Source organism: Hakea prostrata, chromosome 5, assembly GCF_041222555.1.
Source record: "Hakea prostrata isolate BN-2017 chromosome 5, UWA_Hpros_2, whole genome shotgun sequence".
In the NCBI taxonomy this organism is placed as follows: domain Eukaryota; kingdom Viridiplantae; phylum Streptophyta; class Magnoliopsida; order Proteales; family Proteaceae; genus Hakea; species Hakea prostrata.
In genome coordinates this window covers 47299251-47423925 of record NC_142604.1, presented here as the reverse complement: position 1 = coordinate 47423925, position 124675 = coordinate 47299251, and the positions used below count along the sequence as shown (strand labels likewise).

At 35.8% G+C, this 124675-nt stretch overlaps 3 protein-coding genes, 1 non-coding gene and 1 pseudogene across 7 annotated transcripts; 4 read left to right on the top strand and 1 right to left on the bottom strand.

The window, feature by feature from the left end:
* Positions 1-35582: 35582 nt before the first annotated feature.
* LOC149016208 (uncharacterized) lies at positions 35583-39412 on the bottom strand. Of its 2 annotated transcripts, none has more exons than XM_089157333.1 (4): positions 39215-39412; positions 36753-36924; positions 36354-36470; positions 35583-36267 (listed from the first exon to the last, which is right to left on the bottom strand). In XM_089157333.1, the coding sequence occupies exons 1-4, from the start codon at positions 39322-39324 to the stop codon at positions 36037-36039; spliced, it is 630 nt and encodes a 209-aa protein (XP_089013459.1). In that variant the 5' UTR covers positions 39325-39412; the 3' UTR covers positions 35583-36036. The 2 variants fall into 2 exon arrangements, with proteins under 2 accessions (XP_089013459.1, XP_089013461.1); XM_089157335.1 differs by having other exon boundaries at positions 36753-36935; positions 39215-39294.
* Positions 39413-46826: 7414 nt separating this feature from the next.
* Positions 46827-69479, top strand: LOC149016207 (mechanosensitive ion channel protein 2, chloroplastic-like). Of its 3 annotated transcripts, none has more exons than XM_089157330.1 (15): positions 46827-46973; positions 47348-47412; positions 47893-48110; positions 48217-48276; positions 52926-53083; positions 60126-60249; positions 60444-60541; positions 60654-60767; positions 61212-61272; positions 65414-65563; positions 65656-65766; positions 66301-66468; positions 66589-66702; positions 67199-67255; positions 67709-69479. In XM_089157330.1, the coding sequence occupies exons 3-15, from the start codon at positions 48033-48035 to the stop codon at positions 68582-68584; spliced, it is 2169 nt and encodes a 722-aa protein (XP_089013456.1). In that variant the 5' UTR covers positions 46827-46973; positions 47348-47412; positions 47893-48032; the 3' UTR covers positions 68585-69479. The 3 variants fall into 3 exon arrangements, with proteins under 3 accessions (XP_089013456.1, XP_089013455.1, XP_089013457.1); XM_089157329.1 differs by having other exon boundaries at positions 47348-47443; XM_089157331.1 differs by lacking the exon at positions 47348-47412.
* Positions 69480-80504: 11025 nt separating this feature from the next.
* Positions 80505-81992, top strand: LOC149016206 (eukaryotic translation initiation factor 3 subunit D pseudogene; annotated as a pseudogene).
* An 8284-nt stretch (positions 81993-90276) lies between these two features.
* Positions 90277-93109, top strand: LOC149016205 (F-box/kelch-repeat protein At1g57790-like). The gene is made up of 3 exons (XM_089155899.1): positions 90277-91488; positions 92237-92314; positions 92423-93109. Exon 1 carries the CDS (start codon positions 90446-90448, stop codon positions 91385-91387), a length of 942 nt encoding a protein of 313 aa, XP_089012025.1. The 5' UTR covers positions 90277-90445; the 3' UTR covers positions 91388-91488; positions 92237-92314; positions 92423-93109.
* A 29193-nt stretch (positions 93110-122302) lies between these two features.
* LOC149016204 (small nucleolar RNA R71) lies at positions 122303-122409 on the top strand. The gene has a single exon (XR_016173803.1). It is a non-coding gene; the product is annotated as a small nucleolar RNA R71 (small nucleolar RNA).
* The last annotated feature ends 2266 nt before the right edge of the window (positions 122410-124675 follow it).

The window sequence follows — 124675 nt, the reverse complement described above, 5'->3', positions numbered from 1 at the left end:
GTCTTGATCATTGTTGCTTTTGTTATGTTATTTTGACTTAAATCATTAGGGTTGATCTAATTAGGCACATTTTAAATAAAACATCAAAGCCTTCTGTTTGTTATCATCAAAACTAATTAAGGGTTGATGTGACAATCCCTAATAAACTAACATGAATTGTTTGGGGTTCAAGAGAGGAGATGCAAATGTAGGAAAGGAAGGCACTCTTGTGGATTTATGAATCTATGGCTTCGGGAGAAGGGATAGAAGGTAAAGGGAGGATTTTGGAAGAGGTCGCTGTTGGAGGCACCATGTCTTTTAATTATTATTATTTTTTTGGTATTAATATTTTTAATATTTATTTGGGCTGTTGCAATAGTGAGCCAAGAGATGTTGAAAGGGATAGAAGTGGTAAGGAAGGAAGGGTAGCAAATGATGGAGATGCACGGGAACATAGGAAGGTTAAAAGGCATGTTTGGTTACATGAGTCTCGAGATTTCAAGTATCTAGAGATTTCAAATCTATGGAGTCATAATTTATAAAATTAAATGTTTGGTTGTGGAATGAAATTTCTAGATTTATCTTAAAAAATTATTTGATTGACGTGATTTTTGTGAATGTGTTTACACGTATAGCTTTTTTTAAATCTCTGGATTTCACCCCTTATCCATAAATCTACAGATTCACGTTTTTAGTGTAAAATCGTGAATCTCTAGATTTCATGAATCCAGAGATTTTCACAACCAAACAGATATAATTCTCAGATTCACGAATCCACAGATTTGAAATCTCTGGATTCATGTAACCAAACAAGCCCTAAGACTGGGCAAGGAATGAGAAGGTGGAAATGGAAAAATTGAATGAACAAACAACATGCAATGGTAATTTTGAATCTGACAAATCCAAGAAATTGGTGCAATTTTAATGGAAGGTTTCTTTGAGTCCGGATCAGCTCCCCCGATGGTTCCTGACCACACAAAGCAGTGGGGCCCACGGAAAAAAACACTTTTTGGAAAAAAACAAAAAAAACAAATTTAAATTTTACCCGTGGGCCCTTTGTTTTGTGTGGTCAGGAACCCGCGTCGGGGAGCACTTTGTGCTACCCCGACGGGGTGAGGATCCAGATTCGGTTTCCTAGGCGTCAGATGGACACAAATCATGGTCGAATAATCTATTATCAAATAGGCAAGAATTACCTTGAACTTCAGATGGATTTACTGAATAGATCCAAAGTAATTGCCATATCCAAATTCATGTTGAAAGCTCTCTAAAGTAGAGCGTTGGACCTGTTGGAAGAGAACCAAATATGAGCTTCGATGAGCCCAAACCCAGAAGGGCCAATGGTAGGTTAAAAACACAATTTGAATATACTGGTCGATTCCCAACCTTGAATTAGATTTACCTAGTAATTGGATGAAAAGGAAAGTGGCACTTGCATGGAAAGTTGTAGGATAGTGTTTGACAAGAATAAAAGAAGAAACAAGGGATGAGTAGAGAAGGTGAGATGACAACCAACAGATACTTGTATAAACCCAACTAGAAGTAGGGAGGCCACACCATCATTGTTCGGTGATGGAGGAGATGAAAGATGAGAGAATCATTGTTCGATGACAAAGAGCAAATGGAATCTTTATTTGATGACGAAGGAGACCACTGGAGAGAGTAGGTTAGGTTAGAGGAAAGAGAGAATAAACCACGGTTAAAGTGGAGAGTTTTAAACCATGGGATTAGAATATAATAGACACTTGAGTCATCATTTTTTTTGGGTTTTTGGTTTTTTGGTAATGATCTTATTATTCTAATGATATTTCTATATTTGATATATAACTTAAAACATAGGGGGTGTCAAAAAAAAAATCAACTCGGAGGACTTTGCCTCGACTTCAAGGAGATTTGAAGTTTTGACCTTATAAGGCGTTAGTCTTTACCAACTAAGCCAAACTTTTTGGGTTATTTTGTGAAATTATTATTATTATTTTTTTAAATAGTAATAGCAAGCTAGCAATGATTATATAGAATTGACTCTGAAAATAAATAGTAAAGACCAAATGACAAATTCGTGTGGGCTTTTAGTTCCAGTGTTGAACATCGAAGCCAACAATGGTGTGGGCCGTGTGACAGCTTATGATCTTACATCACCTTATTACCGTATTGAAAAAAAAAAATTTACAAGGAGGGACAAATCAAAACCCTAACCAATGATTAGAATTTTTTCCTTGAAAACTAGGAATCTAGTAGCATCCAATGTTTGTTGCATGATACACGATAACACACTTCAATGAGATGTTTGAATAATATAATAGTGTTTAATGCCCATTAAAATTCTTTTTAGGCTTCTAGCTTATAGAAATTAAGTTTAAAATTTACAAGGCTTATGTGAGAGTCAATTCATACCATGTATCATTTACCAAAACCAAAGCGTATCAGACTTGGATACAAATTATTCAAAACTCCCAATACATGTTACTTGAAATGCCCATAATCAATCAGTCAACCAATCAACTTCGGCATCACATTTTTTATAATGGATAGTAACGTCTGTTTATTAGAAGTTTTTTTCTGATTCCAATATGACTTTCGATTGTACAATTGAAAGCTGTGTACCTCAACAAACGATTAAATTATTTGTTTTGTTTATGCTTGCCCTCCTCTTTCTTCTCTCATTTCCTCCTCCTCCAACTACCGATTACTTTGAAGATTCCTTCTCTCATAGATTTTCCCCAATTTCGATCATCGTTTTCCTGTTCTCCGGTGGTGCTTGTCTTCTCTAACCTACTATGCCTTCATCGTGAAGTACCGTTTAATTGTGAATCGAGCGAGAATTTCTCCACCCCAACATGATTGTGACCATGAGGGTTTCTTCTATGAGGACCAGGGACCTGTTATAGATCATCCCATCTAGATAATCCAAACAGTAGGTCTCCCAGAGAACATCATAAATTCCATCATAGAGGGATTTAGAGAAAACAAGAGGGATTTGAGTCGGTTAAATATGGGGTTGTTTTTGTAAATTAAGAAACACTAAATCCTTAAAATGTAAAAAAAAAATTTATTTTTATAAGTGAATCCACACTATTTAAGGGTATTTTGGTCATAAAAATTATAATTTGTCCTTAATTGATTTTATTGGATACCTCAGGGGAGGCAAATGCAAAGTGTTCATTTATTTGGACTAAAAATGACATAGATCAAACCTCAGGGAGTCCAGATGAAAATTACCCTTTTAATAATTAAAGGTAATTTTGGTTTTTAATAATTATTTTAATTGATGATAATTTAGTATTTTAGCTACTAGGGTGATTACGGTAATTTAGGGTTTAAGTTAGAAAATATTTTCAGCCAAGGGTAGTTTGAGATTTTAGAAAAATATTTAACGGTAAAGTTAAATTTAACCGAGAAAGTTAACATAGGGGAGGTGTTTGATATATTTTCTAAGTAAGAGGGGAAGTAAGTGATATTATCCAACTAAGAGGGGGTCTAAGTGCTATTTGTTCAGCTAAAAGGATTTACCCTTAGTAAAATAAAATAATAAAATGAATTAGTTAATAATTTATCATTCATATATACACTAGTTAATTGTCTTTATATATCGTGAATATCATTTATTTATATCTTATGTTGTATTTCACAAGTTATGATCCCAATATTGGGATAACATTATAGTTTACTAAATCATAATTAAAAGTCATAAATAAGTGACCATTAGTTATTGGTTAATGTGAAATGTTACTTCTCACAAATGATCATAAATCCAATTTCACTTTAAGTGCTCAATTGAATTGGTAGTTGATGTTTTTTTTATGGAAAAACGTATTTGAGCTAATGTATATATAAAGGGTCCCTGAATCTAGCAAACACATTAAGTCAGACACCATCATTCTGAGGTTGCTAGGGTTCAGAAGAATCATTTACATCATTTTGTTATATTTGCAAAATCTTTAGTAAGATCAATGGCAGGAGGTATATGAAAAACATTCGCTTCCACATTTGTTTTATCGTATGGATTTAGATTTTCATGCTTACTATTTATTTAATTAATAACTAGATTTTACCATTTCCTATTTATTTTTGAATAGGTAATAGAGTCACTCAAGGGCATGAGTGATTCATAATATTTTTTTTTTATTCAAAAGTTGGTGATTTCATATGGAAATTTATTATTCTTAATTTTTGTGATGGTTGTGCATAAATATTATTAGGGCTTGTTATTTATTGGTGCTAATTGTAAATATTTTAATAAAATTAATTTCAATTTATTTTTCACCTTAGATCTATTTGATTGTATTAAGAGGTGTAAATATTTTAATTGTCAGAAATGGACCATCCATTTCCTTGTAGATATGTAATATGTGTTTCAACATCATATTAAAAGGTTGAGATATATTTACAAGTAATATCTTTTTTTTTTTTAATTTAATCACAACTCTTTGATGTGATATATAAATGGATTTTAACTATTTGATGTGATGTTGTGATACATGTTACACATTTACAAGAAATTGATAGTCCATTTCTAACAAGTAAATGGACTAGATAAATTTTCCCTTCACAATTAGCATCTCTCCTTAGAATTAGATTGTCATTTTGACGTAAAAAGGTCACAACCAACCATCTTGTAACAAAATTGAGCATTAAGTTTCCTGAAATATTCAGGTATTAAGTTTCCTGAAATATTAAGGATTTAATGCGTAGCATTGACCTGTGAACGCTCAATATAAAGCCACATCACCGAAATGCATCTCAACCCTTGATTAATCACATGTGGTCTTTCTGTTTCGACTCAATGCTTCCAAACCTATTTTGGACCGACTCGGCTGAACCGAACCAAACTTGGAGAAGGCTGATGTTCTGCTCAAGTAATCTTGGAAGGCATTGATTCTTGGAGTTGAGAGAAGCCAATTCACCATCCTTTTGAGGATGCACAGTTCCAGGGTGCAGCTTTTTGGGAAAAATCAGAGAATTTCAAGGTGCGCAGTTGGAATCAAAGATTTTATTAAATTCCACCCTATCACCATGTGATGGATTCTTAGTTAGGATAATTAGATATAATGGAATAAAAATAAAATAGCAATTTCAGTCTTATCCCTTATCCTATATAATCTTTCAAGTTTTTTTAATTTTCCAATAAGAGAAACAGAATAGAAGATGGGGAGAAGAGAACATGGCTGCTTGGCTTCTGGGTGTCCATAATCTCAAAATTCAACCATTTAACCTTCCTTCAGTTAGTTTGTTTCTCCATAAATTTAAGGGAAATGATTTACTTTTAAAAATTTTAATTTAATCGATTTCTATTGTTCAAAATCAAATTTTGTTTTCCCTGATTTTGCAAGTCCTTAGTGATTTGGATGAAAGCTGTAGGTATCTCTGGAAGACTGATGTTCACTACCTTAAGTGATATCCTTTCTTCCTTACCAACCCTTATTGTATTGTTGCCAAAGGTGGTATGCTAAAAGCGGTTAAAGACCCAATTTTCCTAGGGGAGGTCTGGCCGCATTAATATAAAGCTCCCCCTGAGGAAATAAATCGTGGTACGCGCAAGCTGGCCGAATGAACCTCAGTTCCAAAAAAAAAAAAAAACCTTAGTGTTGATCGATGTTTATTGAATTTTTTTTTTTTTTTTTGTACAAAGGCACTTCTTTTTTATTTTTATTAATATACTATGGATGTTTATTGATTTTTTGTTTGTTTTCTTCACTAAGAGATGTTGGTTTCATACTAGAACAGTTTTGTGTTGGCTTATTGATTCTTAATGGTTTGTTTGATGATTGCACATAAGGATAAACGGGTCTATTTATTCATTCTTCATTCCGCTGAAGTGCGAAAGAGCAATGTTTCCATCCTTTTGTTGTTCTTCATTCTGTGAAAGTATGAAAGAGTAACGTTTCCTTTTTTATTCTCGCCTCTCATATGATGAATTAACAGTTACTGGTGAGCCCAAGCTGACCCGTATGAACCTCATGACTCACATACCTTAACATGTAAGTCACAATTTTCTTTATTTCCAATCAACTAAAGGAATAAAATCATTAGACTTTTGTCTTCTGTATTGATTTCTATTAACTTTGTGCTGGAAATTCCTTGAAAGCCTTTGTTTGACCCATGTTGTATTCTCTGAATACGTGTAGTGTTTGCTTTTTCTTTTTCTTTTCCTTTTTCTTTTTCTGTTTTTCAATATTTATTGTTTGTTTTTTCTTTCTGTTTTTTTCCAAGATTCTCATGTTCTTCTCTTTATTTATTCTTTTCTTTTTATTCTTTCTTTTTAATTAACATTATAAATTTTAAATCCAAGATGTGAGTCATGTGACAAGATGAGGAAGACGAAGGGGTGCCCCCTTTCACCGACTTTCTTATTAGCATTCTTCTGTTTTTTGGTAATAATTAATATTGATTCTAATTCCTAAACTATTTCAAATTAAGGTACCAAAATAATTTTCATTTATTGGTCAAAAATTTATTAACTGATAATTTCATGAATTTAATCCAGAGTGGAAAATGAAACTCAATTAAATCAGCCCCATCATGCGAGGGTTTACCCTTTACTTAGAGATTTTCGAAGAATTCTTCTAAGCTTTAGGAGGTCCCACTCGGGTTTTAAACCAATGCCTCTATGACTACTTAAGAATTTCCTTAAAAATTCATTAAGCTTTCGAATGTCTCACTCGGGTTTTAAACCGATGCCTTTACTTAGAGATTTCCGAAGAATTCTTCTAAGCTTTCGAAGGTCCCACTTAGGTTTTAAACCAATGCCTCTATGACTACTTAAGAATTTTCTTAAAAATTCATTAAGCTTTCAAAGGTCTCACTCGGGTTTTAAACCGATGCCTTAACGTAGAGATTTCCGAAGAATTCTTCTAAGCTTTCGGAAGTCTCACTCGGGTTTTAAACCGATGCCTCTATGACTACTTAAGAATTTCCTTAAAAATTCATTAAGCTTTTGAAGGTCTCACTCGGGTTTTAAACCGATGCCTTTTGATTTGACATATTTTTTCTGGATAATGTGTGTGCCCCCAATCAAAAGATATGGTGTTGAAAACCGGAAATTGCATTGATTGAGTTGAATTCTCTACATCAGAAATGAAAATGATAAACTTATAAGGATAGTATTTCCTCAGGTGCCTTGCATTCCATGAATGATCCAGCTCTTGTTATGTTGCCATGTTCTTCAGCTTATATGCCCCCGAGCCGACCGGCTTGATTACCATATATGATCATTCCCATTAAGGCTCTAGTTTCTTCTGATGGCATGGATCTGAAGCTAAAGTGTTCCTTAGAACCAGATCTCCCGCTCGGTATTGGTGATGCTTTACTCGGGAATTGTAGTGTGATGCTATCCTCCGCTGGTAATGTTGAGTTCGGGTAATTGCTTTTGTTCAAACTTCATCTAGTAGCTCAAGGCTATCTAGCAATCCTTGTTCGTTTGCTTTTTCCTTGAATTCTCTTTCCCGAAGTGTTCCAGCCATTACTTCGACGGGTGCCAATGCTTTAGATCCATAGGCCAATTTGAATGGAGTTTTTCTAGTGGGAGTCCGAACCGTAGTTCGATAGGCCCATAGAACATTGTGCAATTCTTCAACCCATAAGGTTTTGTTAAACTCGAGTCTCTTCTTTATTCCATCAAGTAGCGTTCGGTTCGTAACCTCCACTTGCCCATTGCTCTGTGGGTATGCTATTGATGACATTCGATGTTCAATCAAGTAAGTGTTGCAGAACTGCTCGAATTGTGGGTTGTCAAATTGTGTACCATGGTTGGTTACGAGGATTTTTCTTATCCCTAACCGATAAATGATAGATTCCAACACGAACTTCTCCACCTTCCTTTCGGTGATGGTCGCCAGAGCAGTAGCTTCTACCCATTTCGTGAATTAGTCGATTGCTACAATGAGATACTCCCGTCCGCCCGTGGCCTTGGGGAATTTTCCCATAATATCAATTCCCCACATCGCAAAGGGGATGGGGTCGAGAATTGAAGTTAGGGTTTCAGCTGGCCTTTTGGATACTGTGGCATAAATCTGGCAATTGTTGTAGCGGCGAACGTATTCCATTGCAGTCTCTTGAAGTTTCAGCCAATACAAACCGAGCCTTAGGATTTTGTGGGCTAGAGCTCGACCACCCATGTGTGCCCCACAAATCCCTTCATGAACCTCCGCCAAAGTCGTTCTCGATCCTTCGGGACCCAAACAACTTAAGAGGGGTCCAGCATAAGACCTTCGATACAGCCTTCCATTATGAATTATAAACCTTAACGCCGGCACCTTGATCACTCTTGCTTCCTTTGGATCCTCTGGTAGCTTATGATCTTTGAGATACTCCATGATCGGGTCCAGCCAACAACGTTCGGCTTCAATATAGAATATCTCGTTTTCTTGAATGCTTGGGAATGCTGATTCCTCAATGTAGACCGAAGTGTCGAGCTTCTTTTCTTTGGCGTTAGCCAATCTTGAAAGCTCATCTGCCATCGCATTTTCTTTTCTTGGAATCTGACATACTTTCAAATTCTTGAATTCCTTCTGCAAAGCTTGCACGATTTTTTGATATTTCCGCAATCGGGGCTCCTTGAGGCCATACTCCCCTTGCACTTGATTGACAATAAGCTGTGAATCACTAAAGATAGTTACCTCAGCTATTGCTAGGGCCTTTGATAGACGAAGTCCAGTTATCAAGGCCTCATACTCTGCCTTGTTGTTGCTTGCTTCAAATGTGAACCTCAAAACGTAGCGAATGATGAATCCTGCTGAGCTTTTCAAAAGAATCCCACTCCAACTCCATGCTTATTGCTCGATCCGTCCACGTATGCCTCTCACATGGTTGGAATACTAGGTTTGGCCTCTTCCTCAGTCGGGGCAATGGTTTCTACCACTAAATTAGCCAATGCTTGGGCCTTGATTGTTGTGCGAGGCCTGAAACTTACTTGGAACTCGCCAAGCTCAACCGACCACGCCACCATTCTTCCAGACAAATCAGGCTTATGAAGAACTTTATTCAGAGGAAAAGTAGTCAATACCTATATCGAATGTGCCTGAAAGTATGGCCTTAGTTTCCTGGCTGCTATCATAGAGGATCTAGACTTGTTATGAGTTCTCGTGTAAAAGACATTAGAAGAGATGTAGTTACGGACAAAATTATGTCCCACCCAACCTACCTTCCCACATCCAACCAACAAACTCTCCTTAATAATGTCCACAACATTCAGTGATTCCTCATAAATATCCCGAATGGCACAAAACTCCACATCGTACCGTGGGGTCCGTTGTCTTCCCTAACATTTGTCGTGAATTGACAAAGGAATTTTGTGACAAATGAATAAATAGAGTGAGTGAGTTATCAAAGCAATGGGCTTGAAAATGACTTATCGACACATACCAGATATAACCTTCCAATAATTCATGTGGGACACAAAAGCCAAGGCCGACAGGTACATGAGTATGCTCTATAAGGGTGTGTTTTGTAATTGTACATTCCTCACGTCGGCTTTGTCACTTTCGTCCTTCTTCGCTCTCCATCTATTCCGATCACTGTATCCTGTACGTCAAGTGGGTTCCATGGGCCCCGCGTGCTGGGTTTAAATGGGACTCCGTAGTCCGTCGCTTTTCACCTATGTTTATGCCATTTTTTTATTATTACAATTGTCACATCATTTAAGGTAAGGGTAAAAAAGTCAAGTTTGAAAGTTTACTCGAAAATCGAAATTCCAAAATGAAACCGTTTGGTTGGTTGAGAGTTACGAACAAACAAAGGCACCCGTCAGAAATAGAGCAAAACATAGGTGAACATCTCCACAAGGGAAAAATCTAGTGCATGATCCCATGGACTTCATAGGTCAGGGAAAATTCAAGCGCAATCTATTGGCATCTACTCTTGAAGAACTCCAAGAACACAAACTCCTGGACCCGTGGTGCCTTTGCTAAAGAAGAAAACAAGCTTAATCTCAAAGCAATTTTAAAGGCAATTTTAAACTCCAATTTTAAAACTTGCTAATTTTATTGGTTGGTTTTTTCCCCTTCTTCTTCCTCATTTGGGGCACTTAAGTTGGCCCAAGTTCTTTGTTTGCCCAGTTAAGTGCTCATAGAAATTAAGTGAGGTTTTTATGAAACAAGTTTTCGTTTTCGAAGAGAAATTGTTGTTAGAATTTTTCATGGAACTTTTTGTTTGTCATATTGAATGGATTCCCAAATATAAATAAATAAACTATATAAAAAAACACTTACAACTTCGGCTTTTGCGATATGATGGTCTTCATCGTCTTCCCTCTTGCTCGGGTGGGGGTGGGTCTGGTCTTGGGGGTTGTGGCTCCTCTCCTCCCTTATCTTGTTGGCCGAGCAAATCTCGATTTTGGTTTTTTTTTAATCGCTTTTAATCTCCCTTCTATTTGGTCTTCTTCGTTTTTTCCCCGGTTGTGGTGGTTTGTGGGGTTGGGGTGCGGGTTCTCCATTCCCTTCCTATGGTTTGGTATGGGGTATTTGAGGTTTGCCATTTTCTGTCCGGACATTTAGATCATTTTACACTCTCACTTAACGTTATATTGTGGATAACTTGTGTTTTGAAGTAGGTGTTATATTATTTAGATCATTAGTGGGTATTATGTTCACCCCATTGTATGTTGTATATAAAACTCTAATTATAACAATGAATGGATAGTGGATCTAGTTAAGGAAGTTCTAACACGAAGTGTTGCACTCACTATCCGCACACGTTAGTGCATTTCTGTTGCGTGACTCACTTTGCGGGAGTTCGCGTTGACTTTTGATCGTGATGCGCATTTATGTGTAAAATCTCAGGGCATAAAGCCATGCAAGCCATGCATTTTACACATTTAGAGTAGAGTTACCTTGGGTTTTATGTTATTTTTGCAGATTTTATGAATTTTTTAGGACTTAAGCGAATATTTGGAGTTTTGGGTATGAAACATGCGATTTTGCACGTCAAGAGGTCTGTTCAAATTCTGAAGTGCGAAAATGGGTCTGATTTGGAGCATGATGGGCTATGAGGCAATTATGGGTTAACTTCAAAATATCTTAGAAATAAAGAAGCCCATTTCGATTTACGAATGAGATTAGATTATGATTTTTATTTTATTTTACTTTACTGTAATTGAAAAATGTATGGAGCCCACAAGTAGTCAAAGATTAGAACTTTCTATTTTTTTAATGAATTTTCTAGAAGATTTTATTTATTTCTCTAAGTAGTATTCTCTCACTCTCCCTACTTTCTATTCCATTCACTATTTTATTTTATTTTTTTCTTAATTAACCCAAAATCATTTCTCTATATATATATATATATATAATACTATTATATAAAAGCATGTACTCCTCTTTCAACGCAAATCTTTTCTTTGACTATTGTATCCCTCATTTTTATTCAAATGTCATATTTCTTCTCATTAATTTCGTTCTTTTATATCAATCATTAATAAAGAAAATATTATTCAAATTAGATATTATACAAAATAACTCATAAATATTGTTATTTTAAATGCAACGAGATTTAATCACTAATAAAGAACTTTTAATTAAATTCCACCATCATTTATTATCAATCCATCCAATTTCTATAATATTCTACTGAAAAAATCAAATTCTATCATATTATTCGAATATAGTTTGAGATAGACCTGTAAATGGATCGGATTCAGCTCGGATACACCAGTACCCAATGAATCTGATTAGCAAACCGATATCCGAATCAGGTAGACATTTAGAGAAGGCATCCAAATTTAAATCTGAAACTTTATCAGATATACTAATTATCCGATCCGATAAACTATCCGATTATTAGCATCTCTTTTTAAAAAAAAATGTTTAATACTTTATTTTTAACAAGATAATTTCCAATTTCCGATTATCCGATTACTAGTATCCGAATCCGATTATCATCCATTTTCAGATAAAAAAATGTTAAATACTTTGCTCTATCCGGATATTATTCGATCCGATAACCAATTATCCGAATCCGGCCACTTAACGGATGGATATTGATATTTTTCGATAAGAAAATTTTCGGATACAAATACCCTTAAACGAATACAAATGCGAATTCGAATATAGTTTGAAATATAAATCTTGAGATTATTTAAGATATGTTCTTTTCTTAATAAATAATGAAATAAGGTACAATTTGTAAATTCTTAAAAGGTAATTCTCATATGGACCCCTTAAGGTTTGATCTATGTCATTTTTAGTCTAAATAAAATGACACTTTGCATCTGCTTCCCCTGAAGTATTCAATAAGATCAATTAAAGAGAAATTGTGAATTTAGTGATCAAAATACCCTCACATTTACGTAAATATAAAAATTTTAGTTTACAAAACTTATATTTAAGTTTTTAAATTTACAAAATTATATCCTCTGATTCGAACTCATTCGGTTGAACGATATTTAGAAGAGAGAAAGGAAGTAAACCAAGATGCGGAACAAGCAGATTACCTGTTCTTGTGAGCTTACCACCGTCCTCCATGGCAAGTTTCTTAGCTTTGAGTTGATGAACACCAGATTCCATCTCCATCCTCCCCTTCTTCAGGCTCTTATTGCTTAAAATTTACACCAGAAACCCAATGAAAACTGAAACAGTAACGGTATGGATCACCTCAGTTTCGCTGCCTTCTCTCTCTATGTAAAGAAGATCAGATGTAAAGAGCATTAAATTGATGCGTGTGATTTCTGGGTTAATGTAGGTCATAATTAACGTAGATTTTAGTAAATGCAAATCCTAATAAAAGAACCCTCACATCAAAGTTTTGGTTGTCCGGTTCCAATGGTGGACTTCATGAGTTCGTTGATTAAGAGGGTACAATTTTGTAAATTTAAAATTTTAAAAATAAGTTTTGTAAAATAGAGTTTTATATTTACATTTAACTCCATCATTTTGAAATCTCAACCGTTCAATCCAATATAGTTGATGTGGCAAAAATCCGACCCTCGGCAGTTGGCGGCAGTCACTACCGCAAATTAAAATCCGATGAAAATACCTCCACTATTTTGATTTTCACCGTTAGATTTAATTGTGAAGACATGATGCAAATCTTACGGTATAATAGATGTGAGGGTATTTTGGTCACTAAAATCACAATTTGTCCTTAATTGATCTTATTGAATACCTCAGGGGAGGCAGATGCAAAGTGTCAATTTATTTGGATTAAAAATGACATAGATCAAACCTTAGGGGGTCCATATGAAAATTACCTTAAAAAAATTAAAAAATAATAACTCTCGATTATTTTTTATTTGTAAGAAATAAGGTCTTATGGATTTATCTCATTTTCTGATCTAAGTTTTGCTTTTTATTTTTAATTAGAAGTTATTAAAATATTATTGATAGGGTAGTTGCCTTAAAAAAAATTCTCCTAATTTTATTAAATTATTTATATATCAAAAAATAATAATAATAATTTAAAATCTTTTCTTAAATATAAATCTTTCGATTTCTCTATCCATTTTTTTCTATTAAAATCTACTCATCTCCTAATAACTTTTTTACTGTTGACCAAACAACTTCCTTTTCATTTTATTTATTCTTTGTATTTTTTTAATAATAATATAATATGAGTTGAGATAAAATAATGAAATACAGTACATTTGGGTAATTTTTTCAAAAATTAATATAACAAAAAGCAAACAAACAAACAAAAAATCATATCCAAAGAAAGGAACATCTAAACAATAAAATGATATAAATGAAATAACAACTTTATTGTTATTTAGGTTAAGCAATACCATTAAAAATAGAATGTATGATATTATTGACATCAATTAATTATTTTGAAATTCATAGATAGATAAATGGCTAGTATGAATGTCTTCTTATCTTCTTCTTTTTTCAAATTTATATTTCAATATTTTTCTTTTATTTTTTTTTTCTCATATATAGTTGCTAAATTTTGAATATATATATGAGACCAATGATTATGAGATGGAGTAGGTTGCTTCATGTGCAATCAAAACTCCTTAAGTGTGTTTACTAATTTGTAAAGTCGCATTTGTATTGTAATTGATTCTAGAAAACTAAAAATACATCATTGTATCTATTCCCCCTCAGTCAATAAATATCTCAAGCGTCAAATTTTTTTTTACTTGTATGTCATTTTTGAGAAATACATATCATGATTTTCATTTGTCAAATTTATATAATTAAAAATATTATAAAATTTAAACAAAAATAACATAAACGGTCTATGATCAATATAATTTTATAATTTGGAAATGAAAGCCCAATTAAAAAGTTTTATGATCAACATATACTTACCAAATTAATTTTCTCCAATATCTCAGTCTTTGCATTAGAAAGTTTATCACTATAATTCTTTTTCATATCATTCTCAAATTTATATTTAGAACAAGAATTTGAATCGAATAAACAAAAAAAATGTGTAGGGAGGCTATATTAAACTCACTTTGTATTTATAATAACATTCTAATCAATAATGCACAATACATGACTGTTATTCATCATTAAAATGTCTTATAGTTGTTGCCTTAGTGACACTTAGCTTGCATTTTGTGAGAATATAGTAATTACTATTTTTCATGAAAAAATTGTGAAAAATTATGAGTTTTTGATATCTTGGATTAAGATAGATTTATTCTTTTATTAATTAGTAAAAGAGTAAATATCACTTACCTCCCCCCCTCTTATTTGATACCTCTTATTTAACAAATATATCAAATACCTCCCATCGGTTAACTTTCTCGGTTAAATTTAACTTTTACTGTTAAATATTTTTTTGAAACCCCAAACTAATTTTGGTTAAAAATATTGTTTTAGTTTAAACCTTAAAGTGTAATTACCCTAATAGTTAAAATACTAAATTACCTTCAATTAAAATAATTGTTAAAAACCAGAACACCATAATTAATACCAAATTATCTTTAATTATTAAAAGCCCAACATATTTTTTTTTTTTTAATTTTTTATCAAACAATTAAGAAAACACATACTACATGATATCAAAATGCAATTTAAATTGAGACATCTTGCCCCAAAACACCCTCATGATGTTATTTTAAGACCCAAAATACCTTTAGGGCCTTTTTGGTTACATGAATCCAAATATTTCAAATCTCTGAATTCATTAATTTGAGAATTATACCCGTTTGGTTGTAAAAATCTCTAGATTCATGAAATCTAGAGATTCACCTTTTACACTAAAAACGTGAATCTGTAGATATATGGGTAAAGGGTAAAATCCAGAGATTTCAAAAAAACTATACATTTGCACATTCACAAAAATCACGTCGATCAAATAGTTTTTAGGATGAATCCACAAATTTCATTCCACATCCAAATATCTAATTTTATAAATTATAACTCAATAGATTTGAAATTCTAGATATTTGAAATCTCCAGACTCATGTAACCAAACATGCCCTTAAATAACTTCAATTTTTTAATTTAAACGTTAAAAAAAGAAAGAAAGAGAGAGAGATCAATGCTTTATCTCTCGAGTTGAAATTGCATTTTGATATCAAACAGTACGTGTTTTTTGAATCGTTTGATAAAATAAAATAAAAAAAAATGGTATGTTGGGGTTTTAATAATTAAAGATAAATTTGATTTTAAGTATGATATTTTGGTTTGAATAATTATTTTAATTAATGATAATTTAGTATTTTAGCTACTATGGTGATTACGGTAATTTAGGGTTTAAATTAAAAAATATTTTCATCCAAGAGTAGTTTGGGATTTTAGAAAAATATTTAACGGTAAAAATTAAATTTAACCGAGAAAGTTAACAGAGGGGAGGTGTTTGATAAATTTACTAGGTAAGAGGGGAAGTAAGTGATATTATCCAACTAGAAAAGAGGTGTTTGATAAATTTGCTAGGTAAGAGGGGAGGTAAGTGATATTATCCAACTAAGAGGAATCTAAGTGCTATTTGTTCATCTAAGAGGGTCGTAAGTGATATTTACCTTTAGTAAAATAAAATTAATAAACTAAATTAGTTAGTTAGTTGTCTTTATTAACGTGAGTATCATTTATTTATATCTTCAAGTTATTGGAGATTTTACCATTTCCAATTTATATTTCAATGCGTAATGGAGTCACTCAAGAGCATGCAGTGATTCATAATATTTTTGTTTTTATTTAAAAGTTGGTGATTTCGCATGAAAATTATTTTTCTTAATTTTTGTGATGGTTGTGCATAAATATTATTAGGGTTTGTTATTTATTGGTGGTTCATAATATTTTTATTTTTATTTAAAAGTTGGTGATTTCGTATGGAAAATTATTTTTCTTAATTTTTGTGATGGTTATGCGCATAAATATTATTAGGGCTTGTTATTTATTGGTGGTAATCATAAATAGTTTAATAAAATTAATTTCAATTTATTTCACCTTAGATCTATTTAACCGTATTAAAAATTGTAAATAGTTTAATTGTTAGAAATGGACCATTCATTTCATTGTATATGTGTGATATGCGTTTCAACCATGGAATTTAGTTTCGGCAAATTTCGCCGAAATTCGCTGATTTCTCCCCCAAGAGAAACGATACTAGGGGGCGAAACGAGATATGCATAATATCACCTATATCTCGGCGATTTCTCTCCGAACTGGCCAGATATCGCCTGAAACCATAAATTCCGTCCATCAAAACTTCCATTATTACCGGTAATCTCAGATCTGCAATCACAGATAAAATAAAAAAAACCCTCCTAACGATCTAAGCTTCCATTATTATTCACGAATCCACCATCAAACCCCTAAACATCACCGATAAGGGAAGAAAAAGGGAAGAAAAATTGAAGAAGAAGCCCTATGAAGATTGCCCTCGGTCTGCAACTGTGTTCTGCAGATTGATAAAACCGGAAACCACCAAACGAGGGAAGAAAAAAGGAAGAAAAACTGAAGAAGAAGAAGCCCTACGAAGATCGCCCCTCGGTCTGCAACTGTGTTTTGCACTTCTGCTGATGAAATCGAAAACCACCAACCCTTCGTAATGCTCTTGTTTTGTAAATTTGTTACTTTTGAATTTCATTTCAAGTCCATTAAAGTATGTGTTACTGTGTTAATGTCAGACCGACTCACACACGTCAATAGCTAGCTTTGTTTTGCAATTTAATTTATTATATTTTATTCGCTATTCAAGTTCATTAAATGCATTTCACATGATGGGTGTCAGTGTCATACGTAAATCAGTAATTGCTTTTCGAGCTTGCTCCTTAATAAAATCACTTTTAACCAAAAAAAAAAAATTGCTTTTAAATTTTGTTTTTTTCACTTCACACTTACCCATGTTGCAGGTTTCCTTAATTACACTTTTTCTATTTCACGCATCCAAGAATTTGTTGTGTTTTCCAAATATCAGCGAAATCGGAAGAGATCGCTGGTTCGTTACCTGGCGAACCAGCGATCTCGTTCCATGGTTTCAACATCATCGCACTTTGATTACATCTTCAGGGGATGCTTGTCGTACGCAAGGGGTCGAATTCATGACCTCTCCACTGAGAAGTATGGATCTAACCACTCTACCAACCCTGCGTTGACCTATTTCATGGGATGTTGTAATACATGTTACACATTTACAAGAAAATTGATGGTCAATTTCTAACAAATAATGTACACAAAATATTTTCCCTCTACAATTAGCATCTCTCCTTAGAATTAGATTATCATTATGATGTAAAAAGGTCGCAACCAACCATCTTGTAACAAAACTGAGCATTAAGTTTCCTGAAATATTGAGGATTTAATGCGTAGCACTGAGCTGCAAACGCTCAAGATGAAGCCACATCACTGAAATGCATCTCAACCCTTGATTAATCACATGTGCTCTTTTTGTTTCAACTCAGTGGTTCCAAACCTATTTTGGACCGACTCGACTGACCGAACCAAAACTTGGAGAAGGCTGATGTTCTGCTCAAGTAATCTTGAAAGGCATTGATTCTTGGAGTTGAGAGAAGCCAATTCACCATCCTTTGAGGATGCACAATTCCAGGGTGCGGCTTTTTGGGAAAAATCAGAGAATTTCAAGGTGTGCAGTTGGAATCGAAGAATTTACTAAATTCCACCCTATCACCATGTATGGATTCTTAGTTAGGATAATTAGATATAATGGAATAAAAATAAAATAGCAATTTCAGTTTCATCCCTTATCCTATATAATCTTCCAAGTTTTATTAATTTTCGAATAAGAGAAACAGAAAAGAAGATGGGGAGAAGAGAACATGGCTGCTTGGCTTCTGGGTGTCCATAATCTCAAAATTCAACCATTTAACCTTCCTTCGGTTAGTTCGTTTCTCCATAAATTTAAGGGAAATGATTTACTTTTTAAAATTTTAATTTAATCGATTTTTATTGTTCAAAATCAATTTTTGTTTTCCTTGATTTTGCAAGTCCTTAGTGATTTGGATGAAAGCTGTGGGTGTCTGTAAGACTGATGTTCACTACCTTAAGTGATATCCTCTCTTTCTTACCAACCAACCCTTATTGTGTTGTTGATCGGTGTGTATTGAATATTCTTTTTGAGTACAAAGGCACTTCTTTTTTATTTTTATTAATATACTGTGGATGTTTATTGATTTTTTGTTTGTTTTGTTCAGTAAGAGATGTTGGTTTCATACTAGAACAGCTCTGTGTTGGTTTATTGATTCTTAATGATTTGTTTGATGATTGCACATAAGGATAAATGGGTCTGTTTATTCGTTTCTTCATTCCGTGGAAGTGTGATAGAGCAACGCCATTTTCTTTTTGGGGTAAAAAATTGTCTAATGTTGTGTGAGTTCGGTTATGGCAAGCTATGGCTTCAAAGTAGAGCTTTTTGTTAAGAAAACCTAACCTAAACGCAGCGGATTATCAACAAGAATGAAAGAGAAGGAAGCAATCAAGCAAGTGACATAGGTATTTACTTGGTTCGGTCCTAAGACCTACATCCAAGGATGAGTTGAGCACTCACCAAACTCATGCAATCATCAAATAGCTAAATCAAAGTTACAGCCCTATTCAAGATGTGAAGACTCTTTACATGGACCAAGAGAGAATATGCAAGATTTGAAATGACCACACCTATAACCAGCAGTCCAACCGAAGCTTTTCTCCTTCCTGCGCAAGCCAAGAACACCTCTCAACAGTGCCTTCAATGCATACAATAGCTGAAGCTATTATCTACCATTAGAGCATCAATCTTGAAGAGAATCTAGGGCATAACCAAAGTAGCACTCAAGAACCGAGAGCAAGATACTAGCAGAGCTTGAGAGAATCGAGAGCCAGAGAAGAAAAGAGAAGAGAAAGAGAGGAGAGAGAACCGTATGGATTGAATGAGCAACCCAAGCCCTAGGGAATCAATCCTCTGCGGCCATCAAAGGAGCGGCCATCCAGCGGCCGCTCCAGATGACCGCCACATGTCATCTCAGAAAATCAGGACCATTGAAAGATTTTCCTCTGGTTTTTCATTAAACCGGTTACAAAATTTTGGTTCGAATTAATGAACCGGTCCGCGTTACTAATTTTAAAAAAAAAAAAAAAAAAAAAAAAAAAACTCAAAACCAACTGCATCGTCTTCTTCGTTGTTCCGTGAAACCCATGTTTTCTTTCACCTTCTCCCACCAAACCGGCTCCTTCCCTCTCTCCCCCTAAACTGGATTCTTCACCTTCTTTTGTTTCTCGGCAGTCCTCATCAAACAACACAACAGCCAGGTGAGCAACTTGAATTGCAGTTTTCGATTCTAATTATATATTGAACTTGAAACAGGGGCTGATACTTTGATACACTTATTATATTAGGACTTTATAGGCCGTTATTTTTTTTAGTTTCTGGAAAACAAGTTGGTTGCTGGCCTTGAAACTGTGCTTCTTCTGCAGTAACTTGACTTGGAGGTGATGATGGCACAACCAACAAAAACCTGAGGAAACTTATGACAAATCCAATATGAAGGCAGCAAAAAATGCACTACTACTTGTTCTAGTTTGTTTTTTATCATTAAACTTCTCTTTGGTTGCTTGTAACGTTACCCTTCCAGGAGTAGGAACTAATTCAAGGAAGAAAATGGGGATTTAATTCTTTTTGGGTAGAAGAGAAGGGGGGTGTTCTGGTGTTTGAAGCCTTTTATACATATATTCTTTCAATGTAAATAGCAAGCGGATTTACATTTGGGAAAGCATTTTATGCTTTAGTTACCACCTCTTGTAAATATAGGGAGATATTTACTTCTTTTTCATTTGTCTTCTTTCTTTTGGTTGGTCATGAAATCTTGATTGTCCATTGTTCCCCTTTATTGAAGGACATGCTCACACCAGAGAGAGTAAGACATCACACAACACCATCCTTCTCCCTGACCTTCTGTTGGACAAACAAATGGATTCAAATCCATAACAGTATCGATTAAAACTGAAGAACTTGATCCAGATTTCTTCCATTCAAAATTGAAAGAGATACGATTGGTGTTTTCAGGGCCGAGGGAAACTCTGGTCAATTTTAACAGCTTGCCACTGACGATGCAACCAATTCCACTGGCCCTGATCAGAATTGGCTCATTCCTGACCCTGGAGCCTGCTAGTGATGATTGATTAAAAAGACAAGCGGATCAACTTGCCCAATAAAAGAAGGGAATGCCAACAAAATCATTTTCTACGCTTCATTACCCTAACGATACAAAATGACAGTTTCTGAGTATCAAAACCCAAAAAGGAAGGTGAAAGAAAACATGGGTTTTACGGAACAACGAAGAAGACGACGATGCAGTTGGTTTTGGGTTTTTTTTTATATAATTAATAACCCGGACCGGTTCATTAATTCAAATCGAATTTTTGTAACCGGTTTAATGGGAAACCAGAGGAAAACCTTTTAATGGTTCTGATTTTCTGGGATGACATGTGGCAGCCATCAAAGGAGCGGCCGCTGGATGGCCGCTCCTTTGATGGCCGGGGATTTAATCCCCAAGCGGCAAGCCCTAACCCCCAATTCATGCAAACAAATAGAATATGTGAAAAGATTACCTTGCCCCTTAAACTAATCAATAACCTAGTCCTAAAACAAGTAAAAGGTCAAAAATACCCCCCCCGCCCCCCCCGGGCGGGGGGGGCGGGGCGGGCCCCGGCCCCCGGCCCCCCCACACCCGACGCGCCGCCCCGCACCCACCCACCCGCAACAACCCGGAAGCGGAGAAGGGGGACCGGGCCCCAACCCAGACCCGAACCGGTTAGCCGAACCCAAACCCAACCCCCCGAAAATACTCTTTTTATTGATTGTTGTTTCTTTTTTTTTTTTTTTTTTATTATTTTTTTTTTTTTTTTACCCAACCCCCAAACCCCCCCCCGATGCCGGGTCCGAATCCGATTTCCTCTATTAAAGGAAAGTAAAACTTTACTGTATACGGGGGGGGGGGGGGGGGGGGGGGGGGGGGCTTCGGTCATTTACACTACTTTTCCAACCCAATGAGCGAGATCAAAGTGCAGAAGCTTGTGATCTCTGTCAGAGAGCTTACCCAAAAAAAAAAAGATCTGTGTCAAAGAAAGTGGAGATCCTCTCACGAGCCACTAAGTTTTTCTGATGCTCTCACTCTTCATTTGTTTACTTGCTAGGATCGTAGATCGATCGTTCTGTCGGATTTCGTTTCATTTAGTTTCCTGTCAATTTCAATGGTGTTAGGAGCAACTTGGTTGACAACCCCTGTGTTTTTCTGATTCTACTCACAACAACACCAAAGCGGTGCGAACACTATCCTCGACATCTCCTCGTTGTGAAATCTACTGACAATGCTGTTTCATTTGATATGGTTGACTTCTTACTTCTAAGTATTGGTTTTTTTGTTAGATAATATCGATTGCAAGGCCTTCTTCTCGAATGATTCGTAGGAGGTGTAGGAGTAACGGCTCTAGGGTTTCCCCAATTAAACTCCTAGCAAGTCACTCTGGGTCTTTCGGTTGTTCTGCTTCTCCTCTGTAGAGCTATTCCTCTCCGGTGTGAAGCAGAACTACCGAAAGACCTTCCTCAAAAGTTAGTCTCATCTCTTCAGCTCCCTTTTCTATTTGACCGCAACTGGAAGTTGGATATAGTTTCCTTCTTTGATCGAGTACCAGATTTTGATATCAAGTTGCCTTTGAGGTGAGTTAAGGTTTTGTGGATTGGGGGCTTGATCATTTTTCGAGTTTCGATCAATCGAATGGATTTGAAGGTTTGATGAGAAATGAGGTTTGAAGCTTTTTTTATCTGTTTTCATTTGCTTTCTCACCTGAAATTCCTAATGCATATCTGAAATGTCTGCTTTTTCATGTTTATTTAATTTTATTTTTCATATAAATAGTTGACTGGTCCTGAACTTGCATTGCATTGCTTTGCTGGTGTGATCTCCGTTTGTCTATTTACTAAATTTTCCTCTTTTGCTGTGTGCCTTTGGAGGGGTTGAGGCAGAGAAGTGGTAGCGATCCCGGTTTTGTGTTTTGATTTTTAATATATATTCGTTGTTTTTGACCGCTGATAGGAAACTAAGTTCTTAAACTGCAGTTGCCAAATATTTAGGAATTTGATGAGACAATGATTATATCTTCTATCAAGCAGAATTTCAGAACGTGATTGATTTGTATCGGGTTTCCAAAAGCCTTCATGTCAACTGCGTCCATCTCTTGGAGTCCTCAGAGAATCGAGAGCTTCCAATCAAGTTTTGTTTTGGGTTTTAATTCAGATCTACCACACTTCAATTGCTCCAAGGTATACAAAGCTAGCTTTAATTTTCACGTTCTCGACTGCATTACTACCAAGGACGGTAGTCAGGACTTGCAGAGAAAGAAGCTGAGTTAGACATACTTCATGAAGCTTGGGAGAAGATCACTGCTTCAAAGCTTCTAGTTGAAGTAGAGATTCAAGAGAAGAATCTGTTGATTGTTGAACTGGAAGGGCAAATTAGTAACCTACTGCAGAAACTGGAATCACAAGAGAAATATTTCTCTAATTCAAAGCAAATTTTGGAACAGCTTGAAGCTGCATCGCAAGAAAAACAGTTAGAAACAGAAGCACTGATAGGTCAACTCCTCAAGCTCAAAACTTCAGAGGATCTGATAGAGGAGTTCAAATCTGAAAAGAGCCTTTTTGTTAGTGACATCATGAGATTATCATCTGAGAAAGAAGAATTGAAGGCTCTTATTGGAGTGCTTTGGGACCGGATCAATATTCAATTTTCTAAAGGAGATGCAGAACTGATGGGGAGGTTAGAAATGATAGTACAAAGTTTTGACCAACAGACTGAGGTAGGGAAGGATTTGCCTCTGGGTGATGATATCTATGATCCAAACCAAGAGAATGTTGGTGCCACTTTTGCATCTACAGCAAAAAGAAGAAATCTAGAATGTACAGTCAAACTTTTGCACTTGTTCTACCTAGGAGTTCAAGTCTCGGTGACATTATCCATTGTAAAACCAAAAAATTAACAAGAGCCGTTCACCAACAATTCATGGATTCCTTGCAAACTCCATATAAAATAAATTTAATCAGGTTCTTCAATGATCTCAGTGTTAGCCAGTGTTAGAACTTTTTTCTGCTACAGATCGAATTCTCCAAAATTGGAACAACTATTTCCCTTGGATGGACATGCTGAGAAGATCAAGAAGTGAGTTACTTGTTATTGGATTCAGACTTCTCTTCTTTGCTTTTGTGGCAACATAGGCCAGTTATGATAAATTGTTCGCACTAGAAAATGGGTTAAATCTCTGCTGCATGCCTCTGCAGTTAGTTACAAAATTGTCTTCATGCATAGCTTTGTATTTTAGTCTTCTATTTAAGTTCATTTTTTTCCATAACCCCATCTAAAAATGTAAATGAGTGAGTCTCAACTTTAGATTTTGAAAGGTGTGAGCATGGTGCAAGGTCATCATCATTAAATATCTTGTGTGAAGAAGTTAGGGCATGCTTGCTCATAGAAGCATTCTTCTAATAGTTATAAATACATATGCTCGAGAGTTTTTCTCCAAATTATATGAACTTATTTTAAGCAATAGCGATTAGCACAGATTTTGTTGATCGCCATCTTACAGATTTTTGTATAGGGATAAGCTGTATTTTGTTGGTAACTAAGTTAGTTAAAATTTCTTGAGATTATTTTAGATTCTTTCTATAGCTTTGGTATGTTCCACCCCAAGTCAAGTAGCACTTCTTTTCTTTGATTATTTATCTTACTCTTTTCCTAACCTTTGTATAATTGACAGCATTCATGTGATGGTTACGATAAAACACTTTAAAATTTTAACTTTTGGTAAAAACATAAACAATTGTATTTCTAAAGTTGCAAATGGAATGCAGATCAAGTTTGTTTAACCTTCTCTTTGATGAATTTGTTTAAATCTCAATTTGTAGAGCCGTATACAGCTCCTCATCTAAGGGGAATATCCCAATGCAGTCCTAAGAAAAACAAAATTTTCTTCTTCATATCCCAGTCTAATCAGTTCTCTCCACAGTCTCATAGATGTTTGGTTGCACCTATTGCCACCATCCGTACTTCCATCATGTTGAAAATGTCACCTTCCAACCACGCAGCATGAATCCATAGTTTTGCAGACTAAGGGATTGCTTCAAAACTTTATCTAGAAGACGCTTGACTTCTTGGATGCTGCCCTGCTAGATCTGAAAAATTAAGTGAGGTTGTTATGAAACAAAAAATTGTATATTTTCCTTCATTTCTAGGCAAAATGGTAATTTCAAAGTTAAGTTAACAAAATACTAACTTGGGGTTTTTGTAATATTTTAAATTCATTATATTAGGCAAATTGAATTATTGATCACTTAAAATACTACGCAACCTCACGGGTTTTTTTTTTCATATAATTTTACATTTAAACATTTTTGTTTTCGAAGAGGAATTGTTGTTAGAATTTTTCATGGAACTTTTTGTTTGTTATATTGAATGGATTCCCAAATATAAATAAATAAAGAGTAAATTGCACTGGCATCCCAAAATGGAGGCCGTAAAGAGCTGACACCTCACTTTATGTTTAAAAAACACATAGTCATATTCAGTTAGAATGCTTATTACTTGGTTAATCATATTTTTGCAAAGACTATTATACCCTTGATTTATTCTTCAAAAAATCTATTTTCATTTACTCAAAAAAAAAAAAAAAAAAAAAAAAAAGAAGAAGAAGAAGAAGAAGAAAGAAAGAAGAGACTAACCCTGTGCCCGGCCCATCTTCATCTTAAGCAAGCTGATTTGAAAAAGACAAAAATAGTTCAAAACTCTTAATCTCTTAGCCATGAGAAACCAATATTTCTCTTCAATCCGATCTATTTCTTTTCTGGTCCTCTTTCTGTCCAACGATTCAAGCGCTAGAAGCTCATACCCTTTTCTCGTCGGTTTATCTCTCTTTAAAGCTCTAAGCATACATATTTGGGGTTTTGGTTTTGCAAAAAATGAGTGGTTCTTCTCTTGTCGTGGCTCAATAGAACTGCTCTTCTTCTTTTTGGACACGAGTTCAATGTTTTTTTCAACCACAATAATTAAGATGATTGGTGGAAACAGAAAAGATAGAGCTGAAAGCAGATTTGCAGTATATGGAAGAGATGGGGATTGAGGATTACGAAATGCGCCTATTTATTGGCAATCGACAGCTTCAATTGCAGAGGTTACGTAAGCCATTTTTTGTAGACTTGAGATTTCAGAAATTTAAGAAAAATGAGGGAAAGAAAATAGCGTTACTCTATCCAAACACAAAAGGTTTTCTCTGCTTCGGTTAATTCTGGAGAATAGATTTTATGAATTTTTAAGGCAAGCGAAATATTTGGAGTTTTTTGTATAAAAATGCAATTTTACACATCAAGAGGTCCGTTCAAATTCTCAAGGCCAAAATGAGCTTGATTTGGAACATAATGGGCTAGAGATGCAATTATAAGCCAACTTCAAAATATTTTCGAAATAAAGAAGCCTATTTTAATTTACGGTTGAGATTAGATTAGGATTTTTTTATTATTTTACTATAATTGAAAATTCTATGGGCCACAAGTAGTCAAAGATTAGGATTTCTATTTTTTTAATAGATTTTCTAGAAAAAATTATTTTATTAAATTTTATTTATTTATCTAATTAGTTTTCTCTCTCTCTCCCTACTTTCTATTACTTTCACTATTTTATTTTATTTTTTCTTAATTAACCCAAAATATTTTATATATATATATATATAAATAATACTATTATATAAAAGCATGTACTCCTCTTTTGTCGCAAATCTTTTATTTGACTATTATATCCCTCATTTTTATTCAAATGTCATATTTTTCCATTAATTTTTTTTATCTTTTTTATTTTTCCTTACAAATTGTTGGTACGTTTATAAATTTTCATTTCTTTTAATTATAAATTAAATTAAATTAAAATTAGGAAAGAGAATTTCCTCCCACTAATTTCGTTCTCTTATATCAATCCTTAATAAATAAAATATTATTCAAATTATATATTATACTTAATAACTCATAAATATTGTAATTTTAAAGCAACGCGTTTCAATCCCAAATAAAGAACTTTTGATTAAATTCCATCATTTTTTTATCAATCCATCCATTCTCTATAATATTCTACTAAGAAAATCAAATCAGTTATTCGAATATAGTTTGAGATAGGAATCTTGAGATTTTTTAAAATATGTTTGGTTCTTAATAAATAATGAAATATGATACAATTTGGTAAATTCTTAAAAGGTAATTAAAAAATAAAAAAATAATAACTCTCCCCCCTTTTTTTACCGAATTTTTTTTAATATAATTTTATATTTATAGAAACCAAAATTCCTTATTTGATATTCAATTATTTTTTATTTTAAGAAATAAGGTTTTATGGATTTATCTCAATCCTCAAGTTTTGCTTTTTATTTTTAATTAGAAGTTATCGAAATTTTATTGATAAAATAGTTGCCTTAAAAAAAAATCTTTTAATTTTATTAAATTCTTTCTATCTTAAAAAAATTATAATAATCATTTAAAATCTTTTCCTAAATGAAATAACAACTTTATTGTTATTTAGATTAAGCAATAGCATTAAAAATATAATGTATGATGTTATAAATATTAATTAATTGTTTTGAAATTCATAGATAAATTAATGTTTAGTATGATTGTTCTTATCTATTTTTTTTCAAATTTATATTTTAATATTTTTCTTTCATTTTTTTTTCTCAAATATAGTTGTATGTGCATTTGGACATATATTTTAACCATATATATATATATATATATATATATATATATAAAGTCCTCTTATTAAATTAACTTAATTAACTTTATACCACAACACAATTTCAAATTTGTAATTTCATTCAGCTAATTTATATAATAATACTCAAAATTGTAGTTATTTTTTCTATTTTAGTAAAACTTCAAAGAAATAATTCATAATAAAAAGAATAGGCTATAAACACCTGATAAATATATATTGAAATACGTTACATTTTGTAATTGAAGAATTTGCAAAATCATTCAACTAATTAATAATAAATAGTATAATTTAATTCATATTGTTATAACATTAGAAACAAAAAATTTACCTGAGATTTCTTCTTATAGGTTAGTAGTATTTCAATTGCCTCCAGTATGTCAAACATATTCTTTAAAAAAAAGATAAATTGACAATCATGATGTTGCATTCTAACTAAAGATCTATAAATGATGGGATTGATTGAAACTAAAAACCAAATTGATATTCACAACAACTAAGACCTAGCTAATCCCCCCCCCAAAAAAAATTTTCAATCAATGCCTTTATGTATACTTGAAAACAAGAAGTGATTCTGTCAAAACTGAAAAAGTTTGTTAGTAGTTTCGTACTCATAAAATTATCATGAATGGTTGTTCTTTTCTAGTAGAAATTTTTTAATGAATATCATGTGAAGTTATTAGTTGATGAGACGGATCAACTCTTGATTTTGATGACTTTCAATGACATATTCACATTTGTCTGCGAGCAATGGCGGAGCCATGTTTGGGGCCGAGGGGCCATGGCCCCCGATTTTTTGAAATTTTAAATATTCCTATAATTTTCCCTATTTGTCTCACTTTACATGTAAAAGACCACTATTTGGCCCCCTCCAAAAAATAAAAATAAAAATAAAAATAAAAATTTAAGATAGAGATGATGGGTATAAATGTCATTCTTAATCATTATCTAATGATTATCATTAAACCCCTAGTTTAAGGAATAAAATGTTAAATTCTAATTAAAAAAATCCATGAATTTCTCCATATATATTCTCTCATATTTTCATTCTTATTTATTCTCTCATGAATCTCCTCTTTTATTTCTATTTTTCTCTCTTCTTTTTCTCACACGTCTCACAAAATATTGGAGTAGTTAGCAAACATTGGAATTTTCTTAAATCTTCTTGACAATTAAGTATTCGTTCTCTCTTTCTCAAATTATTCTTATCTTTCTCATACTCACGATTTTTCTAGTATTCTTTTCATAAAGCATAATTTTATTTTTTATTTCGTTGTTCTTTCTTTCTCCTAAAATTTTGATTTTACTAAGTTAGAATTCAGTCATTGATTTTATCAGATTTAATCATAATCATTGATTTTTTTTTTTTATTCCTTAACTTTCTCCTAAAATTTCATTTCATTTTAATAGATATTTAACTCTCGTTTAGAATAATAGATATTTAACTCTCGTTTAGAATTTCAGCCATCAATTTTATCATATTTAATCGTAATCATTTAATTTTATTTTTGAATCTCTAAACTTTCTCATAAAGTTACGATTCCTATTGATAATAATTTAAAATTTAAGTTTTATTAGTTGGATATTTACATTTCTGCCATTAATATTATTATATATAATCATAATCATTGCTTTTTTTAATTAATTTATGATAAATTGAGTGTTTATCTCATATTTAGTTAATAAATTTTAAATCTATCTTTTTCCTATAAGTTCTCTTACAATTTCTTTTTCACTTTTTTCTTTCATGATTTTTTAAAGTTTTTCTCCCACAATTTTAGCCCTTACTTTATTTTAATATATATTTTTTTATAATTTACTTATAATTGTGTTATCTATATTTTAGTCCTTTTATTAATTTACTGAATTTTTTCCTACATTAAAATATAATAAAATATTATGAGATGGGACCCACAGTGGGTCCCGCATTGACCCACGTATATTCGGGCCCCCAATGTTCAATTATGGCTCCACCCTGGACTTATAGGGGCAGTTGGTCAGGGGTGGTTGGTCAAATTAACTGCTTACCCCTTTATAATTGTAATAACCCTCATAATCGTAATCCAAAATCCTTATTGCAAGTCCTAGTACCTAAAGCTCTAGTTGAAAGAAGCTGCAGGCTATTCGACTTGAGGCCCATGTTTTGGCCTCAAAGCCCATAGATCTGAATTTTGTTGGTGAAGACTTGCCTTACTGAGAACTGGAAGATGAACTAGGCAGGATGTCCAGCGCGAGAAATTTCGAGTTGAAAGATATTTACTAACAACGTAAGACCCTTTTTTGAATATCAAAAATCGTTTGTACCAAATAACTATGGGGGCAATCTCCATCACTTTTTTCTTGTACACGCATGTTTTAATACATCCACCTTGTATTTGGGGAGTTTAAAATAAGTTTTCTTTTCACAGGAAAAATAATAATTATGATAAGGTAATGCCGTAATGATATTATATATTTTTTCAAAAAAAATAAAAAATAGTAGTATTACATATTTATACAATTTAGTATTCAATACGATAATGAGGTGAATTTATTCGATAGCATATTCGACTTGGTACAACGTATTCATTCCGTATTGAATTAACACCCTACCCTACCCTACCCATGCTTACCCAGAAATAGAAAACCTGAATTGAATCCCACCAAATATTGAACAGATGATTTTGAAAATATCCAAGCATCTGCATATCCGTTTCCAAAGTGAATTAACAATATACATTCAAAAGTGGATTAAGATCCCCTCTGTCCTACATTGCCCTCCATCTTGTGATAAAATTACAACCATCATAAAGAAAATGTACATCTCTTCAAATCAATGTGCGGATCCAACAGTTCGACAGATAGTAGAGATCAACACAAAACATCGAGGATACAAATTATTCAAATCTCCCAATACATGTTACTTGAAATGCCATAATCAATCAATCAACCAATCAACTTCGGCATCACACCTTTTTATAATGGATAGCAACGTCTTTGTTGTATAAGGTGGTCTTAGAAAATACATGATGATCTCTTCAGGTTTGCAGTAGGCAGACAGTCCCGCCCATAATTCTTTAACATGATCAACTATGGCTCCCTTAATTTCCATCTACTCCTATAAGAGTAACGATTCTGGAACAGAACTGAATCAAAGAGAACCCCATCAAGTGCTCCAATCCATCATCATAATACTAATATTAGGATTTAAGAAAACACTATACTTGAGGTCACCATAGGTCAACTACACCAAGCCCGTATGTTTAATTTCTGCGCTCATGTTTGGATTCTTGAAAAATTAATTAGCTTCTTTCTAGTAAAATTCCATCAACATGACATGAACAAACAGCTAATGGAGTTTGATGAGCCTCCTTCTTTCGTAATTAAGCAAACCTGTATTAGAATAGTCTTAGCATTCATAGTTTCTTTTTTATTTAAAAACATAGATAATTAGAAATACTTACTTGATGATCCCACTGCATAAGTTTAATTAACCTAGTTGGTTGTAGGATGCATATAATACCACAACAATTTCATTATAACTTTATGATATGACATTAGAAATAAAAATTTACCTAAGATTTATTGTTATAGGTTAGTAGTATTTCAATTGTCTCCAGTATGTCAAACCTATTCTTCAAAAAAAAAAAAAAAAAAAAAAGAGATAAATTGAAAATCATTGTGTTGAATTATAACTAAATACAAAAAATAATTAAATACAATAGTTGCAAACATTTTTATTATTAATGTGATTTTTGTATGATTATTTATTATCTTCAATCATGCATAATCTATTTCTTTAAAAAATGAAAATAAAAAATAAAAAAAAAAAATTTAAGAGACACCCCGAAAAAAAATATCAACTTGACTTTTACAACCAAGGATGTCTCTTAAATTTTCACAATGGTACACTTCTGTTAGCAAATTCCATTAAGTCATCCTTAGATAATCTCATAATTCATACATTACTATTAATCTCTCGTTACTTTACAATGTTGCCCCTAAAAAGATTGAATCTTGAATTTCCTCTTGTTGCTTTATCTTTAATTCTTCATGTTATATTATAAGATCTAGAACAATACAACTAAGGTATATTTGTCATTTATTTTAACTAATCAATGTTTTTAACAAAGAAAAATGAATTCATTGCCAATTTGACATAGTTTTGGGGTATCTATGCTTTTTGCTAATTAATTTAGAGTGTTCCTAAAGTTTTTCCAATAAATATCATGCATAGTGTATGAACAATGTAGTTCAAAATTACTAAGAAACAATAAAAAGAAATGATATACTCTTAAAACGTCTCACGTGATTAGCATTTTATAATAAACATCACAATTTTAAACATCTTATTATATTCATTTAATTCATTAGTTCACATTATACAATTCAAAATATTATTTGCCTTCATAATACATCCAACAACTTTATAACTAATATCATCTATTAGTATTTTTTGTAATTAATTTATTTGGTTGAGAGCTGATCCAATTTAGTTTTGACAAGTTTTATCAAATGTTCGAACTCTGTAAGCAGAGTATTATGAGATTTATTAGAAATTATGTACACAAATTTTAAAACTAATTAATTAATTAATTAATTAATTTATATATATATATATATATATATATATATATATATATATATACACACACACTTATATAAAAACATGTACTACCGCAAATCTTTCACTCGACTATTATATCCTTTACTCTTATTCAAATATCTTTTTTTTTATATTAATTTTTTGTCATTTAATTTTTTTCTCGGCTTTATATTTTTCCTCTTATTTAAATATGTAAAATCAAATCAAAACCATGATATTGGCAAAATTTTCAAGCTTTTTTTTATATGGTAAAAAGATCTCAGTCACTGGGCAAAAACTGGCAAAAAGTAAAGAAAGAGAATATCCCCATAGATTTATTTGGAAAATCTTACAAATCTAGACAGCCTGTTCAAGGACCATCAGAAGAGGATTGAGGACAGCCAATTTAGGGACCCTGCTTCAGTCCTGTGCATAAAATTTAATGCGCAGGACTGAAGTTTTTGCAATTTAAGAGCACAATTTGGATGGGACCATTTGCAAGCATGTTTCCTGGAACTCAAATCTTTCTTTCTATTATTTTCAGGGTGTTTTCACTGGGCTTTGCGGGACAGAGCTTGATCATGGTGTGACTGCTGTCGGTTATGGCACAGAAAATAAAGTAAAGATTCCATCATGGTGGTTGTAGACAAATTTTCAAAGATGACACACTTTATTCCTTGTATATATCTTTAGTGGCAATTTGTATATCTAGACTTCAGTGGCAATTTGTCTCATCTTTAGAACCATACCAAATAGTACCAGTTGATAATTCAAATACAAAATGTCACATGATATTATCAAATATGGGTTGAAGAAGGAAGTTAATTTATGGGTACCGTATTTAGTGATGTAGTGTCTAACTTGTTGGGGTAAGTATTGCTGGAACATCGCCCAGGCGAACATTATAGCTGCTACTGTTGAGCTTAGGCTCTTGCATAACTCCAGCATCATCAACATTTCATTCTTTTTCCTGTTCATGGAGAAAACAGACATGGGCTTTTGACTTTCTTTGCTTTTGCTTTTGAATGAAGAAATCAAGTTGGGGTAATGGGCATCCTTTTATAGGGAGTCTTGGGAGGAACAGAAGAGTAACTAGCAGAGAAGTTAAAGAGCAAATTGGTTGAAGGTTATACGTTCTCAATTGCTGTTTGCTTCCTTCCTCACATTTTTCCTCTGGTTTTGGATGTGGGTCATGCTAGGGTGCAAGATGCATGAGGAACTGAAAGTTACTTGAATCATTTTTTTTCTCATGCATTTAAAGTAGAGGATTTGTTTACAAATTCAGTATTAATCTGATACACGACAGTTGTTTGCTTTCCATACAGTCTAGGAATACAAAAACAAAAACATAAGGATTGTATTGTATCAGATTTTGGTATTACATAAGTTTGTCCTCAAAATGTTCCATGACAAGTAGATTTTATTATTTAGAGAACTTTAATTTCATCCCTCAAAAATTATTTTTTATTTTTTTTTATGTTTCAAGGAGTATGCCTGAACTCCAGAGAATTCATCTGTCTCACCTCCACTACTGATTGTTCAATTGTCTGAATTCTCTGCCACCTTATGTCCTATAAGTCAAAGCACACGGGACTTACTTCTACTGCCCTATAATTGACATGGACTCTAGGCCTTTACACAGCCGTTGACAGACAATTCTCTTTCAGTAGCTTTGGGATAGGCATCTTTAACTCTACTCCATCATCTTAGTCATATCAAAATAGTTTATCTTGATATTTTCAGGGATTATTTGAACTCTATTTTCGTTAGAGAATCATCACCATAGACATACTCCTTGAAACATATATATACATTCTCTATATATATACTAGTTAGAAAATGTACATTTGCACGTAACTCTTTGTGATTCTATGCAAAATAGATGGAGTTATAAGATTCAAGTTTTGACAAAAAAATAAATAAATAAATAAATAGAATTATAAGAATGCAATTTTAGGATAATGGAATAAATAATTATTGTTCGAATAATATCCAAATAAAGTTTGATATTGGGAAAAAAAATCTTAATCTTCAATACATTTAAAGATCAAATACTCATATCTTATTAAAAAAAATCCATTTTTGAATAGAATCATGACCTTTTTCGTTTCCTTCTTAAATTCTCTCCATGAATTTTGAAAAATTAAAATGTTTATAATTATTTTGTTAATGGATTAAGAAAAATTGTGAATAACTTTTAATAGATTAGAAAAAATTTACACTGCCATAAACTTTTTACTATGATTTTGCAACTAATAACAAATTTGATCCCTTATAGCCAAAACCACAATGAAGAATGTATCACATCAGTGCAGAGATCAGCTCATATCATATAACATGATGCATGTAGGAGGCTAAATATGTAATCAATAGATCCACCATTACACTTGTCTACATGAATCAACAAAGAATACAAGCTTAAATTTCTCACACAGTTGTATTAGAAGGTCAAAGAATTGTGACTATATAGCTTATTTACCAACTTGATCTACATGATATATAAGAGACATAGGGCAACCCTAACCCCAAACCCACCCCACTGAAAAAAATACTAACAACAAAATTATCAATAAAAATATCAAACATTTACAGGTATTGAGGATATAGAGGTTTTGAAGCGATTAAGAATCACATTTTGACTGACCAACCTTGAATGGTAAGGAAGTGGTAGACCATCCTTGATACATCCTTGAAGGGTTTGATGACCAACAATGCTTTATAAGGTTTGGAAGTGCAAGCTGATAATTAGCTTGTAAAGGGGACCTTTCATTCTACCACAAGAAAAATAAGAGCCAAAATGAAGGGTTTTTAAGTATAAAATGGATAAGGGCCTGTTTGGTTATATGAATCCAGAGATTACAAATCTTTGGATTCATGAATCGAATTATACCCGTTTGATTGTAAAAATCTCTAGATTCATGAAATCTAGAGATTCACCTTTTTACACTAAAAACATGAAATCTGTAGATTTATGGGTAAGGGGTGAAATCCAGAGATTTCAAAAAAGCTATACATTTGCACATTCACAAAAATCATGTCGATCAAATAGTTTTTTAGAATGAATCCAAAGATTTCATTCCACAATCAAACATCTAATTTTATAAATTATAACTCCATAGATTTGAAATCTGGCCCTAAAGAAACTACAAGAAGACCAAATAAAAATGGAAAAACATATATTGGATCCCAAGATTTGAGGAGTCCATTGTTCCTCTCTATGTGATCTAAAAACCTTGTAAATTTAAGTGTTCTTTTTATATCTAATGAAACCATGTGCTCTATAGAAAATAATATGATTTTCACAAATAACCTGAGCATGACATGCTGTCCAATAATAATATGTTGGTGCCACTTTTGCATCTCCAGAAAAAAAAGAGTTGAAGTGGGCACTGATGGAAGGTTGCCATTGAAAGAGTTCAACACCTGTAGGTATTAGGACAAAAATCGATCTCTTATTTATGTGTTGAAAGCTAAGTCATGGCATTTCATTTCTTAGCTTGTACTACCCTGCACCCTGCATGCATAATTATATTATCCAAGCAGGGCAGGGTCCCTGAAAATTATTCATTTTATTCATTTGAGTTTGTAGTGCACTAGAGTTTCCTGTATCAAGTTATTTCAGGAAGGGAACACTTACGATAGTTTATATGTTGTGCACCATTCATTCCTCTTTATCATGGATTTTTTTTTAAGATTGCAGAATTGCCCCTCTCAAATAGGCCTATAGAATTTCAGACTCTTACATTTCCTCCCGGAATTCCAGAGAGAGATCACTACAACTAACTCCCTTGTGGAGCCAAGAGTTTCTGACCAACAACATTTCCCTAAATACAACATTAATTGAATGATGCTTTCATTCATCTCTGACAATAACTTTAGTTAATGGCTTTATGATTTGCAAATTAAAATCCCAATCCATTCAGTCTTGCAGTCTCTGTACAATTTTCACAATGGTCCTTTCTTCTGTCTGAAATTGATCTCACAGATGGTGCTTGATGCCTGATGGAGCACCACTGGTCCGGAGCAGCTAGTATATGGCAACTAGAATAAAAACAGCAAAAGAGTGCTTGGTTTGTCTGATGCAGAAGAAAGAATCTTTGGAACAAATCCAGTTGCATGTATTTTTTGTTGTCTTGTTTGAAAATATCTACCCTAGGCTTTTGGATGGATTTTAAGAATTTCATCAGAAGAAAAGTGGAGACACAAGGGGCCAGAGTGAAGGTTGTAAAATGGAGTCTGAGGAAATTATCACCCAACCCATTCTAGAGATCACAAAAGCCACTTGCACAACAAAATTAAGCCCAACTTGTCTAAGACAAAATATTAAGTCCAATGATTTACTGACCAGATTATAGATGATTCATATGATTACTTAAGTTTTACTGCTACTACCATATGTATTTTGACCAGTGACTGGTGCACCGTTGAATAAGGACTCCACACCCAAATTCTCCCAAAATCTTCTCCCACTCAATGAGAACCATTTTCGGCTCTTCCTGTCAGATGATGATCCATTTTGTGTGAACATTGTAAGCCCCTGCCTCAAAGCTTCAAGGTTTACTCCATTACCAACCAAAATGCTCGTAACTCCCATTTTTGAAACCTACAGGCACCACCACCAGATTTAATTTAATATCTGAAAAGTACATGGAAATTTGAGGAAATTAATGAAACAGAAGGTGTTCTTACTGTGTCAATGTTCCTATCCTCGTCATCAAAAAACATCATTGAGTTGAATGGCACCTTCGTCGTCCCATGGATTCTTTGGAAATGTTCCATCTTGTAGGTCCGACTAGAGAAGATCTCCTGAAACATGAAGGAATAGAAAACACAATTACTCAACGCAACAGGTGAGAGCAACAGACCTGTCCACAACTAAGAAAATAAGTAAATGATGATACCACATAACAAACAACAACGGCCCCAAAAGGGAGGGGGGGGGGGGGGGGGGGGGGGGGAGGAGGAATCCATTCAGATATATGTTGATAAGCATGCATCTGAATGGCTCCAATCCTGCTTTGCACAATGACACACTTCTGGGTAGCAAGCACATCTAAGTAAAGGAAATATTAAGTTCCTTTGGCTTACCTGGGCCACAAATATGGACTGTATCCCCAATTTGTCAAGAAATGTCTTTGCTATATCAGGTGTTGGTGATCTGGAAGCAATCGCGATGTCAACTCCCTTGTCCTTAAGTGCATACATTATACCTTTAGCATGTGGATACAGAGATGGCATCTCATGTTTGGAGCGGCATTCACTGAGAAAGAGCTGCATATCAGACATGAAAGGTGTAATTGAAATACATTTTTTTAATCTAACAGTATCCACATCCAAAACCTTCCCCCCCCCAAAAAAAAAAAGTTGGGCCGGGAGCAGCAGGGTTGGGGGGGGAAGAAGAAGAATACACTACTAACCAAAGTCTGAACCCCTTCTTCCTGCGACAAAGAACCAGGTTGGGGCTTGGCCCAGCTCAGCTTGTCCGTCCCCGGTTTGTGGCGTGCTCTTTTTGCTGCGGGGGCGGTGTGCCGCTGTGGGTTTCTTTTTCCTGTTTCTTGTTCTTTAAAACCATATGTAGCTCCCCCAACCCCCCACCCCCAAAAAAAAAAAAGAAAAGAAAAGAAGTGATAGAGAGAAGGAATATAAGTGCCACAACCAATGCCTGCTATGTTAAAACACATGCCTTGCATATGTGTTCCAAATTCAGCAATATCAGAAGCCCTCTTCCTTGTTTTGACCAAAAAATGCATAATTTAATGAGAAGAGATAAAAGAATGAATAATGTAAGGGATATCAAGAGACCCATTGGCAGCATGGAAGGTCAAACTGTTTCTGGTTCCACTTCGACCCTTACTCGGTGTAAATTGTGTGATGAAGAAAACAATTTTCAGTTCAACACAGGGGTTTATAGTTTACAGTCTGAATGTTTCATTGGCATTTATTTCTAATCATATATTTGATTAAATTAGTAGATCAAAATAAAAGAAAAATCTTCACATAAAATTATAAAGCTAAAAAGGACATTCAGTACTGTGCCCCCAAGAAGTGTCTCAAGAAGTACTGTAACCTAGTTAGCATCATAAAGAACACATAACACATTCAGAAACAGTGAAAGAGACAAGTGAATTCAAGGCTGCACAGGAGTCAATGCTGACCCAGTATATGCTTGCATTTGCTATGAAATAGTTGACAGCAAATGGAAAAATTAATCCCAATTCATGATATCACAGGGAGATAAATGCAAGGTTAGAATAATGTAGGGATTCTCTAGAACTAAAATACTTTAAATAAATTGACAACAGATTAGATCGCAAAAGCCAATAGCAAATATTGCCTCCAATAATGTGGGATGGCAGAATTTGATTTGCATAGGCCTACAAACACTTGGATACAGTCAGTGAGGGGACTTGAGAGTAAAACCCTCTTTTTGGGGTCATTGTTGAGAGTAAAACTAGTACACAATAGGAGATGGCATTTATTTTCAACTAAAAAAGAAAGCGGAGCAAGGTGGATGAACAAGAGGTACCACAGCCAGTTGACAACTATTCTGCTGGTTCGACCACTGATAATACATAGGAAAGGGTTTTGCATGAAGGGATTAAAGTATGATAAATGAAGCTGGTGTGTGCCTTTGGAGTTCAGCGACATTGTCAGATAATAGTAATTTGAAGAAAGCTTCCATTTTAACAGCTGCAAGACAAGTAATGTTCCATGGAGAAAAATGTAGGCAATCAAGAAATAAAAACCCATATAAAGTATGTGAGATGGAGAAGTAGATATCCTAATGGATGAACCCCATGAGACATGAAAATTACAATTGTTGTAATGAAAACAATAAAACGAAGTCAATGAAGTCAATGTAGGAAAATATGTGAGCAACAGGACTTTGGTGGTTAACTCAGATATAAGACCAGTGACAAGAATCCACGTTCTGTAAGTTCTAGCAATGATTAAGCAACAGACTGCAGCCCAATGGTCTGTTATTCAGTAAAAACCAATCTTGATGGTGTCAAATGAAGACGAGGAACACAGAAAGTGAAGGAATTATTGCTTCTGATTTGATAGGAAAACATGATGCCACATTTGTTCTGGTAGCTAATAGCAGATTGTTGCAATTGCGCTCATAGAGTTGAGCTGAATTGACCAAAAAAAACTCCAATAATTGAAAAACCAAACCACTATATATACAGATTAACATCAGGACCTCATTTGAAGATGAGGAAACGAATAGGGCATCCATATTCATTGATATCCAAGGAACCCGCCAAAAAGCGAGTCATTCAAAGGTAGTAAAACAAGAGAATAAATAGAAGAAGAAAAAAAAATCAACTTGAGAAAACTTCTCATAAGTTTTCTTTCAATCAACAGATAAATGAAACCCTAACCCATTTCAAATTCAAACCAATTTAAGATAACGGACTAGCGAGGTGACACTTTATATCGCAAAATTAGAGAGTTTATACATTCTGCTTCGAGAAGATTACAAGAATTTACGACGAATATAAAAAAATATCAAAGTAACCGGAAAAGATATTGAAGAGAAATCTTACCAGTAGAAAGGCCATAACGTGTAATCGAGATCAAAGACGACCAAACGAGGAAGAACCTGGAAGAGACCAAGGATCTTCAGTGCTTCATCTTTCACCTTCTCGTCTCCCATTGTCGTCGAATCTTTTGCTCCTCCTACCTGCCCAGTGCCACTGTCAACTCTCAAGCTTCGGCATGGGAAACTGAAAAGGAACGGTTCGGTTGATTTCATGCTGGAAACGTGGGCCAATGAGATTAACCATTTTCGTTTTTGACTTTGTTATCTGGTCATCAACCTTACGTTTTGTTGCAACGGTAAGATGCGAGCAAAAGCAAGATGGTCAGGCTGTCAGGCATGGTAATTGCATATGCAAAATGTAAGGCTGCGTTTGTTTCCAAAGGTGGGGTGGAAAAAAAAAGAGTAGAAAAAAATAAAATATGTGGGTCCTATAGTGGGATAAGGGAGAAAAAAAGAAAGGAAAATGTTTTGTAGAAAAGTAATGATAACTTTTTACTTTTCTCAACTTTTTCACAAAATCCCACCAAATATGTGGGGTTTTAAAATATCTTGGGGTTGGAAAGTTTGGGTGCCACATTAGCAGACAAGTTTCATTGTCTCTCACTTTCCCACCCCAAGCAACCAAACAATCTACCATTTTGGGATTTAAGGGAAAAGTAAGAAATCTACATTCTTTTCAAGAATTTTCCGGAAAAACATTGTCGTGCAAGTGCACGTGTAATATCCAAATAAGCTAGGATTAAGACTAATTTCAAGTGGGAAAACCGTTTGGCCCTTTACCATATATCCACCCCGTCTTAACCCGCATACTCTTCAACTCCCCGCCACCGTTCTCGGTCCACTTTCACCTTTGGTGCCGTGTTTCCCACCGGTCATCTAGGTCGAAATCATCCATTGCGGGATGGGCCGTTGTCCTCCGGGAGGCATCGTCCCCCACAGTCCGGCCTCCTCTCGCCCTTGCCTTTGTTTTGCTTCTTGGGGTCCCCGCCGAGCATATCTCCCACTTTGTTTATTGGTTGAATCACCCTCTTCCCTCCATCGCGGTGTCTTTCACGATCTCACATCTCGGTCTTGTGTCTTTTCGGGCCTCGTTTGTCGCGCTGAATCCGGTGGGTGTCGCCCGATCTTAGGCGTTGGTTTGTGCGATTCCGAGTATTTAACTTGAATTCCATATGGAGAGTCCTCTCTTTTGAGAAATCTAACCAAACAAAAACCCGGCTACCAATGACCCAGTGGTGGAGACTTGAGTCGGCGGGAGGTTGAGGGTCTCCGTTGGGTTTAGACGGGGCGGTATTGGTATGGGTCTCAATCTGGTTTTCCCACTTGTTGTCTTTTATCCTAGCTTCTTGGTATATTACCTGTCGCCGTGGTGCACTTTCGAATTTTCCACCCTACTTTTATTCCAGCAAACAAACGCAGCCTAAATGTAAAGTTCAAAAAAAATAAGGGTAATTTTCGTCTCGCCCCTGAAATTTGGTCATGTCATTTTTAGTCCAAATGTTTACCAAAAAAAAAAAAATTTTAGTCCAAATAAATGGACACTTTACATTTGCCTCCCCTAAGGTATCTAGTAAAATTAATTAATGACAAATTGTGATTTTTATGATCAAAGTACCCTCACATCTATTCTACAATAAGATTGATATCATGTCTTCATAATTAAATCCAACGGTGAAAATCAAAAGAATGATATTTACTCCATTAAACACTGAACCTCCAAATCCTCAGCTATAGCCGCTTTGATTCTTTTACCTTCTTTACTCCCTTTGGCTCATCTTTGATTTCTTGTATCATTTACGCTCAAACAAGCACGTTTGACTAATGCAGAATAATGTGTTTCATTTAAATGAAATCATGACATTCAAAAGCAAAATAAAAGTAAATTCAAACCTGAAACCATATAGAAAACCCACAGTTTTCAGAAATCTTATGTACTTCAGAATCAAAATGTATTGGACAGACAGGAAAGTGAGTGATAAACAAGTTCTCTTCAAAATCGAAAGTTGCACAAAACCGTATACCAGTACAAAAACACATCTTACAAAATTAGAACCGGAAGAATGAAAGAAAGGCAGAAAATGAATAAGATGGATAACAAATAATTTTTTTTTTGCAGCGTGTAGGATGAGACTATTTAACAAGAACTACAATGACGAAGAAGCTGAAGAAGAAATTCAGAGAAGCAAGAGAAGCAAGAGAGAATAGATTCAATGAATAAATGGAAGGAATAAAATATTAGAAAATCAGACAAAAACGGAAGAAAAATAAGAGACAAAGGGGAAGAGGAAGAGGAAGAGGAAGAAGATTTTTTTTTCTTTTTTATCCTTTTTCTTTTCAGGTTGTTTCTTTCTTATATGTAGAAAGAGGGAGACAAGATAGCTCTATTCGTATGATGAGAAGACCTGAAGACCGTGCTCCTTTTTAATGAAACTGTATCATGTCAGTAAGAATTTGCACACTACCTACTCTTTTCATTTTCAGTAGAATAAATGTGAGGGTATTTTGGTCATAAAAATTACAATTTGTCCTTAATTGATCTTATTGGATACCTTAGGAAGGTAGATGGAAAGTGTCTATTTATTTGGACTTAAAATGACATTGACCAAACCTCAGGGGGTCCAGATGAAAATTACTTAAAATAATAAAATAATATAATATATCCATGCAAAACGTTAGTGTCAAGTTAAAAAAAAATAGGGTAATTTTCATCTGGACCCCCTGAGGTTGGTTTATGTCATTTTTAGTCCAAAAAAACTGAGACTTTGCAATTTGCCTCCTCTATGCTAGAGAAAAAGTAAATTCAAGGACAAATTATCACTTTTTATGACCAATTTGTCCTTTTTTTTATTTAAAATTTTTAAATACACACCCCCACCTGTCATGAAACTCGTGACTCCCCTTTTACTCCAAAAGTCCAAAAGTCCTAGAATTCAAATTAATTTTAAAATATGATCAAAATACCCTTATATGCTAAAATGACTCAATTACCCCTTAGCTTAAACCCTATTTGTAAAGATTAACCTTAATTGGACATGGGTGTTTGCTACTTGGTTGAGTTGAGCAAATGGGAAATGAAGAAGATGGGTGAAGGGGGAATCTCTTCATTCATCTCCGCTAAGATTCTACTTTGCAAATAGGGTTTAAGCCAGGGGTACTTGAGTCATTTTAACATATAGAGGTATTTTGGTCATATTTTAATATTTATTTGAATTTTAGGACTTTTCTATAATTTTTGGACTAAAAAGGGAGTCACATGTTTCATGGAAGGGGGTATATATAAAAAAATTAAATTAAAAAAAAAAAGAATAAGGGCAAATTGGTCATAAAAGTGATAATTTGTCCTTAAATTGACTTCTTCTATAGCATAGGGGAGGCAAATGCAAAATCTCAGTTTTTCTGGACTAAAAATGACATAAACCAAACCTCAGGAGGTTCAAATGAAAATTACCAAAAAAATAGAATAAGGTGAAATTGGTCATAGAAACAATAGTTTGTCCTTAAAGTGACTTTTTCTATAGCACAGGGGAGGCAAATGTAAAGTCTCAGTTTTTTTGGACTAAATATAATATAGAATCATCCTCAGGGGGTTCAGATTAAAATTACCCAAAAAAATAGTAAAACGATATTTAATAACAACTAGTCAAGTCATGTACTCTGTACTCATGTTCACCTTTAGTCATTTTTTACCTTTTTTTTTTTAAACAATTCCATGGTTCTACATGAACCACGTCTATGGCTCAAATGCAATTCGAGTGCTCCTCTTCCTTCTCCATCTTTGCTTGACCAAAAGCCGGAATCGGAGCAGGAATTGGAGTTGGAAAAGAAGCCATCTAATGACAAAGAAGTTACTAGGATTTTGTGCGAAGAAAATCAGATTCCTCTTTTGTTGGCCCTATTTCCATTGAAGATGGGGATGAAGTAGAGAACGACGAAGAGAGGGTAAACAAGAAAGCGAAGTTTACTCTGTATTACTCCGCATATGAGTTAATTAGAGAAGACCAGGAGCATATCAACGACGTTTGCTCTTTCGAAGCCATGAATAAGCTTCTGAACTATGACGGACGGTGGTGTTGCGGCGATGGTTTTATCGCAAAAATATCACTATTTTTGGTGATATATCTCGAGAAATCGCCAATTCGGTGATAAATGGTGCCAATTTAAGTTTCGTTGGTTGTTTTGGTTCTCCAGCCACCGAAACTCCCGAAAGTCAGCGAAAGGACTATGCTCCCCTCAGAAGTCATAACCTTCTCCACTAATGAGATTCACTTCTAGTTCATCTTGTTATTACTAGGTAGGAGTTCCGATCAAGTACTCATTTGTTGCTTTTTTATCACACATTTTATGTGGAGCCCATGTGAAATCTATTGATGGTCCTACTTTGAATTTTTTTGAAAAAAATTATGTGATTAACTATTTTTGTATTTCTCTTTAGAAAAGTAACCGCTCAATGTTTCACTTAACAAAACTAGCTAAAACTGAATTTGCGTTTACAAAACAAACCAATATAGTGATTTTTCATCTTTTGAACATTTCTAACCCCTAAAACTAACCCCACTGAAAGGGAAAATCACTATTTTGTCCAAAAGGGAAAAGTTACTAATTGGGCTCACACAAAATATGTGGTGAAAAAAAGCCAGGGGAACACATAGGGCTCCACTGACGGGGAAGTGGTCCAAACTCCAAAGGTAAACTCCCTCTTAAATAAATAGTGATCAAGTGTAAACAGAGCATAGTCATATACCACTGCAGCTAGAAGATCCAGACTCTCCATAAATGGGTAATGATATTATTAAAGTTGTCGCCGGCAAGGGGATTGTGGCTTCCCTCTTTGGGTTGTGGGAGAGGGAGAGAGATAGGGGTGGGCTATGGTCGCCGATGGGGAGGGGGTCTAGTCGTCGGTGGCAGTGGGTAGTTTCTGGTGGTGGTGAGCATTTTTTGCCAAGGGGTTGGGTATTGACAGTAAAGGGCATTCAAGTAATTTTACTATCTATTTAACAACAAATTTAACTGTGGGTAACTTGTAATTATACATGTGGGTGCCATGTAATTTTTGAGAAAATAGTGGGTGGTCATTAGTTTCACCCCGAATATAGTGGGTGCCATGTAATTTGCTATTTTCTTTTAGATTCCAATGCATGTTATGAAGACTCCTTTCACCTGGAGGGTCCACTGCCGACAGAGTCCTTAGAGGGACCAGTAGGAGAGGACATAGAGATAAATGGAAAGTCGTGTTCCTGTGCGGACTATGCCTATAGAGTCCATCCCTTTTGAGATTGTGGAGATACCATGGGAGAAAGTAATCGTCTTAGTTGCATCACTCATGTTCTTTATTTGTTTATTAGGCGGGGGGGCATTACTTAGACTCTTAACCATTTTCGAGAACATGTAGACTTATGCTGTTAACAATTTCTTCTTTTAAACTCTTATAATGATTCTAATTTAACTAATTTTGAAACATGATTTGAGGATAATTGTAATAACTATTGATACTTTGATATTTGATGTTTTATCTCCATTTATGCTCTTGGATTATGCTATGTTGTATTATGTTGTTATGGGTTGATTATGAACCTGATTATGTAGAGTTATCACCCCCCATGGGAATTCGGGTGAGTCCGGATCCGGCTGGGTGGGGTGTGACACTAGGCATAGAGTCACTACAGACTTTTGTGGATTATATTAGGCCTCCGGTGGGGCTATGCTGTCGGGGATAGTGCTTGTGTTGGTAGTTCACAAGGCTAATGCTTGCATAGGTCGAACTTGAAAGTTTGAACATTGCCTAACAGGGGCCGCAAGGGTGCCATTAGTGTATCCCCTTTTTATTAACAAAAAAAAAAAAAAGAAAGAAAGTAATTGAATGAAAGGACAATGGCACTTGCATGGAATGTTGTAAGATAATGTCTTACAAGAATAGAGGAAGAGATAGGGGATGGGTAAAGAAGGTGAGATGACAAGTAGCAATCTAGCTGACTTGCGACTACTCGTATTGACCCAACTAGAAGTAGGGAAGCCACACCATCATTGTTTGGTGATGAAGGAGATGAAAGGTGAGAGAATCATTGTTCGATGACAAAAAGCAAAGGGAATCATTATTTAACGATAACAGAGATGAGAGGAGAGAGTAGGATAGAGGGAAGAGAGAGAATAAATCATCGTTAAAGTGGGGAAATTTAAACCATGGATTAGAATTTAATAGACATTTGAGTCATCATTTTTTGTTCTTTGTTTTTTTGGTATAAATTCCATTATTTTAACAATAGTTTTATGTTTGATATATAATTTAGAACGTGTGTAATGAAAAAAAAAAAAAATAAATAAAAATAAACTATAGAGATTTGCCCTCAATTATAAGAAGATTTAAACTCTTGACCTTATACGACATTAATTTTTACTAACTAAACCAATCCTTCTGGGATATTTATTAAAACTATTTTTATTTTCTTTTCAAATAGTAATAGCAAGTTAGCGATGATTATATAGAATTGACTTTGAAATTAAATAGTAAAGACTAGATAACAAATTAGTGTGGGTTTCCAGTTCCAGTGTTGAACATTGAAGTCAACAATGGTTGGGGCTGTGTGATAGCTTATGATCTTACATTACCTTATTACCACATCGAAAAATATATTTACGAGGAGTGACAAATTAAACCCCTAACCACTGAGTGTGATATTCTCCTTGGAAACTAGGAATCTAGTAGCATCCATTGGTTGTTGCATTATATGCGATAAGACTCCTCAATGAGAAGTTTGAATAACACAATAGTGTCTAATGCCCATTATAACTCTTTTTAGGCTTCGATGTTATAGAACTTGAGTTTACAATTTACAAGGCTTAGCTAAGAATCAATTTATACTGTGTATCATTTACGAGAACCAAAGCACTGATCTTTTTTCGAATATCAAAATCGTTTGTACCAAATAATTTTGGTGGCAATCTTGACCTCTTTTTTTTATTGTACAGGCAGGTTTTAATACCTCCACATTGTGCTTGGGGAGTTTAGTATAAGTATTATTTTGACAGAAAAATAATAATTATGGTGTGGTAGTTGTATTATACATTTATACAATGAATTTATTCGATCGCATATCCGATTTGATACCAAGTATTCATTCCGTACAGACGTAACACCCTACCCATGCTTACCCAGAAATAGAAAAGTCAGTGCCGTAACGTGCACGTTAGTTAGAAGGACCGATACCAAGGTCATTTTCAAGAAAAGTGACGATAAATCAGAAAATCGTAACCGAAACTGAACCAATCTGAACGAATCAATCGATATTATTAATCCCAAGGCTAACAGATACCGATGGATACAAACAGGTACGATCTAATAGTATCGGACATATCGACCTAAACCGATACAGATTGAATTCGCACGATTTAAATACCCATTCCAGCAATAATTTTTTGTTTGGCGTCACATGAACCACGAATTCTTCCGTGCCACAACTTCTTCCAAACTCTTCAAAGTGAAAACTGTGAAATCAAGGGGCGCTCGTTCTTCCACTTTTCGCCTCTTCCATATCCGGGCCCACATCACCACCGAAACATCGCGACAGCTCCAACTGATTTGGATTACGCTTCATATTTTATTAGTTTCGCTGTTACATATACATTCGATTCGCCCCTTTTTCTCTTTCTGCCTGTTTTCTTTCATCTCATTCCCATTTACCTGTTTTCTCCGCTCGTCGTCGTCGCGTTCCTAAGAAAAATTCGGAACAAATTTCGGATTCTTCCTTGTTCTCGTCTTCAAATCATTGGTAGAGATAGCTAAACCACCTTAATTTGTTTGTTAATGTTTGCTGTTCTAGCTAATTTTTCACTTAGAGATTTTCAGTTTGGTTTCTGTAAATTTATGGCATTCATGTAGCGTGCGTTTGTTCGATCGGTGAATTGATTTTTCGTTCTTCCGTGTAATTTTCCTCCACTTGATACTTTGTGAGTTTGTTTAACCTGAAAGATGAGTTCTTTCTCCTTCTTGTTCAGAAGAATTACTTTATCATGGAAAACTGAAAAATTCAGTCTTTTATGTTCAAATACGAGATATCATTTTTCATATCTCAACATTTTATGTATCAACAACTTAGCTTTTAGAAGTTGACATCTTTAATTTAATTTTTCTTCCCTTTCGTAGGCTGAACATCTCTGGCGGTCATTGGTGTTCATGTAACCACTTAGATTCATCTTGAAGTGTACATGGTAAATGTGATTATTGAGCTTCTGATTGATGGTGAGGGCATTTTACATAGTCTACATCATTTAATACGTCACTGGGATTTTTCTTTAATGAACTCTTGATCTTTTTGGTTCCTAGAAAGAGGCCAATAGATCAAAGATTTTGGTTAAAATGTAGGGAAATGGAAAGTATTCCTTGATGAAGTGAGTTGCCATCAGGTGATACTTGGAGTTTGTGCTATTAGATGTGTTGTGTGTGTTTTTTTTGTTTTTTCTCTTTGGTTTCTGCGCGCCCATTCCCAACTTCTTTCCTTCTTTTCTCTTCCCCGTCTCTTATGTATTTTGTCGACAAAAGAAAAACTCAACGTCTTTTCACAAAAAAGGGGGGAAATTGGAATAATGCATTTAAGAAAGCTTAAGACATTTGTATTGTCATGTTTTGGTTAAATTGATCATCTTTTGCTCAGAGTTTGATATTTCCATTTTTCTTAATGTATGTTTCAGATAGTGGAGGCTGTTCTAGTAGGCTAAACTTGTGGCACATTTTAACTTGTCATTCACTACGTATTTTAAAAGTTAATTTGGACCTTGGAGAGCATTAAGAGGTTTAGCTGCTGGTGGTATCTTCTAATATATCAAATTTGATGGCCTTTTGTGGTTCTTTGCAATTTTCCCATGAATTTGGATTAAGCAAGAACACTGTACGTGGTAACCAACTCAAGGTACATGGTTTCCATCTGTTGAATATTATTGTATTGTGTTACCTGTGTATCAGTTCATTCTTTCATGTTTATGTTTTGCTGATTACATTTCTGATTTCATTCCCAGCGTCTGGCAGGAAGGGGCCGCTTACATTTATCGAGTGTGTCTCTTTCATCACATTATTTGGTATGATTCCCCCCGAGCTGCAAATCTTTTGATATGTTTCATTATCTTTCTTACCCACTTTGGCTGCATAGGTTCTGTTTTGTTTTATATTATATCTGCTTCTATTTCTTTGATCAAGTTTCCTTGTTTTCTTTTTGGTTTTCTGAACTAAGAAAAGTGATTTCTGTGAACTGTGGTAAGTTGAAGATAACATTTCATGCTTGAATCATGGAGTGCTTTGGATTTGCATAGCTGAAATACTCTGCCTTGCGGAGATTTGGAATAATGGCTGGTTTCCATTCATTCACAGCCTTTCTTTGTTTATAATAATTTGAGGAATATTCTAGAATAGGTACGACAGAAATTTCATTAATGACAAAAATACCTTGAACCCATATTACATCATTCCCCTTCAAGTTTGTGCACGGATGTCTAGTGTGCTTAACTTGCTGCAATAGAATTAAGATCTGCTAATTCCCTTCATGAAGTATCTGCTAATTGATCACTGGATCGAATAATAGGGACACTAAGTGACTCCTTGCTCTAACTTCTCCTTGATGAAGTGGCAGTCAATTGCAGCATGCTTAGTTTGACCATGCTGAGCTGGATTATAATGAATCTTATCGTTGATTTGCTTCTACAATTTGCATAGGCAGTTCAAAATCCATATATGAGTCTTGAAGGAGTCCCTTGAGCCATAGAAGTTCACTTATATGATGGTCTGCTCTAAATTTAGTTTCCAGCCAAGACCAGGAACTATACTATGTTCTTGGTATGCCAAGGATATTAGATTGCCTCCTACAAATGTGCAAACGTAGATTTCCTGTCATCTGGATTTTTTCTCAGTCAGCATCAGTGAGTGCCTCAACCTGTAAATGGTTTGGATGAGAGAAGAGTATTCGTTTCCTGGCAAAGGACTTCTAGTATCTCAAGATCATATATGTAGCCCCCAAGATGGGTAGAATAAGGATCATGCCTGTATTGATTCACCACACTTACAAGAAATGCTATACCAGGCCTCATGTGAGAAAATAAATTTGATTTCTCACTAGTCCTTGATGGATGCTCTTATTTAAATGTAGAAGGTCTTAGTACGACAATTAGATCAGTTGATTTAGAAGGTCACTGATGTAAGGAGGCCATAGTAGCCAGTAGTCTATATGGCTAGGCTAGTAGGAAAGAAAAGCAGAAAGAGAGAAGTAAAGGTCTGTCTAACCGGGTAGTCGAACAAGACTGTTAAGTCTGTAAATAAGGCAGAACCAGCAACACGGAGAAGAGGAGGGATAAAAAAGGTCACTATTCATAGAATCAAGTAAGAAAAGGGGAAAAAAAAGAAAGAAAAAAGAAGAAGAAAAGAAAGGTGATTAGAGTATTAGAAAGGTCCTTAAAGTATTAGGCTCTAAGGGTGTATCAATAGGCTTACACCCTAACATGCTGGTTTTATACAATTAAAACGTGTATACTTCTGTGAGAAAGTGAGATATTTTAGGCAAAAAGAATGACTCCTGCTTTTAGAAAATATTGAAGTTTCCCTAAATCTTTTGCTTTGAACTCACTTCCTAAATAAGCCTTTAGTTTGCCTATTTTATGATTATTACTTCCAATATAACTGTCATCCACGTAGAAATTAGGAAGGGTATGATCTTTTATGGTCTTCTTTCATGCGTATTCTCACTTGCACGGTATCATTCACACAAATACATAGTAGTGATAAGAATAACATTCATCCATCATTCATGTAATAAAATAAATAATAAAAAAATCCCCATGGTTCCACCCATGTATGTAGGTGGCCCAAAGAGCCCTAGGCAAAACCTAGATCACCAAGGCGGATGTCTTTTGTGATTGCGATACAGCAAGCTGCTGCCTAGGGGATGGAAAAGTTCCTTGACAACTGTCCCTCCTATCAAGGGGTTTGTTCCATTTGCACATTGGAGAATTTATCAGATTTTGAGGCTTATATTTTATGAAGCATGACTTCTTAATGATGCTTCCAAGTCTTGAACTTTTGACTATTCGTGGATTTGGGCCCTTGGTGAAGCTTCTGTACCACTGTGCTCACTCTTTAGGGAAGGGCTTATATCAAACTGATGAGCCATATTATGAAATTACTGGAGAGAGTAATTAAAACCCGTTTGAGACAATCAACCACAATTACAGAGAACCAATTCAGCTTTATGTTGGGAAGATCCACAATAAAAGTGATTTACCTTAATATGAGACTTATGGAAAGGTGTAGAGAGTGTAGGAAAGACCTTGTGTTATTTATTGGCTTAGAAAAAGCTTTTGATAAAGTTCTTATAGCGTAAAATTGGCAAGTACTAGAGAAAAGAAGTGTTGTTAGTAGATATGTGGACATAGGGATATATATGATGGTTTAGTGACAAGTGTAAGAATAGTGGGGGAACAAAGTAATGAATTCCCAATTACAGTTGGGCTATATTAAGGGTCAACCTTAAGCCCATATTTATTTGCACTTATAATGAATGAACTAACCAAAGACATTCAAGATGAGGTTCCTTGGTGTATGCTTTTTGTTTATGATATTGTGTTGATAGATGAGACTTAAGTAGAGATTGCCAAGTTGGAATCATAGAGAACAAATTTGGAATCAAAAGTCTTTAAACCAAGTAGAACGAGTATAAAATATCTAGTTTGTAACTTTGGTCATGATGGGGTGGACAATGAGATGGTGAAACTTGATGATAAGGAGATTCCTCAGAGCGATTGTTTTAGGTAATTTGATTCGATCATAAATAAAAAGGTGATATAGAGGATGCTGTTTCTCAAAGAATCAAAATAGGGTGGATGAAAGGAGAGGTGCGTTTGGGGTCCTGTGTGATCGATATATTCCTTTAAAGCTCAAAGGAAAATTCTATAGGACCGTTGTTCGACCAGCTATGATGTATGGTGTAGAGTGTTGGGCTATTAAAAGAATCATATGGATAAAGTCGGTGTAGCAGAAATGAGGATGTTAAGATAAATGATTGGCAAAACTAGCAAGGATAAGATAAGGAATAATCATATTAGAATTGGTTTAGGAATAGTTTCGATAAGTGACAAGCTACGAGAAAGTCGTTTGAGGTGGCACGACCACATTCAATAGAGACTTGTAAATGCTCTTGTACGGAGAAGTGATATAATCTAGATTGGAGGAATTAAAAGAGTTAGGGCAGACCTAAGATAACCTTAAGAGAAGTGGTGATAAAGGATATGCATATGCATAGCGTAGGCTTTGTGTCTGTCATGGTCTCAAATAGGGCTGACTGGAAGGCAAGAATCCATGTAGCCAACCCCATTTAGTTGGGACAAGGCTTCGAGATGATGATGATTTTTTTTGTTGATTAATGCTTCACTCATGCACATAAGTCTTTTTACAGTCAGACATGTTAGTGAACCCATTGACATGTCAAAGCTTCTGGAAAATAACAGTACATCTGTCCCTATTTCTGGTGGTTGGAGTCCAAGTAGTTTGTCAGTTAACTGGAATTGGTTTACAAAGGATTTTGATAAGCACCTAAGGGTGTATGGATGTAAGAATAGGAGGGGAAGCACCGGGTCACCACCAGCTGCTGTAGGGAACACTTAAGAGACAAGCTTGGCTAGAGGAGACATGTGTCAAAGGGAGATCAGTGAGCAGCCACACCCTGGGAATGTGACAGCAGGACAGAGAATGTGGTTCAGCTGGCAAGAGAGGATTGGAGAGGGAATAATAGCTAGTTAGGAAGGTTTTGGTTATGTAAGGGGGAAGGGAAAAGGGTAAGGGTTATGCATGGAGTCTGTAAGTGAAGCAAGAAGCTCTTGCTGGGGAGAGCCTAGCTCTCAGGTGAGTTTTTAGGGTTGTAGTTGTTTCTTGCTGTGGTTTTGTGTTTGATATTAATGGAGGATGCTAAGCATCACTGTTAGTTCTATACTCGATGTCTTTTCAGCGGAATATTAATGAAGTAAATGCATGTTTGTCTACCTAGCTCTGCTGTTCTAGTTTTTCTATGCTCCTCTGTTCCCTTATTCGTATCTGATTGTGAGCTATATGCTGTGAGTGCGTTGAAATTGCTGTAGCAAATCTATTGGGGTCTTAACAGATTTCAACTGGATCATTATTTTGTACTGACCTTTTCCCTGCCTTGGAGTTATCCTTTTTTATTTTTTTATTCGAGGCAGGCCCTGCTGCAGTGGTACAGTTGCTCTTCTGTGACCAAGAGGTCATGGGTTTGAGTAGGGAAACAGTTTCTCTGTGAAAGCAGGGTAGTTGCATACATTGTGATTTTCCCCAGACTCTACAGCGGCTGGAGTCTCATGCTCTGGCTTCACTTACCCATTCTTCATTTTATTGGTTTTTTTTTGGCACCATAATATTCTCCTCATCTTTTTTTAGTAAATAGAGCTGATTGGAAGGCAATGATCCATGTAGCCAACTCCATTTAGTCGGGAGAAGCGTTCATGTTGTACCTCAGTTTTGGTGTGGAAGGCATTTGTTGTCCTGAAAACTCTCATGACCAGAAAACTGCTGCGGTTCCTTTTTTTCAGATTGCCTTGTGTAATATAAATAACAGTTTACTTATTCAGTTCTCTTTTTTTGGCTGAGTTGCTCTGAGTACCTATACATTTCTTATCTTTCCCGATTAGCAAATTTTTAATAAATATATTTTTTCTTTTGCTACATTTTTCAGCGACAGGATGCTTGGAATTTGTTTCTCTCAGATAGTTTAAACAGGCGAATATGTTCTATACATTCCAGATATAATGTTTTCATGTGCCGATCTTTTCTGCTACCTGGTCAAGCAAGTGAGAATCCCATTCTGAAAAGTGCAGCCCTGACATTGACAAGGTATTTCTTCCTTTCTAGAATATGCACATGTGACATAAATGACCATACTGACGCGTCAATGAATGTCAACCCCTTTATTTTGGATATATGGTTATACAGCTCCAGTGTGATGGAAATTTCTAGAGGCATTCATTACAACAGGGAAGAATGCCTTTAGGTTTCTTCCTTGTCACAATTTCAAATTTGTCAAACCAAATCCTATCAAACAGTCCACTTTCATGTGGATTAGCCTTGAACCAAACCAATACCTTGAACCTTCATTGACCCAACTAAACCCATTTAATGAAGGTCCACTTTGTTCCAGCTTTTAAACCAAATGGACCTTTGGTCCAATTCCACCTTTGTTCATGCAAATTACTGATTCACAATTAATTTAGACCTGGGTCAAATCGTTCTAAGTTTGATTCATAGCTTATAGGTCCTATTTGCAACCTTAATTAATAAAATAATAAGCTTAATGGGGTATTACCTCCTCACCTCCTTAAAAAAGTTTTGTCCTCAAAATTATTATACCTTTGACCATAAAAAAGATGGGGATTACTTTAGTTGCATTCCCAAGAGGCTTCTTCATTTCTAGGATACTTCTAGGGGATCTTCGAGAATGATAATGCTCATAGAACGTGTTGTTCCATTGGCCTAAAATGAAGGTGTTGTCATTGTTGGCAACTTAAGTGGGTTTTGATATGGTACAGCAACACACAAAAAGGTTCCGAGAGAAAGAATCCAATTCAAATAAAGAAAACTCAAGAATCCCGTTTTTGAGGGTCTCTGTCCAGTTTTGATCAACCTCTTCATCGGATGGTCATCCAATGTCCGATTGAGCCGATTTTTGGAGGAGAGCTTCAAGACTTCTTGATCTTCAAATCCAACGGTGGGATTGTTCATTGGAGATCTCGAAATTAGTCCGATTTGTACGTTAAAACACTCCTTGTTTAAGTCAGATAGAAACTCTGAGTTTGATTCAAACTCTGAGTTAAATTAATCTATAAAAGGAGAGCAAACTCCAGCAGAATATAAGGACGTTTTGAGGAGCTTGGGAATAGCGTGGAGGTTCAAACCCGGAAGACGTTGGTTGGCCATGGAGATCTCGAAGCATGGGAATAAGAAGTCTTTTGTTTTGTCGGAACAAGAAAAGAAAGTGAAAGAGAAGAAAGAGAGAAGCAGAGAAAGAAAGGAAAAGAAGGGAACATGGTTGTATGGCTTTTTTAAAGAGAGAAAACTGAAAAAGATTGAAAAGAGAAAAAAAAAGAGTTGGAGAAAAAGAGAAACAAGTATTGTTACCATGCATCTTACACAAGTTGAGGTAACCCGTATTCACAAGTGATTGTTTATTATTTTCGAGGTTATGTTTAGTGATGAAGAATCTATCTCATGAATGTAATTTGGGGAACTTGAATTATTGGTTTACATTGTGACCTAGCAAGTTGGAGCTTGTCTAGGGGGTTGGGGTTGGTGCCTTTGTCTGAATTGCATTTTAGACTATAACAGGGATTGGTGTTCCTGGACTGTTGTAGCAGTCAAAATAATGTGACCTAGCAAGTTGGAACTTGTCTAGGGGGTTGGGGTTGGTGCCCTTGTCTGAATTGCATTTTAGACTATAACAGGGATTGGTGTTCCTGGACTGTTGTAGCAGTCAAAATATCTAAAAGTGTATTGAGTAATATACGAAACCCTAGGTAGGGTATTATTCCGTGGATGTAGGCAATTTGGCCGAACCACGTAAACTCTGGTGCATTGCGTTTTTGTTTATTTTTCTTTGTTGCACATATTGGAGTGCCTTGATTGCAGAGTGGTGGTACACTGTCTGGTAGACCCAGCCACATTGTGGTGAATTTTTGAAGACACTGATTCACCCCCCTCTCAGTGTCAATCTGGGAATAACAGAACGTTTTGTCTTTGATCTTGCACTTCCGCTAGTTCCACTTCAAAGGTAAGGTCTTCATTCACTTGCAATGGTTCACAATTTATGACATGTGATGGGTCACAAACATACTTTTTGAGCATTGCTACGTGGAATACATTGTGCACAAGGCATAGTTCTGGTGGTAAGGCCAATCTATAGGAAACTTGTTCTATCCTTTCAAGTATTTCGAAAGGCCCCACATATCTTGGGTTTAACTTGCTTTTCTTTCTGAGCCTCATCACACCTTTCACTCGAGCATCTTTTAAGAATACTTTGTCCCCAACCGTGAATTGTAAATCCTTTCTTCTAAGATCAGCATAGCTTTTCTGGCGACTCTGAGCTGCAAGCATCCTTATCTTCTTTAGTGCCACCTTCTCACAAGTTTGTTGCACATTTGAAGCCCCATAAGTAGTTTCTCACAAATCTCATACCATCAAATGGGAGACCAACCTTTTCTTCCATACAATGCTTTATAAGGGGCCATTTGTATAGTAGACTGATAACTATTGTTATAAGCAAACTCTGCTAGTGCCGTGTGTTCGTTCCTTTTTCCTTTAAAGTCTATCACGCATGCCCTAAACATTTCCTCAAGAATCTGGGTTGTCCTTTCAGATTGTCTGTGTGTGGGTGGAAAGTTGTGCCAAAACTCAATTGAGCACCTAAAGCCTTTTGGAAACTTAGCCAAAAGCGAGAGGTGAATCTGGGGTCTTTATCTGACACCCTGGTTACTATTCCATGCAACTTCACGATCTCTTTAATGTACTATCTAGGCAATTTATCCATCGAGTAGTTCATCTTCACATCAAGGAAGTAAGCGGATTTGGTTAACCTATCAAGAATCACCCATACTGCTTCAAACCTTCAGGAGTCTTGGCAATGACGTGACAAAATCTATAGTGACATGCTCCTGCTTCCATTTTTGCAACTCTAGAGGCTGCGACAGCCCAGATGGTCTATGGTGTTCCACTTTCGCTTATTGACATTTCAAGCATCTTTCTACATACTCAGCTATGTCTTTCATCATCTCACTCCACCAGAAGTTTTCCTTTAATTCATGGTACACTTCGGTACTATCAGGATGAATAAAGTACAGGCTATTTTGTGCTTCACTCATCAATGTGTTTTTTTTTGGGTCCTCATCATTGGGCATACACCACCCGGTTTTATATCTTGTAGTCCTATCAGCTTCCACATTGTAATCTGCCCATTCCCATCTTGCATTCTTCTTTTCATCTTTTCCTGAGATGGATTACCCTTTTTTTCTTTAATCTCGTCAATTGTGGATGGCTTTGTCATTAAACTAGCCAATTATTCTGTCTCATTCTTGACAATAACTTTCAAGGTCAGTTTTCTAGCATCTTCAGTTACATGGGTTTACTTGTCGACAATGCTGTTGTAAACTTCTGAGACTTCTTACTCAATGCATCAGCCACCACATTTTCCTTACCTAAATGATAATTGATTGTGCAATCATAATCCTTTTGATGTATCCCAAATTCTAGTTTTGTGGCACTTGTTTAATTGACCCCAAAATTAGGATTACTCCAGGATTCTCTCTTTGTGAACCAACAATCTAAGACTAACAATTGTAGTTGAGGATTATGTGTGTGAGTTGGGAATTCTAGGGTTCTAATTAAATGGTTTGGATCAAGAAACTTTGGGTCTAAATCATATAAGGTTGAACCAGATGGGGAGATTAAGGTTTCTGGGTTGAGTTTGTGAAAATTAGGTAAAATTAGGGTGTCTAGGATTTTGGGAATTCAAGGGACTTGGGGTTCCTTTATGATATGGTTATGAAGGGATAATACCATAGGGAAAAGGTCAGGTTAATGTTTGTAGTTAGATATGTTTTATGGATCTTAAAGGTATGAAACCCATCCCATGGGAAATATGGGATAAATTCCTTGACATGGGAAAGTGGGGTCTATAGGTGTTGAAATGGGTTGAAACTTGGAGGGAATGTAGATAATAATATAGGGATATGATTCCCCAACTTTAGTGGAGTTTGGATGGCTAAATTGAAAGATATTAAAGTTCTTGTTTTTAGGGTCTTGGGAAGTATGAAAATTCAAGAAATTGATTATATCTTGAAATCAGACGATCATAATGGGGTCAAATTGGGATCCAAGATCACTAGAGGCAGATAAGGCTCCTGAAGTTTGGGACGGTCAAACGAATGGATTGGTGTAGATTTGGCCTTGAAATGTGGCTCTCAAAGAAAAGTCCCAAAAATTCAAGAAAATTCAAGAAAATAAAAAGAAAGGGTGGGATGGATGGGGGGAAGAAGAGAAAAGGCTAGGGATGGGGTTGGGGATGATGTTCACTTAGTTGGAGATGGTTCAAGGTGGCTGTTTCAGTTGAAACACTGCTGGAATTGAAGAACGCTTACTGAAATTTCAAGAGTTCTTGTAGAAATTGAAGAAGAGTAGCTCCCTAAATCTGCCATGGCCCTCCCAAGAAGACCACAACCTTATTTCCCTCCAAACCAGAATTTTGTTAATTCAACTCATGGTACAAAATTTGGTCAAAATGTGTGAAATTTCGACCAAAATTTCGCATTTTGAAAAATGCGAAACGAAACTTATGAGGACCCAAAAAATGTCCTCAGTTTCGATCGATGGTTCAACCCAGTTGGACCTGTTGATTCATGAGAAAAAAAATTCTCAAATTTCGTGGAAAACTTAGGAAATTTTGTGGAAACCTGGGAAATTTCGTGGAAACTTGGAACTTTTTCCTATAAATTTTATAGCTTTCCCAAATTTTCAATTTTTTTGTTTATTTCATGTTTCCCCAAATACCACGACAAATACCCCCTCCATCAGGACTTCCCTATCTAAAGTGCGTATTCCCTCAGGCTAGTTATCTTAAGCATGTTGATGACCAGATTCATAAAGTTACAGTTGTCGATTACCTTGACAACCATAGGTATAAAATGTCATGGGATGTTTATATTCGTTGGTTGGAGGAGAGGATGTTATAGTTATAGTATTACTCAGCTCACAGGATGAATCCACGTTTGGCACTCCTCTTAGCACTAAGTTGTATTTTCCTTTTATTGTCAACTATTTTGAAGTTAGAAATCATATATTGAATGTTATGTGCTTAAGTAGTTAAGTTTATAATGTACTTTTCGGACAACTCTACATTGATATTATGTACATTGAATGACATATCTACATTGATTTTTTTAGCAAAATTCAACCAATGTATTCTTTATACTCTAATTAGCTTAAATACGGAATCCCACCCCAAAATACTCTCTAAAACCTGTCAAAACTTGATGTCGAAACTTGTACGGAAAAGTCCTCGGTTTCCTCGAAATTTCCCAAGTTTCCACCTAAGTTTCCCATTTTCACCCGGTCGAAACTTGAGTTTCCCTCGAATTTTTTACCATGATTCAACTTGAAGATTAGGTAGTTGGAAGGCTTTGATTATAGCCACAAATAAAGAAATAGTTTAGGACTAAGTTGGAAAACCAACTAGAACTCTAATTGGCTTATCCAAAAGTAACTCAATTACTACTCTTGACTAAGATTTTGACTCAAACAAGTAAACTCAATGACTTACTTTTGAGGAGTTAAATCCAAATTCTAAGAGTAGATATGAAAATAAGGAAATTAAAGTGGACTCAAATTGTGGGATCCCAACCTAATTGGGAATCTCACTGAGATAAGGACTCTTAAATAACTTACAAAATAATAATCAGAAAAAAAAAATGTCTCAGGTCCAGATAACATCTTGGACTCAATGGGACCCATACCTAATTGTCACATCTTTGAGAGAAATTACTAAATTACCCTTGGATCGAATTATTGTTCTTTTTTTTTTTTTTGGGGGGGGGGGGTTGGCCTACTTATATCACCTTAAGCAGTTCTAGTCATCTTCTTTGCCTTAAATTCAGCTCCTTTCGTGTGAAAATATACTTCAAATTTTGATGATCTATGTATATTTCACATCTTTCACCATAAAGGTAGTGCCTCCATATCTTCAATGCAAAGATCACAACCGCCATCTCTAAATCATGAGTTGGTAAAGATTCCTCATAAGGCTTTAACTATGTTGAAGCGTATACTACCACCTTGCCATGTTGCATTAATACCTTGCCTAACCCTCCAGGAACTAGTTGGTATTGTCAACACTGGAGTGCTGACCAATCTTTGCTTCAATCTTGGAAGCCCCTTTCATATTCTTCATTCCCTAGGAATGAGCATTCGTTCTTGTCAACCAAGTTAATGAGACTGCTATTCTTGAAAACCCTTCATTGAATCTTCTGTATTATTCTGCTAGTCCCAGAAAATTCCTTACTTTTGAGCCTTTTTTGGTCTTGTCTAGTCAAAAACTGCTTGCACTTTACTTGGATCTGTAGAATTTTCTTCCTTAGAAACCATATGTCCTTGAAAAACCAATCTGTCAAGCCAAAATTCACATTTCTATAATTGGCATGTAGTCTTTCATCCCTTAACCTCATGATCTTCCTTATTCGTGGAGTATACTAGGATGTCATCTGTAAAAACAGTCACATAACTTATCTTCCTTATTCTTGGGAACATCCTCATGTCTTACTCTTAGCTGATGATAATAGATTGAAGGTCTGTCTTGGACTACACCTGTGCTTCTTGCAATTGGTCTTAAGAGATCATCTACTTGAGGTAGAGGGTACTTGTCCTTCATCAGTAGTCTATGCACATCTTCAGCGTTCCACCGTTCTTCCTAACAAATAACACCAGTACTCCCATGGTCAAACACTCGGTCTTATTAAACCCTTATCTAACAGTTATCACAACTGTTATTTTAATTCTCTCAATCTACTGCAAGCTTCCATGAATTTTCATCACTAATATTTCACAAATTTGCTTTCCCTGAAGCTACAAATTGTCATTGTATGAAAGTTCTGCTTTACCTGTTCTGTCTAGCAGATTATTTCAATGGCATTTTTCTTATCAAAATTTGTATCTTAAGTGATGTAAAGTAGTTTACTTTCTGGATTTGTGGTGTGATTACTGCATATTGGGATTTGAAATTTATTTTTATGAATGGCTGGCAGCTAGTATTTAGCTTTGTTTCCTGTATCTTGTATGGTTGATTCATCCTTCTATTTAATCTGGATAATGCTGAAATTATGTTCATTGTATCGTGCAGGTCATGTAATGCTGTACATCAAAGTCCTCTTGTGCTTCAATTGGTTCAAGCAGCTGGTATCATTGTTTTCACCATATGGGGGCTTGGGCCACTCATTCGTCAAAGCAGGAAATTCTTTTTTCAGGTATGTGCGTCTTTGATTCTCTTAATGGATTTAGAAACTTTAGTTGGAAAAGGCAGTTCACAGTAAAAAAATTATAGGGAAGAGGGAGTTGAACTATAAAATTATAAGATCATGCAGTTTGGTTTCTATTCCCTTTGTGAATTATTTCTGTCTCCCCTATCTCATGCACCCTCTTTTTGGTTGGTTTCCTGCAGAAGAGTGACAATAGTTGGAGTAAGAGTAGGACACATTATTTTATGACCTCTTACCTTCAACCTTTACTGTTGTGGACTGGAGCAACGCTCATCTGCAGGTGTCTTCAACATTTCATTTTGATTTGCAAAGTTGAAGAATTCTCTTATTCTTCCAATACCTTCATGGTGGTTGCTCTACTTGTTGTCTACTCATATTGGTGTTTCCTGTAGAGCATTGGATCCTGTAGTTCTCCCTTCAGAAGCAAGCCAGGCTGTTAAGCAACGTCTTTTGAATTTTGTAACATCACTATCAACTGTGCTGGCCTTTGCCTATTGCCTGTCAAGGTTGGTATCATAGCTGTAACAGTTATTCTCATGGAAAATTGTTGAATAGTCATTGCTGTAATTCAATTTTGATCTATTTTCAACCATTGATCAACCTGGAGCAGTCAATCATCACAAAATTTCCAATGATTTTTGGAATTTCTTGCATCTAAAAACTAGTGGTGCATATTGCAATCATTTCTAGCTTCTGTTGTATTTGATGTGTATTGTGTCCATCTATGTTTTCTTTTCTTCTGGGTTGTCTGCTTGATTGGTTTTTGTATTGATACTTCTTCATTAAAATGTGAATATTCAAATTTCATCATTATATTATTTCAATGGCTTTCTAGTTTCTACACTTCTTTGGATCTTTGGTTGAGGTTGACTAGTTGATTATCTGTGCAATTCTGTATGTTAAAGTGTAGTATCCATTATAATTGAACGCAATGCTTCTCTTTTATGCAGCTTCATTCAGCAAGTACAAAAATTCACTCTGGAGACAAATGAATTTAATGACACAAGAACTGTACGTTTATGTTGCTCTAACATTGTTTTACCTGCTGCCATGCTTAAATTGCTTTCTTACTTGTTAGGGCAAATTACATATAGACCCTGTGTTTGCAACCAATTACACCTACTACCCCTGAAAAAATATCAATTACAGATGCCCCCCTACTGTTAAGAATTGAAAGATATAGTGGACAGATCTGCTGAAGCAGTAAGGGGGCATTTTTAATTGATTTTTTTTCGAAGTGTAGTAAATGTAATTGATTGCAGACACAGGGGGGTCTATATGCAATTTGCCCTACTTGTTATGATATGATCTACAACTCTGAAGCATTGACAGATTAGAGTTGTAGAGTAATAGACTTATAGTCTCTTTCAAAATTTCTGAGGAGACCTAAAGTTATTTAGAGTATTTGTGGTAAATTTGAAGTCTGTTTCTTTGTTTTCAGTTTTCACTTGTTCCTTTTATTGTTTTCGAATTGAACCAGAAAAGCATCTATAACTTAGTTTCAAACTCCTTAGGTGGATCCTCATGATGCAGTATTATAGTCTGTTCTTTGCGTTATTACTGCAATGTTTATCCAGGTGTCCTGCAAGGGTTTTTGAACTGAACCGGAGGGTTGATCCTTCTGTCCTATTAGTTCGCAGACCATTTGTCTGTCCATTCATTTATGAATTCTGTGGGGAAAAAATTAATATACAAAAGAATGAATAATATTATAATTTTAAGAGTTTTAGTCAAGGCATGTGAGCCATATTGCTTTGCTAGCACTCGGAAAGTCCATGTTCTGTATGAAATTGTAATTTTAGTTTTGTAGGGACTGACGTCCCAGTTCTGTTAAATTAAACACTGTATCCTGGTGATGCCTGAGAACTAGGATATTGATACCGAACTAATGCTGGGCAGAGGAAAGAGGAGTGAAAATACTGGAAATGTTAGTGATGGTGGTTTTTTTTTTTTTTTTCTCCGGGGGGGGGGGGGCTTTAGTGTGAAAATCATGTTTAAGAGACTTGACGGGAGTGTATAATCAGTCGTTTGAAGGTTTTATCAGAAGTGTATAGTCAACCATTTTAAGGTATTGATGAGGCCTCCGGTGTTATAAGGATGGCTATCAATGAGAGGTAAGTATTGGGAGGAAATGACTAGATAAGCTTCAGAGGAACTGGATAAATATATCTCTGTGGGTCACACCTAGAGGTTTGAAGGCATCACACTACTGAGCACTAGATCAGCATGTTTCAATATTTATTGTAAAAATCTAACGACAATTTGTGCCTGAACTCGAAAGAGTAATTCAGTCTGAAGTTGTAGTTCTCTACTATGGTCATAACTTCTCCAAATCAATTCAGGTGAGTTTTGACCCAAGAGATAACACTTAAAGAGAAGTGATGGGAGTAAGATAAAAGTGACAGGAGTAAGATGTTGCTTGACTGCTACCTACTAGATGATACCTTCTTTTACAGAACTTTGGGATAAGCAGTTGTAAGTTGTGACTTGCTACTAAAGCTACGAGGTTAGGTGTTTAATCCACAGTAAGCATGGGAATGTGCTGTTGTCCCCTTATGCTTGATGCCCTCAGTGCCACATGTTGGTGTTGCAGAGCTCTGTGTTGGGGTTATGATTTCTGTCTTATGCTAATAATAAATAAACCAACCTTAAACCATTAGTTGTTAAAGGAAATGGTGAATATACCCTACCGTTAGTTGTATTATTCTATATCGTATAATATAAAATGATGATGGATGAAGGAGGAACTCATGCAAGAAGAAAGAAGATGAAACTTAGGATTATATTTTACCAAGGGCAACAATATAAAGTCACAAGAGATTAAGGGCAATTTATGAATCATGAAATTATTGAACCATGACTTAACAGAATTTGCTGAGGGGGTATACTATTGTGCAAATTTAAGAGACGTTTTGGGGGGCCATTGCCAATTTGGCATAGCTTTGAGGTTTTTGTGCCTTTGCCAATTATCTTGGGGTGCCCCTGAAACTTTCCCTTAATTAAATGAAAATCATCCATGGAGGGATGGGGTCTCAACATCGACCCAAAAGAATTAATATGGTCAACCAAAAACCGAATAAAAATATTCAATAGTTCATCTAGACCTAAGACTGTGGAGACTTAGCTATTCATGGTGCCAAGTTATAGGGGACAGCAAAGATTTAATCTTTCATGGAGATGATATGCAGCTAACATGTAGCGGCCGCAATGGTGACATGGTTTTTCTGGTTCATTCCAAGAGGAGATAATGATCTCTTGAACTTGCTGGTTTGCTCCTTGTTGTTTCATGAGCTCCAAAACAATGAAAAGAAAAAATGAACATGAGACTGACTGAATGAAGAGATTTGATACCAAGAGAGCACCGTGAGATACTGCAAAGAATCCTGAGCAAGCGACCAAGAGGGCTGTCCCTTTTAAAAGAGCTTTTTCCGTTTTCATTCCCAACTGTCAGATTCTATTACCATTAAATTAAGAAAACAAATAAACTGTGACTAAGCGGATTTATGTAAAGCAAGAGACCTACTAGTGGGAGGTGAGAGAAAGAGAGAGGTAAGAGATGTGTTCTAACATGTGAGAAAACTTGAGTAAAAAGTGGAAAGTAAGAGATAGGGTAGGAATTGGAAAAAGAAAGGGGAAGAGTTTGATGTGTGAGATGTTAGTGGATGCGCAACTGAAGCGTGAATGTGGAGGGTTGGATTTAGAAAGATAAATAAATAAAGAAAAAAAGATCGCCAAGAGATAAAATAATTAATAGAAAAATTGTGACATTGAGTGAGAATGAGATATGTGAGAGAGAATCTGAAATGAATTAATAAAAATGCATATGAGAGATGGCTGATGGAGAGGGATCTTAAGAAATAGGTGTTTGGGATGGAAGCTATAAAAGAGATTTATCAGATTGAGTTAATTAATAAAAAAAAATATACGAGAGATGGCTGATAGGCGGAGAGGGATCTTAAGAAATAGGTGTGTGGGATGGAAGTTATTAGAGAGATTTTTTATTTTTTCCTTTGTTCATGGTCCTTTTCTCTTCAATAATCAATTCTCTCTGCAAATGTACAATCACAGGAAAGCATCATAGTGAATTCAGTTTGGTTACCATTATCTCATTTAAAATAACAATTAACTATAAATTCATAGATAATTATGGTTCAATCGGGTTGCAGATGTGCTGTTTGGTTGTTGCCCCCTGCCCACATGTTCATGTCTCATTGTTAAGAAAAGGTAGCAAGTAAAAATAAAATACAAATTTGCTTTTAGCAATAGTTATTAAAATGTTGTTGTTACAACATCAATCGACTCACTTGTTTACGTAAAAGTTCTCATTCATTAGTAAATCTACTAATTAAGTTCATGTTTCTATTATTGATCCTGAACCAACTGGAGGCAGACGCTTACAAAAATATTCACTAGATTGTTCAAGGCTTTGATGACTGATGAGACTGAGCCAACAGGTTTGATTATTCACTGGTCAATATGATTGAATTTGACTTGAAGATTGGACAGGTGGCAAATCAAAATGTTCACAACTATTTATTGGGCCTCCATTAGTTTGGTGGTTGAAAATATGGGGGGTTGAAATAGATGGATTACATGATTGATCCTCCATGGAATTTGACAAATAGGCAACTTGTGCTATTGTGGATTGGGAAATCATCTCCCAAACTCTCACATGAAAGGAATATTCATCCGCGTAGAGATGGCTCTTTTGGGTTGGTTGCTGCTAGTCTAGATAATCTTTGTTAAGGGTTTACTATCCAAGATTAATACATGAGTTACTGGTTTGATGAGTTGGTGTGAATACAGTATATGGGGTGCACCGGTGAGGTTTATCATCTTGGTGCACCTAGGTGGTACATCAAACATCCTAGTTCTTTAGCAAGTGATTTGTCTCACTTACTAAAGTTGGCTTCTTATGTTTCATTTTGGTTTAGGGTTTTTTTAACCAAGATTTTAAAGGTCATGTACGTCTGATAACTGAAATTCTATTGCTCCTGTTAGTTTGAGTGTCTGAAATGGGTGCTATATTGTTGGTGCTTTGGAGGTTGTACTCAGATAATACTTGCATTCACTTAATTTTTACTTAGTTCTCTCGAGGAAACTATAGGTATGGGTGTCACTCTACAATTAAGGGTTTCTTGGTTTCTGGCAGATGGGTTTCCAATTTGCTGGTAAAGCTTTGTACACTGCAGTATGGGTTGCTGCTGTTTCATTGTTCATGGAGTTGTTGGGTTTCTCTACTCAGAAGTGGCTCACTGCTGGGGGTCTTGGAACAGTATTGCTAACCCTTGCTGGTCGTGAGGTATGGTCCGGGTACTTCCTCTGTAAATTTCTTGCACCCTTCATTTTGTTCATCTATATTTGTTAATGATGAATATTGATCTTTCTATACAGATATTCACAAACTTTCTGTCAAGTGCAATGATCCATGCAACACGGCCATTTGTTCTGAATGAATGGATTCAAACAAAGATTGAAGGCTATGAAGTGTCTGGTACTGTTGAGGTTGTACTTTGACTACTAAGTAATATTTACATCTCAGAACATGGGAATATAGGAATTAGGAAAAGAGGAAAGAAGGAAAGAATGCAAAAAGGGAAGAAAGGGAAATAGTCTACAAAATGCAGTTTGATCACTGTTGCTCCATTGGTGTATGTGGATTTCTATTATGTGGAGTGCATCTCCTTTTCCCTTTCTTTGTGGGCTTAAAATTGTAATACTATGCAAGGGGAAAAGAGCGAGGTACCAACATGTGTTGCTTTTTCCCACTGCCTCTTCCCCCTTCATTGTTTTTGATGACTTTAAAATGCACATTATTTTATCAACAGCCTGCTCCTATTCCACACGCCCCCCCCCCCCCCCAAAAAAAAAAAAAAAAAAAAAAAAAAAAAAAAAAACAAAACAAAACACTGACACACACAAGCCAACCAGAAGGAAAAAAAAATACACTTCAAGAATTTGATTTTCAGGTTCTTTTCCTTTTTTATTTACTTAAACTTTGAATGTAGTTCCTGATCTACATGTTTTATCAATTTTCAGCATGTTGGTTGGTGGTCGCCAACAATTATAAGAGGTGAGGACCGTGAAGCAGTTCACATTCCAAACCACAAGTTCACCATGAATGTTGTGAGGAATCTCAGCCAAAAATCCCATTGGCGTATCAAAACACACCTTGCCATCAGTCACTTGGACGTTAATAAGATTAATGTGAGCCATCTGTTTTGATGTACTTAGCAATAATGGGAACAGATTCTTGTGAGGATGAATCTGGATTTGCATGCGCCATCGTTCCCTCTGATTAATAATTGCTTGAGATTATCTGTGCAGAATATTGTAGCAGACATGCGCAAAGTTCTTGCAAAAAATCCTCAAGTGGAGCACAAGAGGTTGCATAGAAGAGTGTTTTTGGAGAATATTAACCCAGAAAATCAGGCTCTTCTGGTAATTATCTCCCCCTTTTAATTGATATTGGTGAATTTGAATTTTAAAAGCCATTGTGTTTTGGGCTTGTTAATGTATTTGTGTGCCAAAAGAGAATCTCAGGGAGGTTATATGGATACTTTTGTGACATATTGTTTGTATTCTTGAATCATGTGCCGATTATATGTCGACTGCACTATATGTGCAGGTTGATGTCCATGTTTATGGTCTATTATGACTTCACTAAATTTAGGCCCATGAAGAACATACAATAATATGCTGGAATATTTAGGGTGTTTCTGATTGCATGTTTTCTTATGTTGTATGCCACAATTATATGCTGGAAGATTTAGGCTGTTTTTGTTGTCTTCCGCTTGATGACCTCTATACGTAAAACCATGTCTCAAGAAAAAGACAGCCCTTAGAAATATGTAGAAAATATACCAATATGAGTTTTGATTCTGCACAAAATAATCAAGTTTTAATACTTTTTCTCTGTATTGGTATTGTTTTACAGATTCTTATCTCCTGCTTTGTGAAGACTCCACATTTTGAGGAGTACCTTTGTGTCAAGGTAAGAGGAATTAATATATAATTGAAACTACTTTCAAGTAACTGAGGATATATAGTGATTGTTCCCTTGAAGTGCCAGTTATTGGACTGGTGCGATTGTGTGAGCATTGAAAGTAGACTGACGTTCAATAATTTTGTTGTTCTCTGAATGTATGAACCAATAATGTAAATATATCTATACTGCTGCATGATGTAAGTTATTAAGAAATCCAATAATCAAGGTGTATTGGTAAGCAAAGGAAATGATTAAACAGCACTCTGCAGATTAGCTTTACCCCATCACTCCTACTGCTAGATCCCTTCTTGGTCGATTCAGCTTTACAGCTTATAATTGGTTAGCTTTATGATGAGTATGCTCTATTCGTTATTTTGCAAAGTTTTCACTAGTGCATCTGGCTTGTTTATTGCATGGGTTGGAGAGAATCTAATGACTTAGAATAATTGAATGGTACAGGAAGCCATTTTGTTGGATCTCCTCAGAGTCATCAGCCATCACCGTGCTCGGCTTGCCACTCCTATACGTACAATTCAAAAAGTATACAGTGATGCTGATTCGGAGAACCTGCCATTTGGGGATACAATCTTCGGCCGTCGCCCTGGACCAGCTACTAACCGGCCACTCCTATTGATAGAGCCTCCAAAAAGAGTTGGTGGCAGTGATGATAAAAGAACTCGTTCGGTGCCTTTGAATGACGAACGTGATTCTAAGGTGGTTGCATCATCAACATCTGAGATCAAGGACGATGCTATGGTTGAGGCAACATCAACTCCCGAGTCCAAGGCAGATACCAAGGTTGGGGTGACAGCTTCCGACTCCAACGCAGATTCTAAGGTTGCAGTTTCATCTATGTCTAATTCTAACGCAGATGATAAGGCTTCATCGATGCCAACGCCCAAGGTTGAACCTAATAGTGCAGCAACATCGAAAACTGACCAAAAAGTTCCGGCTTCAGCATCAGAAAGTTCAGTCCGAACCAACTCAGACAAGCAGCAATCTAAGAAGGCAGGTTTAGGTGCAGCTGCAACCAACTCATCAGTGAAGCAAGAAACTGAAAGGTCATCAGTTGCACCCCCGCCAATATCCCGTGCTGCTTTAGAAGAAAATATTGTTCTTGGTGTTGCTTTGGAGGGTTCAAAGCGTACCCTTCCAATTGAGGAAAACCTGGGACCCTCTCTCCCCCCTTCGCCATCTCTATCTTCTGCAGAGACTAAAGAGTTGGCAGGTCACCGAAATGGAAATGGTTCTAATGGTGGGAAGGATAGCAAGGACAGTCAGATTTCTTCAGTTCTGGGTGGAGGAGCTGGTGATCAGAGAGATCCGGAAAGGTGACCAATAACAAATGCTTATTCTACTCCTTTCTTTGATTACCAATTCTTTCTCCTTCCCAATTTACGAAAAATGCTAGAAGCTGTGTTTTTGAAGGCTGGCATTTTTTTTGGTTGTATATGTTGTTGAATTCTTGAAATTGTTAGTGAGGTAAAACCTGTAGAATTCGTGGTATCAATTGTGGCGTTAGTAGAACTTGTTATGTATATATTTCTCTTCTTTTTTGGGGTAAACATGTACGTATACCTTGGTTCCTCTAGTTTATGTTTCACTTTTCCCAGCCAAGTCTTGCCTCATTAACTGATGCAGTTGGGATATGAAAACAGGTTGGATGTTGCGACTCCAAATTTTGAATTCATAATCCAATTAGCCGATCACTATCCAAATTTATTTTTGGAATCGTTAGATCTAGACAGATGCTTCCTGCTGATCTAATTTTATGCTCCAACAATGTTTTTGAAAGAAGAAGAATTGACTAAAGAAAATGAAATTGAAATTGTGCTTTTAATTAATTATTTTTAAATTGGGTAAATATTACTTACCTCCCCTCTAAGTTGGACAAATAGCACTTACACCCCTTTTTAGTTGGATAATATCACTTACCTCCCCTCTTACATAGCAAATATATCAAACACCTCCCCTCTGTTAACTTTCTTGGTTAAATTTAACTTTTACTGTTAAATATTTTTCTACAACCCCAAACTACCCTTGACTAAAAATATTTTTTATTTTAAAGCCTAAATTACCGTAATCACCCTAATAATTAAAATAATAAATCACCCTCAATTAAAATAATTATTAAAAATCAAAACACCATAATTAAAACCCAAATTATCTTTAATTAATAAAAGCCCAATATACCCTTTTTGTTTAAATTTTTTTTTTATCAAACAGTTAAAGAAAACCCAAAATAGTAGTACGTGTTTAATTTTATCAGCATACCCTTTTTTATTAATTGCATTTTTTATTTTACTTGATAGTAGTACATGTTTTTTTAATTGTTTGATAATTTTTTTTTAAAAAAAAACATAAAGGGCATGTTGGGCTTTTAATAATTATTTTAATTGAGGGTAATTTGGTAGTTTAATTGTTAGGGTGATTACGATAATTTAGGCTTTAAAATAAATAAAAAAAATTTAGCCAAGGGTAGTTTGGGGTTTTAGAAAAATATTTAACGGTAAAAGTTACATTTAACCGAGAAAGTTAACAGACGGGAGGTGTTTGATATATTTGCTAGGTAAGAGGGGAGGTAAGTGATATTATCCAACTAAGAGGGGGTGTAAGTGCTATTTGTCCAACTAAGAGGGGAGGTAAGTGATATTTACCCTTTTAAATACTATCAATAAGATAAATGCAAAATATCATTTTATTTGAATTAAAAATAACATAATTATGTTGAAGCGGTTCCAAAAAAAATTACCCCCTTTCCCTTTTTTTTTTTTTTGAAAAAGGTCTACTGTTTTTTGGTAATAAAGCAAGGGTCTATTCTCTTTTTTATTTCTTCAGTTGGTAAAACAAAGGTCTGTTCAATGTGTCCTTCTCTAGGTATAGATCTTTTAGGAGAATATGGGAAGTGTATTAAATATTAGAGTAAATTACATTGGCACTCCAAAATAGAAGCCTTAAAGCATTGACACCCCACTTTATGTTTAAAAAGCACAGAAACTCAAAAATTAGATTTTCAATGGATATATTTGTTAAATTTATCACTAAAAATAGCTAACTCACTATTTATTTTCAAAAATATCCTTATAATAAACAATGTTTGAAAGGTTTCAATGACAAATTAGACAAATATATCTAATGAAAATCTAATTTTGGGGTCTATGTGCTTTTTAAATATTGGGTAATTTTCATCTGAACCCCCTGAGGTTTGGTCCTCGTCATTTTTAGTCCAAAAAAATAGACACTTTGCATCTACCACCCCTAAGGTATTCAATAAGATCAATTAAGGACAACTTGTAATTTTTATGACCAAAATACCCTCATATCTATTCTACCGTAAGATTTGCATATTTTTTTACAATTAAATCCAACGGTGAAATCAAAAGAGTGGGGGCGTTTATTCGATCCGCTATTATACTGACACCCTTCCATTACCTCCAATTGGCCGTTAGATTTTAGACATGTGGATCTTCCAATCGGATGAACATAAATCCATCTGAAAAAATATACATTTCTAAATCCCTAATTCTTTCTCATATCCTTCATCGTCTCCATCTTCAGTCCGACGTCTCCACAATCTCTGCATTTTTTCCTCTTCAACTCCGGCGACAGTGACAATTTACTGCTACACTACCGGTCACAACCTTGCTCTATTCTTTGGTCTGCGGTGGTGTTGGAAGAGTAGTAGAAAGGCTACTCTCCCCGACGTGAGGTTGCGAGGTGTCTCTGTGTGACCCTGCAACCACAACGGCAGTCTTGAATGAGAGAGAGAGAGGGCAAACATTGAAAAAATCGATCTCTCTTTCTCTGCCAATCTTTTTGGTTTTTTATTATGAAATTCTTCTCTGTTTCTTTAACTCCAAATCAATCTCTCTCTAAGTTTTGATTCTCCAATGGCAAAGAGTTGATATCTTTTCTATTATGAAATTCTTCTTTGTTTCTTGAGAACGTGCGACTCCAATCTTTTTGGTTTTCTATGAAATTCTTATCTGTTTCTTTAATTCCAAATCAATCTCTCTCTAAGTTTTGATTCTCCAATAGGAAAGAGTTGATATCTTTTTGTGATCGTGAAATCAAAATACCTCATGCCCTAATTGCTTCGGACCGAACATACAAGGGTAAATTGGAATAACAGAGAAGACAAGCACATGATAACGGAGTTCGGCATAGCCTACTCTCCGGGATTCGAGTATGAATCCAATCCACTATAGATATGGGAGATTACAGATCTAGAAGGAAAAACAAGGATTATGAAACACCTGGTATATGCAACCACTGATCTTCAAAAGACCATCGAGTGTTCGCCTCACTCTTGCGATCAGAAGCCCTCTCTTTTCATCATCAACAACCAACTAGAACCAGAGATACAGGTGACCGAAGATGAACGCCATGGAAAACCTCAAGAAGCTTCAAGAACTCGTAGCAGAGAAGAAAACCAGAAATCAGAAAAATGAGTTGCTTCATCGTGCGAGCCAACCCCAGCCCCTAATATAATAAGGCCTGAACCACAAGAACCAAAACCGGTTCAGTTCATCACTAAACATATACAAAATTACTAGCTTAACCCCAACATTCTCCCCCTTAATCTGTATTCCCCAAAAAACTAAATATAGTGAATTGGATGCGACCGTCATCATCCACGTATACCTGCACACACAAGACAAAAGAAAAACATAGTACAAAGCAAATAAAATATGCAAAATACCTAGACACACTAACCATGCAACACTAATGACTCCATGCAGATATACCATGCAACAGACTGCACCAGGTAGAGAAAACCCTAAACATAACTCATAACTCATAACTCATAACTCACTCATACAACAATGAAGAGCACACATGCACACACCAGGCATATATCCCAAAACTGAGATAAACAAAATAAGAGTTATAAAAATTTGGGCAGCATCTCCCCTAAAACTGCAACAAATGCAAAACCTGATAAACAAACAAATAACCACAAGACACACACCACAATCTAAAACAAGTAATATACAACTCAAAACTTACAGAACATATGTACTAAAAAGTAACATCACCAATTCCCAACAAATCAAGACAATGTAAAAATTTAGAGAGAGGCAATGACTTAGTACCACAGTCTGCAGGATTATGCTCAGTACTTACCTTTTCAACTAAAAGTGAACCATCAGTTATTTTATCCCTGAGAAAGAAGTATTTAATGTCTATATGTTTGGTTCTATCATGATAAACAGGATTCTTACATAAGAAGATAGCACTCACGTTTATCAATAAAGACAACAGTTTAATCTTCAAAATACCAAGTTCACATAACAAACCATTCAACCATATACTTTCTTTAACACATTCGGATGCAGCAACAAGCTCAGCCTCTGCGCAGTGGACAGAGCAACTATAGGCTGTTGTTGCACCTTCCAATCGATGCAATTACCGGATAACGAAAGAAATAAGAAGATAATGATTTCTGTTATCTACATTACTAGCATAATCTGAGTCAGTATATCCTTCAAGAATAAGATCACCAGGTGTGGACTTGAACACTAAACCTTTATGTACAGTACCTTTCAAATACCTTAAAAGACACTTAAGAGCAAGCCAATGTTCTTTACCAGGGTTAGACATAAACCTACTCAATACACTAACAGCATGAGCAATATCATGTCTAGTACATATCATAAGATACATAAGAGAACCTAAAAGACTAGAATAAGGGATCTTTGACATTTCACCTTTTTCAAAGTTATTCTTAGGACAATGATCATTTGAGAGTTTAAAATGTGAAGCTAAAGGAACATTTACATGTTTACAATCAAGCATGTTAAACTTCTCAAGCACTTTCAATAAATATAACCTCTGACCAATGAACATAGTATCCTCCCCCTTATCCCTATGAATCTCAATCCCTAAAATTTTCTTGGCTGTCCCAAGTTCCTTCATCTCAAATTCAGATTTCAGCTTGTTCTTAACATCTTGAATAAGACTAGAATCAACACAAGCAATCAATATATCATCAACATAAAGTATAAGATATAACACAACGGAATCCGAAATGAGAAAATATAGGCAACTGTCATAAACACTTTTCTTAAACCCTACACTCAACACAAATGAATCAAAACGTTTATTCCATTGCCTAGGAGCCTGTTTAAGTCCATAGAGAGATTTCTTCAACAAGCAAGCTTGTGATTCATCTCCAGCTGCCGAGATGCCTAAAGGTAGTTGCATATATATCCTTTCTTCTAAATTGCCATGAAGAAAGGCGGTTTTCACGTCCAATTGCTCTATTGTCATTTTGTTACGAGCAACAAGGGACAACAACAACCTTATAGTCTTATACTTGGCAACCGGAGAGAAAATTTCATCATGATCCACCCCTTCTCTTTGAACAAAACCTTTTGCAACAAGTCTGCCTTATATCTTTTGGAATTATCAATTCCATCATCTTTGATTTTAAATATCCACTTACAAGGTAATAACCTTTGATCCTTGGGCTTCTGAACTAATTCCCAAACCTGGTTCTTATTTAATGAATCTAATTCATCATTAATGGCTTGAACCTCTAAATCTTTATCTTTGGAACCCAAAGCTTCTTCATAGGAACTAGGTTCTTCTAACCCAATATCAGAGACAGAAATATCAGTCTCATGTGCAAAGTTGGCTACAAACCTTCTAGGTGGCCTAATCATTCTCCTAACTCTATCCCTGGCCAATTGGTAACTACTCAGATCAGGAACTTCTTCCACCTCACCAGAAGAAGACTCAGGAGAGGGCAATGGCCCACTCTCAATCTCAGAAACTACAACCTCAGACTCTTTATTACCAGAGCTAGGTTGAGGGGAAGTCAAGGGTACTTTTGGTATACTAGAATCAAGAGTCTGAGCAGGACTTAAGAAAACATCAGCCTGCCCTAAATCAAATTGAGTAAAGTCTGTCATTCTTTGATCAAGTGGATTCAAGATGGTATTGTCAATGGAAAGACAAGGGAACACACTCTCCCTAAAGAGAACATCCCTACTAATAAAGGTCTTAACACCAGGCACAGTCCTATCCCATAGCTTGTATCCTTTCACCCCCTCAGGATAACCTAGAAAGATGCTCTTTTTACTCCTGGGTTCTAATTTTCCAATACTCTGATGAGCAAAGGATTCACACCCAAATACCCTGAGGTAACTAAGACTGGGAGGTTTACCCCACCACATTTCCTCAGGGGTTTTAAACCCTAAGGTAACAGAGGGACTCCTATTGATTAGGTGAACAACTGTTGTAACAGCTTCACCCCAGAAACCCTTAGGTACCCCTGAACTGATGAGCATACATCTAGTCTTGTTTAAAATTGTCCTATTCATTCTTTCAGCAATACCATTTTGCTGAGGGGTGTATTTAACAGATCCTATGCCTTTGAATCCCTTTATCATTACAAAATCCATTAAACATTTCATTAACAAATTCTAATCCATTGTCAGTCCTTAATGTTTTGACTTTCCTTTCACTCAAGTTTTCTACCAAAGCAACCCATATACTTGAACTTTTCAAAAGTTTCATCCTTGGTCTTCAATAAGAAGATCCACACTTTCCTAGAGTAGTCATCAACAAGGGATAAGAAATAAGAGTTTCTACCATAAGACAAGACTGAAGCAGGTCCCCACAAATCAGCATGTACATATTCTAATATATCCTCAGATAAGTGAGACCCGGCTCCAAAGCTTAACCGGTCTTTGCTTACCTAAGACACATGACTCACAAAACTCTAAGTTATCAATGACATCCTTGCCAAACAGGCCTTGTTTACTTAGAGCTTGCATTCCTTTATTGCTTATGTGTCCTAGCCTAGCATGCCACACACTAGTGATATTTGACTCACTTGACAGGACAACAAGTATTGGAGATATTATTAAGGAATGTACTACCATCAAAAACATACAAACCAGATCGAGAAATGCCCTTTAAACATACATGAGATCCCTTAGATACGAGAAAGACTACCCCCGAGAGATACAAGTTACAAACCTAGCACTGTCAAGGCTACTAATTGAAATCAAGTTTCTCTTTAAGTCAGGTATGTATCTAACATCATGTAAGGTAAAAACAGATTTATTGTGATTTAACAATTCAACAGAACCAATACCAACTACATCACATAAATCATCATTACCCATCATAACTTTGGCATTATTCAACTCAGACAAGTGTGTAAACCAGTGTAAGTGTGGACACATGTGATATGTACAACCTGAATCTAAAATCCATCCTTCTTGCCTACTAACCTCGAAATGGTAAGCACCTCACTGATGTCTTCATAGACATTGGCTTGACCATTCTTGGGTCCAGGCATATCAGAATGGGTATTCTCCAATTCCTTCATTTTTCTCTTATATGCAAAACAGTTTTTCTTAAAATGTCCTACTTTCTTGCAAAAGAAGCATCTCTTGAGGTTTGCATCAGACTTGTTGTTCCCATTATTATTCTTATTGTTAGACTCATGGCTTTCAATTACTTTTCCCTTTCCTTTTGGTCTCCCTTGTTTGTAAGAGCCCTTGCCCTTTACAAACAGGTTTTCCCCACTGCCCTTAGTCTTACCAGAAGCCAATAGTTCAGACTCCCTATTCTTTAAGGCATCAATCAATTGTTCTAGGGAAATGTTTTGACATGCATATTTGATTGAGTTCTTCACAACAAGGTAATCATTATGTAATGAATTCAATAGGATAATAGACAAGTCCTGATTTTCCAATTTAGTCTTTTCTCCTGTATTGGCTAAGTCTTGAATCAGCTTCTTAAATATATCTAGGTTCTTGTCAAGGGTAGTTGTAGGGTCCATCTTAAACCCATACAACCTCTCCTTCAAATAAATTTTGTTACCTAGATTCTTTTTCTGGTATATCTGCTCAAGCTTGTTCCAAACTTTTATAGGGGTGTTGTCTTCATCATCAAGACACCTGATGACCCCATCTGTGATGTTCCAGAGCATGCAACCAATTGCATTCTCCATCACTTCAGTCCTCAAGACTGGATCAATACTTTCAAAGAAAGCATCTGGGTCATCAATTGATCTTAGGAGCTTCTGTTGAGCCATTAAGGCTCGAACCTTCCTCTTCCAAATCCCAAAGTCCCCAGTGCCATCGAACTTCTCAATATCTACCCTGGAACCCCCCATAGGAGTATCCAAACTTAGGTAAGTAGGGTCCCTCCCTAGTCCTACAGCTCTACTAGAGCCTGTGGTTATAACACTAACCACACTGGGAGGTGTATCCTCCCCTGGTAGACTTAAACCCTTTCTTGGCTCCACTTTGAACCCGGTACAAAACACTAATCAGTATATAAGAATCCAATTCACAAAACTGATTAATCAATTCTGAAAAATAAAGATTATTCTAACAAAGTGTTAAATAATCAATATTAATTAATCACAAAAAACATAATCTCAGTTTATACAAGTTATAAAAAAGAAAACAGCAGCCTAATAATCAGATGTTAACACCACAGATCAATACATACCAAGTATTAGATCAATACTAACACAGAAAGTTAGGCAGCATATAGTATAATGAGAAATTCAAGATTAAATGAGATTAATTAAAACCATAATCATATCAGAATCATCTACCTATACTCAGATTGTCACCCAACAGGTTATAATCAGCTTAACAGAGCATACCACAGTTATATGACAAAATTTAACAGAGATTTATAGGACCCGAATCATAGTCATAACACATACATATCATATGAGATGAAAATCAATTTCATACGATTAATACTTATGACAGAAATTGAATGGAAACTATAAAACAAAATTATCATTCATATAACAGAGATATTAGCAGCGAAAGAAAATAAAGAAATTAAGGAATAACCTGAGACAACCTTAACCGTATAGACAATCTTCAAATTTAGGATTTAATTGTTTTCACAATACCTAAACGAAGCAGGGACCATGACTGAGATGGCTCTGATGCCAATCTGTGATCGTGAAATCAAAATACCTCATGCCTTAATTGCTTCGGACCGAACATACAAGGGTAAATTGGAATGACAGAGAAGACAAGCACATGATAACGGAGTTCGGCATAGCCTACTCTCCGGGATTCGAGTATGAATCCAATCCACTATAGATATGGGAGATTACAGTTTAAAGAAGAAGAACATCAAGGAACATATAACCTGATATACACAATCTCTGGTCCTCAAAAGATCATCGAAGGATCGCCTTGCTCTTGCGATCAGAAGCCCTCTCTTTCCATCACCAACAACCAACTAGAACCATAGATACAGGTGACCGAAGACGAACGCCATGAACAGAACCCTCAAGAAGCTTCAAGAACTCGTAGCAGAAAGCAAACCAGAAATCAGAAAAATGAGTTGCATAACTCGTGCGAGCCAAACCCCAGCCCTAATATAATAAGGCCTGAACCATACGAACCAAAAATCCGGTTCGGTTCATCACTAACATATACAAGATTACCAGATTACCCCAACACTTTTCTATTATGAAAGTCTTCTCCGTTTCTTGAGAACCTGCGATTTACTCTGAGGTTAATGGGTCCTCTGTTTCAAGCAGGCGGTGGCAAATGGTGTTCGGATTAGAGGGTCCTCAAGGAAATAAAAAAAATTAGAGGCGGAAAATGCTCTTATGAAAAAATGTGAAAAACTTCAGTCTGGATCCATCTTCAAGATGTGCCGTTACTCCGATTAAGATTTCCAAATTTCTTGTTGATCTTGTTAGTTTCTGTCTGCAAGAGATAGCAGTCGAAAACGGCTGGCCCAATACGCGAAGACGACTCTTTTTTTTTTACCACAAAAAAAAAAGGATGAAGAGGAAAAAAGTGTTCTAAATTCTAATCGATTCAATTGTGGCCGGAGTTGAAGACGAAAAAAGACAGAGATGGCGGTGACGCTGAGGATGGAGACGAAGGAGACGAGAGAGAGAATTGAAAAGTTAAAAATGTGTATTTTTTCAGATGGATTTATGTTCATCCGATTGGAATGATTCACGTTTCACCGTTGGATTGAATTGTGAAGAAAATATACAAATCTTATTATAGAATAAATGTGAGGGTATTTTGGTCATAAAAATCACAAATTGTCCTTAATTGGTTTTATTGAATAGTTCAGGGGAGGCAGATGCAAAGTGTCTATCTTTTTGGACTAAAAATGACATGGACCAAACCTCAGGGGGTCCAGATGAAAATTACCCTTAAATATAAAGTGGGCTATCAGTGCTTTAAGGCATTTATTTTAGGGTGCTAGTGCAATTTGCTCTAAATATTATTTAGGTGCTAGTGCAATTTACTCTAAATATTATTTAACATGCAATGCACATTTTTGCCTTTTGCTTTAATTTTTTTCTGGGGTAATCAGTAAGTTTATTCAAGATGAATAAAAGACTAGGCCAAACTGAACTCTAATAGTCACGTAGTGGAAAGGGGCTAAACCCTCTCTCATCCACCAAAGAGTGTGCCTTTTGAGTTAGGTGACCTGCAAATGCAACTGATCTCCTAGGAACATACAGAGCTTTGAAAATTAAAACTTTACGGGACAACACCTAGATATTTTGGGTACTTGGTTCAATAAAATCTGAATGTAGAATTGAGCTTTATTGTTAATTATCTTGATTAGAAATTGGTTATCGATTCCAGTTTGACTTGATCTTGGGGTCAACAATTGTGTGTGGCAGACCAGCTTTGAGTGCTAGACTTTTGTTAGAATTAAGAGATCAAAAGGTAATATATTTAGAAAAATCTTATGGAAGTTAGTTACCTTACTAATTATTCAATCTTTTACTAATTAGTTTACATCCACACCACTTGATTGATGAAGCTTAGGGTAGAGATTCGAGAGTTTAGCAATAACATATACAAGAAAAGTAAATCGACCCCGAGGGTGGTTCAGTTGGCAAAAGAACAATGCTTCCACATAGGAGATCAAAATTCGAATTCCCTCAGCCCCAGGGGCAAAGCTCTACTTATATTAATTATATAAAAAATTTGGTAATATTTTTCAAAATTAGATTGAACCAATTTTCAACTAGATAAATTCATTCCAAGTCATGCATTGGTAAACATTATTTAGAAAGTATTAAAAAAATATATATACATATTTCAAACTATAATAATACAAGGGGAGAATGAAAATGAAGTAAAGTGAATAATTTTTTTTTTTAAAAAAAAAAATTGTGTTGTTTATTAAAAATGTGAATCACATGAGAGTTTTAAGAGTACTTCATTTCATTTTTTTCTTCTAGTGATTTAGAACTATTTTGTTCCTTAGCACATTATGCATGACTGAGAACAATAAATAATCATACAAAATCTACATAGATAACTAAGAGTGTTTGTGGTTATTATGATTTTTTATGGTTATTTTTTTTTTTCAATTATCTTTCTTAAAAGAATAAGCATAAGATGCTGGAGCAAATTGAAATCTACCAACATATATTAAGAGCAAAGTTTAGGTAATTTTTTTCTTCTAATTCGAGTATTGATTATTTGCATCTACCATTTATGTTTCTTTCAGCATTAAATTAGATTAAGAGGAAGCATTTCCTCTTTTGTTGTAGAGATTGAATGAGAGTTGTTATTACAAGAGTTGTGGCTCAGTTTTAGATCAGAGAACTCATCCTAGGAAATTGTTGTTCGTTTTAGGCAACAAATTAATGACTAGTGACGTAAAAAGGCCTCTTGGTCAATTTTATTCAATGTCGAGGAAACTTCCAATGGCGGTTTTCTTGCTAAATCGGGTATATTTGGGTGGGGAGAGAATTATATCTATTTAACCCTGGACTCAGATTAGGGTTTTAATCTTAGTCATTCTACTAGCATTTTTCAGGTGTCATTCTTTTGTGTTCGTTTTAGGCAACAAAAACCCATCTGATCGTTATTTTTGATTTCAATGAAATTTCTTGCAGGTTCAAGATTTTCAATTGTTGGTTCTGATCTGCAAGATAAGTGTCAGTGTCTCTATCAACATTTTCTGTCTTTAGTCTTCTTTAGTCTTCTCACGGAAATGTTGTATAGGGTAGATGAGATCCATCTGAAGATTCTATTGTAATTACCTACGGGAAAAAAATATATAAAGAAGACTATATATTTAAAGATCAGAACCTATTATTGTTTCTATTCAATTTGCATGTTTATTAATTAAATCGTTAATGTTTAAATCTTATCATCGCTTAATTAATGTCATCCCAACCCTTAATTAATGTAATGTACGTATTAATTCTTTACTGCCATTCACAAATAACTTTTGAGATTCATGGCAAAACTGTAGCATATAATGGGATGATTCCTATGCTGCTCTTGCCGCCGCCGCCGCCGCTTTCAATTTCCGCCTCGTCGATGGCAAAACGCCGCGGCGCCCGAGGTTTTTCAAGTCTTCCGCCCGAATGGACCATGCTCGAGCAGATTCGCTTCTCTACTTTCTTTAAACTCTCTTTCTCCGTCCCTGAACCCGAAGATCGAACCTACCTACGATCGTGTCAATCCAAAGAACGAGAAGAGAAGCGCTTGGAGCGCTTTAAAAATCGCAACTTCTTCAAGATTACCACTACAGACGATCCCGTCATCCGTCGTCTCGCCAATCAGGATACACAATTCTTTCTACTTTGATGTGAGCTGCTGCCAGATTGGTTTATTCTTGGGATATTGTGATTCAGCGTGTTGGGAACAAGTTGTTGTTCTTTGGCAACTTGATCGGTTAATCCGTTAACGAGACGTCGCAGGAGCCCTTGCCCGAAGCTAAGGAAGATATCAATTCTGCTTATGCTTTGAGTGTTGAAGCCGCTTACATTAACCAGAATTTCTCGCAGCAGCTTTTGGTTAGGGATGGTAATAAGGTTGCATTTGAGGAACCCAATCCTTTTGCTGCCGAGGGAGAAAGAGGTCGCTTCTGTTGCTTATCGTTACCGTAGGTGGAAGCTTGAGGATGATATGTACCTTGTTGCTCGGTGTGACCTTCAGGGTGCCACAGATGTGAAAGGCCAACAGGCCTTCACGACCTTGAATGCCCTTAATGAATCCGATCCCAAGTATTCGGGCGTTGATTGGAGGCAGAAGCTTGAGACGCAAAGAGGGCGGTATAAGCTACAGAGCTGAAGAACAATGCCAACAAACTGGCCAAGTAGACTGCCCAATCACTGCTGACAAGTGCAGACATGATGAAGGTGGGTTATGTTTCTAGGGTTCATCCTCGAGATCACTATAATCATGTTATCTTTAACTGTGGCTGGGTATAAGCCGAGGGAGTTTGCAACCCAGATTAATTTGAACACTTCTAACATGTGGGGAATTGTCAAGTCCATTGTGGATTTGTGCATGAAGTTGGATGAGGGAAAGTATGTTCTGGTGAAAGATCCATCGAAGCCGCAAGTTAGGATATATGAGGTTCCTGCAGATGCGTTTGAAAATTGTAAACCCAAGCGTGATCGATAGACTGAGATTTACCAAGAAATTAAAGCAAGATTGATGATGGAGTTCGATCCAGTGGACCTACGTCTCCGGGATTCAGGAATGGAGTCCAATTCTAATATGGGATTTGGAAAACTTGCAGAGATCAGAATGGAAAGTATGTTCTGGTGAAAGATCCATCGAAGCCGCAAGTTAGGATATATGAAGTTTCTGCAGATGCGTTTGAAAATGATTATGAAGAAGAGTCATTGCCCGAGGAAGAACAGGTGCAGCCGATGGCTGAGGAGGATGCTAATGGGGGAGAGGCTTTGGCATCTGCTGACACTGTGGAGGAGGAGAAGATTGAAGCTCAAGTCTAACAGGTAATATTTTTTCTGTAAAGATTATTGCTCAATGCCAACATGTTACATGGTTTGTGCTCCTTGCCTTGCCATTTAACATATGTAAATGGAAGAGAGAGCTGGAATAAAGAACCAACATCACAATAAGCCCATCCAAAACAGAATAAATGATGCATCTACCCAAAATTTTGAATTATTTGTTTATTAGATTGAATACTAAATGCTTTAAGTTTTTTTTTTCCTTTTTTTTTGAGTCTTTTGCAGAACCAGGAAGTGCTTTGGTACATTTTCTGGAAAAAAATTATGCTGGAAAATATGTTGGTGTCAAGACAGCAAATTGTTAAAAATGATAGTAAACCAGTGAGAAAAGGGAAAAAGTTGGTTGTTACAAAAGTTTGATTTTTGCCTATCTTTACTTATTGAACTTGTAACTCACACGAATGGCTAATGGACAAAAGTTCATTCATGAATTTGGAGGTTTTTCTATTATCTTAAATAAAAATAAATTAGATGATGCCAAACAATTTAATAATGAAATTTCTCATAATGGCCCATGGGTAATTATCCAATAGAGCCTAAGGGACCAGGAGTGCCTTTACATTTTCTGGAAAAGGGTTTGGGGGGGTTGGGGGTTTTTTTTTTTTTTTTTGGGTCTATCCCATCTGTCATCTATATCTGGACCTTTCCTTAACTTAATTCTGGCTTTAATACATGGATGCATTATCCACCTGGCTATGTATGCCCGTGTATCCACACAAAGACAAATAGCTTTACATAGGATTAGTAGCCAGTTTTCTCTGATTACTAGTCTTATTTTCAAGGACCTGTATTCTTGAAGAGCAGCTCCCATGCACAATTTCAAGCTGTTTATCCATTATTCCTATTCCTATTCTCTTCAAAGCTTATGGTTGGTCAAAGAAGAGAGAAAAGAGTTGGAATTAAATTTGACAGTAAGATCAAACTTAAGTTCTACACTCAGAATGGTAGTCTAGGGCAATTTTAACCCCTGTTCAAAATCCTTAGGTATACCAAGGTAGCTAGTTAGGGCCAGGATCTGGGTCAGAAAAGTCTAAGGTGGCGTTTGGTTCCGCAATCCTGTGGAATCGGGTTTAGAATCATGTTTCTAGAGAATCATGAGTCTGTGGAATTAGGTTCTGAAGAATCATATTCCTAAAAAAAAACTGTTTGGTTACCTTGATTCTGGCAAGTGAATCTGTTAGAATCACCGTTTGGTTACCCTGATTCTGAAAGTGAATTTGACATGAAAACCCGATCGCTCGGAGGACTTTGGTGCTCTGCGGGATTGAAATTTGAAGGTTCCTAATCTGTAGGAAGTCTCCTCTGATCAATCTCTACTTCCTCTTCCTCCTCATCTTTCATTGCAGGAGCACTAAATGTCCGAGAAACCCAATTCAATTTGATCAATTTTGAAGAAAAAGGGACGAGCATTTGGGTTTCTGGAGAACCCACTAGAGAAACGGTTTGCAAATCTTGAAATAAAGCTCATTTTGAGATATTTCCAAATCTTGAAATAAACTAATGGGATGCCATTAATGGATTCAAGTTGGAGGCTTGAAACAGATAACGCAGGAAGTAAAACAAAAATACAAAACCAACAGAAGAAGAGATTTGTAGTTTTAGACTTCTAGTGTTCTATAACACCTGAGAGAAGCAAGAAACTGAGATGAAGAAGAGAAGCCTGAAACAGAAACCTTGTTCCACTGTTCGTCGGTGAGGGTTTCAAGTTTTGGTATCGGAAATAGGATGGAAGTGAGTCATTTCTGGCCGTGACTGAAACTGGGTCGAGGGTTTAAGAACTCTTGAAAATACCAAGCGATCAAACTACACCTTCATCTTCATCTTTGTAGAAGCCGAAAACACCAAGCGATTTCTAGTTGCAGAGAATCCTTGCGCAAGGTTCTTTCTTCGCTTCGACGGCTGTGACGGTTTTGATCGAATGCGATTTCACAAATTTTGTTTATTTATATCAACTCCACATTTGGGTGATTCTATTTGGAAACCACCACAAGAGGTGGTTTCCACAAAATCACCCATTTACCTTGAAAAGTAGAATTACCTGACTCGATGGAATCACGTGGATTCCGAATCACTTTCAAACCAAACACGATTTTAATTTTAGAATCATGATCCTATGGAAGCTGATTCCACAGGATTGCGGAACCAAACGCCACCTTATGTTTTCAGTTGGATTCTTCACACAACCGAAATTAAGGGAAGAACATTTGTATCCCAAATCATCGATAGCCGGTGCTAGCGACTATCAAAGCTCTGCTTTTACTTTCTTTATCTATATAAATGGTGGAGAAGTCCAGGAATCCTTAACCTGCAATTACTCTAGGTTGATTACCCTAGATAGATTCACTGTGGGCACTTCCAATCTTTAGATCTGTAGACATTAACAAAGTTACACTTGTTTAAACCCGGTACTCAAGGAGTTTGTTCTATTAACATAGGGGATATACTGTCACTCTTCATAGAAGAAGAGTACAAGAAGTATAGGCTTCTTGTTTTCTCTTCCAGAACTACATCATATTTAGTACTAGGTGGAGATTTCTCAAGTTCTTGGAGATGTAATTCCATTGTTACTTGTTTGCCTTCGAGTCTAGATCTTCTCCACCTTACTTGCCTTTTCACTCATCCACCCACACTGCCTTGCTGAGCCCTCATGTGATTGTGGTCCCACATTCATCCAGGGGGGGGGGCCCCGGGGGGGGGGGGAGGCTGGATTGAGAGGATCTTCACTTTTACCGTGTTCATTGACTTCGCAATCTATTGCTTGTCCGCGGGGTATAGCATGCATCTTTACATTAAATATCGGGGGTTTTTTTTTTTTTTTTTTTTTTTTTTTTTTTTTTTTTGGTTTTTGTTCCCATCAATCTTCCTTCAAATGTGTTATCATTGGCTCACACCGGCTGCAAAGTGCTAAATTTGTGCTTTGGATATCTTTCTAGCATGTATTCGCACTCGTAATTTGTAATTTACATCTTGCATAGGATTAATGATATCCTTTGGGTGTTTGGGCTAAAAATTAGAGTAGATTTTGGGGTAGTGCCCAATTTCTCTACAATAAACATCTAAAGCTTCCTTCAAATTGTTATTGCTTCAAGTTTTGACTTGGGGCGTCATTTGCGGGTTAGGTGGGAAATGGGTAGTGCCCAATTTCTCACACTTGTCCCTTTGATTCTGGCTTCCCTTCTTGGGGCTTGATTAAGGAACTTAGTCCTTATGTACATATAATGAACAAGAATGGGGACAATGGGTCCCTTTGATGAACGCCTCGACTGGGCAAGATGGGATTGATAGTGTTTTCATTCACAAAAAATCTATATGAAGTGGATGTAATGCAACTCATAACCAGGGAGATCCACTTATCATCAAAGCCAAATTGCGCAACTATTGCCTTAAAAAAATTTCCAAACTACTCTGTCGTGGCCTTCCTCATATCGAGTTTCATTCCCACGAACATTCTCTTGGATTTTTTTTGGGATTTGATATAATGGAGGAATTTGTGTGCCATGAAAACGTCATTTGAAATTAGTCGAGAAAGAATGAAAGTGGGCTAATAATTATATCTAAGACAGGTTGTAACCGGTTGGTAATTACCTTTGAAACTAGCTTTGCCACAACACAACCAAAGGGATTAGAAAGAATTGGTTAGGGGAATCTGGTAGTGGAACCTTTGGTATAAGGCCTGTGTATAGGCATTCATCCTTTCATCCATGCATCCTATCAAAAAAACTTGATTCACAAAGTTGATCATATTATTGCCTATATCTTCCCATAGTTTGTAGAAGAATAGGGTGGGGGGAGCCCATCTAGGTTGGGTGCTTTCAATGGCTTTGTTGCAAATTGAGTTGATTGGATCTCTCATTTGATGGTTTTCCCCCATAGTCTAGTATTTATTTCAACCGCTACCAAGGGTTGGATAGTTTGGATAACGCCTAATATGGAGATAGGATCAATTGGCGTAGCTTGGAAGGCTTCTAAAAAGTTGGCTATTAAGATATCTGCAATTTCATTTTAATTCGTTATCCAAACCCCAACAGGTTTTTTGAGTTTCATTATTTGATTTGCTTATCCTCTCTATAGGGTTGTAGCATGGAAGAACCTTGTGGTAGAATCCTCATCTTGGAGCCACGATATTCTAGAATTCTGTAGCCAAATCTATTCTTCCTTTGTTAACTCTTCTGCAAGTAAGTTGGCTAATATATCTACTTTTTCCTAAGACTACTATTTTGGTAATCTTTGTAAACTCTTGTTGGAGTAAGTTGGCTAACAACATGATTCCACTTGGTTAGCATAATGATGTTCCGTCAGGCTCTATAATCAAAAGCTAAGTTTTCCCTAGTTTCACCTACCTCACCAATTAATAACCAAACAAAAATTTTCTATAATTCAAAATTTGTCTTTTTATCAAATGGTTCCATCATAAATGTATGAACACTCATTATCTCAAAAATAGATGCACAAAACCTATGATCTGATGCCAATTGAAGCAACCAAGACTCAATCCAAAGAACCAGATAATTTAACAAATCACCCAACAACAAGATAAACCAATGATCTTGTGCAAATAAGTTGAAGACAATCACAAAGCAAATAACAAACACGAGAATGAAAGAGAAAGGAAGACAACACACATGATTTTGACTTGGTTCACTAGCCCAAAATGTTCGAGATTAGCTACATCAATAGGGAAGGATTCTACTATTTCAAATTCCAAAATAGTATAAGATTTGAGAATAGTATAATGTTACCTCAAATGGGTCACACTACCTCTCAAATGTCTATAAATAAACCTTTCTACGTTCAAGCTCTTGAATAAAACCTTTCAATCCAACCTTAATCTTCAATGAAATAACAATGGATAAAAGAACTCAAGAGAGAAATCCTTTTTCTTGCAAATCTCAAGAACAAGAAGACCCAAAAAACTCAATTCCATTTTGTTCAAAACCTCTTTTGGAATTCATTAGAAACTCTATTTTTCCCCACTCCTTCAACCTTTTCCAAGGCTCTCCTAATGATACCAAACACCTAACCCATTTTTAATACTAAGTGGGATCCACCAAGTTTAGAAAAAGGAAAAAAAGGAGACTATTTTACATCACTAGCTCAACATGCTCTCAACATGCATGAGCACTTATAAGTTAAGGAAATAGAAAAAGTTCCCTCAACACTCATACTCCAAAGAGTCAAGTCTTTCTCTTCCTAGGATAGGGTGCTCCACATTTTCTAACTTCCTCAAAGCTTCTTAGCTCAAAATCACATCAAGGAGATCCCAATGCCATCAACAACACTTTGAACAAAATGATCCACCCTTTTAGAAACCAATGAGCTAGGAATGGGAAAAATCATCGAATCAACCAGAGAGAGGTTAGGTTCCACCTAATGTCCCTACCAAAAAGGAATCCATTCACCATTACGAAGCACATAAATGTAGTTCTCCAAAACCTTCGAAGCAGCTCTACACAATCATTTCCACAACTTTGAATCTGCTTCACTTACCATTAAAAGCACACCTCTCCTAATGAAGATATGTTTGAGCATAAGGACTTTCACTCACAAGTTGTCTTGATGAAAAAAAATATTCCAAACTAGCTTCATGATGAAATCCTCATTCATGCGGGCCAATTTATGCATACCCAACCCCCCATCATCTTTGCTAAGGCACAGGGTCTTCCAATCACCAAATGGATCTTCTTTGAAGAAGAGGAATCCCCCCAAATGAAAGATCGAGCAAGCTTTTCCACTTCACTTACTATACCCCTTGGGATAATATTAATTTGCATTGTATAATATGTCATACTTATAAGGACTAACTTTGTGAGTGTAACCCTTTCTGTAAGAACGAGGGAGTTTGTCTTCTACCTAGCAAACTGATTTTTTATAGAAGCTACCACCTGATTAAACTTCCCTTTCTTAAATCTTCCACCCCAAATAGGAACTCTCAAATATTTGCCAAAACCATAGTTTCAATGGGCTAGAAGACATATCTGTTAATGATTATCTAGGGGAAGATTGTCTTATTGAGACGGAGAAAAATCCAGATAAAAGGTATTTTGATTGGGGGATTCTACCATTTTTTCTTTAAAAAAAAGGCCAATATTGAGGCCTGGACCAATATAGATATTGGGACCAACATTCAAAAGAAAAAACCTAAGACAGGGACTTACTTTTATCAAAATAAAAGTAAAAACAAAAAAATAGTAGAGAAAATGGATAAAAAAGATCTTTTTTATTTCACGATTCATGAAGAAATCAACCCGTGCAAATTGAGATCACCTTGCACGAGACACCTTGTTATATAAATATTATATCTTGTGGTAACCAATGATTATTGTTTATTATACATAACCTATTACCATACTTGATTATTCACAAATAGGTCATAAATAAAAATCTAGATTATGCCATAATAGTTGGTTTTGTAAACGTAGGTTGTATATTGGTTTTTTTTGTTAAGCGGAAGAACCAGTGATTAGTTTAGTAAAATAATGTCAAATGTGGCTAATCTTGTAGTTTTCCATCCACCGGATCAGATTGGAGGCCTTCCACCACCTTTATCTTCCATATCTTGCGCATTGTAGGTGCAAGTATGAACCAATTCAATTCAAGAACAGATCCAAAGTAGATACAATAAAAATTGAGAGAGAGAAAAATATACAAATTCACATTGGAGATTAAAAAAAGAAGAAGGATATCACTTTTAGGATAAAAAAGTTTAGTGTGTATACATTCTTTAAATTGATCGAATAAAAGAAATCTACGATTTTTTTGTTGCAGGAAGTACAAAAATCATTAGTTTCACAATCATGTTCATGAATCAAGTAGGGCAAAAGAAATTCAAAATCAATATCTAACGAATTGGATTATGGAATTGAGATTTGCCAAGCATTACCTCCAATTCCAACAATCGGTTGAATGGAATTTGTATAGCCATTTTTGCTGACTATCTAACCAATCAAGTACTAGAGAAGTAAAAAGAGAGTTTCTTGGATGGTGATCAAAAGGAAAACAATAATTGATCGATAGGAAACTTAGTTACGAAGTATGAGAAATCAACAAGAGCTCTTTATTTTCAGAAGAGTTAGAAAATAGATCAAATAGAGAAGGTAGAAACACGAATAGCAAGTTTATAATGAAACTGAATGTCTTAGTTCTCTTTTTCAAATTAGTGAATTGGTGGAGATGGAAGGGCTTATTGAATAGAGTTTTATAGTTCATCTTGTGATATTATTATATTTTACTGGATAAAACCAGACGGGATGACTTGAATGGTTACCACGAGTCTTTCTTAACTCTTTTTCGGAGGCAAAAAAAGAGAGCCCTACAATGCTAGGACTAATCAGTTATTTCGTTGATCGCCCCAAACATGCCAATATTAGCACTAATGGTGGATAAATGTAACTTGTTGTTCGAAAAACTATTCAAAGTTCCTAGAACTCTTGGTAAGGCTAGTTAGAAAACTCATTTGTGAGACTTGATTAATAATGTCTAATTGTGGATTTCGGATTTGTTGAAATTGAGGAACGGATAATTTTTTGCACTAAGCGGGAATCTAGAGTTTCACCCCACTTAAAAGAGGTCACCAGTAAAAAAAAAATCCTTCTTTTATATTACCTAGACTGTAAATGGATAGTCGAAATCCACCTCCGAATTCGTTTAAGGGTATCCATATTCGTAATTTTTCTTACCGGAAAATATCCGTATCCGTCTGCTAAACAACCGAATTCGGATTTGGATAATTGCTTATCGGATCGGATAATATCCGGATAAAATTTATCCGGATAGAGTAAAGTATTTAACATTTTTTTCTTTAAAAATGGATGATAATCGGATTTGGATACCAGTAATCGGATTGGGATGGCGGTATTCGGAAATCGGAAATTAGAAATTTATAATAATAAATATAAAAAAGTGACAATTATCAATCAATAATCGGATAGTTTATTGGATCGGATTATAATCGGATATCCGATAAAGTTTCGGATTCGAATTCGGATGCCTTCTCTAAATTTTTTCGGATTCGGATAGCGGATTTGCTAATCGGATTCTGATTTGGATACTGGTGTATCTAAGCCGAATCCGATCCGTTTACAGGTCTTTATTATTACCCTTCTTTAATATTATCCAATCATGCTAAATTAATCTTATTTTCTTTCTTGATACCCAAGTAAGCCTTTTTATCCTTATCGTCAGTTTCCTAGTCTGAATTGTACTGTACTCAATGTCTTGGTATTTCTAATTTATTTCTCATCCTCATCCCTATATAAACTCTTCTCAACCCTAAAACCTCCAGAGATGCATCATAACCTCCGAATCGTCTTCAACCTCCAACCGGATCCAATTTCTATTCTCTAATCGAAGAAAGATTAATCTTCCTGCAGGTGTTGGCGGCTACCATATCCAAATAGTGATCGATCTTCGGAAAGAATCTCCGTTCGTAATATATGGAATTGGCAATGGCAGCAGCAGCCGGTTGTACCAAAAAGACAAAAACGGCAGCAGAAGCAGCAACTGGAAATTGGGCTGATCTTCCGGAAGAGTTGTTAGACGGGATTGCAAAGCGCCTCACCCTCTATGCCGATCGTATTCGGTTACGAGCAGTCTGCGTTTCATGGCGATCAAGATTACCAGAGACTCCCAACCAACTCCCTCGCCAGTTCCCTCTTTTAATGATGTTTCCTTTTGATCCAAAACAAGGAGGAGGAGGAGCAAGAACCTATGAATTCTTCAGCATTGTCGAAAATAAATCCTATTTCGTCGAGTTCCCCTTGGAGATGAGTAATAAGAATTTTCTTCCTACATCCTGCCATGGTTGGCTGATTTTCGAAGAGAAGTCGTCCCTCGGCCTCTTCAATCCTTTCACCAAATCCCGCATAGAACTTCCATCCTTGAATGAATATTATTCTGGAGGAGGTGAAGCTCGTGTTGTTAAGGTAGTACTATCAGCAAACCCATCTTCCTCTGATTTCATGACAATTGTCTTGCTCCATTTTCCTTGTCGTCTGTTAATCTCCAAATTTGGAGATAAGAGATGGACTTTAATTGAAGATCCAGCTGAACATTTGGACATGTATCACGATGTCATATTCTACAAGCAACAAATCATTACACTAGGATTTGGCGGAGAAGTTGTGATAAGAGAAGTAGTACTAGTTGATGATGGTCATGGAAATCCTACCACTATTAAGACTAGTATTAAGCAGATACTGCGGCCGGCACCTCTTGATTTAGATGGTTACCTTCATTTGAAGGTTCTTGTTGAATCTGACAATGATGACTTGTTTGTTATCACTCAGTCGCACGACTTTAGTAGAATAGTGTGTGCAGTTCACAAGTTAGATTGGCAGAAGAACAGCAGCAGCAGCAGCAGAAGGAAATATAGATGATGCCGAGTGGTCTGAAGTGAATGGCTTAGGTGACCGTGTGTATTTTCCACGTCTGAGTCCACCTTCATATTTCTCAGCCCGTGACTTCCCTGAATGTAAAGGTAACTGTTTATATTTCCACGACAGTGATATTGATATTGGGGGTGTATTTACAATTTCTTGTGACTACACTCTTCCTCTGTTCGATTTGGCAGACAAGCAGTTTAAGCCATGGCCAGCCTATCCTCAAGGACTCTTTGATAAGAAACGTATCTGGATTACACCAAGCCCACTTTAATCTCTGTATATTGACAAAGGCTAGCTAGCTAGCTACAACTTTTTCTTCTTATATTCTATTAACACTGACTGAATCTTGCAAGGTAGTGAACTGGAGTTGTTCGATTTTTGTTGTCTTCGACCCAGTCTCTGATTTTTTTTTTTATTTCATCTTATGATTCGCGTGATGGTTGTATTATCAGATGATTTAGATCAGACTGACCAATTTATTTAGGCTGTGTTTTGGCATGATTTTCATAAATCAAACACCCAAGAAGTTTGATGATTCTTTGAATGAATTAGAGGTTCTAGATGTCTACCATTTAATTTGGTGGATTGAATCTGGATCCTCCAACAAATCTCTTAATTTTTTCCACATTTGCTGGCATAGCTGGATTTCAGTGAGGATCGTACTGAATTGAAGTTGAAACCCAATAGAAGCAAAAGAAACTAATCCAATAGATACTCAAAAATGATATTGGGCTTGCTCTGTTTCTTCACTGTTGAGATCGTTATTTGTTGCTGCATATCAATTTCATTCGGATGTGAAATTGATTTCTTCTTCTTTGTGCATTTGATTGTTAAACTGTTTAGAAAGGGAGGAAGAAAACGATTGAGTATTTTTCTATTAAGAGTGTTGATAAGTCATAGAAGAGCAAGGTCCTACAAGAAGTAAGCATTTTTGTCCTCTTTTATTGCATTTCTGCAAATTACTATAGTTTTGAGTTCTCAGTGAAGTGAAAAAGTTAATAATTTAGTTATTTTTCCATTCTTTCTAAGCATGTAGGTGAATACCACATTTCTTCAAGCATCTCTCCATATCAGAATTTAGTAGCTCTTCTTCTCTTCGTCCTTTGCTTTTCATCTGTAACAAAGGAATCAGTTCCAAGCTTTTCATTGGAGGTAAGGATTTTCTTTGAATAAATTAGAGGTTCTAAGAGCACTTACATTTATCTTGACTATAAAATGACTGTTGGTAGTGAAATTGCAAGCTGATTCCCTTAGGGCCTGTTTGGTTACATGAATCTAGGGATTGGAAATGAAAGGGAAATTCAAATCTATGGATTTTAAATCCATGGATTCATGGTTCAAAAATTAACCGTTTGGTTCTCTGGTAAAATGAAATTTGTGGACTCAACCTAAAAATTATTTGGTTAATATGCAAAATAAAATTTGTTGATTTATTTGAAAAACTGTTTGGTTACCTTGAATATGTGGATTTAAAACCTATTAATTTATCCTGAAAAACTATATGGTTACCTGAATCCATGGATTCCCAAAACATTGACTTTGTTAATTTGGTATATTTTATACATGAAAATAAAAAACATCAAAATAAGAAATATGTAAATTAACAAATTCAATTTTAAATTTGTCTCCATCTAAATTATCCCCATCATCAACTATCATAAATTGTGTCTTTATAATGCTTAGGTAATGCATATACGTCATGGGTTCTACATTATCAAAAATGAATTAGTCCTACTTGAAAAAAAAAAAATTAAAATTTTTTTTTTTTTTTTTTTTTTTTTTTTTTAGGAAAAAAAAAAAAAAAAAAAAAAAAAAAAAAGAAATACTTTTTTTTTTTTTTTTTTCCCCCCCCCCATTTTAAAAACGTTTTAAACCATTTTTTTTTTTTCCCAAAAAGAAAGGAGGGAAAAAAAACCCCCCCCCGGGGGGGGGGGGTAGTTTCTCACTTGCTAGTCTTTGATAGCTTAATAATCAGATCTTGGGTTTTGAAAAAGCTTCTTAGATGAAGCATAACTCACTTGACACATAATCGCATGAGGGTACCTTGTAACATTGATGATTTATGAGGGTTTAACCACTCATGTCTTGACTATCATGGAGTTTAGATTATATGATTGAACAATTAAAATGGAACAACTTTTATAATTCAACTAATAATTACATAAATAAATCTCAAGATTCAGCAAACTAACAACTATGTAAAAAAAAAATCTGGCACCTCTGTCCCTTTCTATTTCACTTTCCCTATACAAAATAAATGACAACTTAGGGCACATAAAAAAGACATAAATTTGTCTAAATGTTGGTTGACAAAAAAAAAGACATAAATTTCTATTAATGCTCAAGAAGCTACACTCTTTAACTTAGGGGACATAAAAAAGTATGTGGACAAAGTACGTCAAGATCATGAACTTACAAAACAAAACAAACACACCGAAAATCAACAAGTTTCTAGGTTTATTTGATCCAATGGCAACGAAAACATGCTCCTCCAATCAACTTCTCTTCGTCATCATAGTCTAAGAAAATTTGGGCTTCAATTTTGTTCATGAAATATGTCTTCACTGCGGTTCTTCGATGGACTTCAAGGCCAGGAACCACATTAAGTGCTTCTGTGAGCCTTTTCGACATAGTTGGGAGATAATTTGATTCCCCAAACATGTTGAATGCATTAGCCAACTGCTTGAAGGGACTTGCTATCTTAGCAACTGCAGCCTTGGCCTTCTTCTTCTTCTTACTCGAAGACCCCTTAGGAGCCTGTGATGCTGGCCTACCTCAAGGTGTGGACCTTTGACCACTCGGGGTTGGTTGAGCACTTCCCTCTCAATGAGTCCTTAATGTCATGTCAGCCAAGTCTATATATTGTCGAAGCCTATGTTAGCTGGGTGAGCCGCATCTTGACTTGTGGCATTTTAATTCCCAAACCATGCAAGCACCTCGTAGTGGATGGTAGGACTGGGGTGTCTTTCCATAACTTTTCTTTGGTTTTTTGCAAACTGTGTTGGTCTGAGATCGTTGTCGCCACCTTTCCCACATTTATGGTGGGTGACCAAGGTTTGTAGGAACAAGTGGGACTGGGGCTTCGACCACCTGGATGTGTCCCTTTCCTTTGGTTGTGTTGATTGGGATTCGGATTGTGATTCTGCATTCTAACAAAGATAAAAAGGAGCACGTAGATTAATAGATCAATTTTACAAAACAAATCTGAATGTGTTTCTACTGTAATCATTTAATAGACATATAACCTCACAAGATGAACCTTTGAACAACTACTTATACTTTACCAACCAAGATTCATACAATTAGTTTTATGCACATAAATACTCCAAAGTAAATAAATGAAATTATATTCTGTGTTTGTTGTTCTCTATTTTTTTGGTAGTGCTAATATTTGAACAAAATTCAGTTGATCTCCATTGGTCCTTACCTTTATCTCACAATGTGGGAGCTCTTCCCTTCCACTATGACTCCTCATCTTGTGGAACTTGGGACTAAAATCTTATTTCAGTTGAGAATTCTAACCGGAGTTTAAATTCTGGTTCATGAAGCTCCCCCAGTTGGGTGGATTCAATTAAAGCAAAGAATTCAACCAAAAAGGAATTAAACTAGAGAATCAATGTATAATTGTGTGCTTATCAGTTGCATGAACCTAGCTAGAAGAAATTCTAGCTTTTGTCTTCCTGAGTCATGAAAACCCACTCCTCCATTATCTTTCAATCAGCAATGGTGATCCTACGAAATCCAGTGTAGCTTAGATCTCTCCCCATCCAACCCCCAATAAAAACAAGTTGATGAATTTTTCAATTCATTATATATCTTTTGAGGAATCTTAAAATGAGAGTCCACATACTAGGGAAGGCAAGTAGCTACTGATTTGAGCATGACTTCCTTTCCAGCACGTGATAGGAGTCTACATTTCCAGCTTTGGATCTTCTTTGGTGAGATCAAGAACCTCCCTTGCATGAGACACCTTGTTATATAATATATTATATATTATGGTAACCAATGATTATTGTTTATTATACATAACCTATTACCATAATTGATTGTTCACAAACAAGTGATAAATATAAATATAGATTACGCTAAAGACAGCCTAAAATAAAGCTGAAGAAGATACCATAGTAGCGGGTTTTGTAAACCTAGGTTGTACATTGGTTTTTTCTATTAAGTGAAAGAACCAGTGGTTACTTTATTAAAATAAAACTCAAATGTGGCTAATCTAGTAGTTTTCCTTCCACGATCAGGTTGGAGGCCTTCCACCACCATCATCTTCCATATCTTGCACATTTTAGGCTTGCAAGTTTGAACCAACTCAATTCATTGTCCAAGAACAGATCCAAAGTGGATACAATAGAGAGAGATTAAAAAAAAGAAGGATATCACTTCTGCAAACAAAGATTAGGATAAAAACATGGTAAAACATTTTAGGGGAATTCGAATTTCGCCTGGTTCGATGAGTAGCGAACCAAAACACTCACTGAAAAGTGAGATTACTCAATCTTGCCGGAATATCGCTGGAAATTGCCAGAAAATGGTCGAACCAGAGAAATATCGATGATAATCACAGTCGAACTTGAGAAATATTGTGGGAGATGGCACTATTCACCCACTTGATTGTTCTGCTTCTCTTCTAATCATATTTGCTCGCCATTGCACCTCTTCGTGTTGAGGTCGTTGGTGAGGTCCAATCCAAGATGAGTGCCATGAGCCATCAACCTTTTGATATGAAAAATAAACCTTTCGGTGATGACCTGTCACACCCCACCCGCCGGTCTCGGTTACTCGCCAGACAACCCGTGGGAGTACTGATCCGTCACAGGATCCACGGTCTTATCCATCAATAATAATAAATGCAAGTAAAGATAATCATGAGCAATAATAAATTCAATAATTAAATAAAAGGATTACAGGAGTCCAAATACTCCAATAAAATAATCAAGGAAAGAATAAATGATCAAAAAGAATATGAGTTCAGTGGAAGCAATAAAAAAGAATTAAATGATCTTCTTTCTAGTTTCTTTATCTAAAGCTAGAAAATGTTCCTCATGTTTATCAAGAAAAGGGGTTCTCCAATTCTTCTCCAGACGATGGCCAAACTGCCTGACAACTTGTCTCCTCCGTCCGTCAATGGGTGCTATAAGCGCACTCCATGCACTCGCAAGAGCTCTCGCACAGGCTATCTCCATTTCCCACTGCCAATGCCACATCTTCTTCATATGAGAAGGCTCCTTCATGGGAAACCAATCCATCTTCCGGCGCATTTCCTCCATCTGTACAGGCTAATATAACATAAAAGAATAAAGGAATGAGTTCTAACGAACTCAGTAAGAACAACAATAATTCTCTTCCATATGTCAACTTCAATAGAAATGAATATATGATATGTATTAAGTGCAAAGTATGAATATCGCTAAGATCTAATTGTGCAAGTCTCTAACAGTTGACATGCTTTAAGATATACACCAGCCCTCCTCTGGGTATGTCTAGTCACTCTGATTCGGCAAGGATTGGCTACCTCTGTAGGGATCCTGGGTAAAAGGGTAAGTCCACACCTAGCTTTCAAACCATGGCTGGGGTTAAGTCAACACTCTCTCACCACCACCATTGGCATGAGTACTGGCGCATGTCGGGGTTTCTAATCCAATGCAAGTCATAATGGTAACATACTACATGAAGTCCAGATACATTCCCTATGGCACCAACCAACTCGGTTCAGTATCCTTCACAACCTAGGAATGAGAACCCTCATGGACTGGCTACCGCTATTGGACTCCATTCCATAACCCTATGGTCATCCACATATTGTTAGGGCGGAAAGCACTCATGACTCCTCACGACACCCAGTCCGCTCCTTGGACGTCCATGAGCCCAACCCTAACATATGCAACCCTACCATTGTATGACCAACAGTGGACCACTGAGTCTCTGCACGGACTGGTTACCGCTGTAGGATGAAACAGAGTCACATCACTGTCGTCACGGGTCATCTGGCTTCAATTCCCCTACCGAAAGGGTAGTAGCATGTGGGGTACCTAGCCATGAAACTCTAGACTCTATCTAGGTATGTCATCCAGTAGTTATGACAGTGCTGGAGACATCAGCGAGCATGTGTCCCATACCACAACCCTCTGATATCACAAGCCAATATATCCCAATAGAATACCCTTTCCATCAGAACCACAACACATCAATTATCATCATATCACATTCATAATTGATAAAGCACATATCAAGATAACACAAACAGCAAGTGTATAATCAAATCAGTATGCTATATACAGTTACAACAGTATATAAAGTTGAAGAACAGTAATGACAGACACTGGACTAGCATGTTCAAGTCATTACATAAAGACGAGGTTGTATGTCCTTACCTATAAATAAGTAGAAATCCTATAGATTGCAAACCAGAAACAATTATAAGACTTTTATTGGAAATAGAGGACACCTATAAACAAGGTTATAATAATATGTAAGTCGAATGAATCAAATCGGACAAAATCCAAAAGTTACTTGGTCACTGGGAAACCAGCGGTGGCTTAGGTTGAGCGACCGCCACTAGTGACCGCCCAGAAAACAGTGCGTTTCAGATCCGAAACTCAGGCTTTTGATCATCCGTTTTCAATCCGATTTTTGGATGATCACAGTTCGAATTTCAAACCTAACACTCCCACAACCAAGGGTAATACGAAACCTAACAAATGACACCAATTTGGTTACCTAGAATCCTCCCCTTGATTAGATCAATCCTTTTCACGAAAGCGGGGTTTCGTTTTCAGACCTGATCTCATTAAGAGCATTAAAAAAGTAGGTACTGTAATAAGAGGATCATGAACAACCAAAGAGGAAAACAAATATACTTTAATCATAGCCAAGGATAGAGTATGAGTGAACAGGGAATCACTTACCTCAACCAAATTAGCTAGAAAAGACAAGAGAGCTTCCAGGACGCTAACAGCACTTCAAATCACCTTCTAGCACGTCTCCATTGTCGTCTAACCACAAAAAACAACAATCCTGAATATAATATTCGTAAAATAGACAAGGTTGCTATTTATAGAAGTCTGGGGGGAAAATAGGGCAAAACCCCGCAACCAGGACCAGGCTGTCGCTTAGTCCAATCAATCGCCACTAGCAACCGCCCCCTAGTATATTTCTATACAAGGGTGCTTTGCTTCGGGGGTTGATGTCCAAGTACAACCTAACCCTAATAAACATGTGGGGGAGGGGGAGGTCTTACCTTCATTCCGGACATCTCTAGACATCACTTGCCTTCTAGAGGTCCAACTACCATTCAAGGTAGACTCTTCAACAATAGAATCCATATCCATGGGTTCAGGGTATGGATCATAGACTTCTATCCGGACACTCCACAAATTTACCCGGCTAGACCTTTGGGTTCTTGGACCTGCAATACGGATCTTGGGTTAGAAATACAAGAGTTGTTACATGACCAAACTTCACAAGTGAAGATGTTGAAGATGAAGATGAGTTATTTAATTACTTTTACATTTTTATGACTGAGTTACGTTTGGCATTTGAGCCACATCTTTGCAAGAAAATGTCAGATTATTTTATATTGTTTTAAAACATATCAGTACATGATTTGAGTAGTTGAATTGTTTTATTATTTTTCCAAATTTTATATTCACGTTTTGCAGGGAAATGTCAGATTATTTTATGTTTTTTTAATATTTTTTTTTTTTACATTTTCAACTAACATTTTGCAGGTATGTGTCGGCGAAATCTCGCTGAGATTTCACTTCACCTAGTTCGCTAGGTAGTGAACCGGCGAACTCAGGCGAGATTTCAAACCCTGTCATAAAAAAGGTTAATGTTTGTACATTCTTTAAATTGATCAAATAAAAGAAATCTATGATTCCTGTCGTCACCTTACGGATATGACAAAAAATGAGCATTTTTTCATTCATTTTGATCATTTCCCATCTCAAATAGCCAACCAAAATTTACAGCCTAAGTGAAAAATGGACTGCTTTTGCAAAATCTCAATTGTTTCAATCAGGCCAACCTGAGTTTTTGACCACTGTTAACATCAACAGGGAGAGAGAGAGAGAAAGAGGAGTAGGAAATTCAGTGTACATAATGAACTCGAAAATATGTTTATAGAGAGCTCCAAAGGGGGTGGGTGAAAGGGTAAGGTCACTTCTTTTTGTGAGGATACCTATTCTCTCCAAGTCCCAAATCATATAGATTTATTAATATATATATATATATAAATAAATAATCATGGCAGGGTCACAACAAGGTTCAAGCTCGTTCGCATCGCACAAATTAATATTACATAGGTCCTTACTATATATAAAAGATTTAAGGGTAATTTTCATCCGGACCCCCTGAGGTTTGATCTATGTCATTTTAGTCCAAAAATATTAAGACTTTGCATCTGCCTCCCCTGTACTATGAAAAAAGTAAATTTAAGGACAAATTATCACTTCTATGACGAATTTGCCCTTATTCTATTTTTTTTTAATTTAATTTTTTATATTTACATTTTAAGGAGTTAAAGTTTATTAAATTTACAAAATCAAACCCTCTTTCATTAACCGATTCCCAAATCCCTAGTTCTACGAATTCTAAATTCTTATTTGCTACTCACATTTAAATTCATTTTACCCACTTATTTTACCAATAATTTTCTGATTTTTCATCTCCATCGCTTCTGTCATAGGAGCCAAATTTAGAGAGAAGAGAGAAGAGAGAGAGAACGGGCCAGCGAGAGAAGAGTCGCTAGTGAGAGAAGGGGCTTGGGAATAAACTCAGAGAGAGAAGAGAGAAGGGAGAGAGAGAACGGACCAACGAGAGAAGAGTGGCTAGTGAGAGAAGGGGCTTGGGAATAAAGAAAAAGTAAACTGTTTTCAGTTTACTGCAAGAAAAAAAAAAAAACAGGTACGCATGAAACAGATTCGACTTCTTCTCCTCCACTATCTTATTTCTTTTGTGTTTTTGGTTTTTAGATACTTGGAAAACTTGGAAAAAGAAAAAAAAAAAAACAAACAGGTACGCACGAAACAGATTCCACTTCTTCTCCTCCACTATCTTATTTCTTTTGTGTTTTTAGTTTTTAGATACTCGTGAAACCCTAGATTTTGGTTTTGGATTTCTTTGTTCCTTGTGTTCTTTTAATATGTGAAGCTCTAGCAGGGATTTGTTGTTGATTATTTTTTCTTTTTGATTTATAGGGTTTAACTTTTTAGGAAAATAAGGATTTAGAATTGGTAAAATCAGGAATTTGGAAATCAGATAATGGAGGGTCTTATTTTGTAAATTAATAAACTTTAACCCTTTAAAATGTAAAAATTAAAAAAAGGGCAAATTCGTCATAGATGTGATAGTTTGTCCTTAAATTGACTTTTTCTATAGTACAGGGGAGGTAGATGCAAAGTCTCAATTTTTTTGGACTGAAAATGACCTAGGCCAAACGTCAGGGGGTCCAGATGAAAATTACCCAAGATATAATCAGCTCCTCTAAACCAGATGTGAGACTAAATAAAAACCATAGGATAAAAGACACGATTAAAACATATAAAAATATAAAATAATATAAAATAAATTTTAAATATATTTACAACAATACAACAATTTTCTATTAAGAATTAGAACTTAGAACTTAGAAGCCATTCAGAACCAGTTATCCCCTCAAAATATCTCCAAACGTTAGAGTCAAATTAAAATGTAGAAATAAAGGTTCCACCGTTGCCAACTTAATCTTGCTGTCTAATTTGGATCCTCTGTTTTGCACCAACTCAAAAGTAACAATTTGGCAAATGAAATATCCTCCAGCAAATACATTACATTTTGATGAAAACCGGACAGACTAGAAATTAATATTTCTATTGTAGTATGAAACCTCATACAACAAGTTCTTCATTTCCAGCAAACTTGCAACGGAAAATCTGCCACTCACTTATTACAATCACTAGTTTCCGAATTAATCACCATAATATCATACCATCAGAAAGAAAAAACTAAAATATGGAGAGATAGTTGTTTAACATTAAGTGCAGCTTACGCATACATCAACTGAATGTCATATTCCCCTAAAAAAGTAAAAGAAAAATGAAGAAGAGAGAGACAGAGAGAGGCGTGGAATTAATATGTCATCCAAGTGCATATGGACATTGTACCAAAGACTAGTAATGACGCTCGTGCGTGTGATGTGTTCTTCCAAATCATTTCTCACGATTGAACTATAGGTGAGTAGTAGATTAACCGCTTTAAAGGAAGAAAAAGACATGGAGTTTGGTCTAAATTAATACAGTCCACATTGTGTTTGTTTGAGCTTGTTTAATTGCTAATATTTCAAACGAAATAAAAGTCAAGATTTTAATTTGAAATTACAACATGCTATCTATGTTTGGCCTAAATTAGAAGGCATACAGTCCGACTTCAGTGGACGTCGAAATGGTTTAATATAAGGTGTGTGTGTTTTAATTTTTGAATTGCTACTCAAGCTTTGCAGTTGTACCATATGAGCTACTTTAAAGTCATACCTAACATATCAGTGTAACTCCCTCTGACAAGCTCGATAAATAAAAAAAAAAACAAAAACCTTTTTTTTTTTTTTTTTATAAATTTAATTTTATTTTAACCACTCCCAACCAAGAAGACAACCAAAACAAAACCCCCCCTTTCTACCCCTTTAACCCGTGGTTTTAAGACCGAGAACCTGGGCCTTGATTCGGCGACAATTGTGGACCATTCAATTCGAGCCCGAAGGATTGGAAATTAAACAAATGTTGGTAAATGACCCTTATAATGACTCAAAAACTCTCCTAGAGTTTAAGTGAAGAGAGAAGATTAGTCTCGATAGTGTAAAAATGGTAATTTTGGAATATCTGTAGATCAGTGATGGAGAATCCGATTGACGTAAATAAGATATCAAATCGAAGATCGTCGAAAGACCTTTCCAACGAGCCAAAGATCATCAAAATTGGAGTTCGTTTGGGGGTCCAACCATGAGCCAGAAGTTTGAGCCGTTTAGGTGAACCAACCCCCACCCTATTTTCTATTTAGGGGCAAAATTGAAAATTCGGATTTTTAAACCCTATTTATGTTTTATCTCATCCGTAAACGCATTTTTGGAGGCTAGAAAGAGGCGGAAGCTTTGGAGAAAAGGAGAAACGAAAGAGAGGAGCGATTTCCATTCTTCCGAAGGTGTCTGTGATCCGAATCTTTGCAGAATCATTACGAAAGGTTAATTTTCTTTAATGCTTCTCTTACTCACAATTTTGTGAGTATTTTCTCTCCTTTCTTTTTGAGGAATCTTGAAATGGAAGGTCGTTAGGTATCTTGGTTGCTTTCCTTTATTGTATTAATGTCCCTTCCTAGTTTGTGGGAGTGATATCTTTTCTCTTCTATTAAGGGATCTGTGAAAGGGAATAATGTTAGGTACCCTAGATGCTTATATTTTCTTATATTAATGTTTCCCTTGAGTTTGGGAGTATTGGTTTATCTCCTTGCAAGATTTTAGAATTTGACTCTCTAAGTTACCCACGGGTGAATTATGAGAGCCAAATTTGGGGCATTTTGATTTTGGTCAAATTTAATAAAATTGAAGGTACCCGTAGGATCCTTTTGTTTCCAATTAGATTTTCCCAAAGTTTTGTTTCATTATAAACTTCGAGTTGGTGGCAAATTAGTGACCATTCACTAGTGAGGTTGAGAACTACCCTTTTTTAGCCTAGTTTTCAGATTTGGGTTTTTGTGGGAAGATTTTAGGATATCCTTTGAAACCCAAATTGGCTCTAATTTGTGATAATTATTTCTTTTGCATGAATAGGTTAATATATCTTTAATCACTAATTTGTGGGAGTAGATTCTTGGATTTGAAGGAAGAACAAAGTAAAAGGTGAGGAATATACTTAACTTTATATTACATGTGTAATGATGTCAGTTACTTTTCATTATTGATATCTTGTATTGCTTTAGTATTATCTTGTGGTTATTTTATGTCTTTTGTTAAATATGAATTGCTATGATTTATGTTTATTATTACTTCTGATGTTGCTCCTTGCTTTGAAATCTATTATTGTTGTTATGAAATGGAATGTGATTGTATGAGAGGAGAAATATTATTATTTCTTCTACCTTGTATTTTCTACTAGGGTTGTGGGTTCACCCATTGCCCTAGTGATATTATATGATTGCTTATATTGTGGTTGGGAATGGGGAATGCCCTTTTGGCATTTCTGCCATAGGATACCAAAGGAGGCGGTATGGGACGCATTCCTATGGTGCCCTTGGCTCTTTCCCGATTACTAATTTACATGTTTAGGGCATGTCTAGAAGTGTTTGGTTAGGTGACCTCATGAGTATTACTACCCTTTCGGCAGGGGTATTGAAGCCGGTTAACCCGTGATGTTAGTGGCTGGGTCCTGTATGTCAAGCAGGCCCACTATCATCATAGAGAGGTAGGGTTGCATATAATAGATAAGGGCTCATGGACGCTCAAGACCGGTGAAATGACCCGTGAGAGGACATGGAGATCATCCTGTCCATTATATGTGGATGACCACTGGGTTAATGAATGGGGTCCAACAGATGCCTCCATTGAGGATTCCATTCATAGGTGGGAAGGTATTGAACCAACAGAGCACTAGGCGTGAGGGGAAATATCCGGACCATATGTAGTACGAGACCATATGACTTTGCATTGGGCCTAAGATTATCCTTGACACGCGCCAGATCTTATACCAATGGTGATGTGAGAGAGTGGTGACCTAATCCCCAACCATGGCTGGACAAGACTTTACACAACAACCGCGGAGAACCCAACAGACGTGCTTGAGTGCCGTGAGGGAAGAGTGATGAGACCGCCCAAAGAAGACTGGTGTATGACTTAATGCGTGTCTACCATAGAGACTTCATGATAGAGTTAGGAGCATAATCATTCACATATCATATCATTGTCATTAATTACATTATTGATATTCATGTTATATGTGTGGTGTGGAATCTTGAGAATGAATGTGTGATATGATGTTGAGTTGACCTCACTGAGTTCTGTTGAACTCATTCCTTTTATATGTCTTTTTTTTTCTATTAGATTATGCTACAGGTTATGAGGACTTGTTCCAAATGGAGGATGCGTTACCAATATATCTTATTGAAGGAGTGATCGAAGAAGAAGTGGACGCACATGGAGTTTCATGCCGATGGTCGGGACTGTTCTTTTGGATTGGATTCCATTAGAGAACAAGTTTAGTTTATTTTTCGCTGTGAATAAAACTACTCTCTTTTCTTTTCAAAACTCTGATGTTATACCTTTTATTTTGAAGTAATGGATGATTGTAACCATTATTTCGGTTTTGATAACTTAGTATGATAAACTTGATTTATTCTTGTCCATTTAATTATGCTATATCATGTTTTGTATGGATTTGTCACTGAACCTAGATCTTGCGGTGTATCACCCCCACGGGCATTCGGGTAATGCCGCCCCCCCCCGCCCGGGGGGGGGGGGCCGACACAAAGAAGGGTTTACCATGCCAGCTGGGGGGGGGGGGCCACCGCGCCCTTTTTTGTTGAGGCCCCCGGGCCCCCCGGCAGGGGGGGGGGGGGGGGGCCCCCCCCCCCAGATAGTCTCCACTGAGCATTTAATGATCTGCTAATAAAACTGAATCTAATAAAGGAAAAAGTAGTTGAGAGCTTTAAAATATCCAGAATAATGCTGTTACTTGGCCAATCCAACAATTGCACCTGGCTATTTAAGGCCTTAACGGTAGGCAAGCAGCCACAAAAAATAACTGCCTGGGTGATCCGAAGATCCAAAATACAAAAAATGGCGTTTCTAATTGCCTCAAGCTCCATGATAAGAGCGGAGAAACCAAAGTAGATCAAACAAAGTTTTTGCAACTACAAATTTGCCCATAGGGCTCCACAAAATACAACTTCTCCCAGCATGCTTTGAAGAGGAGTCCCAAGCAGCATCAACGAACATGCTAAAGCTGGTTCGGGGGGCTGGAGACTCCACATGAACATCACTCGGAGTAGAAGAATAAACCTGCACAACATCACCTTTGGCCAATTCCACATCACAAAGCAATATGTTGCTATACTGTGATGTTTTTGAGTCCAAGGATGATACTAAGGTTGGGGTGACAGCTTCTGACTCCAACGCAGATTCTAAGGTTGCAGTGTCAACTACGCCTAATTCTAGTGCAGACGATAAGGCTTCATTGATGCCAATGCATGAGGTTGAACCTAATAGTGCAGCAACATCAAAAAATGCCCATAAAGTTTCGGCTTCAGCATCAAAAACTTTTTCCGAACCAACTCAGACAAGCAGCTATCGAAGGCAGGTTTGGGTGCAGCTGCAACCAACTCATCGGTGAAACAAGAAAATGGAAGGTCATCAGTTGCACCCCCTCCAATATCCTGTGTTACTTTCGAAGAAAATATTGTTCTTGGTGTTGCTTTGGAGGGTTCAAAGCATACCCTTCCAAGTGAGGAAGACCTGGGACCCTCTCTCCCCCCTTCACCAACTCTATCTTCTGCAGAGACTAAAGAATTGGCAGGTCACCGAAATGGAAATGGTTCTAATGGTGGGAAGGATAGCAAGGACAGTCAGAGTTCTTCAGTTCTGGGAGGAGGAGGAGCTGGTGATCAGAGAGATCTGGAAAGGTGACCAATAACAACAAATGCTTATTCTCATCCTTTCTTCAATTACCAGTTCTTTCTCCTTCCCAATTTATGAAAAATGCTAGAAGCTGTGTTTTTTAAGGCTGGCATTTTTTTGGTTGTATATGTTGTTGAATTCTTGAAATTGTTAGTGAGGAACAACCTGTAGAATTTGTATTATCAATTGTGGCGTTAGTAGAACTTCTTGTGTGTATATTTTTCTTTTTTAGGGTAAACATTTACGGATACCTTGGTTCCTGTAGTTTATGTTTCCCTTTTCCCAACCAAGTCTTGCCTCGTTAACTGAATATGAAAACATGTTGGATTTGGTGACTCCAAATTTTAAATTCATTGTACAATTAGCAGATCACAATCTAAATTTATTTTTGGAATTGGTAGATCTTGACGGATGCTTCTGCTTATCCAATTTTATGCTCCAACAATGTTTTGGAAAGTAGAAGAATTGACTAAAGAAAACTACAGGGAGACAAATAAAAAATATCATAAAAATAAAATGTGCCTTTAATTAATTGTTTTTGAACACCATAAAGGAGGCAAATGTAAAATATCATCTCATTTAAATTGAATTAAAAATAATTTGAATCAGACTTGAGCGGTTCCAACAAAAATTACTCTGTTCTTTTTTTGGTGAAAAGGTCTATGTTTTTGGGTAATAAAGCGAGGGTCTATTCTTCCTTTTTTTTTTTTTTTTTGGTTGGTAAAACAAAAGGTCTGCTCAATGTGTCCTTCTCTAGGTATAGATCTATTAGGTGGATATGGCAGTGAATTAAATATTATTGAGTATGCAATGCTCATTTTACCTTTAGCTAGATTTTCTTCTCGGGGGCTAATCAGCAAGTTTATTCAAGATGAATAAAAGACTAGGCTGAGCTTAACTCTAATGGCCACGTAGTGGAAAGGGGCCAGACCCTCTCTCATCCGTCAAGAGGGTGCCTTCCGAGCTAGGTGACCGGCAAGTACAACAGATCTCTTAGGAACATACAGGGCTTTGAAAATTATAATTTTGCAATTGTTTGTAAAGTTGTAATCACGAGTTTATTTTTCTTTTCCATTGTCATAAAAAATCATAAGGTAGTTTTTTTTTATTTATTTTTATCTTTCATTGTGATTTGCAATGTGCAAATAAATTATCATATCTACTATAATTGAGGGGAAGAGACTAATTGATTAATTAATTTTTTGGGATAATTACTCTCGCCCCTATGTACTTTGATTTTATTATTAATGAAACCCTATTCTTTACGAAATTACTATTGGTCCCCTTCTTTATAATGGTGTTAAGTAGTTATTAAGTTTGAATATGTAATGTCTAATTTGCCCTTCATTAAAATTAATAAATCAAAAGACGATGCTACCCCATTTATAAAAACCAGATTAAATGTCAATTTTACCCTAAACTTCATTTATTTTGAATTAATGAAATGGGCAAAATCCAAATCCGATTTGGTTTTCCACCTTCACTAAACTTCATTTATTTTGAATTAAATAAATTGGCAAAATCCAAATTCGATTTGGTTTCCCGCCTTCACTAAGCTTCATTTATTTTGAATTAAGAAATGCGTAAAATCCAAACCCGATTTGTTTTCCCACCTTCACTAAACTTCATTTATTTTGAACTAAAGAAATGAGCAAAATCCAAATTCAATTTCGTTTCCCACCTTCACTAAACTTCATTTATTTTGAAAATATTTTAAGTGATATTCAGTTCCCAATTTGAGTTGAATTAGATTTTCCTTCATTTCGGTTTTTATTTGAGTTTTATTCAATCATTCTTTCTTTATTTGGTGGTTTTTTTTAGAATAAAACAAATTATAGTTACTTTTTTCTCCACAGTTAATTAAGGGTATTATTGTAACTTGACAAAAGGGTAAATAATTAAAGAGATAAGTATAAGGGTATTTTGGGATTTTTGAGAAAATATAAAGATGCCACATCATCAATAAACTAACAGAACTTAACAGTAGGGGGGCAATAGTAATTGTAGACAAAGTTAAAGATTGGAGTAGTAATTTTGAAAAGTTCAGGAGATACAATAGTAATAAAATCAAAATATAGGGAGTCAATAGTAATTATCCCTAATTTTTTTTATTAAATAAACAGAAAAAACATATCAAGAAGCATTTAGGAGTTATAAAAATTAATTCACATAAGAGAAAGAAAGTGGTTATCGAGTAATTAATTCATATAGTGATAAAAAAAAAGAGTTTGTTTTTTCTCCAAAAAAGAAAATTTAATTATTTATTGTTTTTTTCTCATCCAAAAGGAATATCTACTATACGGCTCTAAGAAAAATAAATTTTTTTCTTCATCTACAGTTCTCTCCTCATAGACTTTTGGTTGCACCGAACTGCTTTTCTATGTACCTTCATCATGTTGAAAATGTCGTCACCTTCCAACTAAGTAACACGAACCCATAGTTTTGTGGACAAAGAGATTGATTGTATCGCTTTATCAACCAGATGCTTGACTTCTTAGATGTTGTCCTCGTTGTCCCTGCTAAACAGTTTAATGGTTTCTATCCAGACATCCTAATGCTAAGGGCAATGGTAACAACCTCTGTCGATAAAATTTCTTGCAACATTGAGATTTCAAAGAGCTGTTTTAGATTGAGCGGCACTGATCCATGTTAAGGCACATTGTGTCTTTTTGGATCATGGACTTAAAAATTTTCAAATCCATTTTGATTTTAGATGTTTTCTGGGCACTGGGAGATGTAAGTCGAGCCCCTTACCTGATTCGAAATGTAAAAGCTTTCGAAAAGAACTGTTGAAGAACTGTTGAAGAACTCCAAGAACGCGAACTCCTAGACCCTGGTGCCTTTGCTGAAGAAAACAAGCTTAATCTCAAAGCAATTTTAAACTCCCGCTAGCACCACCCGACGTTATAAAAGATGATCCAGAGCAATTTTAAACCAAAATTTTAAACATTGCTAATTTTGAAACAAATTAAGTGAGGTTTTTATGAAACAAAAAATTGTATATTTTCCTCATTTTTAGGCGAAATGGTAGTTTCAAAGTCAAAGTTAACAAAATACTAACTTGGGGTTTTTGTAATATTTTAAATTCATTAGATGGGCAAACTGAATTACTGATCACTTAAAATAGAGATAATTACTATTGGCCCCCTGTACTTTGATTTTATTACTATTATATTCTCTGTACTTTTCAAAATTACTAATCCAACATTTAACTTTGTCTACAATTACTATTGCCCCCTACTGTTAAGTTCCATTAGTTTACTGATGATGTGGGGTCTTTATATTTTCTCAAAAATCCCAAAATACCCTTATACTTATCTCTTTACTTATTTACCATTTTGTCAAGTTACAGTAGTACTCTTAATTAATTGTGGGGAAAAAAGTAACTATAATCCGTTTTATTCTAAAAAAAAACACCAAATTAAAAAAGAAGGGTAAATATCACTTACCTTCCCTCTTAGCTGGACAAATAGCACTTACACCCCCTCTTAGCTGGATAATATCACTTACCTCCCCTCTTACCTAGCAAATATATCAAACACCTCCCCTCTATTAACTTTCTCGGTTAAATGTAACTTTTATCGTTAAATATTTTTCTAAAACTCCAAACTACCCTTGGCTAAAAATATTTTTTTATTTTAAACCCTAAATTGCTGTAATCACCCTAATAGTTAAAATACTAAATTGCCCCCAATTAAAATAGTTATTAAAAATCTAAATTATCTTTAATTATTAAAAGTCCAACATGCCCTTTTTTTTTAATTTTTATCAAACAATTAGAAAAACATGTACTACTATCAAGTAAAATTAAATATGCAATTAAAAAAGAAATGGTATGTTTATAAAGTTAAACACGTACTACTATTTTGGGTTTTTTTAATTGTTTGATAAAAAAAAAAAAGTATGTTGGGTTTTAAATAACTAAAGATAATTTGGATTTTAGTTTTGGGTTTTAATAAATACTTTAATTGAAGGTAATTTACTGTTATGGTGATTATGACGATTTAGGGTTTTAAAAAAAAATAAATTTAGCCAAGGGTGGTTTGGCGTTTAAAAAAAATATTCAACGGTAAAAGTTAAATTTAACCGAAAAATTAACATAGGGGAGGTGTTTGATATATTTGCTAGGTAAGAGGGGAGTTAAGTGATATTATCCAACTAAGAGGGGGTGTAAGTGCTATTTGTCCAACTAAGAGGGGAGGTAAGTGATATTTACCCAAAAAAGAATGATTGAATAAAACTCAAATAGAAACCGAAGAGGAAGGAAAATCGAATTCAACTAAAATTGGAAACTGAATATCACTTAAAATATTTTCAAAATAAATGAAGTTTAGTGAAGGTGGGAAACCAAATTGGATTTGAATTTTTCTCATTTATTTAATTCAAAATAAATGAAGTGTAGTGAAGGTGGGAAAACAAATCGGATTTGGATTTTGCCTATTTCTTTAATTCAAAATAAATGAATTAAAAATAAATGAAGTTTAGTGAAGATAGGAAACCAAATCGGATTTGAATTTTGTTCATTAATTCAAAATAAATGAAGTTTTAGGGTAAAATTGACATTTAATCTGGTTTTTATTAATGGGGTAGCATTGTCTTTTGATTTCTTAATTTTAATGAAGGGCAAATTAGACATTACATATTCAAACTTAATGGTTACTCGTAAAGGATAAGTCTCTGAATTCAAATTCAAATCCACCGTAACTAGCTCTATCCTCGATTGATCTTATCTCCAACCGATCAAGAAGAGTTTTGCATTATAGTTAAAGTATCAACAACTTATAGAGTTTGATTGTAAACAAGTTATAGTTCAAACACTAGAAGTTGTTGGTACTTTAACTTCAACTCAAAACTCTTCTTGATCGGTTGGAGATAAGATCAATCGAGGATAGAGCTAATTACGGTGGATTTGAATTTGAATTTGTATTCAGAGACTTATCCTTTACATTACTTAACACCGTTATAAGGAAGGTGGGCAACAATAATTTCGGAAAGAACATAATTTTATTAGTAATAAAATCAAACTACAGGGGGCAACAATAATTATCCCCTTAAAATACTATCATAATACCAATGCAGGATCGGTAGAGTGGTAGAGATCCTCTCACGAAAATGTTGTCTAGGGTAGATGCCAAGACATTGCACTTGAATTCTCCAAGAACCATCAAATCGATGGGATCATGCATTGGATTATTACTTTGTTGAGATCCATCTGAAGATTCCATTGCAATTACTTACCGGAGAAAAAAAATGTATAAAGATGACTGTATATATTTAAAAAACATAATCTATTATTGTATATATTCAAGTTCCGCATACAAAACTCTTTAGAGCCGCTTACCTGTTCTGATCCCTTATTCTTGTAGGAAAAGCTTTCTAAGAATCTTTGCAAGAAAGCGAACTGCTGATGGTTCCTCTCTGATGTTACGAAGAAGAAACAAGCTTAATTTCCAAGAACGTTAATTTTAAACTCCCATTCCTTTTTGTTTGTTATCGTTTGAAATTGGACTACCCGGTGAACCAAAACTTTGCTAATTGACAATTGTATTGAGGTTTTTATTTTTGTTTTTTTTTCCTTCTCCCATTTGGGGCACTTAAGTTGGGTCCAAGCTCTTGTTTTCCCGGTTAAGTGCCCCAGGGAGCTTTTTTTTTTTGTACATCTAGAAAAGTAAGTGAGGTTTTTGTGAAGTAAAATTTTTTAAAATTTTTTTCACCTATGGGCAAAATGGCAATTTTAAATTCAAGTTAACAAAATACTAACTTGGGAGTTTTTGTAGTATTTTAAGTTCACCGGATTGGGCAAATTGAAGTATAGGTGGAGAAACAAGAGTTTAGGCACAACTAAAGTGGATCAAATGAAAAAAAAAAGAACTCTTTTATTTTTCTGTTCTACTAGCACAACCTCACGGGGTCTTATTTTTGGTGGAACTTTTTGTTTGTTATATTGAATGGATTTCCAAATATTAGTAAATGAACTATATAAAAGAAAAACTTACAACTTTAGAGCGTTTAGAACTGGATAATCATGGTTGACTTTAATCGGAATCAATTCCCACTTGCTCTGAGAGTGAGGGTGGTTCAAAGGGTTGTGGGGAAAACATCTTTTTTTTTTTTTTTTTTTTTTTTTTGTTACAAAACGGGTCAAGGACCTAAAACAAAACCAAATCAAACTGAAGCACAACTCTTGAGAAAATCCTCTCTAAGGATGTCTATCATTTCCTACGGGGGATCATTGAAAAAGACCAGATCATTTCTTCCAATTAGCCGCCTCTTAGACAACCAATCAGCAGCCTTGTTATTTTGACGCCTCACATGACCAAATCTAACATGGCCTCGAGAAGCATATAGGCTTCAAATTTCAGCAACTAATCTTCCCATCACTCCTTGCTCGTTAACTTCTGGGTCCAGTAACCTTATCGCCTTCAGCGAGTCTGATTCTATTTGGAGTGGCCATGCTCCCATATCCAATGCTACATTTACCCCTTCTTTAGTTGCGCGCATTTCCGCCTCTACTACATGGCATAGAGGAATCTTGATAGCAAATCCTCCTCTGAACAGGCCTTCTTGATCCTGGATCACCCCAGCTAATTGAGCGTAGCATTCCTTCACTTTCACAATAGTATCTGTGTTGCACTTAAACCATCCTCTTCTAGGGCATGTTCACCCTAAAACTTCCAACTCTTTACTCGGATCAAGAACAGGGCTTTGGCATATTGTCCAAGCTTCCTTATTGGCTCGATAAAATTTCTCGATAATGAGCGCACCATTCTTTGGTCTGGAAAAATCTACCTCATGGATATCTCGATTTCGCCATCCCCATTAAAATTGTAGGGTACACACAAATCGCTTAGGCCAATCGTTGCTCCATTTGGCAGCAAACCCACAAATATTGGCATAGATCCATTCCTGCTTTTCGCACCTAAAAAACCATATTTGATATCGTGGTTTAAACATACGTTTCCAAATGCTTCTTGCAAAGCAACAATCCCTAAAATATATGTAATACATCTGGGGAAACATCTTATGCTATGCATAACAGTGCACATATATACCAAATGGTTGGTTGAGAAAGCAAAGTAAATAAAAAATTATTGAGGATTTTATAAATTTAAAAGTAAGCTTTTAATCTCAGTCTTCTATTTTGTACAAAAAGTGCACTGTTGTGCATAACAGGAGATTTTTTTTTCCAGGGTTGCAGTGGTTTCTGACAGTAGTGGTCTACGAGGGATAGGAAGAAGATTGGCGAAGAGGTTCTCCCTTCACTCTCCTAAGGTTTGAGTATGGAAGGGTATTAAATGAGGGTAATTAAGTAATTTTACAATTAAAAGGACATTTAGGTCATTTTACACTCCACTAAACAAAAAATTCTAATTGTGGATAACTTGTAGTTTTGAAAATAGGTGTCATATAATTTAGACAATAATAGTGGGTAAAAACTATGTTCACCCCAATAATAGTAAATGTCGTATAAAAAACTCAAAAAAAAAAAAAAAATTATAAACAGTGAAATGGAATAGAAGAAAAATCTAAAGTTAAAGAAAAAAGAATTGTTGAACAAAAAAAAGAGAGGAAGGATTTGCAATAACACTATACCAGCACACAACTTAGAGTAGCAATATCTGTATGCAAGAAAGTGACTACAGACTATATTGCAAGAGAGTTTGTGTTGAACTTGAATGCTGCGCACTAAATGGGCCTATGGTCGAGATCAAAATCTCGACTGTCCATTTTGCAATTGGGTAAAAAACGAAATGGACAGTCAAGATCGAATCGTAGGCAGCACAGCAGCACTGTAGTGAACTGAGAAAGTTCTACTAAAAGAGAGAGGGGAAAAAATGGACTATATAGTGTGAGGGAGAAACAAGAATACAAATAGAAAAATAATTATTTGCATGGAAATAATATTGAACATATGTGGAAGATACTTGCAAGGTAACAGACAAAAATTCCAATGAACACTACTTTTTACTAATGCTTTTTAAGGAGTGGCTAAAATGTTACGAATCACCTAAAAAACTGTTAGTTTAGAAAAATCACTTGTTGTCGAGATATTTGTTTGAAAGACTTATTTCTTGGAATAATTGTTCTCATAGACCTGACAATCTATTTGTAAGTCAAACACAGAGTTTTCAAAATCTTTTTTTTTTTTTTTTCACTACCCATCCAAACACAAATTATTTGAGAAATCAAACCTTGACGTACAAACCTACAATATTTGACTTGAATAGAAATGGCATAGGATAAAACTGGTCTTTCCATTTGTTAAAATTTTTAATAGCTTCATACGGAGAGGTTATGGCCAAGTCTGAAAAATCATACCAAAGATAGCTTTGGACTTGTATTTATTCAAAAGCACATTTGTCATTTCTTCTTCTAAATAAGACTTCGATATTTTTCGGCTCCTAAACATTTTAACATTTAAGATATTTTTCGATCAACACTGACATTTTCTTTCTTATCCTAACCATGTCAAGCATGATAGAGTCTTAAAAGCTGATATCTTTCCATCCCTTAATTAATTTTTTTTTATATTTTTTTTTTTTTTGTATTGTGGGGAACCCCCTCAATTCCAAAAAAAAAAAATTTTTTTTTTGGGTGAAAAAAAAAAGTAGATTAAAAGGGGGGGGGGGGGAAATTTTAAAATAGGGTTTTTAGGGGTTTTGGGGGTTTAAATGGGGGGTTTTTTCGCCATGTTAATTGTATCAAAGCAAATACTAACTGTAGAGACTTTAGTATTCATATGTAAAAGATACAATTACAGTATGTATTTATAAGATACAGTATATAGGATATGATACTCTGTATCAGGAGTATATAACTAATCATGTATCCTCAACATGCCCCCTCAAGCGTGACGAATCCATGATCGTGAGCTTGTCCCGTAAAGAGAAGAAACGAGAACGAGGTAGTCCTTTGGTGAGAATGTCAGCAATCTGATCAATAGTAGAGACATATCTAACCAGAAATTGACGTGAAGCAACCAAATCTCTAACAAAGTGAAAATCAATCTCAACATGCTTAGTACGAGCATGGAAAATAGGATTAGCAGTCATATAGGTTGCGCCAATATTATCACACCATATAGTCGGAGCAGTTGGAAGATAAGCACCAATCTCGCGTAGTAAAGAGCGAACCCACACCATCTCAGTTGCTACAGAGGCAATAGCACGATACTCGGCTTCAGTGGATGAGCGGGAAACAGTCTTTTGCTTGCGAGAACTCCAAGCAATAAGATGATGACCGAGGAAAACACAATAGCCAGTGGTAGAGCGACGGTCATCAGGACATCCAGCCCAATCAGCATCAGAATAACCAGTAAGAGAAACAGGAGATCCAGAACGAAAGAACAACCCAAAAGTGGATGTACCACGAAGAAAACGAAGAATACGCTTGACGGCACTCCAATGTAAATCAGTGGGTGAATGCATAAACTGTGCAACATGACTAACCGCAAAGGCAATATCAGGGCGTGTATTGGCTAAGTATTGTAAGGCACCTACTGTGTGTCGATATTCAGTTCCATCCACCAAAGGAGTTCCATCAGTAAGAGATAATAAATCACCATAAGCAATTGGTGTAGCAACGGACTTAGCTTCATGCATCTTTGTATGAGAAAGAAGATCAGTGATATATTTTCGTTGAGACAAAAATAGACCATGAGAAGTACGAAAGGCTTCCAAACCAAGAAAGTAATGTAAATCACCAAGATCTTTAATTGCAAAAGCAGTTGCCAAGACTTTGATGAGAGAAGAAATGGCAGAGATATTGTTACCAGTAACCAAAATATCATCCACATAAATGAGAAAATAGATGGTCACATCAGCAGTTTTGTAGAAGTAGAGAGATGTATCAGTCCGCGAGCCAACAAATCCTTGAGAAAGCAGAAAATTAGTCAGCTTGGCATACCATGCTCGTGGGGCTTGTTTTAAGCCATAGAGAGATTTCTTAAGCAAACAAACATGAGAAGGTTTGGCCATGTCTACAAAACCAGCAGGTTGTGTCATAAATACTTTTTCCTGAAGATCCCCATGAAGAAAAGCATTGGAGACATCCAATTGACGAATCGGCCATTTGTTGGAAATGGCAATGGAGAGAATAATGCGAATGGTAACATGTTTAACTACGGGACTATAGGTATCACCAAAATCGAGACCAGGACGTTGATGAAAACCCTTAGCCACTAAGCGAGCTTTGTAGCGATCAACCGTACCATCAGGTTTTCGTTTAATACGAAATATCCACTTACATCCAATAATATTTTGAGAAGAGGAAGAAGGAGTTAAACTCCATGTACCATTTTGAATGAGAGCATTATATTCTTCATACATAGCTTGTCTCCAATGTTCATTTTTTTGCAGCTTGAACATATGTAGTAGGTACAATAACATCTTCACTGACAGACAAAAGACTAAGAGGCAAACGAGGTTTTAATGAGCCCGTTTTTGTCCTAGTAATCATAGGATGTTTAGTGCCATCAGCAGTAGTGGGAAGTGTAATCTCCGTATTATCATGAGAAAGCCCAGCAACTAATGGAGAAATAGCTGGAAAATTGTTAGAAGGCCCATCAGCGGTAGTAGGAGTGATATGTTGACTTCCTGTAGAAGGCCCATTAAGAGCTGAGGAATCAATAAATCCAGCACTTGGGGTAGGGAGAGTTGCACTATTAGGAGCCCGTGGGCCAGGATTACATAATACATCATTATGAGCCCCACCCTCAGAGTGGACTCTACCTTCAACATGGGCTCTTTCATCAGAATTAGTGCTTACATAAGCAGGTGTTCTTACATTAGTTGGAATATTTACAGGAGATTCAACTATGGGCTGAAGTACACCATTATGGGCTGTAGTATGTGTGCCAACAGAACTAGGACAAATTACATCAGAAGTAACATGCAGCCATTGATCAACAGAATAACATGATGAAGCTGACTTTATCAAATGCTGAAATGGAAATTGATCTTCATCAAAAACCACATGCCGAGAGATGTATGTCTTCCCTGTAGACGGATCAAAGCATATGTTTTTTTTTTTTTTTATAAATTGGAGGGCGGGGGGGGGGGGGGTGGCCGGGGGGGGTTTCGGGGAGATATGCCACTTAGAATTTGAACTTCTTAATAGTAATGCGAGAGTGGAATGATTCAATTTTTTTTGTTAACTAATTAACTAAACTAAACGATCCTAATCTATATATCTAATGCAATCGAATTGAAATGAACAATAAATTAAACACAATCAATGCATAAATAAAAGACAGAAAATGCGGATGCAACACCACCCGTCACCGTAAGCGGCACGATCGTAGGCTTGCTCCGGTTATGTGGTCCGAGATTATGAATGAATAGGCGAGAAAGTAAATAACAAAGTAAATAACAAAGCAATAAACAAAGCAATAAAAGAGGAAAAGGAAATAACTAAAATGCGGATGCAACACCACCCGTCACCGTAAGCGAGAGGCACGACTGTAGGCTTGCTCCGGTTATGTGGTCCGAGATTATGAATGAATAGGCAGAACAATAAATAATGATAATGCTGAAAGTAAATCCTAAATTAAGAATATAGAGGGGTAGATAGAAGCGGGAATGGAGGGAGGAGAGAAGATTAATAAAGAAGGTTACTTACTTGCGAATTGAACAAACGATTCGAATCTCAACCAACCCTAACAACCAGATCTAGATCTAGAATGATCTAAATCTGCAATTGCTAGACCCAGAGAAAAACGAATCTAAAAAAATTGAATCTTGAACTTGAAGCTTGAACTTGAATTGCATTACATAAAAAGATTAAACCTAAACATTGAATCTAGAAATTTAAATCTCACTAATGCAAGCAAAGAAAACTAGAGAAAACATAAATAAACTGAAGAGAGAAGAAAGAATGCTTCTACTAAGCTCTAAGACACGTTCTCCTTTGATGGAGTAGGCTCTCCTTTTATAGAGTTTACATGAGATATGAAGCACGGCTGAATTTGAATAAAACTCGTGGTTTCTATCCCGACTCATCCAATTAGGGTTTTGACGTACTAATCGCGCCGACTTAGAGAGATCAGATGCATAATCCCACCGTTGGATTTGAGGTTTAAGTAGTCGTGAAGCTCTCCTCCAAAAATCAGCACGATCGGACATCGGATGACCGTTCGATGAAGGGTTTGATCGAAACTGGACTGAGGCATTCAAAAACGGGATTTTTGCTTCATCCTTATCTGAATATAATTATTTTTCCTCTTTTTCTTTCTTTAATCAAATCCTAAATAGAAAATAAGATATTGAGGTATGCAATGACTCTTTTCCATCTGGACTCTCTCAATAATATCTCTGTAGATTTGATTTAAAATCTCAGCCGTAGATCAAATTTGCCTTCTTTATCTCTTCAATATTTCGGAGTTGGCCCGTAATCACACATCTCTAGCCCATCATGCTCCAGATCAGGCCCATTTTCGCATTTGAGAATTTGAATGGACTTCTTGACGAGTAAAATAGCATGATTCAAGCCCAAAACTCCAAATATTTGCTTAAATCTTGAAAAGTCCTAAAATCTGCAAAAACAACATAAAACCCAAGGTAACTCCATTCTAAGTGTATAAAATGCATGCTTTATGCCCTAAGATTTCACACATAAATGTGTTAATCAGATTCCCCCACACTTAGACTAAGCTTGTCCTCAAGCAAAAATTAAAGAAAAATACAAATGCGGTAAGAAACTAGTGCAACAAAATAAATTCTAACTCACTTTCGTAGGAATCACGGTTACACTTAGCATGTGCAACAGGCCTTTAAACCACTAGGTTACCCCTAGAGGACGAGTTTTGTCTCGTGGATGTTTGCAGTGAATGTACATCCAAAATTCCAATTTTAGCTCAAAATAAAACATTGCAAATTCCAACTCTAACAATTGGTAAGTACTCATACAAGATCAATAGCTATGACAATTTTTCTCACCATTGATTTAAGATCCCCCACACTTGAACTTTATTACCCCATATTGATTCTTGAGACTTAGCATATATCTCAATCAAGGACTCACCTTATATCTTTCAAGTACACCTCTCCTTTAAGCAAAACCACTCATAAAGTAAGGGGACCAAGGACTAAGGTTTTGAAGTATTTTTGACCAAACAATTTTACCAAGGCATTGATGACACTTGTATTTATTTCTTTTTTTTTTTTTTTTTTTTTTCTTTTGAGTAGTGAACTCTACATTACTCCACTACGGTTGGCTTGAATGACATGGTGGAGCAGACACCGAAACCCAAGTTACTTTGTAGCTTTGCTTTGCATATGCCCACATAGACAAAGTGATGCGAGAATTCTTTTCAATAATCTCCTTCCTAAGAGTTTCGATCAAGTCACCTCGATTCCTGAGTCGGAGTGCCCTGTCTAGTTCCAAGGAATTCAACTTTTACTTTCTACTCTTTTTTTTTTTTTTTTTTTTTTTTTCTTCTTTTTTTCTCTTTTGTCATGCCATACACAAAATTGATCTCAACTTCTAGCCAAAGAAACAAGGACCCACAAAACTCATAGATGGTTCAACGCCTTAAGTTAAGGGCCTTTTATTTTTCTAAGGAAAGTCTCATCTCAACATATATACAAGTTACCTTCCTCTCAACAGGGTTTTTATGTGTTCATGATGGGTACCAAAATCACTCTCATTTCACACATCATAGCAATTGAAAGAATATGTATAATAACCAAAAGTCAAAGTTAAAATCTACAACGCAGCTATACCCCCCCCACACTTAAGTAATGCAATGTCCTCAATGCATGTATGCTAAACAAAGAAGACAAATGAGGGGTATACCTTTCAGTCAATATGTGCTTATCATGGGAAGCCTTAGTCTTATCTTCAATATCAATGTATGATGGGGAAGGCACTCCAAATAAGAAAAACCGTGAATCGAAAAATCATCTCTAAAGATCTCAAGAAAAACATTCACAATGTTAAAAAAAATTCTCATCATACGTTGAGGTTCTCTAGAAGGTTTTGCATCTTTCATAAGATGAATATGATATTGTTCAATGGAAGAGCTTAGACCTTTGATATGAGTGACAAACCAACCCAATGCTTCTCTATTATCATTCAACAGTGTGATCAACTCTTTTGCTTTGTCAGAAGTTAAATCAGAGACAACAATAACAGGAAGATGATTATCTTGTCTCAGGAAAGCATACTTTAAATTAGAAGGCAACTCTTTCAATTCTAGCTTGGGGGGTTCAATTATTGAGGGCTTGGGAATGGAGATGGAGATGGATAGAGGATTAATAGGCTCCAAAGGTGTGTGAAAATTTAAAACTTCGGAAAAGAAAGTTTCACTATCATCATCCAACATATCCATACATTCTTGAAATTTAGAATCAAAATCAATCTCAAAGTTGGTAATCACATCATTAGGAAAATCAAAAGATTCCTCAAGCATATTGATCTCTTCTTCTATTTGTGGTTGTTTTCCTATCCTAAACATATTAAACTCCACAGTTCGATTTCCAAAAGACAACCGTAAAAGACCATTTCGACAATTGATTAATGCATTACTAGTAGCCAAAAATGGTCTTCCTAGAATTATTGGGATTTCATCTTTGATTGAAAATGGTTTAGTATCTAGCACAATAAAATCAACTGGAAAAATAAATTCTCCCACTTTCAGTAAAACATCTTCAACCATCCCTTTGGGAATCTTAATTGACTTATCTGCCAACTGAAGAGTAGTTCTAGTTGCTTTTAATTCTCCCAACCCTAATTGCTTATAAACATGGTAAGGCAAAAGATTCACACTTGCACCAAGATCAAGTAAAGCATGTTCAATGTGTGTATTGCCTATGACACAAGCTATGGTGGGGCTCCCTGGATCCTTATACTTGGCTGCTACAGGTTGAGTAATTATGGAACTAATGTTACCTGCCAAGAATGCCTTTTTGGGAATGCTAGTGATTCTTTTATGAGTGCATAAATCTTTCAACACTTTTGCATAGGCGGGGATCTGAGATATGACATCCAAAAGAGGGATATTCACTTCTATCTTTTTGAAGACATCAAAAATTTTCTCCATAGTTGCGTCTCTTCTTCTTATTTACTAGACGACTAGGATAAGGAGCCTTAGGAACATAAGGACTCTCATTTGAAATTTGTTCTTTTCTCATAGTTTCTGATAGTGGTTCACCAAACTTAGGTACTGCTAAAGCAACTAGCTCATCCTCAACTTCTATGGGTTTCTCAGACAAACCCTCATTAAGAGATACTTGAACATTCTCCTCATCACAATGGGTCACTAATCTCGCTATTTTCATTAATATGTGACTCACCTGTTAAATACCCTTTCCCACTTCTCAATGCAGACACAGAATTAATTGAAGCTAAAGAAGAATGGGAGGATTCAACTTGGTTGACTTGATTTTGTGGTCTTTGTTGAATCTGAATCCTAGGATTTAACTCAAAGTTGGCTAGGCATTTTACCTTTTTCTCGCTCAGACAAAGCACTTGCAAGAGTGGAAATTTGTTTTTCCATATTATGCATAGAAGTCATGAAGGTACTGGAAAGTACTTCCATATTCTTCTCTAAGGAAGAGAGACGAGAAAACTCGGATTGTTACCTCTGTTGAAACCTGGTGATGATTGATTTTGTGCAATGTGAGGCATATAAGGCACAATAGGTGGATTGACGGGCCTAGTTAAATTGGCAATCTGGAAATTTGGGGCTTGAGGGAACTGGACATTTGGATAATGAGAAAATTGGGCATTTTGCTTTTGAGGGGCACCAAATTGATTTTGTGTGGAATAATTGCTTAATCCATTTTGGTTTTGCCCTTGAGACCATGAAAAGTTAGGATGATTCTTCCACCCGTGATTGTACGTGTTACTTGTACGGGTTTGGAAACATTGCACCGACATTCTCATGTTGGTCTCCGAATAGCTAGGACATTCCTCAATTACATGTGTAGGAGACTCGACACCATGCACACATAGCAATAGATTTGTCAATAAAATGTGCTTGACTTGGTGGTGCAGCTTTAACTACCAAAGTCTCTAACTTTTTCAAAATGTTATCTATTTGTACTTCCTTATGAATTTGGCTATCAACAAAATATCCCCTACTAGTCCTTTCAGACTCTTGGGTTGACTCCCATTCTCTAGTTCTATCTGCTAGGTCTAAAAGAAAATTCCAAGCTTCAGAATCATCAGTGAATGATGTAAATCCTGTGGGGCACATTGATTCCAAAAGTTGCTTTGTTTGGTAATCGATACCCTCATAAATTATTTGGCATAAATGCCACAATTCTATACCATGGTGAGGGCATTCTTGGAGAAGGCTTTGAAACCTCTCCATTACCTTAGCAAAGGACTCATTGGGTTTCTGACGAAATTGAAGAATATCATTTCTTATTTTGTTCGTCTTAGAGAAAGGAAAGAATTTTTTCAAGAAGAGGACAGTAAATTGTTCCCATGTGATAATGCTATCCCTAGGTAAGCTATAAAGCCACTTTTTAGCTTGATCCTTTAATGCAAATGTAATGAATCTTAGTCTTACAAAGATCATCGGTGAGTTGTTGTACCTTCATAAGGACACAAACCTCCTCAAACTCCCTAAGGAACAAATATGCATCTTGATCAGGTAACCCATGAAATTGGGGTAACATAGATAAATAATGAGATTTGAGCTCAAAATTATTACCTCTCACTTCAGGTAAACGTATACAAGAAGGTTGTGCAGATCGGGTAGGATAAAATCTATCCCTAAGACTCTTAGGTGGAGGTGGTGGAGGTAGACCTTCCATGGTCAAGTTAGACACTCGGACAATTCTATTTGTAGAATCACGAGTCCAGACACACATGTACTAACTCCCTAATGCAATTAATGGCTCCCTAAGAAAGGATTTTTTTTTTTTTAATTTTTATAAAAATAAATTAACTAAAGAATAAAAAAAAGAAAATAACAAAAACAAAAAGGAAAATAGTGAATTTCCCACCACAAAGATTGAAACAATGATTCCAAAGTCGTAAGGTTGCCGTATAGCCGAGCGCTTATAGGTTTGACAACAAGGGAATCCGTATAGTCTTCGGAGCCACCTACAATCGAATCCTGGGATTCTGCAGAGAGTGGGGACTACTATACGTTTTTGTTTCTACTCAAGTTAAGAGTAATATCTTTGAATTTTATTTTTTTATTTTTAAATCACTTCGATTTACCTAAGAATTAGAAAAACAAAGTGGACTAATACCTCCCCGGCAACGGCGCCAAAAACTTGTTTGTGAATTTTAAAAGTAACCGCAAGCGCACGGTATCGTGTAGCTAACGGGTCGATCTCAGGGAGATATGCCACTTAGAATTTGAACTTCTTAATAGTAATGCGAGAGTGGAATGATTCAATTTTTTTTGTTAACTAATTAACTAAACTAAACGATCCTAATCTATATATCTAATGCAATCGAATTGAAATGAACAATAAATTAAACACAATCAATGCATAAATAAAAGACAGAAAATGCAGATGCAACACCACCCGTCACCGTAAGCGAGCGAGGCACGATCGTAGGCTTGCTCCGGTTATGTGGTCCGAGATTATGAATGAATAGGCAGAAAGTAAATAACAGAAAGTAAATAACAAAGCAATAAACAAAGCAATAAAAGGAAAAGGAAATAACTAAAATGCGGATGCAACACCACCCGTCACCGGAAGCGAGAGGCACGATCGTAGGCTTGCTCCGGTTATGTGGTCCGAGATTATGAATGAATAGGCAGAACAATAAATAATGATAATGCTGAAAGTAAATCCTAAATTAAGAATATAGAGGGGTAGATAGAAGCGGGAATGGAGGGAGGAGAGAAGATTAATAAAGAAGGTTACTTACTTGCGAATTGAACAAACGATTCGAATCTCAACCAACCCTAACAACCAGATCTAGATCTAGAATGATCTAAATCTGCAATTGCTAGACCCAGAGAAAAACGAATCTAAAAAAATTGAATCTTGAACTTGAAGCTTGAACTTGAATTGCATTACATAAAAAGATTAAACCTAAACATTGAATCTAGAAATTTAAATCTCACTAATGCAAGCAAAGAAAACTAGAGAAAACATAAATAAACTGAAGAGAGAAGAAAGAATGCTTCTACTAAGCTCTAAGACACGTTCTCCTTTGATGGAGTAGGCTCTCCTTTTATAGAGTTTACATGAGATATGAAGCACGGCTGAATTTGAATAAAACTCAGGGTTTCTATCTGACTCATCCAATTAGGGTTTTGACGTACTAATCGCGCCGACTTAGAGAGATCAGATGCATAATCCCACCGTTGGATTTGAGGTTTAAGTAGTCGTGAAGCTCTCCTCCAAAAATCAGCACGATCGGACATCGGATGACCGTTCGATGAAGGGTTTGATCGAAACTGGACTGAGGCATTCAAAAACGGGATTTTTGCTTCATCCTTATCTGAATATAATTATTTTTCCTCTTTTTCTTTCTTTAATCAAATCCTAAATAGAAAATAAGATATTGAGGTATGCAATGACTCTTTTCCATCTGGACTCTCTCAATAATATCTCTGTAGATTTGATTTAAAATCTCAGCCGTAGATCAAATTTGCCTTCTTTATCTCTTCAATATTTCGGAGTTGGCCCGTAATCACACATCTCTAGCCCATCATGCTCCAGATC

What these genes read in the sequence shown, in the direction of transcription:
- LOC149016205 (XM_089155899.1), top strand. Translation starts at nt 90,446, where the DNA reads ATGGAATTGGCAATGGCAGCAGCAGCCGGTTGTACCAAAAAGACAAAA.
- LOC149016207 (XM_089157331.1), top strand. Translation starts at nt 48,033, where the DNA reads ATGGCCTTTTGTGGTTCTTTGCAATTTTCCCATGAATTTGGATTAAGC. An exon ending in TACGTGGTAACCAACTCAAG is followed by an intron (nt 48,111 to 48,216) that starts GTACATGGTTTC and finishes TTTCATTCCCAG; the next exon opens with CGTCTGGCAGGAAGGGGCCG. An exon ending in AATTTAATGACACAAGAACT is followed by an intron (nt 61,273 to 65,413) that starts GTACGTTTATGT and finishes GGTTTCTGGCAG; the next exon opens with ATGGGTTTCCAATTTGCTGG.
- LOC149016208 (XM_089157333.1), bottom strand. Translation starts at nt 39,324, where the DNA reads ATGGGAGACGAGAAGGTGAAAGATGAAGCACTGAAGATCCTTGGTCTC. An exon ending in ACGTTATGGCCTTTCTACTG is followed by an intron (nt 36,925 to 39,214) that starts GTAAGATTTCTC and finishes GCTCTTTCTCAG; the next exon opens with TGAATGCCGCTCCAAACATG. An exon ending in AGTCCATATTTGTGGCCCAG is followed by an intron (nt 36,471 to 36,752) that starts GTAAGCCAAAGG and finishes TTCATGTTTCAG; the next exon opens with GAGATCTTCTCTAGTCGGAC.